The sequence below is a fragment of the Furipterus horrens genome, unplaced genomic scaffold (genome assembly GCF_987537825.1).
Source record: "Furipterus horrens unplaced genomic scaffold, mFurHor1.1.pri manual_scaffold_10, whole genome shotgun sequence".
Taxonomy (NCBI): domain Eukaryota; kingdom Metazoa; phylum Chordata; class Mammalia; order Chiroptera; family Furipteridae; genus Furipterus; species Furipterus horrens.
In genome coordinates, this window is record NW_028327180.1 from 38,587,968 (window position 1) to 38,716,193 (window position 128,226).

Below are 128,226 nucleotides of genomic sequence, written 5' to 3' on the forward strand. Positions count from 1 at the left end.
AACCATAATCAATGCCTTTATGACACCTAACAATTATCTCTTAACATATTCAAATATATAGGCAGTGACCAATTTCTCTTATGGTCTAGATAATTTAAAAAAATATTTTAAATTTATTTTTAGACAGAGGGGAAGGGAGGAAGAAAGGGAGAGAAGCATTAATATGTGGTTGCCCCTCACACGTCCCCAGCTGGGGACCTGGTCTGCAACCCAGGCATGTGCCCTGATTGGGAATTGAACTGGCAGCCTTTGGTTCTCAGGCCAGCACTCAATTCACTGAGCCCGACCAGCCAGGGTTGGTCTACATAATTTTAAAACCTTTGTTGTTGGATCTATATATTTAAATTTATTCTTTTCTTTTTTATATTTAATATATATTTAACCCTCACCTGAGGATATATTTACTGATTCTATTTATGTACTTATTTTTTAAATATTTATTTTTTTAGAGGGGAAGGTAGGAAGAAAGAGGGAGAGAAACATCAATGTGCAAGGGAAACATCAATTGGTTGCCTCTTGCACGCCCCAACCCAGGACCTGTTGACAACCCAGGCATGTACCCTAACCAGGTACCAAACCAACGACCTTTCCGTCCATAGGCCGGGGTTCAGTCCTCTAACCCACACCAGCCAGAACTGGTTTTATTTATTTAAAAAAATTTTTTTAATCCTCACTTGTAAACATTTTTCTTCCATTGCTTTTAGAGCAAGAGAAAGGGAGAGAGAAAGAGAAACATCGACTGGCTATCTCTGGTATGTGCCTGGACCAGGGATCGAATCCACAACCTACATATGTGCCCTGACCAGGTATGTGCCTCAACCTTTTGGTGCACGTGATGACGCTCCAACCGACTGATCCACCTGGCCAGGGAGGCATTCATTTAAAAAAACAACAAAAATATATTAGCTACATATATATATTTATTTTTAGCTGTATTTTAAATACTTTATAAAATCAAATGAGTAATATATTTTTAATGGGAAGCCTCTTCTATACATGCTAATCCTCTGAGCACTACTTTTTATAGAGGACAATACTTTTTGCAAACCATAAAACGCGTATATTTTTACTTTTGTTTGTAAATAAGTGGGGTGGGAAATAATGGGCAAGGCTTCAACAATGTCAATGGCCAAACATCAGAATTATCCAGACTCTGCATTTCACGTGGTGACATCATTATTAAATGTCTGTGTTCTTAAAAAGCACAGATCCGTGGGGGACTTCGCAGTGCCAGGTCAACTCCTGACCTTTGGAGGACCTCGGGCCTTTCTGTTTCGGCCCAGTCTGTTCTAGGTGGCCTTCTTTCTCTGGAAGGGGTGGGGGATGTCGCTCTATGAGGAGACCGAGTCTGGATGGAGCAGGTGCCTCCGAATGACTCCTAAATACACGCGGGTGACTCAGAACTAGTTATAGGTGAATGCGGTCGTTGTTGTTCAGGCCCGCTGGGAAAAGGCAGTTCTGCTGGCGGGGAACTGTCCATTCGGGAGCGCTGGGGTGGCTGGTTAACTGTGCGAGGGAGGGCTGGGCCTGAGCCTGGCGCATTATCCAATCAGTCTTTGGGGGGGGGGGTGGCTGTGCCCGGAGGACTGTCCAATCAGGTGGCGGGCGTTCTTCCAGCCACATGGACGTAGCTCTGCTGCAGCGCCCAGGCGGCCCCCTGTACTCTCAGTTGCTCCCACCTGCTGGGTCACTGGGAGACGACGAGGCGAGAGCCTCGAGCTGGGCCACGAGATGGTGAGTGCGGCGGTGGGGAGGAGCCTCCACCCTTGGCAGTGGGTGGGTTTCCGGAGTCCTGTCAGGTCTGCGCTGGATTGGGGGTCCCAGGACTGCCTGGGGTGACAGCGGCACCAGCTGCAGGGGGCAGGGCTGCTGGTCGGCTCCTCCCACCAGACAGCTTGTGGGGTGGGCGGGGAATCTGGGGAGACCTGTAGTGGGGACCCTGGGCTAGGGAAGATCTCCTGGTAGGTGCTAGGTCCCTAACTGACCCCGACCCCGATTCCCATTTCCTGAAGGGACACAGTTAGCTGACAGACCTTGTTACTGAGGAGAAGAGACACAAATAATTCGGGTTCCCTGAAGGGAGAGAACCCCCTGTAAAGGAAAAGCTAATCTAGGGAGGTGGGGCAGCCACCTGCAAAGCCACATGCACTTCAGACTCAGCGGGACCTTTTGGCTTTCAGGGAGTATTTCAGTGAACAGATGGTGGGGGTGGATGTCGCACTTGGTAGGGTGGCCACGCTTGACCCTTGAGTCATCTATGTCTGTGTTCCAATTCAACACTGCCCCTCCCTGGGTTTGTCACCTTAAAAAGATATATTTGGTTATTTGAACCTCAGGTTTTTCAGTAAATGTGAAATGAATTTAACTAATACACATTGAAAGATAAGATAAAATATTTTTAAAGAAGCAAGGAAGAAGTGATTTCAGAAATTAAAGAATGTTCTAATCTTACATTCCATTTGTTAAAAATTCTTCTGTGCCTTTTTTCTCTCCCGGAGCTTGTGTGGTTGTTTCTCACATCTGTTGTTTTTCTTTTCTGCGATGACAAACAGAATTCCAGGACTTAGCCTTTAGAATGGAACTGGGAAAAAGAATTAGAGAGAAACAGAAAATCTTCCTCCCATTATGTTTGCAGAAAAAATGAATGCATTATTAATTACAAAGACCCAAATATCAGTTATTTTCCTTGTGCAGGGTGGGAAGTTTGTAACAGTGGACAATTTTGTCTCATTATCTGGACTTCAGAGATTAATGCTAAATCCTATGTCCTGCAGCTTGCACCACCTCAGAGTGTTCACACATGATTAATATCTCCAAGACATTTTATTCCCATGGAAATAATTGACTTCTTTATTTTCTGAAAGGAATAGATACGTGTGCGTTTCTTCTTGAGCTATAATAAGTGGTTAACGTTTTCTTCCCTCCTTTTGAGTGGTTTTCTGGGTTCTTCAAACACTGGTTTTGTCTCATATAAATGGTACATCCTGTCAGATATGTGTGAATAACCTGGAGTGGGGATAGGGCTTGAGGCCTGTGACTCCAAACTGAGGCCAATCATGAGATTGCAGAGAGAGGCAATGAAGTAGTTTCTTCCTGGTGCTTCTCCCCTATTCCGGTGCCCCAGCCTGCCCACACCATCTGCGCTGTGCATACCGAGAGAGGCTTCGGTCCCTGGAAAGTGTGTGTGGTTGTGGGTGATGCTCTTTCTGAGGTTGTGCTTGCCATGGCCTTTGGTCTGTTAAGGGGTAGGATTGAGAACACTCAGCAGTGGTGCACTCAGAGGATAATCTGTGCAAACTGAGAATGTGAAGGTAAGACTTAAAGGAGACTCTTGGGGTCTGTCTCCTGGAGAAAGAATTCATAAAATTGGGGACTCATTTGGGTCAGAATCTGAAACTAATTCTGGCCGAGAGTTTCCTGCCCAGTGAGCACTGAAGCCTGGAGAGGAGCCTTTCCACACTGTGAGGAGGGGTGAGGAGCTCCAGAGTTCAGGTCTGCCAGCCTTCCATTACCAGGGACTGACCCATTAGAACAGGGGTTCCTAACCCCTGGGCTGTGGACCGGGTACCCCTTCCATCCACTGTGGGGGAGTGAAGCTCACCTGAGCTCCTCCTCCTGCCCCCGCCACCCCCATCTTCCACAAAACTGGTCTGTGGTGTCTAAAAGGTTGGGGATCGCTGCATTAAAAGGATGATTTTTTTAAAAATAAGATTTATTTAAGCTTTTGAAGTGTATTCACTTTCTGAATGTGAGTTTTCCTTGCCAACTGTGGGTAAGTCAGGGGCTTTCTCTGGACTGAGGGAAATGTTTGGTTTTGTTCCCTTCTAACTCCAGTTTCCCTAAGCATTTGGTCGTTTTATTTCCCTGTTTGAGTAGGTAAGATTTTTATTTTCTTAAATGAGTATGAGCAGATGGAGAGATAAAATGTAAGACAAGAGAATTTGGGCAGAATACAGAGTTTTTCTTCCTATTGGTGTGAGAACCTTCACATATGAGATGAGGGTATTTATTTTCTCAGGTTCATTATTCACTTTTTACATATTTTTTACGTCAATGATTATCCCTGAAGAGTTTTGAAATTTAAAAGGTTGTGTTATTCCTAAGACAATTTCTATTTTAACTAATATGAAGAAAAGTACTTTTGGATATCTAAATCTTTGAAATTCATAGTATACTTCTGTGATGTCACTTTAGTTATATAGAAGTTTGAGATATTTCATTTTTGTGGTTTGCATTTACATAAACTTTAGTGTTCAGAGAATTAAATCTTAAGGTGATTTACTACACAAAAGAGTGACTTTGGAATAAAAAGAAAATTACTAAAAGGCAAAAAGTAATATATAGAGATTTATTTTATTTTTTAAATTATTTGTTTGTTTGTTTGTTTATTTTTAGAGAGAGGGGAAAGGAGAAAGAGAGGGAGAGAAACATCACTGTGTGGTTGCCTCTCACTTGCGCCCCCAATTGGGGACCTGACGTGCAACCTAATCATGTGCCCTGACTGGGAATCGAACCAGCAACACTTGGCTCACAGGCTGACGCTCAATCCACTGAGCCACAGCAGCCAGGGCTAAGGTTTATTTTTATGTAAAGTAAATAATGCATGCAAAGGTTTAAAAAGCTACATGACATTGAAAATCTAACTTAAAAGTTCCTGCCAGCATATCCTGGTCCACTCAGTACTCTTCCCCCGCCACCCTCAGACTACCAGTTTCAATGACTTCTTGTGCATTGTGTTAATGTTTCCTTATATAAAAGCAAGCAATTAAAATACAAAATTTTTCTTTTGTTATAGGAAAGGTAACATGATATACACATGGCAACATACTTTTCTTATTTGTTCTAATAATAGCCCTGCGGGTCTTTTTCTATCAGTACCTGATGACTTTGATTTTCATGTTTGTGTAACCACTTCTTTCTAAATAGACACTTGGTCTGTGTCTAATGTTTTGCTACTAAAGCCTGTCAATCAAAACTGACTTTCCACATTACATGATAAACAAACATACAAAAAAGTATATTATTTTCTAAGCTTAATTGATGCTTTATAGCACTTGTGTTTGCTTTTGTTTAATTCGTGGGCAAAGGCCTTAAATTTTTATTGTGATATCTATTATACTCATAATGCATACACAGTTTTGTGGGAGGTCTTTAAAAACTAATAATGGTGTAAATATTTGTAGATTCACCATCAAGATTTAGAAATCGGCCTTGGGTGTTTGTTAGAGTCTGCAGGCAAGCCCCTTCCTAAACTCACCACCACCTTACCCCATTGATGATGGCTATTTTATTTCTTTATTTAATCTTCATATGTTTGTCACCTATGATTTTTCACTAAGCAGTATTCTGTTTAGTTTTGCCTCTTCAGAACTTTCACTAAATAAATAGTAATGGAATTATACTGAAAGGCTTTCCTGAGTAGTCTTCGCATTAGTCTGTTTCATACATGCCGGTTACTGAGGCTGTGGGCCGTCACATTTATTCTTCCAATCCAGGGCTTATGGGGTTGGGGTTTTTCAAGTTTGTTTTTAGCTCTTGTGAAAAATGCCACTCACATGATTCTTGTTTCAGTGTCCAAGTGCAATTACATGGTAAAGTGGTTCCCCCAATATTTCCAGTACCAGCCTGGCACCATACATAGTTACTACAATTTTATTGACTGTATTTCCTATACTATACTCTTTTCTCCCCCCTCCCTCCCTCCCTCCCTCCCTCACTCCCTCCTTTCCTTCCTCCCTATATTATACTCTTATAGTTACTATTTTGTAACTACCAATTTGTACTTAATCCCTTCAACTTTTCACCCAGCCCCTCAACCCCCCTCCCATCTGGCCAACCCTCAGTTTGTTCTCTGTGTCTATGAGTTTGTTTCTGTTTTGTTTGTTCAGTTGTTTTGTTTTTAGATTCCACATATAAGTGAAATTATATGGTATTTGTCTTTCTTTGTCTGACATTTCATTTAGCATAATACCTTCTAGGTTCATCCATTTTGTCACAAATGGTAAGATTTCATTCTTTTTTTATGGCCAAGTAATATTTCATTGTATAGATCTAACACATCTTATTTATCCACTCATCTATTGATGTTGCTTTCATGTCTTGGCTATTGTAAATAATACTTCAATGAGCATAGGGGTATATACTGTATATCTTTTTGAATCAGTGTTTCAGATTTCTGTGGATATATATCCAGAAGTGGATTTGCCAGGTCATAAGGTAGTTTTTTGGGTTTTTCTTGAGGAACCTCCATACCATTTTCCATCGTGGCTGCACCAATCTGCATTCCCACCAATAGTGCGCCAGGATTCCTTGTTGTTTGTTGACTTATTAATGATGGCAATTCTGACAGGTTTGAGGTGATACCTCATTGTGGTTTTAATTTGCATTTCTCTGATGATTAGTCATGTTGGACATTTTCTCATATGTCTGTTGGTCATCTGTATGTCCTCTTTGAAAAAATGTCTAGTCAGATGCTCTGCCCATTTTATAATTGGATTATTTGGTTTTCTAGTGTACAGCTGTATGAGTTCTTTATAAATTTTGTGTATTGACCCCTTATCGGAGAGATTGACTTTTTTTCATATGTGTTATTTCATGTTTTCTGATACATGTTTTATTCATTTTTACTCTGCGCACTAATTGTTCTTTTTGTATGTATTACAAATGTCTTTCTCTAAACTATGGTTTATCTAGTCAGTCTTAATTTTAATAGGGTTGAAACAGTAATCTCTTATAGCTTACTCTTTTTTATCATATAAAAAATTCTCCCTATTCTTAAGTTATAAAAGCATTTCCTTTTAACTTTAAAAAAGAGTCCTAGTTTTGTCTCTCACATTTATATTTACAATAAATTGATTATTGTTCAAGGAATATATAGGAATACAATGTATTTTCCTCAATAATATGCTAATTTTTCCCTGCTATGTGTACTAAATTAACATTATTTCTGCCACTGCTCTGATGCTTATATCATTGATCAAATTTCCATTCTTTTGTTAAAGGGAAAAGATAAGTTTTTAGTTATTGATTTGAGAGAGAGAGAGAGAGAGAGAGAGACATTGATCTGCTGCCTCACTTATTTATACATTCATTGGTTGCCTCCTGCATGTGCCCTGACCAGGGATCAAATGCCACAACCTCAGTGCATCGGAATGACACTCCAATCATCTGAGCCACCCTGCCAAGGCAGGATTCTTTTCTTTTCCATTATTTGTTTGTCCCTCTGCCCATACCATACTGCCCAGATTATCATGGTTTTAAATTCCTTGCTACATACTAGGCAAGACCCACCTTGCTCATCAGAAAACTTTTATTGCGGACATTTGTTCTTCCTTTTAAGTTTGAAGAATTATTTGTGAAGTCCTAGAAAATCTGGTTTGGGGATTTAATGGATTTTATTATAAAGACTATAGGTTTCTTTTGAGGGAGCTGACATCTTAGCAACATTGAGTTCTTTCTTAGAACGAATATCATCTTTCTACTTACTTCATTCTGCTTTCATAATATCCAATAGAGTTGAGTTTTTACCTATTAGAATCTATAGCCTTCATCAGAATTCTCCATTATATATTAGTGTTTTGTTTTTTTTAAACTTTATTGAGATAATTCACATATCATACAATTCACCAATTTAAAATGCAGTTTACTGGTTTCAGTTTATTCACAGATAGGTACAGCCACCATCAGAGTCCGTTTTATAGCATTTTCATCAATTTAAGAAAAACCTCATACCTTTTAGCTCTCACCCTTTGTCCTCCCCTTCCCCCAGGCATAAATAACCACTGATTTACACTCTGTCTCTGTAGATTTCCTTATTCTGGGCTTTTCACATAAATGGAATAATATAATTTGTAGTTCTCGCTCTTACAAGTTAAGATCTACTGTTGAGTTCCTCTAGTGACTTTTAAATTTCAGTTGTTAGGCTTTTCAACTTCATACTTTTCATTTGGTTTTTCCTAAATGATTTCTGTCTCTTTATTGATTTTCTTTATGTGATGGGTCATTGTCATCATGCCTTCCTTCACTTCTTTAATCATGGTTTCCTTTGGTTCTTTGAACGTATTTACGATGGTTACTTTGAAGCCTTTTTCTGTTAAATCTGACATCCGTTCACTCTCACAGACAGTTTCTGTTGCCTGCTTAATTTTCTGGTGTAACGTTCATAATTTACTTTTTATTTGCATGCCTTGTAGTTTTTTGTTAGAAACTGGAAATTATCGATAATATATTGTAGCAACTTTGGATTCTGGCCACTCTTCTCTGGGGCTTGTTATTGTTGTTTATTTGTATTTGCTTGGTCACTGCTGGATTGTTTTAATCAAGTCTATTTCATTCCCCTCTGCATCCCCTGCAGTATGAAGCCTCTGATGTTCCTCCTAAGCTTTGTGTGTACCCACAGTCACCCTAGGATGGCAGTAGTGCTGACAGAGCTTTATTGCTTTCTTTCCCTGACCATTTGAAGCTGTTAAGCTCCTTAATTACAGGCAGATTGTTCTGCTGTTTTGATCATGTCATGGTATCTATATTGCTCTATAGACTAATCTAGTCAAATTTGGACTCCTTTGAAAGAGCAGTTCCACAGGTCAATTTTTGTTATTTGTTCAGACCCTAGGAGGGCTCTTGCCAGCTGCCTCTTTCCCTGTTTCTCTCCTGAAAACCAGGTAGACTACATTTTTGCTAGTATCTTGAATCTCCTCCCAATTGTCTTTTACCACAACAACGTTTTAGAGAGCACCCTTAAGTTTAAACTTCTCCACATTCTTTTGGGAACAGACTTGGAACTATCTGCTTTACAGCCAGCTTATTCTCCAAATCAGAATATATGAGCCAGGGCACCAGAGTAGGATGGGGACAACAACACACTTCTGAGTGACACTCCTCCTTTAGGAGATGAGCGTACAGTGGAGGAAGGGTCGTTGCCTGAGGTCTTATCAGCTTGCCTCTCTTGGGTGTTGAACCTCTATTTTATAAGGCAGAACAAGAACAGCACAGTACCCACCATAGAGCTTTCATTCCACAAGTGGGGCTCGGGGGAAGGACAGAGTCCCCACCTCTCAACCATGCTTGCTCCAACTTCACCTTAGTAACAGGTAACCAGGAGCCTGTGTTCTTGGCTGCAGTCTGAAATGGAAGTCCAGAGATAGAGGAAGTTATCCTGGTTCAAATATCACAGATTCTCACTTTCCTTACTGAATTTACACAGACTTTCTAGAATAGCCATTTCTTCATTTACTGTATGCCCTTAAGATTATTTCCAGAGTCCTGGATGGTGTGGCTCAGTTGGTTGGAGCATAGTCCATAAACAGAAGGTTGCAGGTCAATTCCTGGTTGCAGCACATGCCTAGGTTGCCGGCTCAGTCCCCAGTCATACACGTGCAGGAGGTAACCAATTGATGTTTCTCACATCGATGCTTATCTCCCTCTCTCTCTCCCTCTCAAAAATATTTTTTTTTAATTATTAAGGGACTTTAAGTGACGGTTGTTTTTAATGTATTTTTACCAGTTTCACTGGGGAGTGGGTCCACAGAGCTCCTTGTACTGTCATGTAGCTGTGTTACCTTTTTAACATTAATTTTCCAATTTTATGTTGTTATTTAATAGAAAGATAATAAATTTTATTTTTATATTGTGTTTTTATTCTGGATTCTTGCTATAAATCTTATTTTATGTTCTTTTTGTTCTGTTGGGGGTCCTATACAAACACTTGTTAGTGCTATGAATAATGATAATGTTTTGTCTTTTGTAATTCTTGTACATTTGTTTATTGTCAGGTGACACTGGATTTGATCTCTAGTATAATGTTGACTAGAAGCAAGACAACTAGAATCTAGTTTTTCCTTTTTGTTTTAGAAAACAATGAATTTCACATCATTTATATGTTCCTTTTTGAACAGTATTTTTTCAGTATGCCCTTTATCAGGTTATGCAGATTACTATCTGTTTCTGCATGCTATGATTTTTTTTCACATATTTCTGTTGAATATTATAAAATGATTTTTTATAACTCTTAAGATGACTTCAGGTATATTATATTACCTATAGGGTTTTATTGTAAAGTATAACATACATGTAGAAAAATACATAAGGTGAATGTACAGTCCATATAAATAATAAAATAATAAGCACCCATAACTAAAATCCACTCCTAGATGTAGAACAATGCTTGACATGAGATACCCCATTGGAAATGATTCCCAGTGTTAGGCCCCTTCACTTTCCAACTGTAACCAATATCCTGAATTATATGGTGGTAGTATCTATGCTTTTCTTTATAATTTTATCACCTGTGTGTGCATCCTTAAATAAAGATATTCTAATTTTGCATGGTTTATATTGATATAAATAGGATCATGTTGTGTCTGCTATTTCATGTCAGGTTTCTTTAGTTCAAAGTTATTTCATGGTCTTCCATGGAGTGATAATAGTTTATGTACTTTTATTACTCTCTTTTATTCACTGGCTGGGATATACCATTATTGTTTATTAACTGCTAGTGGCTATTTGGGTGTTTTCAAATGTTTTCCATCAGGACCAGTTCTCCTGAAAATATTATTATACATGTATCCACTTGGATATCTTATTCTCATCCTCATTTCAGTATGCTCTGCGGCGAACTCCTCATTCTCTCTCTGAGAACCTAACCCACATGTGGCCCTCTACATCTCAGTTGATGGAAACTCCATTACAGTATTCCCTCACTTACTGCAGATATTATGTTCTGGACACCCCCACCCCCGCAATAGGTGATTATCCGCAAAGTAGGAACCTTACATTTATTTTAGTATTTATATATATTTTAATGCTTTATAAACCCTTCCCACACACTTATAAACCATTCCCAGTCCCTTAGTAACCTTTCCTACTCCCTTATTAACCTTTTCCACACTTTTATAAACACTACTTATGTTCTTAAACACATTTTACACTCTTAAACCTACATAATTTTAACAACATATGTATACAGTACAGCAAAATTCCACGATACAGAAAAAATCCGCGATAAATAATTAAACATAATATTTTAAAAAATCTTGCAATACAGTGAAGCCGCGATAAGTGAACCGTGATATAGAGAGGGACTGCTGTATTCCAATTGTTTTCTGTGTCAAATAATCAAACATTCTGAACTCCCATCACTCTGTCTTGTCCCAGCTTCAGGCAATGAGTCGTCGTCGGCAGCCGTCCATCTCGAGAGACGATGGTGTAGCTTCTTAAGAGTCTATCTGCACCGCCGAGAATGGTTGTGCAGTCCGACTCGGGAGTGACACGGTATCTGTCTCCTCCCGTGTTGAATCGACATCTTGCGATGACGCTGGAGTGTCCTCTCCAGTGGAGCTGAAGCTACAGAGCCTGGGCAGGGTGATATGGAGGGTCTGCTGTTGCCCATGCAGCAGACCCCCCCTCTCTTCGCAGCTGAAGGATCCAAGGGAAAGACGGAGTCAATACAGCTTGGCTTCAGGTGCACCGCAGGAGTTGCCGGTGTTGACTACAACGTCAAACCGCCTTAGGGACTCCGGCTCCGGATTTTCTGTCGGGGTTTACTCCCTTAGCCTTTCCCCTGAAGAGGTATGCCGCAAGGCAGCGGAGGTTTTTTGGAATCAGAGTTTTCCTTCTCTGATGTGCCCTGACTGGAAGATCGAACCAGCGACACTTAGCTCGCAGGCCGACGCTCAATCCACTGAGCCAAACCAGCCAGGGTTAGGCCATGAGTCGTCGTCGTCGGCAGCCGTCCGTCTTGAGAGACGATGGTGTAGCTTCTTAAGAGTCTATCTGCACCGCCGAGAATGGCTGTGCAGTCCGACTCGGGAGTGACACGGTATCTGTCTCCTCCCGTGTTGAATCGACATCTTGCGATGACGCTGGAGTGTCCTCTCCAGTGAAGCTGAAGCTACAGAGCCTGGGCAGGGTGATATGGAGGGTCTGCTGTTGCCCATGCAGCAGACCCCCCCCCCTCTCTTCGCAGCTGAAGGGTCCAAGGGAAAGACGGAGTCAATACAGCTTGGCTTCAGTTGCGCCGCAGGAGTTGCCGGTGTTGACTACAACGTCAAACCGCCTTAGGGACTCCAGCTCCGGATTTTCTGTCGGGGTTTACTCCCTTAGCCTTTCCCCTGAAGAGGTATGCCGCAAGGCAGCGGAGGTTTTTTGGAGTCAGAGTTTTCCTTCTCTGATGTGCCCTGACTGGAAGATCGAACCAGCGACACTTAGCTCGCAGGCCCACGCTCAATCCACTGAGCCAAACCAGCCAGGGGCTAGGCCATGAGTAATCTGTAGCTATTTTATGCTTTCCCTGAATGCACCATTGTGACCACACAGACTGATCCACCTTCCCCGCCTGGTTATGGCTTTACCCTCCTAACAGGTGTCCTGGCCCCTATATCTGCCCTCTACAGTCTTAGTCTTGGTACAGCTGATGGATCATTAAAACTATCAGATGAGATCACTCCTCCATGCGGAAGTCCGAAGAAGTGCTGCATTTCTCACTGATTCAAAGCAAACGTGTTCCCCACAAGATGGTATGTCCCACCTCCCGTCATTCTCCACCATCCTTGAATATTACTCATCATCTCACTTTGCTCCAGTCATACTAGCCTCTGGCTACATGTCTTAGCACATTCAGATGCTATAAAAACACCACAGAGTGGCTTATAAACAATAGAGCATTTTGCTGGTGAGAACCCTCTTCCTGTTTCACAGCCGGCACCTTCTCGCTGTGTCCTTATATGTGTAAAGAGTGAGGGATCTCTCTACAGCCTCTTCCATAAAGACAACCTGTTCCTCAAGGTCAGGGAGAACCATACTAATTGCTCTTTTATGCCTCCAGTGGAAAGAGCTGTTCTGGCATCTTACAACTTCAGAGTGTGGTGTGTACATGTGTGCATAGAAGTGTATGTACTCAAAAGTGGTGCACACCAATACCAACGTTTGTGGATATGGGAATTATGAGGAAGTATAAATTCTCATGTCTTCTTTTCTTCTTCCTCCTCTTTCTCAATACCTCTTCTGTCTCAAATGAAGGGGATATAGAGGAAGAAAGAGCAGAAACTGATTCTGTCATAGATAATACACATATAAATTAAAATGAACATTTCTCCAGAAAAATATCTTCCTGCAGCCAGGTGCACCTGTCTCTTTCTAATGGCCTAGAGTATATGAAGATATAGGGTGATTAATAATATGCTTCCCCACTCCTTTTTTTTTTCTTTTTTAGCAGTAATTACATGGTGGAGAGACTCTCTGAAAGTAGTAAAAGTAATAAACATGGAGAAATCTTCAGTCATATTCCAGGTTTTAAGCTGTATGAGAAGATTCTGACTGGAGTAAAACTGTATGAATGCAGTCAGTGTGGAAAAACTCAGGCATCGTTCTTCCTCTAAAAGGCACAAAAGAAATCACACTGGATACAAACTATATCAATGTGAAGAATGTGGGAAAGGCCTTAGTTGTTCTTCATACCTAAGTAATCATGTGAAAACTTATGGTGGAGAGAAATCATATGCATGTAAACTATGGAAAAACACTTATTTGTTCTCACTGGATATATAAGCAGCGTGGGAAAGCCTTTGGTTGGCCCTCATCCTTACACAAACATGTCAGAATGCACACTGGAGAGAAATCTATAAATGTAAGCAATGTTTGAAAGTCTTCAGTTGGTCCTCATTCTCCAAAAAATGTAAAAATGCAGACTGGAGAGAAACCATATAAATGTGAAAAATGTGGGAAAACTCAGCCATCCCAAATCCTTTCAATGTCATGTGAAAACTCACAGTGGAAAGAAACCCTGCAAACGTGAGTAATGTGGGAAAGCCTGATGCAAATTCAGGTATAAAAGTTCAGAAAATTTTTCACTAGGAGAGAAATTTACAAAAGTTATAAATATGATATTGCCTTGATCGGTACCTCATCACTAGAGTGGACCTCTAGCCAATGAATTTCCATTTCTTTTAAAAATAAGTGCCAAAATGATAATTCTCTAAGTACCCTATAGTACAAGAATTTTGGCATATAGTGGTATTTATTTCCCCTCATAAATTCAGTTAATTTTTGTTTTCATTCTGATATGTGATGTACCCATGGGTGATTTCATGTGTATTTTAAATGTGAATTAGATTTAATTTTTATGTACATATTTTTTTATTGTTCTGTCAGTATGGGGCCATTAGACTAATGTAATGTCGGTATTTGTTGGGATTTTTTACTGGTCCAATGTGTTCCAAAGTGGAAATAGCTTACCCATTACATATAGTTCACCTTACTATTCTATTGATAGTGCCCACAATTTTTAATGTTAACACTTTTTACTTACGTAATGTATGTTTTCTCAGCAACTATTTTGGCCAAAGGATTGTTATTCCACTTTGCTGACTTGCAAATTTGTAAATATATGTTAGCAGAAATTTGTAAGTATAGAAGTCATATAAGAGTATAGTTTCACATGCACTACTATTTTTATCTGTTGCTGTATGCTCTTTGCCTTTGCTTCTGGCTGGCAATTGGACAATAGCTTTGAATTAAGAGAGACAAATCTAGAGGTTGAGACTGTTTTGTTGGATTGTGTTACCTACACTTTCCAGGTGCCTTCTCTGTACAGTTCTGTGATAGAATTCTGTAATAGCCCACCTTGAGTCAGATTTGAAAGAAGCAATTATTCAGTTTATTGAGCTGCCACTATACAGAAAGATAGACAGATACATAGGGACTTAATGGACATAAGTCTCCAGGTTATTTTCCTGATTGACAGCCCTGCTATTCAAATCTATCCTCAAAACAAATACCAACTTCTTGACTTCCATTTTTTCAGAGGAGTGGACTTCCACAGACATTGATCCCTACCAGCTTTCCCATGATGGATGCGCCTCCATGGTCAGATGTCAACATTTTGTGTTTTCCTGCAATCTCTAATACTATCCATCAGGCCACTGATAGGATATCATGGCTATTGATCTTATCTGATGCTCTGACTCCCCTTTTCTCTAGGTCTTATGATATTGTGTTTATATGAAGTCTAATTTGTATAGTGAACACCTCATTCTCTTAATACTTCTCATGCCTGTTTCTTTTTTCAAATTTTTATTGTATAGTTTTTATCATTTAACCCCCTTATACCCCTCCCTGCAAATACTACACTGTTGTCCATGTCCATGAGTCTTTTTTCCTTGATTCCTCCTCTTCTAACCTCCCTCCCCGACTATAGCTGTCATCCAGTTCTCTATGAGTCTGTCTCTATTTTGCTTGTTGGTTCAGTTTGTTCACTAGATTCCACATATGAGTGAAGTCATATGGTATTTGTCTTTCTCTGACTGGCTTATTTCACTTAGCATAATGTTCTCCAGGTCCATCCATGCTATTGCAAAGGGTAAAAAAAATTTTCTTCTTTACGGCTGATAGTATTCCATTGTGTAAATGTCCCGTAGTTGTTTATCCACTCATCTACTGATAGACACTTGGGGCTTCCATATCTTAGTGATTATAAGTAATGCTGCAATGGACATATGGGTGCTTATGTTCTTTTAAATTAGTGTTTGGGTTTCTTCAGATATATTCCCAACCCTGGCTGGTTTGGCTCAGTGGATTGAGCGTCGGCCTGCGAGCTAAGTGTCGCTGGTTCGATCTTCCAGTCAGGGCACATCAGAGAAGGAAAACTCTGACTCCAAAAAACCTCCGCTGCCTTGCGGCATACCTCTTCAGGGGAAAGGCTAAGGGAGTAAACCCCGACAGAAAATCTGGAGCCGGAGTCCCTAAGGCGGTTTGACGTTGTAGTCAACACCGGCAACTCCTGCGGCGCACCTGAAGCCAAGCTGTATTGACTCCGTCTTTCCCTTGGATCCTTCAGCTGCGAAGAGAGGGGGGGTCTGCTGCATGGGCAACAGCAGACCCTCCATATCACCCTGCCCAGGCTCTGTAGCTTCAGCTTCACTGGAGAGGACACTCCAGCATCATCGCAAGATGTCGATTCAACACGGGAGGAGACAGATACCGTGTCACTCCCGAGTCGGACTGCACAACCATTCTTGGCGGTGCAGATACTCTTAAGAAGCTACACCATCGTCTCTCGAGACGGACGGCTGCCGACGACGACGAGATATATTCCCAGAAGTGGGATTGCTGGATTAAAAGGCAGATCTATTTTTAATTTTTTGAGGTATTTCCATACTGCTTTCCACAGTCGCTGCATTCCCACCAACAATGTACAAGGATTCCCCTTTCTTTACATCCTTGATAGCATTTGTTTTTTGTTGATTTATGTTGATAGCCATTCTGACAGGTGTGAGGTGATATTTCATTGTGGCTTTAATTTACATTTAAATGAGCATCTTTTCATATGTCTATTGGCCATCTGTATGTACTCTTTGGAGAAGTGTCTATTTGGGTCCTTTGCCCATTTTTTAATTGGATTTTTTTTTTTTTTTTGGTGTTGGATTTTGTAAGTTCTTCATAAATTTGGGTATTAACCCCTTATCAGATGTATTAGCAGATATATTCTACATTTTGTGGGTTGTCTTTTTATTTTGTTGATGGTCTCCTTTGCTGTACAAAAACCTTTTAGTTTGATGTGCTTCTGTGTTTCTGATTCCACTACAACAGATGCAATGACATAGCCATAAGAACACATGGTATTGTACATACTGTGTTTCTCTACTGGATTGTTGAGTGACTTCCCTGACCCAGTACTTCTATAAAATAAATAAGCATATAACTGACATATCAGGCAGACTGTGTGGGTTTTTGTTACTCAGAGCTGAATACAATCTCTCAATATATGTTTATTAAGATTGATTATGTGTGATGAAATAAATATGTATTTTTTTGGTTGAACAAAAACTGTGTTTCTGAGAAATATCCTATTAACTGTTTTCAAATAAGTTGTTTACTAACAAATGTCAATCTCTATTTTTAACTTACTGAAAAGATAAGATATATTAAAATTTTGCCATCATAAGATGTCAAATCAACGTTGTAACTTGGTGAATTTAAGCAGTATACATTCTGAGTCAGTATTACCAGATGCATACAAGTCTAAGCTTTTTCTAGTAAATTTTATTTCTTATATTGTTACAATCTTATCATTATAACTTATTTATAATAGTAAAAACTTAAACAATGGCTTTATTAATTTAAATCCTAAATAAATTTAGTAAAAGATATAAAAAGATCCTGATGAGTAAGCACTCTTATGAACTAAGGAAAATTTAGCCCACCCAGATCTTGATTTTTAGGTGCGCAGCAATAGTACTTCCCACCTCCCAAAGACTCATCAGGTCTTTATTGGCACCCCATATAAAACTAGGCAACACTTTTCAGGGTCACCCCTGCCCTCACCTCAGCCACACTACCTGAGAGAAGTGAGAGGGCACCAGCAATGCATCACCATGGTCCTAGGACCAAAACTCTGGGAATGCTGTGGTTTGAAACTTCAAAAGAATTCCAGGGTGGAAGGTGGGGGTGGCGATGTTTCCTAATACTTGGGCATTTGCACCAGATCCTATCTTGGAGCCATTTTCAACTCAGTCCAGACTACCTGATATCTCAGGGTCAAACCCAGTCTGATCTTTACTGCTGAAAAGCTTCATTAGGGATCCAAACTTGAGCCCCCCTAGCAGTCACTTCTATGCAAAAATTGCACGTGGCTGCGATGAAAGACCCTGGAGTTAGAAGTGGGTCACAGTGACACACATCCTTTTTCCAGAGCAATAATGCGTTCCCAAATAAGCCCAGCACTCTGTTACCTGGCTAAACAAATGCGATTTCGCAACTGTTAACAGTCTGGACATCTTATACGTGCGTATCGCAGCCATGGCAGTCGCAGACGCACTCACGCGCATCCAACCGCTGTCCCCGCCTACGCTTCCCACGAGTGCGCAGGACCCAGACGCACTGCGCTGTTAACAACCCGGACTTCCTCATTTCAAACTCAACAGCTCCAGAGATATCTACAGAGCCTTTCCTGTCTCACACAATGTTCATTTCCTAGTTGCGAAACACCCCGAGGGTCCAAAGTCCTTGGGAGAAATGTAGCTTAGAGTAAAAGCCTCCTCAGACGCTGGCATCCCACTTTTCATGCAACCGAGACGCCCTTGGCTTGGGGCCGCGGAGTCCTGAGTTCGCCGAAGTGCCCAGGCGCAGCCTTGTGAGGCGGAGAATCCGTTCTGTGACCGCAGTTGACACAGCGCAGGTCGTTGGAGAACGGGAGGTTGTGCCACCCAGGTCTTGAAGGAACCAGAAATGCGGAGACACCGCCCCTCCTCGCCTTAGGCCCTGTCTACACACCTATCTACCATTTTACACTAGGCTCGGAAGTCCTGTCGCTGGGAGACGAGATGTCAGAGCTCCGGAGGCCTTCACTTTCCCCTGGCTGGTTGTGGCAAGTGCGATGGAAACCGCGAGGATAGGCGGTGAAGGTCGAAGGGAGCTGACCCAGGGAAGACGGAGTGGAGATCCAGACACCCTAGAAAAGCTCAGCTGAGATGATGGCAGTGCAGGGCGCCCGGTAGAAAACATGGCAGGGAGGATGGCGCTGGCGGGCTGATATGTCAAGGAGCGAGGGGCCCTCTCCTGGAGAAACCCTACGTCACAGTGAAGGGCTGGGGGGTGTCGGGAGATGTGGAGAGCCCCTAGCAGTTGCCAGGTGATTTCACTTCGGCACCTCCTGTCGTCCTCATTTTTGACTGAACCACTGCGCTTTCTGGTTTAGGTTACAAGTCTGGGTCACGATTAAGATTCTTAGGAATTAAGGTGCCTTCTTGTAACAGAGCAGAGGGGTCCCCAAAGTCCCCACAGCTTATGGTTTGGGGGATGGGGAAAGGAGATAGTATAGCTTTTAAGGTACTTTGCATATCTCTGGCAAGTTGGTAACTAGTTAATAGCTGTGCTGCAGCCCAGGGAAAAAGGGCAGATGATAGGCTTAAGATACTAACCTTTCCTGAAGGGAAGCTATGCCCCCCCTCCCCCCCGTGTAAAAGGGAGGATAATAGGCTTAAGATACTTTTCATAACAACATATGGTGCCCTTTTCATAACAGCATTTAAAATAAGGGCAGGCAGCCATAAAAGGAGAGAAAGGGGGTCTGAAAGGGGGTAGGTGGGAATTGGCTAAGAGGTTTGGTGGGTAAGGAGAGAGCCATGATGTAGCAGCTAGGCAGCTTTGTAGAAGAGCTGGTCTGCCATGGGAGAGGGCCATGTGGGTGGAGTGAGTGTAGAAGAGAAGAGGAGGAGTAGCCATGAGGAAGGAGCCATGAGTGGAAAGGGGATTCAGCCATGCTGCCCGTGGAGAAGAAGCAGCTATGGAGTTTGTAGTCAGGATTCGGCCATGTAGCTTGATCCAGTAGTAAAAAAGGCCTGCTGCTGCTTTGAGCGTGCCTGCTCCAGCTGACTCTGAAGCCTCCAACTCTGTGCCTTGAACTCTTGGAACTCAGAACATATGAAAAGGACACTCTCTTAGGACTTGTGCCTTTCTTGGACTTCACCATGATTCAGTGTAACATGGCACATGCTTTCCTGGACTGTTATAAGGAGGCTGAGGTCATCATAGCCCAGATCCTGAAGGAGACAGCTGACAGATAAGGAATGGGCAACTATTGGGCTTGGTTTTGGCTTATAGCCTTTTGGGGAGCAAGGGAAGTGCTGGGTCCTGTAGGAGAACAGGGCTCCGAGCTGAAGTGTTCCCAGCACCCCCCCCCCCCCCCCCGCAAGGTTGGACTATTGTAAATAAAGACCTGTTTTTCTTAACAATAATTGTTGGGTCATGCACCAAGGCATCATACGAACTAGCCCTGTTTTGCTTGGTAACATTGTGGTTTAATTAAGGTTCCGTCTGGTTTACAGAGTTTTGTCTGGTAAAAAGGAGCCTTCTGGTTTAATTCAGGTGCTGTAAGGTGCCTTCCGGTTTACAGAGCTCTGTCTGGTAAAAAGGTGCGGTCAGATTTGTGTGAGGAAAAAGGGAGGAGATGTATAAACCAGTTCAAAGCCTTTATTGGGGAGGTCCAGGCAGGCAGGCTGAGTCTGGAGTGACTGCAGCCCCAAGCAGAAACAGAATAGGGTTTTTTAAGGGGTGGGGGAGCTGGCAGGACTTTCAGAAGTCCAGATGGAGCTAGTGATAGGGAATAAGGATTTGGAAACAGGGAAGTTGCTAAAATCTTGTCAGTAGAAAAAAAGATATCTTTGTTAAACAGGATAACTGCAAGGCATAGGCAGTTACTGGCATCAAAAGTTACTTGGGGCAGCAGATTTATTGGGGGCTTGCTAAAATTATACCTGAATTCCCAAAACCCAGGTCTTAAGCCTAAGAGGTGCCTTCGGTTTCATTAAGGTGCCATCTGGTTTTTGTGATATTACAGAGCTCTGTCTGGTAGAATAGGGGAAGAAGCCTCCATTCCGAGAAATGGCCCTTTGGGGCGAGTTTTGGCTATTTGGTCAACCTTTGCTTATAAACCTATGACTAAAAAGAAAGCGTTTTTATTGTAATACTGTTTAGCTTATGTATTGTATAATCTAGACTCAGGAGAGCTCTGGCCACTGAATGGGTCTTTAAATTACTGTATTATGCTGTAACTAGAGTTTTTTGTCAAAGATCGGGAAAGTAGGACAAAATGTCTTACCTAGAAACTTTCATGAATTTACATAGTCAAGATGTAGGATTAAAAGGAAAATGATGGTCCAGAGAAAAGGGAATTTGCCTGTGACAGTGCAGAAGCTCAGAGGGGAGGGCCCAGGAAGATCTAGATATTATGGCTGCTACAAGCATGGTCAGAGTTCAACAGCCCCTCCAGCTCAGGGGGATCTTCCTCCTTACACAGCTGAGGGAACTGGAGAAAGTGAGCCTGAAGTGGTCTCGTCATCTCAAACCCGCCAGGGAACCAAATTTGGTGGAGGAAAAGCTCCTACCAGGGCAGGGCAATACCCTTTGCAAAAACTTCCAGTGGGAGTAGGGCCAGAGTGTCAGCCCACTGGATATTATTAGGCACATATTCCATTTTTTACATCAGATTTGTTAAACTGGAAAAACTGTGAAAGGACCAGAATATATCCCTTTAGAATGGATGAAGGAGTGCACCCAGGTTTTTGAGTGCCTGAAGGTGCACCTGGCTTCAGCACCAGCCTTGGGGCTTCCAAACCTACTAAAGCCCTCTCAGTTATACCTTCATGAAAGGCAGGACGCTGCCCTAGGAGTTCTCACCCAAATGCTTCATGACATTCTGCAACCCATAGCTTACTTGTCAAGGAAACTATATCACACTGTCCAGGGATGGCCAACCTGTTTGAGAGCTGTGGCAGCCACTTGCAAGCTCTTACAGGAAGCTGAAAAGATTTCCTTGTGACAGCCTATCACCATTTATGCACCCCACCAGGTGTTAACCTGCTGGAGCAAAAGGGAAATCTGTGGATCACTGCTGGAAGGGTGGGCAGGTACCAAGCTATTCTTCTCAACCATCACAATGTCTCTGAAAACTACAAGTTAATCACTCCACACCCCCACACTTATTAGGGATTTCTGGACCCAAGAGTAGGTAGGATGATGACCATGTCCAGCTTGAAGCAACTAGAGGAGCTCGAGACCTTCGCCCATTGTCCTTTATAAGATTATAAAGAGTTAAGTCTGAGAGGGAGGGATTGTTATTTTTTATTGTTAAATTAATTAATTATTTAAAATTATAAATAAATAAATAAACTACAAGTTAAATCCTGCCTCTCTTCTCCCAGAGTCTGGCTTGGCTGTGTTAATACATGATTGTGCTGAGATAATTGATGAAGTTTATTCTAGCAGAATTGATTTACAGGTCCATGCTCTAGAAAGGGCACATTGGACTCTATATGCAGATGGAAGCAGTTTTATGGACAAGGGAAACAGAAAGGCTGGTTATGCAGTTGAGACTCTTGAAGGAGTAGTAGAGGCCAAGACCTTGTCACCGGGAACCTCTACCCAGAAATCTGAACTGATTGCATTGACAAGGGCACTGGAATTCTCACGCAAAAGGACAGTAAATGTGTATGCCGACTCAAAGTACACCTTCCTAATTTTGCATGCACATGGTCAGTCTGGAAGGAAAGAGGGCTATTAACATCCAATAAAGAGGAGATTAGGCATGCAGCAGGAATTTTAGAATTGTTAGAAGCTACTCAGGTTCCTTTACAGGTGGCAGTTATACACTGCCCTGGGCATCAGAAATGGGATGCTGAAGTGGCTAGAGGAAACAATCTGGCTGATCGAGCAGTCCAAGAATCTTCTAAAGGAACGTTTATAATACCTTTGGTACCTGTTCTAGATGTGTCATGTTTTGACCCTGAACATTTGACTGCAGACTTAGAGAAAGCTAAGATTTGGGGTTTTGATGGAGAAGGTGCTGATAGTGGATGGAAGAAGAATAAGAAAAGAGTTATATTCCTTCCTGAACATTTAATAGAGCCCATCGTGAAGCATTTGCGTGAGGCCGCTCACTATAGAAGAGATTCATTAACCACCTACCTATATCAAGCTATGGCTCACAGGACCTGGAATTTCTAAAGTCACATGAAAAGTAATTGCTAGATGTGTTGTGTGCCAGACGAACAACCCTAAGACAGATCCCCATCGAAAGAAAGAAGGAAAACAATACCAAGGGCCATGTCCACTTGAGGACTGGCAGATAGACTTGACCCAGACGCCAAGGGTCCGAGGGCAGAAATATTTGTTAGTCTTTGTTGATACCTTTTTAGGGTGGATAGGAGCCTGTCCTAGACCTGAGAAACCCTCGGAGGTAGTGAAAGCCTTCCTGAAGGAAATAGTTCATTGCTTTGGCCTGCCTCCTTGCTTGTATTAGAGGCCTCACCCCTACAGGTTTGATACCTTCCTTTGAGCCTGAGATAAGGTGCTACTCAAGACTTGGAAGACAGGATCTCCAGAAAGCCAACAACAAGAAAAGTGGACTGAACCTTGGGATGTACTCCTCACGACCTCCACCGTGGTGAAGTTGGCAGAAATCAAACCTTGGATTCATCACACCTGAGTAAAGAAAGCACAGGAGAAACAATGGACCACCAAGCCTCAAGAAGACCTGAAAGTCATCTTTCAAAAACAACGACATATACTTTCCATTACATTTTGTTTAACCCCCTATTATAGAGAACTTATTTCTTTCAAATGAGATGAAAATTTTTGGGTATATTTAGCAAAAATGTTCTAAACATCCCTGAATTTTGTCTTGCAGGAGGAACTTATGTTGAACAAACTTTCACTACCTGTCTTATAGGTGTTTGTACTCCCTTGGAAAGCCTTTGGAATTATACTATGTGAACATATCAATAAGAAAACGACCTACTCCGATATTTATAATTGGGGACTGTGGTAACTCTAAACGACAGGGAAATGTTTTCCTTAAAGGTCGCTAATATAGTCCCAGCTAGAGAATGTGCAACTTTTGTCAACTGTACTAAAAACTATTTTGTGCTTTCAGCAGATGTGAAGATGAATTGCACCACGACCACTAATGTATCTTATGCTTTTGCTTATGTTAAATTGCGTGCAGGATGCTTTCTAAAATGTGGAAGGACTGCTTATTCCTATGTTCCAGCAAACAGTTTGAGGGAGTGTGAGAAATGCTCACAATAAAATGCGGGGACACAGGACTTCAGCAGCAAAGTGAAGCGTTTATTCAGGAGCCTGCGGACTCGGGCGCACAGCCAGCAAGGGGCAAGCACACGCGAAGTGGACAAAGAAAACTGGTTTTATACTTAAGCAATTAGCTCCCCCTCCCCTCTCTTTCTACCTCATTTCTCCATTACTGGTTAAGCTGGTTTCACAATCTAACGTGATTAACTACTTCACTCAGGGTGTGATTAACTAAGGGTAATCTAGTTATAGGTCTATCTCCAATTTACTGTATTTGCAAAGTTATCTAGCTACATCTTCCCATTTCTCTGTGTTTGGTGATGACAATCTTCCTCCTTTTGGTCCCAGAGATATGTGGAATGTCATTTCCTCGCCCCTTTTCCATGATTCATCTGTTAATTATCTCCTATTGGTTTGAGAGTCACTGGCTTCTTTATTCCTTACTGGGACTATGCTCTCTAGGAAGACTGACGGTGTTCTTGCCTCAAAAGCCCCACGCCACCTGGGCCCAATGGGAACTCTCCCTTGCACCTGATTGTAACAGTGATTTACACCTTTTAAGCCCCACTGGATATATATCTTTGACTATATTTGTAATGCCAGCCATGGTTATCTCTTTGAATGTAGAAATAAGTAGATTGGCCTGTGCTATGGCAAACACTTTGAATGCCACCTCACAAGCCATCAGTGCCATTAGTCAAGAACAAGGACAAGTTAGAGGAGCAATATTAGAGAATCGCACTGCTATAGGCTATCTCCTTTTAAAACATAATAATGGATGTGAAGAATTTAAAGGACTCTGCGGTTTTAACCCAACTGATAATTCACAGCTCATACAGCATAAAATAAATCAAGTAAATGAAGTAGTATCCAACAGAAAACAGAAAGAGGGATTCTTTAGTATTGATTTGTCTAAATTAACCTCCTGGTTCCCTACTATTATTGTGCTTAAAGAAGCATTTGTTGCTTGTGTGTGTGGGTTTGTTTTTTTTTTTTCCATTTTTTTTCTATATCAGCTTGTTGCTGCTTACAATGTGCCCCCTCATGTATTCCTAAGCCCCCTACCAGATGGGCTAATGCTAAAATGCATGCTCAGTAGCAAAATGAGCACTTCCATATGAAACTGATCTAATAGAAATAAGGTAGTTTAAACTTACAGTAGGGAAATGATGGGGGACTCAAATGTTGGTAAAAGTTTAGTTTTAGATAATTGTTGATAAGCTTAGTAATGAATGTATGTAAGAAGCTATTGTTTCAGGAACTGAAGGTATGACTCACCTTGACTCCAGGAGAACATAAGCAGTTCCAACTTTTTGCCTTAGGAGGATTTCAAGCAATTCAGGATGGTATCTGAGCCATTGTGCTCCAGGGTGAGCCGACCACTGCCCAGGACACAGATAATGACCACCACCCAGGGCACAAAGTCCACGGCCCACGACACAGATGGAAAGAATGCTGCAGCTTTTATTAAGTTTTTCCCAGAATTACAAACCCCTTAACTACACTTTTCTTTTCCTTATAAAAACGGTCCGTTTATAATGGAATTTAAGATGGTCTGTTAGGGTACAAACCCGCCTCCTTCTCAGATCACTGACCATCTGAATAAAGCGCCCATATTCAATCCCTGTCTCTGCTTCCTGGGTTTGGTAGGTGGCAGGCAGCAGGAATACAGGCTTTTCTGGTTTCAGATCCATGGTGACCAACCTGGCCCACCCCTGACCCGGAGTTCACCAGGCCCTCCTGCTTCCTCCTTTTTCATTCTGAACAAGAGGCAATTTGAGAGATAACTGAGACAGGGCTTCCATATCAGGAGGAAGAGCCACTGGCCTGTGGGTTGATGCAGGGTGAGCCCCACCCTGAACAGGTTTTTTCCTGCACCTTTCTAACTGCGGTTCGTACTATACTGTCCCCAGAGAAAGTGTGGCAGGGAAGAGGTGACACCCAGAATCGGCATTCCTAAGGTATTTATTCGGGAATATAAACGTAATTACTGGGTGGGGCTAGGAAACTGCCCACACAAGGTCCACAGGATTGGTATTGCCTACTGTCCAATCAGGGCCCTGTGCATGCCCGAGTTCTGTCCAATCAGAGCCCACGGTTTAGTCAGACTCCATGATCCAGTCAGAATTCAGGACCTTGGCGTACCTTCCAATCAGGCTGGGGGGCGGGTGCATTCGCATCCCGCGTGGTAGTTGCTCTGTGGAGCTGTAGCTCTTGTTCCTACCTACCCCACGCAACTCCACATGTCTGGCGTGTCATCTCACTTGCCCAGGAGGAGAGGCTGCGAGGAGGATCCTGAGCACCTGGAGTGCGGCCTCGGAATGGTAAATGCTTGGGGGTTGGAACTTGAGACTGGAGGGACTGGTTTGACCGGCCGGAACAGCCTGGAAATGATTTCGGATTTGGTCTCCCGCGCCCCTCTCCCTTGGCTACCCCCACCCTCCGGAATCCCGACCCTAATTTATTTCCTCCTCCGCGGGTTGAGTTCCCCGCCTCCTGTCTCATCCTGATGTGGGGTCCCAGAGGGCCCTCACGCAGGTCTGCACCTGGGACCGATGGAGGACGAGACCACCACCGATTGGGTGCACGAGAGCTAAAGCAGTGCCTTTAGGGTAGGGACAAGGTTCCTATCTTAAAGCTATGCCAGCATTTCAAATCAGAGAAGTGCTTTTCTCGGTGAGGAAGGTGGTGTGACGGGACTGTCCTCCAACTATCTACTGAGAGAATTCCCAACTCAGCTTAGCACTGGATTGTTCTGCATCTCAGTGCCTATTCAGATGGTGCTGACGGGGATGTGTGAGGGGAGGGGTCTAAACTCGTACTGTGGGAAAGACCGAAGGCACAGTAAATCTTGGATGTAAAAAACGAAAAATGTGATTATTTGGACAAGGCTGTGGAATATGAAAAACCCAAACTTCGTAAGGAGAGACTTTCATTTAAAAGAATTATTGCAAAAGATGGGGAGAAGGAACTGTTGCACTCGGGGCGGGAGCTCTGCTCTAGGAGGATTCTCTGTCTAGGTATCTATCCAAGTGTGTCAAGAGCTGGGCAAAAGAGTTTTGCTTTTATAGAGAGGAGCTTATGAAACCAGGAAGTACCAGGTGTGGTTGAAATGGCAGATCCTCAGGTCAGTGTATTCTCAGTAAGGACTGTCCCCTGGCTGGGCGAAGGTGGATTAAAGTTCTGTGGTCTGGTGGAAGAGGGGAAGCTGAACCAAGTCTGGCCTAGAGGGCATTTGCTATGCTTGCTTAGTGGTGATGAGCAGTTCATCTAATCAATGAATGATGAGACACAGAATGGGTATTTGGTTGATTTCTGTGTCCAGCCTTATTCTTGCAGTGTGCGCTATTCCAAAACAAATGGATGGAGGGTTCCTTTCACCTCCATCAATGTTTCCAAAAGCACAGGGCTCAGGGAGGGTTCAGGATTGTCATCTGACACCTGTGAGCAGCCCCTTCTGTGTTCAGCTCAGTGCTAAGCTTTCTCTTTTTCCAGCATCAGGTTTCAGCTGATGTAAAATGACTGAATTCTTTTTGCCTGATTTCTTTACTTTAGTGAGGGTGGTATCAGGTCTATGTCCTGTGTCTCTCATTTGTGTTATTCCCATCTGAACAAGAGATGCCATAAGGAAATGTATCACTAAATAGAGAAATTACAGCCTCTTCCATTATTAGAGTTGGGGTGAGGGGGTGCGGGAAGTGCACAAAGTTCCACACCTTCATGTGAAGTGGGTGGAGAATGAACTAACATGTTTATAAAAATTTTGGTAACTTTTCTATTCAGAGTGCAGTGTGTGACACTGATTCTTCCCACTTCCTGTTAATAACTGGCTAGCTGGTCTTTAGAGATTAATGGAAATGTGAATGGTGAAACTGACACCTGTTTCAATTCTGATTAGTTGATTTACAACTTATTACCTTGACGATAATGAACTGACACACAGTTTCCAGTTAACTTAAATCCATAATAGTGACCTAGAATTTCCTTCCCCCAGTTTATCTTGGAACATGGGTGGAAGCAGTGATTCTGTGATATCTCATTCACACACTGGGACAGGGGCCCTTCTCTCATCTAAATGACTCTCCTGCTTGAAGCAGGTGTTTCATCTGTTTCATCTGGGTGGGTACCAGCTGCTCCCAAAGTTGGTCCTGCGTAGCTGAAGGACAGTGCAATGTGGTCTTGTTGGGCATCTCCCTCTAGAGGTGGCCTCTAGCCCCCAGAATCACCTAAAGGAGCAGTTCGTTGGTGCCCAGAGAAGCCATGCAACCTGGGGCGACCCACCTACACTTGGGCTGCAGCGGTTTGTCCTGAGGTGTATTGTGGATGACTTGGGGCTGTATGTAAAATGTTGATTTGAATTTTGCTTTAAGATTTAATAACAATACAAACACCTGTGCATTCACTGCCTAGGTGAAGAGCTAGGCCCTGGCCAGTTGTTAGCATTTCCTCCACGTGATTACCACCGCTGAAGTTACCGAAGTTAATTCTGTGTTCATATAATGTGCGGCCCAGGATCCTGTGGTGACAGGGTTTTTATTGATCACCATTGATGTTGAGCATGTGGTGTTCCATCGTCTGTGAAATGGCTTTCAGTCATTTGGTTTCATTTTCATTTCTATGTTCATTGATTTCTGATGTTTTCTTTTGATATTCTGGGCAGGAATCTTTTCATGTGCAGATACTGCACCCATTTTCACTGGAGTGTAGTTTATCTTTCATTGCTTTATTCTGTGCTGGTGAATGGAGTCTTCCTGTTAATAGATATGAATTTGTCATTCTCTTCCTTTGTAGCCTATTTTGTTTTCCCTATATAAGAAAACTTGGTACAACACTTCACTCTAACTTGTTCTGAAAGTGTTCTATCTAAATTTGCATCAAGTTGGTTATTTTATTATTTTTTAATCCTCTCCCAAGGATATATTTAATGATTTCAGAGAGAGAAGGGGGGGGGTACACAGAAACATTGATGTGAGAGAAACATCAATCGGTTGCCTCCCATTTGCACCCTGGACCAGGAATTGAACCCCACAACCTTTTGGTACACAGAACAATTCTCCAACTAACTGAGCCACCTGGCCAGGGCAAGTTCATTATTTTACATGAAGTCAATAAGAAGGACCTTCATTGTCCCCTATGATAACCATTTCTCTTCCCTGATGTGTTAAAATGTTTGTCATTTCCACCCCTGGGTCATGCCTGCTCTGACAAGAGATTCAGGCCCCACAAGTGGTCTTGTGTCAGAGACTTGCATTCTTATCCATGAGTCCCTCCTTTCTGTAGTACTATGCTTTCCTAGTTCCTGTTGTGACTTAAATGCCTTCTTCAGTTTTAGGGAAAAATTTTCTATATTGTTCTTTAAAAGCATGACTATTCCTAGATATTTGCTTTTCATTTTAGTTTTGAGAAATAGTTTTTTATGAATTTAAAAGCAAACAAATAACCCCAGTCTGGTTTTAATGTAAAGGGAATTTTATTAAAACTAAATCTATTACCCTGGCCGGGTGGCTCAGTTGGGTGGAGCATCTTCGCATACTCCAAAAGGTAGCAGGTTTGATCCCCAGCCAGGGCACATACCTAGGTTGTGGGTTTGATCCTAGTTGGGATGCATTCAGGAGGCAACCAGTCAATGTTTCTTTCTCACATCGATGTTCCACTCTTTCCTTTTCTCTCTAAAATCAATACAACATATCCTGGGGGGAGGGAAAGATTAAAAAAAATAAAACTGTCTATTTAGGAGAGTTGCTATCATGGTGGCATTGAGTTTCCCTCTAAGTAACAAGTGCCATATTTCCATTTCTTTCCTGGTACTTTGATTCTTCTTCTGTATCTTTCTCCTTCTTTTCTTTTAACACAGCTTAACTTATAACACATTTGTTCACCAGGTGAGTGGGCATTTTCCCTACAGCAAACAATTCTGGGACACTAGCCAGATGTCCTGCAATCTAACTCGATTCTGACACTATCTCCCAGGAGGTAGCACCAGATCCCACAGGTAAAGGGCTCAGTCCCACAGGACTGCCCCTCAGTTCAGGCCAGTCAAAAGTAGTAGGTCCTCAGTTTACCTACAGCTTCTGTGGGCTTGGCCACAAATCAAGGTTCCCATGACTTCCTCCGTGGGTTGGATTAATTTGCCAAAGCTGCTCAACAACTCAGGAAAACACTGACTTACATTTACCAGTTTATTAAAGGAAATGATGAAACATACAGATAAACATCCAGATGAAAAGATACATACTGTCAAGTCTGGGTGGGGGGACCTCAGTGCTCAAGCTACTGTCCCTGTGGAGTAGAGGTGTGTCACCCTCCCAGTGTGGATGTGCTCACCCACATACATGCTCTCCAAACCTTATACTAGTAGGATTTTCTGCAGTCTTCCTTACCTAGGCATGATTAATTATTACAGTTATTTCCAGCCCTTCTCTCCCACCTGGAATATATGATTAGATCTGGATATTCCAACCTTCTGATGTTGGCTGGGACTTTCTGGTGACAGCCTCCTTTCAGGAGCTACCTAGAATGGCCTCATTAGAACGAAAGATGCTCCTGGTGCTCTTGGAATGTGGAATGTCGGCAGCCGTCCGTCTCGAGAGACGATGGTGTAGCTTCTTAAGAGTCTATCTGCACCGCCGAGAATGGCTGTGCAGTCCAACTCGGGAGTGACATGGTATCTGTCTCCTCCCGTGTTGAATCGACATCTTGTGATGATGCTGGAGTGTCCTCTTCAGTGAAGCTGAAGCTACAGAGCCTGGGCAGGGTGATATGGAGGGTCTGCTGTTGCCCATGCAGCAGACCCCCCCTCTCTTCGCAGCTGAAGGGTCCAAGGGAAAGACGGAGTCAATACAGCTTGGCTTCAGGTGCGCCGCAGGAGTTGCTGGTGTTGACTACAACGTCGAACCGCCTTAGGGACTCCGGCTCCGGATTTTCTGTCGGGGTTTACTCCCTTAGCCTTTCCCCTGAAGAGGTATGCCTCAAGGCAGCGGAGGTTTTTTGGAATCAGAGTTTTCCTTCTCTGATGTGCCCTGACTGGAAGATCGAACCAGCGACACTTAGCTCGCAGGCCGACGCTCAATCCACTGAGCCAAACCAGCCAAAGGCTTAGGTAATTATGTACAGGGCTTCTAGGAGCTCTGTGCCTGAGGGGCAGTATTCAATATCTGTATTCTGTTATATCACTGACATACTTTATAAGTAACAGAACATTTGTAATAAATTGAAGCTTCTCATTTGAATTAGTTTTAATAGTCTCGGTTATCTTTAAAAATTTAACTGCTGTTGCTAGTGATACAAAATCAATAGCGATTCACTTATTTTTTAAATTTTTTAAAAGATTGTGTAAAGATTTTATTTATTTATTTTTAGAGACAGGGGAAGGAGGGTAGAAAGAGAGGGAGAGAAACGTCAGTCAGTTGCCTTTCGTACATCCCCAGCCAGGGACCTGGTGTGCAACCCAGGCATGTGCCATGACTGGGAATTGAAGCAGCAACTTCACAGTTTGAGGGATGATGCTGAACCCACTGAGCCACTCCAGTCAGGGTGTGATTTATTTTTATATTGTTTTTGCTTTCTGGAAACTCACTAAATATTGTATTATCTGCTTATTTTATTGTTTTTTTTTTCTTTCTTTTCTTTTTGTGTGTGTGTATCTTCCATAATAATACTTTGACCTATGAATACAGGCAACTTTTTTGTCTGCTATAATTTTTATGTTTTTTTTCCCTCTGGCTGTAGATGGGTTCTCTTCCAGGAATGAAGTGAGTGGTCTCCTTGTTTTACCTAATTTTGGGGGAAAGGGTCTTACTTTCTATCATTCGTATGTTCTTTAACGAACATTTCTTTTCAATGTGTCCCTCCTTAATTTCTGCAGGTTTGCACCCATTTCTAAACTGTTATGGTTTTTCATATAGATGGATGTGGACTAGCATAAATCTCTCTCTCTCTTTTTTCTTTTAAAAGATTTTTATTGATTTTTAGAGAGAGGGGAAGGGAGGGAAAAAGAGGGAGGGAGAGAAATATCAATGTGAGGTTGCCTCTTGCACGCTTCCAACTGGGGATCTGGCCTGCAACCCAGGCATGTGCCCTGACTCAGAATTGAACCAGCGACCCTTTGGTTCGTGGTGCTCAATTCACTGAGCCACACCAGCTAGGGCAGCATACATCTTTTTCTTCTCATTTAAGCTGGTATTGTGATAAATTATAATTGATTTCATACTGTTCAATTGTAAACGGCAGTGTATGTAGAAAATGCAGAAGCAACTGCACTAGCAACTACATATTCTGAAGTGAACATCTGTGCAAGAATGGCGATGCCAAGTCCTACACAATGCTCCACTTGAAATGACTCCCACAGGCAGGCCCTCTCTGTGGGTGAATTAGACATGTGTGCACTCCTAAGTCAGTGTATTTTATTTCTGCACATTTTTTCTGAGTGCACACTGCATCATACTTAGTGCATTCGATGGTGTGTTGGGTTTCTTTTGTTCACAATTACGTTTTATCCCATGGGATGGTAGCTAACTTTGGTTGTTTTGTACTGTTCCCTGATGGGACTATAACATTTTCAGTTTTTGATTCTTCTCCTTGTGGTCACATGGATCGCTTCATGGTTTTTTGTTATGACAAGTCATTCTAACAACACTATTAGATGTCTTAGGCATTCAGATGTCTTAGGCTTGTCTTCTCAAAAGTTTGCACATTAGACCCTGTTCCTCCCCACAGAACCATGTTCTACATCTGCCCCTCTTTTTTATGGTTGTTTACCCCAGACCCACACCCGAAATGGGTTTGGGTGTCCAGATGCTGTCACATGCACCAGGAGGCTAAGAAAATGGTTGGCAATCTGGGGAGAGCGGGCTGGGCTCGTGCACTCTTGCAGGGCCTCTTTATTGGTTTGCCTAAACTGGCCCAGGCAGGGAAAGGGTGGGGACGGGAGAGCTTTTACCAGTCAGACTGCAGATCACATCTCATATGGAGCCATCCTCATTATTAACACTCACCAGTGATGTATGCTCCATGCTTGACATATACCTCATCTCATTTGTCTGAGAGTGTTAATTTTATAAGCCAGCTGCCCTAGGGTTATATTTTAGTGAAGACCAGCAAGCCCAGGGCATTCGAGAGAGGCAGGTAAATATGTAAGGACGTAGGCTCTGTTATAATGTTTCAACACCATTATTGACTGGTTTAATGTGCTATTTCATGTTGAGTTACATGTGCAGATTTTTCATTGTCCTTTCAGTGGTGAAAGAGTTTAGATATAAATAAAGAGAAGGAGATATCAGAGCTGAGGGTAAGTGAATGGAAAAAATGGGTTAGGTAATAAGGGAAATCCAGTACCACATTAACACCTGCAAAGAGGCTCAGAGCAAAAGGTGTGTCCTCTCTTAGCTCAGTTATACCAGGTGTCCAAAAGGGTAGAGCTGTGTGTTGCTGAGACCATGGCTGCTTTTGGAACCCAACAGAATGAGATGGAAGCCTCAAATCTGAGTGTCCTCACCCTGTGAAACATTTTTGTGTCATATGATGGTGGACTAGTTTTTTTTTAAGAGACATAAGATTTCTTTCTTTTTTTTTTTGTAATTTTATTTATTTTTTAGAGAAAGAGAAAGGAAGAGAGAGAGGGAGAGAAACTGGTGTATGAGAGAAACATAGATTGGTTGCCTCTTGCACACCTCTCTACCCAGGGACCTGATCTGCAACCCAGGCATGTGGGAATTGAAATGGCGATCTTTTGAGCCCTAGCTGGTGTGGCTCATTGGATTGAGCACTGGCCTGAGAACCAAAGGGTTGCCAGTTCTATTCCCAGTCAAGACACAGGCCTGGGTTGCAGGCCAGGTCCCCAATTGGGGGCGCCCAAGAGAGGCAACCACACAATGATGTTTCTCTCCCTCTCTTTCCCCTTCCCTTCCCCTTTCTCTGAAAATGAATTTTAAAAATATTTTTTTAAAAAAGGAAAGAAATGGCAACCTTTCAGTTCACTGGCCAGTGCTCAGGTAGTTGTTATTAATGACTGAATGAAACTCTAGTATTGTGTCAGTATCTTTTGATTTTATGATTGTTTTTGCTCTAAGGAATCCATGCTTAAAGGCCAGGGGTGGACTGTGATATTGTGATAAAAGAAATTATATTGGGTCATTTGGATAACCAAAATATATTTGCCTTAAGTATTTGGGCTTCGTCAACAATTCCTGACTCACTGTCATAAAACCCTTGGAAATTCCAAAGAGCTGAGATTGACAAAAAAATGTCTTTGGTTATGTAAATGAGATGACTTTCAGATGGCAACTGAGGAGGAGGCTGGTGCTAGTAGAGCCAACACATGATAGAGGGTTGGAAGTGTCAGTCCTGCTCCTGACTTTCAGGGAGAGGAGAGGCTGGAGAGTGAGGTGAGTCATCAATTACCCAAGTTTTAACCAATCCTGGCTATATTAGGAAACCTCCATAAAATCCCAAAGGAGGGGATCTGGAGAGCCTCTGGGGTTGCGGATGTGGGGAGAGAGGCGCGCCTGAGACAACATGGAACCTCCACAGCCCTTTCCCGTACCTTGCCCTGTGCCTCTCTCCCATCTGCTGCTCCCGAGTTATAACCCTTGACACTAGTGATCGAGGGAGTATCTCATTCCCGTGAGTCCTGTGAGCCTGCCCAGCAAATTAATCCAACTGTAGGTGAGCGGGTTGTGAGAACCTCTGCTCTACAGGCAATCAGCCAGAAGTGCAGCTGACAGCCTGGGCTGGAGACGGGCCTCTGAAGTGGGTTGGGGTGGATGGACGTACAGTCTTAGGACTGAGCCATCAACCTGCTATGTCTGATGCCATCTTCAGTAAATAGTGTGAGAAGTGGTTTGAATTCTTGGACCCTGAGCTGGTGTTCCAAGAATTGCTTGGTGGTGTAGTGTTCTGTCCGCAGTGGACAAATTTGAGTGTCATAATACACTTTGCATCTAATCTCAATACAAAATCTTATCCCACAAGTGCTTTGTAAAATTTCCTCAAACTGCTGAATCTGTCAATCTTCTGCAACTTCTTTTTTACACTCTTATTTGCCCACGTTCTGTTGTTTATGAATAAACTTTCCATTAGGTTATGAAGCACATATTTTAGCATATCTAAACTTATTTTTAAATAGCTTTAATTGAGATTTAAAAAATTCTTTTTAAATTTATTTTTAGAGAGGGGAATGGAGGGAGAAAGAGAGGGGAGACACTTCAACGTGTGAGAGAAACAATCTGTCGCCTCTCACACACCCGCAACTGGGGACCTGGCCCGCAACACAGGCATGTGTCCTGACCAGGAATCAAACTAGTGATCTTTCGGTTCACAAGTCAACATTCTGTCCATTGAGCCACACTGGCCAGGACTGAGATATTTTTTTAAAAACATAAAGTTCAGCCCTGGCCAGTGTGGCTCAGTTAGTTGAAACTTTATCCTGTAGTCGAAAGGTTGTGGGTTCAATTCCCAGTTGGGGCACAGGCCTGTGTTGTGGGTTCAATCCCCTATCCCTGCACGGGCATGTGTGACTCCCATCTGGATGCTTATGATCCCCAATCCAGGAGCCAATTCTTGATCTGGGCATGTACGGGAGGCAACCAACTATGCTTCTCTCTTGCATCGATGGTTCTCTCCCTTCCTCTCTCCCCTCCTCTCTCCCTTCCTCTCTCAAAAGGAACAAAAAAAAAAAAAAAAAAATAGCAATGAAAAAGACATGTCCTCGGGTAAGGATAAAAAAGAGAAGGAAAAAAACCCATAAAGTTCACCAGTTAGAAGTATAAAATGCAACCATATTTTTGTATATGTACAGAATTGTATCACCATCACATTTTGAACCATTTTTATCACCCCAAAGAAAATTTGCGTCTACTGTCAGTCACTCCTCATTTAGGTCTCTGTCCCTACACTTAGTTCCTAGCAATTTATTCATCTACTTTCTTTCTCTATAGACGGGTGTCCTCTGGACATTTCATGTATATGATTTCATACCATCTGTGGTTTTCTGTGATGCGTGGTAATGTCCTTAAAGGTCATTGATCTTGTGGCATGAATCACTGTTTCATTCCTCTTAGTTCCAAATAATATTCCATTGTGTGAATATTCCACATTTGCTTATTCAAACCAATCAATGAACTCTGGAGTTGTTTCTACCTTACCCAACAGATGGCCCATGCCCCAGGCCCTGGCCTGTGTCTTTGTTCAGTGTCATTCTCATGCTGGGAGGGGTTGCGTCTCTGCCTCTCTCAGATCTGAAGGCTGTACACCAGGCTCCTCAACACTGTTGACACTCAAGGCGAGACCGTTTAGATCAAGCAGTACTGGAAATCTCAGTGTTCACAAAATCCTGACATTCTGGGTACAGGTCTTGGAGCTGACAAGACAGTAACTTGTGAGCAAGCAAAGTATCCAGTTTCATGTTATCTAAATAATGATTTTATTGTTCACTCTTTAGCTTACCTGTGAATCTGCTCTATCGCAGTAAAAATTATTGTTTTCAACTGTCTGAGGATAAGTCTATATCAATTGTTGTTGCACTTTGCTTCAGGGTTCCAAGCACTTACCAGCACTGAGTATACTGCCTCTGGTTTGCTTGCTTGTCATTTCCCATGAGAATGTGAGCTCCGGTGTCCTAGGAATTGAATTGAAGTCTCTGTCAGCCTCCCTTGTTTTCCTGCACACATTGGGTGAAGAGGTGCCTTGTTGAAATAGAATATGTGGGATGTTTCAGAACACAGTGGTCTTTTCGGATGTGGCTGTGAACTTCACTCAGGAAGAGTGGGCTTTGCTGGATGGTGCTCAGAGGAAGCTCTACAAAGAAGTAATGCAGGAGACCTGCAGGAACCTGAACTCAGTGTGTAAGTATGGCTTCATTACTTCCCTTAGATTTTAGAGAGGGTGTATTTCTTAAAAATTTTTTTTTTATTGGAGTTAATGAATGAAAAAAGGACAGACAACAGTTCAAGCCTTCATGGACCTTACCTAGAGTCAAATGGCTTTTTCTTGATAACATGTATTGATCTATTTATTACTGATTTTTAAAATTTATTATTTATTTATTCTTAGAGAGAGGGGAAGGGAGGGAGAAAAAGAGGAAGAGAAACATTGATGTATGAGAGAAACATCGATCGATCAGTTACCTCTCGCATACCCTCATTTGGGGACCTGGCTTGCAACCCAGGCATGTGCCCTGACCAGGAATCGAACTAGCAATCTTTTGGTCCATGGGACAGCGTCCAGCCTACTGAGCCACACCAGCCAGGGCTATTTACTAATTTTGATTGAAAATCTGAGGCTCCCTAATTTAATGTGTAAGTGTCATCTCCAGTGTCACTTTGGGACCATGAGAGCATCTTGAGAAAGTTACACTGTGATTAATACACATTTGATATGGTAATTTTGCTGCAGTTGAACACACTTACTGAATGTCACTGGATTTGAAGATTGTACTATCCATCCATCTCAAGGAATGTTCATTTCCCTCCATTCTCCCCAATGATGAGCTTTTGTGCACAAGCAGAGCAGCAGCCACGCACCATGTCACCTCCTAATGGTGGCTGGGACCATGAAGAAAGGCTTCATCGAGGGTCCTTGTTTCTGCCAACACAAAGAGAGCATGAACCAGTGCAGGGGACAGATTTTAGTTATGGGCATGTCCATCAGAAACGTGACTCTCTCTGAGAAGGATGACGTTTGTCATTCACCTGAGCCTGTTGGATTTTCATCCATCCTAAACCACTTGGGAAGACTTTCTTTTCTCCTCTTGTGAAGGGAGTATTTGAGCATGTCCATTTTGTCCATTTTTTTCTACTTTGCATTTTTTGATAATATTCATCTGAACATCAGTCTTCGTCTCTTAAAGTAGTCCTTAGTGGACAGGCTGCCATTTTGACACATTTTACCTGTTTTTCACAGTCCCACATAGCCAAGGTCTGCAATTTTGCGGGGTTATTTTGCTCGTATGTAGGTTCATCTTTACAAAATTTGTTTACATTTTGGATCAGTACATGAAAGTACAAATATTGTCTGTTTTTTTTACAACACTTCATTTCTATGAAATTAAGGTATTTTACCAATTGTTGCAGATTGCTGCACTCAAGTTAACATCAGTGATTCTAGTTCTCAGAGGAGTATTTTGGACAATAAAATACTCATTGAAGAGAAATCAGTAAGATTTACAAGATATTATTCTTGGTCAGTTTTTGGTGAAAACCAATTGTTTATTAACAATGGAGATCAGCACCTAACCCAGCAGACGCCTTTTAGGTGAGTGGCACTCCCACGGGAGGAAGGGATTATCTGCATAGTGTTAAAACTACCTTAAAGTTTAAAAATCTATAGAAATTTCACCAAAGAATTGTGTACTTGGAGAATTTTTACAACACAACATTTTTCTGATATGATGTGATGTTGAATATATACATAGAATATAGTTGGAAACAATGATAAAGAAATTCCAAATGTAAGAAACACTAAAAGGGCTTAATTTGAGACCTCAGCCAGAGCATTAAGCTTTTTCCATGATGTAAAAACGCATATTTTGCCCAAAACAGCCATCTATTGAAAATGACAAGTATATAGTGAAAATAATTCTTTACATCATCAATCACTAATAAGTAAATCACTTATCAATAATTTCTAATTATATGTTTAATATTTTGAACAGAAGTCATTTGCAGGAGCGTTCCTGTGAAACTAACGAAGCTAATCAATGTGGACACACCCTGAACCGAATGACAGATCTTTCTGTGTCTGAGAGATATTTGACTGCAGTTAAACCCAATGAAAGCACTATGCCTAAAAAGGTCTTCCTAGAATGTTCTTTTCTTCAGCATCAGGAAACATCTCAAACTGGATACACGTCCCATCCATGTGAGGAATATCCACAAGCCTGCAGGTATGTCTCTTGCCTGAGCACTCACGTGGAACCAGACCATGTGGAGAAACCCTATCAGTGTCAGGATGCTGGGAGAGCACCTGAGAGATGTGTGAAGAGTCTCAGTAATAAAAACTCCGTTGAGTGTAAGGAATGTGGAAAAGCTTTCAATTGTTCTTCCTCCCTTCGAGAACACCTAAGGATGCATTGTGAAGATAAATTCTATGAATGTCAGCAGTGTGGCAAAATCTATAAATTTTTTTCCTCCCTGGTAAAACATGTAAGAGTCCACACTGGAGAGAAACCTTATGTGTGTAAGCACTGTGGCGAGGCTTTCAGTTCTCATTCCTCTTTTCAAAGACACATGGAAATGCACGATGGGCAGAAGTCCTTTGAATGTCAGCAATGTGGAAAAGTCTTCAGGTGTTTGGCCTCCCTCCGAAAACATTTGAGAATCCACTCTGGAGACAAACCCTATGTGTGTAAGGAATGTGGGAAAGCCTTTGGTTATTACAGCAAACTTCAAGTACATGCTAGAATACACAGCGGAGAGAAGCCCTATGTATGTAAGGTATGTGGGAAAGCATTTAGGATTTCCACATACCTGCAAGAACATGTGAGAATTCATACTGGGCAGAAGCCCTATGAATGTAAGCAGTGTAGAAAAACCTTCAGGTGCTTGTCATCCCTACAAAAACATGAGAAAATCCACTCTGGAGACAAACCCTACGTGTGTAAGGAATGCGGGAAAGCCTTCTGCTATCGCAGCAACCTTCAAATACATGGTAGAATACATAGTGGGGAGAAACCCTATACATGTCAGGAGTGTGGGAAAGGCTTCAGTCAGCTAGGCTCTTTTAAAAAGCATGTGAGCACACACAGTGAGGAGAAACCCTATGAATGTAAGGAGTGTGGGAAAGGATTCAGGATTTCAAGATACCTGCAAGAACATGTGAGGATACATACTGGGCAGAAGTGCTATGAATGCAAGGAGTGTGGGAGAGCTTTTGGTTATTATTCATCATTGCAAAGACACATGAGAAAGCACAATCAAGACAAACCCTAGGAATAAGAGGAATGTGGGAAAGCCTTCTCTTGTCATGCCTACCTTGAGTACGTGCAAGAACACACATGGGCTCTGGCTACATGGCTTGGTTGGAGTGTCATTCTGTGCACCAAAGGGTTGCCAATGTGATTCCCAGTCAGGGCACATGCCTGAGTTTTGGGTTTAATCCCTGGTTGGGGCACATGCGGGAGGCAACCAATTGATGTTCCTCTCCCACATCGATGTTTCTCTCCCTTCATCTCTCTCTAAAAAGGAGTGGAAACATGTCCTTGGGTGAGGACTTTTTAAAATTAAAAAGGCACACAAGAGAAATTCTGGTATACAAGGAGTGTGGCAAAGTTCTCTTCAGTTCTCACTCACAACTTTGAGAACAGGTGAGAATTCACACGGCAAAGAAAAACCTTATTAATGGAAAGAATATGCTAAAATCTTCAGTGTCTCACTTCTTTTGTACATGAAAACTCAGGAAAGCAATGTTATAATTTTTATAAATATGGCTGTACCTTTGCAAGTGCCTCATCATTAATAGGGATCCTAGTCTATTTCTAGTTCATATTCTCAATTGAATATTTAAAGAATATGCTCCTATATCCTCTATTTTCTGTGCTACATATATTTTGTTTAAATAAATGTACAGTTATATAAAATTAGTCTCATTTCTATTGTAATATCTTTTTTGATAGATGGGTAATAAGTTGGTGTTTTTTTTGGTGTAATTTGATATAATTTTACATGAAAAGTTAACTGATACTTTTTACTGTTTCTGGTTTCTTTTTAATCTTCACTCAAGGACATGCTTATTGATTTCTAGAGAGAGGGAAGGGAGGGAGAGCAACATCTATGTGAGAGAGAAACATCAATCGGTTGCCTCTTGCACACACCCCAACCAGGAACTGAACCAGCAATCTAGGCATACAAGGTCTGTCTGGAAAAAGTAATATAATGTAATGAGAACAGTTTGCACAACATCGATGTAACTTGGCAACCAACGAGAGTGGACAGGAATGTGCATGCGTGAACAATGACAACTTCACTGTACTAGTCAGTGGGGGCAGTAGACGCTGTTGAGTGAGCATGTGTACTGTGTGGCCATTGCATTTAAAATGACTGGGCGAGTAGAGCAATGAATGCATCAAATTTTGCATTAAGTTTGAACATCCACTTGTGGAAACTATTCAGATGATTCAGAAGGCTGCAGCTATGGGCAGCTGGTGATTGGCAGCTTCATCACGACAATGTGTCTATTCATGCATCACATCTTGTGCAGAGTTTTCTGGCAAAACATCAAATCCCCCAGGCGACTCAGCCCCCCATATAGCCCAGGTCTGGCTCCCTGCAACCTCTGACTTTTCCCAAAACTAAAATCATCTTTGAAAGGGAAGAGATTTCAGACCATCGATGATGAGATTCAGGAAAATACAATGGGGCAGCTGATGGCAGTTGGGAGAACTGTGTGAGGTCCCAAGGTGCCTACTTTGAAGGGGCCTGAGGCCTCATTGTCCTTTGTACAATGTTTTTTGTATGTGTCTTCAATAAATGTCTCTATTTTTCATATTACATGACTGAGTACTTTCTGGATGGACCGCTTATGCCCAAACCAAATCCACAACCTTTTGGTCCAGGGGTGACCCTCCAACCAACTGAGCCACACTGGCCAGGGCAACTTTTTACTGTTTCTAGTATGTGATCATGATGTGAGACCTACATTGTTGTTGTTGTTGTTGTTTTTTTCTGGTCCACTGTTACAGGTACTAGAATTTTCTGACTTGATATGTAGTACCCCCTTCAGTCTTTTGACTAAAACACATATCTTTCACATTGTTTGTTGGTAGTGAATACCACATCTGTGTTTCTAACAGAAATTAGTAATTGCTGTAAGATCTTGGGAAAATAAAACAGTATTGTCTGATCATGCTCATATTATCTCTATTCATTATGCTTGATCTTAGTTGAAATTGAACAGGATGCATCAAGTTACAAAGAGATCTCATGGAATGATAATAAAAGGTCATTCCAGATATTTTCACACTAACGTGTGATCTTGCATAAAATGGAAAAATATATCCCAGAGTCCTTCTGTTTATGGTTCTGAGTTAAGTTCATGAATAAAGGAGCATGCATGAGGTTTGGAAGGGAGAAGTGAAGAAGCCATGACTGTCAGATCTCCTGTAGCATCAGGATACAGAGGTCCCTGAGAACAAGTGGCTTGAGGTACAGCACCTTGTTCTCACTTCTGGCTCTGCCTGTCTGGACCGGTTGTAACCATACACACTTTTGATGTTAGCTCCCTCTTAGGCTACAGATTCCACAGACTTTCACATGAGCTCTCATCATAAATCCTCTTTGGTTTTCAGTGCATTTTCCTGTAGCTCTCTGATGCCCATTAGTTCTTGTCAGGCTATTGTTCTTAGCGACCTCTCAGCCTGTCAACTCCTATGTCTCCCATCTGCTAGTTATGTGATTTCCATAGTAGGAGATATCTTATTCCTCTGTTGGTAGATCTGTTTCTTGCCTCCACCTTGATGCATTTAAGGCTGAGCGAAATGCAGGAAAATTAATTCCCAGTTTGCATTGTTGAGAGGCTCCACTGACCTTGCATTTCTTTATTCTGGAAATTTCCATGATTGAAGTAAGCTTTGTGAATACATTTGACAGTTGTTGGAAGTTTTCTCTTAAAACTGACTGCTTTCTAAATGATAAGTCCTGTATGTTTCATTACATTCAATTTTTACATGTGATTATCCAGTCTTAATTCTTTCATTTTTTAAACGTGATTCAAACAATCTCCATTTTTGATCAAATATCATTTTTTATATTCTTTTTTTTCTTTAATATCCTTTTTATTTAGATTTTTACAGAGGGAGAGGGAGAGAAAGAGAAACATTGATTTGTTGTTCCACTTTATGCATTCATTGGTTGTTTTTTGTATGTGCCCTGATGGGAGATTGAACCTAAACCTTGGTGTATTGGGGTTGGTATCATTACTAACCAACTGAGCTATCCAGCCAGGGCCTGACATTGTTTCTTAAAAAACAATTATTTAGGTTTCATATCAGTTGTATACTTGCAAATATTATTATGTTTTAGTTTCATCTCAAGAATTAACATTCATATAATTGTGTCAATATTCTGTATATGTTCTGGTGTAATAATACTAAATACATATGCCTTTCCTGCTAGTAATTTTGCTGACTATCCACAGGATGGTTCTTCCTATGTTGTATGGTAATTGATTAATAAAACTATTGCCTGCTGATAATCCCTTGTATTATTTCCACTGGGTGAAGAATGGACTCAGGTTTTCTCTTCATTCAGCCCACTTATGTTTCTTTTATCTGCCCTCAGGTGGCAAAGCTCAGTATCTGTCTCTGTGTCAAATGCCCTTCAGTGATATATCTGGCCCTGTGCATGCTGGAAGTAAGGCAATTTGTCACTGAAGGACTTGAGAGGGAACGGTCAGTAGTGATACCTGTATAGCCTTTCCAGAGTGGAAGCTTGTACCTAAGCAATTCCAATCACTGTCAGAATGGTCTAATGTCATCAGTTCACTAATGAATACGACCATTATTTATAGGGACACCAACACACTAATGCTTGATATAGCTTCACGGAACTTTCATAGCATGGAAGGTGTGCATCATAACCACACAATGGGATTTCGGCATGAGCAGAAAAAGAGTCCATTCTTGACCTTTTCATGGGATTCTTGTTTTTTCATATCAGAACCATGAAACCCCTAATTTTAAACATTTTCTACACAGTTAACTTTATACATACTCAGAGGATGTTTTCTTCTGAAGTTAAGGTTGTTTTGTCTGCAGAGCTCTTTGAAATCTGCAGTTTGGGAGGGCTAAGGATTTGGAGATTATGGATATGCATGTGTCCTGTGTTTCTTTATGGGTATGGTCACTCCTGTGTGGGCACAAGGGTGGGCACAGGAAGGCTCAGGAAAATGGGTGTTTTGGGGTTTTTTTTTTGAAAACTATTTTTTTATTCTGAAGATAGAAATTCTTTTTAAATATATTTTATTGCTTATACTGTTACAGCTGCCCCAATTTTTCCCCTTTGCCTCCCTCCACCCAGTACCTCCTTCCCTCCAGGATTCCCCACCCCCTTTGTTCATGTCCATGGGTTATGCATGTAAGTTCTTTGGCTTCACCCTTTCCTATACTATTCTTAATATACCCATTTATTTTGTTCCTACCAATTATGTTTCTTGATCCCTACACCACTTCCTCCTTTCCCCGCTTCCCCCTCCCAGCTGATAACCTTCTAGATGATCCCCATACCTATGATTCTGTTTCTATTCTGGTTTGCTTAGCTTGTTTTTGTTTTTCAGAGTCAGTTGTTGATTGTTGTGAGTTTGTTGTTATTTTAGTGTTCATAGTTTTGATCCTCTTATTTTTCTTAAGTGAGTCCCTTTAACATTTCATATAATAAAGACTTGGTGGTGATGAACTCCTTTAGCTTCACCTTGTCTGGGAAGCACTTTATCTGCCCGTCTATTCTAAATGATAGATTTGCTGGATAGAGTAATATAGGTTGTATGTCCTTGCTTCTCATCATTTTGAATACTTCTTGCCAGTCCCTTCTTGCCTGCAAAGTTTCTTTTGAGAAACCAGCTGATAGTCTTATAGGAACCCCTTTGTAGGTAACTCTTCTCTTGCTGCATTTAAGATTTTCTCTTTATCTTGAACCTTTGGCATTTTAATTATGATGTGTCTTGGTGTGGTCCTCCTTGGGTCAACTTGTTTGGGACTGTCTGTGCTTCCTGGACTAGTGTGTCTATTTCCTTAGCCAAATTAGGGAAGTTTTCCTTCATTATTTTTTCACATAAGATTTCAATTTCTTGCTCTTCCTCTTCTCCTTCTGACACCCTTATGATTCAGATGTTGGTACATTATTTAAAGTTGTCCCAGGGGTTCCTAAGCCTCTCCTTGTTTTGTTTTTTCAAGTCTTGTTTCTTTCTGTTCCAGGTAAATGTTTATTTCTGCCTTATGTTCCAAATCACTGATTTGAACCCTAGTTCCCTTCCCATTACTTGGTTCCCTGTATATTTTTCTTTATTTCACTTTGTATAAATTTCACTTCTTTATTTTGGGGCCATACTCAATCACTTCTCTTGAGCATACTGATCACCAGTGTTTTGAACTCTGCATCTGATAGATTGGCTATCTCCGTTTCTTTTAGTTCTTTTTCTGGGGTTTTGTTCTGTTCTTTCATTTGGGCCATATTTATTTGCCTCCTCAATTTGGCAGCCTCCGTGTTTGTTTCTGTGTATTGAGTAGAGCTGCTTTGACTGTATCTTGGTAGCATAATCTAATGTAGTAGGTATCCTGTAGGGTCCAGTGGCACAGCCTCCCCTATCTCCCAAGCTGGGTACTCTAGGTGCACCCTTCATGTGGGCTGAGTACACCTTCCTCTTGTAGTTGAGCCTTGGTTCCTGTTGGCAGATCAATGGAAAGGATTTACCACTGGCTACTGACCACCAACCTGTGCCTTCTGTGGAGGGTCAGCTGTGCAGGGGCAGTATGGTAGTGCTCCAGCGTGGTCTGTGACTATCCACTGGGTGTGCTGGCCCTAGGGTTTCCCAGGTAGTGCAGACCAACGTCAGCCTCCACCTGTGTTTTGCCCAGGGCACCCTGCCTGAGCTATAAAGCAATCTGAGACAGCTGCTACTTGTGCTTGTCTTGGAGATTTCCAGGTGAATCCAAGCTGTGAATCTAAGGTTGCTGCTGGCAGTTCCAGGCCTTGAGCTCACTGAGGCCAGCTGTTGCTTGTTTGATAGGATTTAGGAAGTTGTGAGGCATGAGCCAAGATCAGCCATTCATATGGAAAAGCAGGTTGGGTGAGTCCGTAAGTTGTGTGGCGTGGAGTCTCGGGATGTCTAAGGCAGGTCAAACAAGTTATCCAGGCTGATGGAGTCTCAGACAGGGCACCAGCCTGCTGGCTCTATGGGAGGAGGGCCCAGAAAAGAGACAATGGCCTCCATTCACTCCAATGTCAGACATTTCAGTATCTCCCTGTATACAACTGGTACCCCTCAAGCTTCAATACCTGTGCCAGAGCCCAGATGGAGCAAGTCTGAACAGGTGAGTCTGCGTGTGAGTTCTTTAAGAGTAACTGCTTGGGACTCCAGCAGTTTCTTTCACTGATTCAATCCCCGCTGGTTTTTGCAGGCAGAAGTTTTGGGGATTTATCCTCCTGGCACTGGAACTCTGGGCTGGGGGTCCTGGTGTGGGGCTGGGACTCCTCACTTCTGAAATATCCCTCCTGAATTTTTATCCCCAACCAGCCCATTGGGACCAGCCCATTCCACGTTTGTGTCCCTCCTACATATCTGGATGGATGTGGCTTCTTTAATTCTGTAGTTGTCAGACTTCCATTCAACTCAATTTTTGACAATTCTGGTTAAGGGTTCTGTATTTTAGTTGTAATTTTGATGCAGTTGTGTGAAGAGGCGAGCCATGTCTGCCTATGCCACCATCTTGTTTCTGGAAAATGGGCTTTTACACTAGGACCTATACAGATGTAATATATGCAAAATAGGGGTGACACTGGGGGGATGTCAAGGGAGCAGGTGTGAACAAGCAGGTTGATAGCAGAATGCAAGGACCCATGGGCAAGTGCCTGCAGTGGCTCTGATTAGTGTGAAGAATAATCAATTTTTCTGAGCCTAAAGTATAAAGCATATGAGGGATGCTCAGAATTTAGCATCAGATAATGAGTGTGGATTCTGAGAAAGGCTCAATTTGAATCGTGATCCATATGGGAATTGTTTATTTTGAGGAGCTACCTATATTTATAGTCATCAGTTAACACATCCAAGGAGATAATAAAATATGTATGTTATGGAGATTGGTGAGGGAGGAATATTTATATAAAGGGTGTGGCAAAGGTAGCTTTACAGTTGTGAGTACTTGAAAGTTCATCCTTGTACTGTTATTTATTCTATTATTTTTCATAAGAACAATTGTAAAGGTATTTTTGCCCAACCTTGTATCTTAACTTAGTTACCTTATATAAAGTATTTAAAGCAGTGCTTAATACACAGTAAGATATAGTGTTTATAGAGTAATGAGAATCAGACCACTGGCAGCTAGCCTGACACTCACTGCTGGGCTGTGATTTTTTTCACATTGAACAGAAACCACTTCACCCAACCATCACAGATGCAATTCCCTGATGAGTCAAGACAAAGGAAAAGCATGTTATGGTCATGTCTTTAAAAGGCTAAATATGGCACAGAATCCATATCACAAAAATGGCAAAAACCCACCAATTCTTGTGATGTGGGTGGTGTCTCTTTTCTAATTACTTTTAGGCACAATTTACTCTGCTTCTAGATAAGAACAGTTAAGATATCCAATCATAAGATTTTTTACATTCTGACAGCATCTAATTCAGAATAAAGGGATATTCACTCAAGCCATCTAATACAAGTCCAAATGCTGGACATACATCAAAATATGTCCAGAAGTCATTTCATAATATGTCCTTACTAACACACCCTATGTTCCTGCACAGGAGTATCATCTCCAGTGCTCCAAACCAATGCCTTACAGTTTCTTAGATCACAGGTGTGATCCTAATGGTCTGGCTAGAGAACATTAATTAATAAAATCATGATTTTACTCATTCAGGTATTACAAGTTATAGTAATGACAAAATTTAAATATAGATTACCTGAATAAAAATATTCCATAAACTTATATGCATTTGGTATTATTGATAAGAATTCATAACTAAGGATGGCAGGTCAAGATGGCATAGTAGGTAAATGCCGTGCTCACCTCTCATGACCACACAAAAATTACAACCAAAATATAGAATAACCATCATTGTAAACCACCTAAAGACTAGCTGAACAGAAACTATAACTAAGGCTATAAGGAAGGAGCTAAGTCAATATTGGTAGGAGGGGTGGAAATGTGAAGTGGGCTGTCCCCACAACCTGGTGTGGTGGTTAAGAATAGGGAGGGATATCTTAGCTGTGAAGATTTTCCCTGAGGAGCAAGGGTTCCCATATTCAGTCTGGGTTCTCCAGCACAGACCCCCAGTACCAGGAAGAGGAGTCCCTAAAACATCTGGCTGTGGAAATCAATAGGCATTCTGTTCAGGTGAGATGGAGGGCTTCTGGAGTCCCAGGCATTCCTTTTTTTTTTTTTTTTTTTTTTTTTTAAGATGAATTGATTGATTTTTAAAGAGAGGGAAAGTGGAGAAGAAAGAGAAGGAGAAAAACATCAACTGGTTGCCTCTCACAAGCCCCCAACCAGGGACCTGGGCTGCAACCCAGGCATGTGCCCTGACCGGGAATCAAACTGGGAGCCTTTTGGTTTGCAGGACGGTGCCCAACCCACTGAGCCCAGGCATTCCTCTTAAAGGAGCTGAGCACTGACTCACTCACAGACACCCAAAGCTTGAAAGATGGGGCAGCAACTTGAAAAGCACCTGGGACATAAGGAAAGAACTGTATTGTCTGGCTTAAGGAAATGGAGAGACAATTCTCTGGACAGAAGTGCTGGTAGGTGTCATTGTTGAGGCCTGCATGCACCAAATCTGGGTCTCCATCAGTCTAGCTAACCCTGCCCCACACTGGGGGTTTCTCTGAGACCCCATTCCACTCAGCTTGCACATCGGCCTGATTCTCTTTTAGCAGCTGTTCCTTACAAGTAGCTGGCCTCAGCTCATGCTACAGATTTTTCCTAAAATCTATCGAAGGACCACAAACAGCAAAAAAGCAGCAGCTGACCTTGTCATCCCCTACATTTGGTAAGTGACCCCAGTCCTGGCAGGAGTGGCAAGCAGCCTCAGTGCGCAGTATACTCTCCCAGGCACCTGCCAACACAGCATAGGAAGCTGCTAATTGCAAATCACTTTGTAGATCCTACTTGGTGGTCATGTACCAGGTATGGGCAATGGCTAACCTTGGCCTGCACCAGAGCCCTATCCAAGAGGCCCCAGTACCAACACACCCAGTGGCAGCCTTCGGAGCAACTAGCTCCACAAATGACAATCTCAAAGGATGGACTCCACATGCACCAGAGCCCAGCCAAAGCAAATCTTGCTCAATGAAGTTATCCCTACAAAGCAGCTCATGTACTACAGCCACTGCCTGTCCTGAAAGTAAATTTGACCCATGGATGTGCCAATAGCAATCAAGGCTCAACCACAACAGAAAGGCATACACAAGTTACATAAGTTACACTTGGAGCACCTGGCTCAGAATGACACTGTCATTGAATCCCTCAGGACACCTACTACATAAAGCTACCCTACCAAGACTAGAAGATGTAGCAGATCTACCTAATACACTGAAACAAATACGGAGGCAGTCAAAATGAGGAGACAAAGAAATGCATCCCAAGTGAAAGAACAAGACAGAACTCCAGAAAGAGTTCAATGAAATTAAGGCATGCAATCTACCAGATACAGAATTTGAAACACTGGCTATAAAGATGCTCAAGAACTTATAGGAAGAATAGATTAACTTGATGAGGACTTACACATAGATAGAAACCATTAAAAAGAACTGGTCAAAAATGAAGACTATAATAACAAATTAAGAATACATTAGGTGGAGACTCTCTCTGGCTCTCGCTCGTGCTCTCACTCTGGGACTCTCGCTCTCTGGCTCGTGCTCTCGCTCTGGCGCTCTGACTCTCTCGCTCTCGGACTCAGGCTCTCATTCGCACTCTGGCTCTGGTGCTCTGACTCTCTCTCTGGCACGCTCACGCGCTCGCTCTCGCTCTCTCGTGTGCTCCCTCCACGTGGCTTGGTGAAGGGGCCTTCTCCATGTGGCTTGGAGAAGGGGTCTCCAGGCTGCTTTAAGAGGCTCTCGCCATACGGTTTTGAGGAGAGAAGATCCGCGCGGTTTGCAGGAAGAAGGCAGTTTGCAAGGAGCCTGAGAATCCAGGTGGTTCTGCATTGGGAGCTGGAGGGCACCACAGCACAGAAAGGACCTCCCCAATCAGGATTGAATGATTGGCAGCTGCTGGTAAAGCTGAACTGTGTTGGGAAAGTAGGGAAACGGTTTCTGTGACTTTCCTAAAACTAGCCTGGTTTGGAAGGGGGGGAGGCAAGGATATGTGTTTGTGGGTGTTTTAAAGAGCATAAGACTTAATAACAGAAATCCGCAAATAACTAAATCTATATAACTGTTAAATAAACAATTCTTTTTCTTTTCACCAAAAAAAAAAAAAAAAAAAGAGAGAATACATTAGGTGGAGTCAATAGCAGATTAGATGAAGCAGAGGATCAAATCAGCAATTTGGAAGACAAAGTAGTGGAAAACACAAAATTGTAACAGCAATAACCAAAAGAGAATTTTAAAAATGAGAATATTTTAGGGAGCCTCCTGGGCAACATCAAGTGTAGTAATATTAACGTCATAGGTGTAGCAGAAGGAGAAGAGGGGGCAAGGCACTGAAAACCTATATGAAGAAATAATGACTGAGAAGTTCCCTAACCTGATGAAGAAATTAGACATACGAGTCCAGGTATTTCAGACTCCCAAACAAGATGAACCCAAAGCGGCCCACACCAAGACACATCATAATTAAAATATCAAAGGTTAAAGTCAAAGAGAGAATCTTAGAAGCAGCAAGAGAAAAGTAGTTATGTACAAGGGAGCTCCCATGAGACTGTCAGCTGATTTCCCAACAAGAACTTTGCAGGCCAGAAGGGACTGGCATGAAATATTCAAAGTGTTGAAAAGCAATGACCTATAATCAAGATTACTCTAACCCAGCAAGGCTGTCACTTAAAACTGAAGGAGAGATAAAGAGCTTCCCAGACAAGAAAAAGTTAAAGAGGTTTGTCATGACTAGACCAGTATTACAAGAAATATGAAAAGGACTTCTTAAAAAGGGGGGAAAAGATTTTAAAAATATGAATAGTAAAATGGCATAACTATATACCTACCAATAATTACCTTAAATGCAAGTGAACTAAATGTTTTAATCAAAAGACATAGGGTAGCTGGCTCCCTTCTCCTCTGTTTGACTGGCAGTTGCGTCTTCCTGCACAGTGCCAGCCACAACCCTGAGACACGACAGTGGAAGTCAGAGTGAATGGATTTGGCTGTATTGGGTGCCTGGTCACCAGGGCTGCTTTTAACTCCAGCAGAGTCGATACTGTCATTATTGATAACCCCTTCATTGACCTCAACTACATGCTGTACATGTCCCTGTATGATTCTACTCATGGCAAGTTCAAAGGCACAGTCAAGGCTAAGAACAGGAAGCTTGTCATCAAGTGAAAAGTCCATCCAGGAGTGAGATCGTGCCTACATCAAATGGGGTGATGCTGGTGCTGAATATGTTGTGGAGTCCACTGGTATGTTCACCACCTTGGAGAAGGCTGGGGCTCACTTGAAGGGTGGGGCCAAGAGGATCATTATCCTATTATGTGGACGCCCTCATGTTTGTAATGGGAGCGAACCATGACAAGTATGACAACTCCCTCAAGACTCAGCAATACCTCCTACACCACCAACTGCTTGGTACCCCTGGCCAAGGTCATCCATGACACTTTTGGCATTGTGGAGGGACTCATGACCAGTCCATGCCATCACTGTTACCCAGAAGACCAGGGATGGCCCCTCTGGGAAGCTGTGGCGTGAGGGCTGAGAGGCTGCCCAGAACATCATCCGTGCTTCTACTGGTGCTGCCAAGGCTGTGGGCAAGATCATCACTGAGCTGAAATAGGAAGCTCACTGGCATGGCCTTCCGTGTTCCCACCCCCAATGTGTTGGTTGTGGATCTGACCTCATGTCTAGAGAAAGCTGCCAAATACAATGACATCAAGAAAATGGTGAAGCAGGCATCAGAGGGCTCCCTCAGGAGCATCTTGGGCTTTACTGAGGACAAGATTGTCTCCTGCAACTTTAACAGTGACACCCACTCCTCCATCTCTCATGCTAGGGCTGGCATTGCCCTCAACGATCACTTTGTCAAGCTTACTTCCTGGTATGACAATGAATTTGGCCACAGGGTGGTGGACTTTATAGTCTACATGGCCTGCAAGGAGTAAGAGCCCTCTGGACCAACAGTCCCAGTGAGAGGAAGAGAAGTCCTCAGATGCTGGGGAGTCCTTGCCCCAAATCAGCCCCCCAGCACACTGAGAATCTCCTGACCTCCGGTTTTCATCCCAGACTCTGAACAAGGATTGGGGAGCCCTACTTTGTCATGTACTATCAATAAAGTTCACTGTACCCAGCCAAATAAAACAAAAACAAAAAATAACATAAGGTGGCTGAATGAATAAGAAAATGAATCATACGTATGCTGTCTACAGGAGCCCCATTTCAGATCACAGGACACAAGGGTGAAAAGTAATGAGATGGAAAAAAGATATTCCATTGAAATGGAAACAAAAACATCTGAGTAGAAATACCTATTTCAGACAAAATAGAAGGTAAAACCAAGACTAGAAGAGACAAAGAAGGACATTTCACAGCGATAAAGGAATTACTCCAACAAGAAGATAAAATCATTAAAACATTTATGAACCCAACAAAGGAGCACCTAATATACAAAGCAGACATTGGTAGATGCAAAGGGAGAGATCAACTGTAACTGTCATAGTGGGGCATTTTAAACCTCTATTGACATCAATAGGTAGATCATCCAGACATAAAATCAATAAGACAGTGGCCTTAAATGATTCACTAGATCAGATGGATTTAATCTATATCTTCAGAGCATTTCATCCCAAAGCAGCAGAATATACATTCTTTTCAAATGCACATAGAATATTTTCTAGGATAGACCATGTTAAGACACAAAACATGTCTCAACAAATTTCTAGATTTCTATCCTCGAGCTCACTACTTTTAGCTGGTCTGCTTTCTAATAAATTCTTCACCTGACTTACTGAGTTCTTCAGCCCCAGAATTTGTTTTTTCATATTTTGTCTTTTGGGTAAACTATTTTGTTTGTTGATTTTACTCCTGAGCTCACTGAACTACTTTTTGAGTTTTCTTGCATATCATTATTTTTTTCAGAACTGGCATCTTTAATTCTCTGTCATTTACTGTATTTTTCAGTCTATAAGATGCACCTGACCATAAGATGCACCTAGGTTTAGAGGAGGAAAACAATAAAAAATATATTCTGAACCAATTGGTGTACTAAAATATTTAATAAAATATAATATTTCAACCATGTAAGTAAACAGCAGTCAACAGCCTTATTAAGAACCATCATCACTGACATTAACGAATGAGGAGAAAATTTAAGGTTCAAGTACTCTTCTAGTTTTCTGGGAACCCCAAGAACTCATCATCACTAGTGTCAGAATTTATGGGGTCTTTAATAACAGAGAGTTAAGAGGTATCACTAGTTGAAACAGTCACTGAGAATATCACTATCCTAGTTACAGTTTCTGGCAGACTACCCCCAGTGGCTGTTACAGCTAGTAATACCCCTTAGTCCCCTCAGTGCCTGTGTTCTTACTACTAGAATAGTGACCCCACCCTAACTCCCTTTATATACTACAAACTTCAGCATTTATGGCTGCTCGCCCAGTTACTGCTGACCTCCTCACACAGAAATCTGATGTGCACTGGAAACAGCATGGAGGTAGACGCGACAGTTGTAGCATCTAACGGAGCAAGTAGTAGCCAAACAAGAACATTGTTACTTCAGCTCTATCCATCTGCCTCTTGTGATTGGCAGAGCTTAACACACAGTGATTGGTGATTGGAGGTGGTTCTACTGACACAGACCCCACCCAGTGTCAAAGACAATTGGCAGTTGGCACTGTGGCTCATACTCATTATTAGCCTCAGCTGATTCCACAGGTCAGCAGTTGTAGCTGGGAGAGTCAGGCAGCTCTTTGCACTCACCTAGATCCTGGGTGATGGGCAGAGGCAGACAACTGACCAGGCGCGCTGAGATTCAGCAGTAAAGTGGGGCACTTACGTGTCCCCAGGGGTTTCATGTGGTGTGGGCCCACCGCTTCCTTTTCTAACAGCTGTCACCACCGCTGACAGATCAGGTAATACACATCATCGTCTGTGACGCAATATTCACTCCATAAGACAGATGCACAGACATTTCCACCCCCACTTTTGGGGGGAAAAAAAGTGTCTTATGGAGCAAAAAATATGGTATATCACAGTCTTCCAGGTCTTTGAGTTTGATTTCTGGAGACTCTTCATTTTCTTTCCAAGCTGCTTTTTCACCTTGGTTATTCGTGGTACTTTGGTGGATTGCTTCTCTGCCTGCAGATCTGAAGGAGTGAACTCCTTTTTTAAGTACTATTTTGCTCTTAACAATCCAGCAGATTAATAGATCTTTCATTTTCCAATAGATGGTGCTATAGCACAAAGTTTTGTTTTCTCTTACCTGCACTACTGTCACCTCTGAGATCTTGGTGGGGCATTGTTGGCTCAATTGTGGAAAATGCCCTGGAATCCCTGGAGTGGTGGGAGTCCCCGTGTCCAGGCCACCTTGTTCTCAAGGTGCTTGCCACTCCTGTGATGGGATGTGGTGAGCAGTGGGGCTCCAGAACTGCAAGTTCCTAGAACTGCCTTCTTGTCACTAGTGGCTCCCAGTGGCCTGTGCTATTCAAGACATCCCTGCTGCCTCTACCAGGTTCTGCCTCTGTCAGGGTTAGCCAAGATAGGTGGGTCAGGGGTGAGCAGAGGTGTTTGTGAATGTGGCTTTGCTCTTGCCGCATCACTGGGTTTAGTCACAAAAGGAAATGGCTACTCAGATGGCAATGCTGTCTGCCCCTCCCACTCTCTGGGCTACTGTGGAAGGGCTGCAGCATGACTCCTCCACTTCTACCATGGTAGCTGGGACCATGCTAGGAACTGGACTGCATCTGCGAGAATTGGACTGCATCTGTGGCCCGTCTCTGTCCTCCCCCTTGTCTCTTCTCCCTTGTGTGTTCAGATATCCCCACCTTCAGATGTGTCACTCCATGGATCTCTCACACATGTATGAGTGTTCAGTAGAGGATCCTTTGTTGAATTGTAGTTGTATGACTTGTGACTTGAAGGGGAAATACAAAGGGATCTTTTCACTCTGCTCTAATGCTGATTATCATGCAAATATTTTTTCTAAATAAAATTTTTTTCCTCTTCATTCTGTTGATGTGCACATCATATTGTCAAAGTTTCTATGTTGAACTATCCTTGCACTCTAGGAATAAATCTTTATTCTTGGTGTATAATTCCTTTAATAAACTGCAGAATTCTGCTCACAAGTATTTTGTTTAGGATTTTGGCATCAAATTTTGTTATTTGGTATGTGTTTCTCTTTTGTTGTAGAGTCTTTGCCTGGCTTTGCTGTATCAGGGTAATTTGGGCCTCATAGAATGAGTTAGGAAGTGTTGCTTCCTCTTCAATTTTTTAGATAAAAATAAGATTAATTACTGTTGGTTCTTCTTTAAATGTTTGGTATAGTTCACCAGTGAAACTGTCAGGTCTTGGGCTTTTCTTTGTGCGATTTTTGTTACTGATTCAGTCTCCTTACTAGTTATAGATCTACTGTTTATTTCTTCATGATACAGTATTAGGTAGGTTTTGTGCTTCTAGGAGTTTGTCTATTTTGTGTAGGTTACCTAGTTTGTTGGCATATGGTTGTTCACACTACTCTATTATCCTTTTTACTTAAGTAGATTCAGTAGTAATATCCTCACTTTCAACTCTGGTTATAGTAATTTGAGTCTTTTCTTTTTTTTCTTAGTCCATCTGGCTAAAGGTTTGTCAATTTTGTTGATCTTTTTTTTTTTTTTTTTTTTCAGATTTAATGTGTTTTATTGATTAAAATATTACATTTGTGCCAATTTCCCTTCCCTCTGCTCCCCTCCACCCGGTGGCCCCCCTCCCTCCAGTTGTCCCCCCCTTTTAGATTATGTCCATTAGTTGTGCATACAGTTCCTCCCAATCTCTCTCCGTCTATTCCATTCCCTCCTACCATGATCCCCAATTCCTATATCGTCTCCCTCCCTCTCCCCACTCCCCCTCCCTGTTGACCTCCCCCCACTATGCTTCCCTTACCCACAGTTCCTTTTCCACTCTCGTTGCCTGTTTCGTTTGCCTTTGTTTCATCTCCCTAGCTTCTGTTTTTTAAACCAGTCCCTTTAACATCTCATATAACAGTGGTTTGGATCTAATGAACTCTTTCAGTTTTATTTTGTCCTGGAAACACTTTCTCTGTCCTTCTATTCTGAACGACAATTTCGCTGGATAGAGTATTCGTGGTTGTAGGTTTTGGATTTTCATTACTTTGAATATTTCTTGCCAGTCCCTTCTTGCCTGTAGTGTTTCCCTTGAGAAGTCAGCTGATAGTCTAATTGGGACCCCTTTGTACATAATTCTTTTCTTCTCTCTTGCTGCTTTTAAGATTCTCTCTTTATCCTTAATTTTTGACATTTTGATTATAATGTGTCTTGGAGTGGTTCTCCCTGGGTCCAGTCTCTTGGGAACTCTCCTTGCTTCCTGGACCTGCATGTCTATTCCCTTCCCCAAGTCTGGGAAGTTCTCCTTTATTATATTTTCACTCAATTTTTCAAGTTCTAGTTCATCTTCCTCATTCTCTGGCAAACCAATGATTCTTATGTTGGGCCTTTTATAGCTGTCCCAGAGGTTTCTGATCCTCTCATTGTTGCTTGCCATTTCCTCTCGCTGCATTGGTTGACTGCTTGTTCCTTCTCCATATTCCAGTTTGTTGAAATGAACTCTGGATTCCTCACCATCTGTCTCGTATGTGGTTTTGTTCCTTTCGTTATGAAAGTTTTTCGCTTCTTTCATATCTTTTTCCTGCATATTTGTCAATGATACTTCAGACAAGTGATTGATCTCCAAAATATATAAAGAACTTTTATGTCTCAACACCAAGGAGACAGACAACCCAATAAAAAATTGGGCAAAGGACTTGAAGAGACTTCTCCAAGAAGCACATACAGAGGGCCCATAGGCATATGAAAGGATGCTCAACATCACTAGCCATCAGAGAGATGCAAATAACCATAATGAGATACAGCTTTACACCAGTCAGAATGGCCATCATCAATGAATAGACAAACAAGTGCTAGCGAGGATGCAGAGAAAAGGGAACCTTAGTGCACTGTTGGTGGGAATGCAGACTGGTGCAGCCGCTATGGAAAACAGTATGGAATTTCCTCAAAAAACTAAAAACTTAACTGTCTCTTGAACCAGCGATTACACTGCTAGGATTATACCCAAAGAATCCTGAGACCCCAATTCAAAAAAGCTTAGGCACTCCTATGTTCATAGCAGCACTCTTTACAATAGTGAAGTGCTGGAAACAACCTAAGTGTCCATCTGTGGATGAGTGGATCAAAAAGCTGTGGTACACTTACACAATGGAATACTATGCAGCAGAAAGAAAAAAGGAACTCCTACTATTTGTGATAACATGGATGGAACTAGAGAGAATTATGCTTAGCGAAATAAGCCAGGCAACAAAAGACAAATACCATATGATATCACCTGATACAGGAAACTAATGGAAAACACAAACAAAGGAGCAAAACTGAACCAGAGGCATATAAATAAGGAACAGAGTAACAGTTACCAGGGGGGAGTGTGGGAGGGAGAGAAGAGGGTTAAGTAGGGGAAGGGTTTAGTAAAGGAACTAGTATAAATAACGCATGGACATGGAAAACGAGGTGGGGATTGAGTGTGGGAGAAGGGGTGAGCTGGATGGGGGTGGAAAGCAATGGAGGAAAAAATGGGACAACTGTAATAGAAACACAATAAATCAAAAAAAATTTTTTTAAGTTTATTATTCAGTATTCCTTAAGCATACAAATAAATACAATATCCTAAATCTTACAAAATCAACTTAGGCATTTGCTATAACTAAGTAATTCAATAAAAATTCTGGAAATGCTCACTGAGGTATTTAGCCCAAAGGCAATTCAGATCTACAAATAAATATCAGGATGTCATGTCAAAAAACAAAATAAAACAAAACTGTCAAGCACTTTCAACACAATGAGAAAAGTTTAATGTAAGGCACTTCCAGTACAATACCACATAAAAGTTAAACTCACTGTCATATTTAAAGCAACTTCAAATCACTATAGGTTCAATAAACTTCAAAATGAAAACAGAAAATGGGCATTAACTAAAAAAAAAAAAACTATTCAAACTTATACACTATGGCTAAAAGAATTAAAAGAATTATTCTTACACAAACATTTCTTTCTGAAAGAATTGGGAAATGATCACTTAATGATCCATTTAAAAAATGAGATAATCATAAACAATACCATATTTATAACTTCTATACATTTCTTTCCTGGTATGAATTTCCTGGAGCATTATATAAGTAGAATGAAGTTTCCCAAGGTTATTTAAAGTTATAAGATGCCTGTCTAGAAAATATGTCTTAACCAATGTTTTTGAGGATTATGTGCATTAATGGAGTGGCTATCCAGTGTGCATTTTCACATGGTTTCTAAAGGATGAGGGCCACTTGAAGGCTTTTCCACACTGTTTACATTTGTGGGGTTTCTCTCCAGTGTGCATTCTCCCATGTTTTTGTAAGGATGAGGACCAACTGAAGGCTTTCCCACACTGTGTACACTCATAAGGCTTCTCTCCTGTGTGGGTTCTCATGTGACCTTGAAAGGATCTGGAAGAATTGAAAGCTTTTTCACATTTTTCACATTTATACAGTTTCTCTTCAGTATGAATCCTCACATGTTCCTGAAAGTTTGAGGACCAAGTGAAGGCTCTTCCACACTGTTTACACTTGTAAGGTTTTTCTCCAGTGTGAGTTCTTACGTGGCCTTGGAATGACTTAGGAGAACTGAAAGCTTTCCCACAGCTTTCACAGGTATAGAGTTTCTCTCCAGTATGTGTTCTCACATGAGCTTGAAAGGTTTCAGGCCAACTGAAAGCTTTCCCACATTTCTTACATTCATAGGTTTTCTCTGCTGTGTGAATCTTTACATGTCGGGTCAGGGAATAGGAATGACGAAAAGTTTTCCCACATGCTTTACATTCATAGGGCTTCACCCCTGTGTGTGTTATCATATGCCTTTGAAGTTCTGAGGGATAAATGAAGACTTTCCCACATTCCTGACACTTATATAGCTTCTTTCCTGTGTGAGTTCTTACATGTCTAGTTAGGCTGGAGAGTTCATTGAACGATTTTGCACACTGCTGGCATTCATACTTTTTCTCTGTAGTGTGCATCTTGACATGTTGAGTGAGGCAGTAGAAATAAGGAAAGCTTCTCCCACATAACTTACATCCGTAGGGTTTCTCCCCAGTATGAGTTCCTAGGTGTGAGGCACAAATGCGGCCCTGCTTGCATTCCTGACAATGAAATGGTTTATGTCCACGGTGGGCTCTAACATGCTTCTTAAGGGAGGAAAGATGCGTGAAGCCTTTTGCACACTTGGTGCATTCATATGGTTTTATTCCCATAGAAATGCTTTTATGCAGATTAAGATTGGGAATGTGAATGAAGGTTTCTCCATGTTGATTTCCGTCATTACGTTCACAGAACCTGTCCACCATATGATTCCTGTTAAAAGTGAGAACTACTTTATTAACAGTGTATTTATTAATGATTTTTTATTAACAGTAAGTATATAACTACATTTCTAACTACATTTCAGTATTTCAGTATATGGCAAGTTTTCTTACACTTTCTAAATTGTCTGGAAGCTGAATAAACTAAACACCCTGGAAGAGAATTCAGGTATATGCTCTATTCATATGCTATTTGCTGTATGTGGGATTTTCCTATACGTAATTGTTTCTAACTGAATTGTTTCAAACACTCTATGTCTAATTTAAATTAAGAAAAAAATTTTTTGTGTGTGAAATCCATGTGAATAAGCAAATACAGAGCTAGGATCATAATTTTTATGTTTTATACCTTTACGACATATTGAGATTCTCTCTTAGGATACTACCGCTTTCTCTTATAAAGGCACCTCACCTCAGAGGACTCCCGTGGTTTTGCTGCTCATCCTCAATGCTCTGGTCATCCCCACTTTTTGCTAAAATGTAGATACAAGAATTATTTCTTGTGAATTTTACTATTTTCTGTTTGTTAGATCTTTTTTCCTCATACATATCCTGCTGAGTAATGGACTCACTGGCTGTAAACAGTGTCTCATTATCTAAAACAAAAGTAAATAAATATGTCAAGGAATAAGGAAGACATTTGTGGGCACAGAAAGACTTAGAGGAGTTTAGTGCTTTCAAGACTTCATCAGTGACAGGCACAAGCAGTCACAAATAATGGGTGATTCCCTAAAGACTATCACAAAGCTTCAGACAAGAAAACTCTCTGTGAACCAAAATGACCTATAAAAACTATACCCACACTAATGACACCAAAGAACTGCCAAATCTTTTAAACCAAGACAAACAGTAATGCAGTAAAATGCAGACAGAAAACATGAAAAGTTTTATAAGATTTTTTTTAAAGCACATAAAATCAGTGGTTAACATCATTTTTTTCTTCCAAGACATTCTGATACATTTGATTGGATGTTTTATGGGCAGCCTTGAGAATAGTTTAAAATTTTATTTGGTCTAATAAAATCTACTCGGCCTGTAAAATTATTAGTATAATGTTTATTTAAGCTGCACCGATCACTGATAATGACACTAACACAAATGTCTTCACATCTGAAGGACAGATTTCTGTTGCTTTGCAATCAGACACCAATGCTTGAGTTATTAATAATATTCTTCTTGGGAACTTAAAATTAAAAATTACTTATATGGTTATATTTAAGTCCATCTGAAAACTTTAAAGTTATAAGAATTTAAATAAAATGCTTTTAAATGAAAAACAAAACAAAACAAAAATAAGACAAGCAAAGTCTTTAGTTTAATACCCAGATCTCCATTGTCATGGAAACATCATTAGTTTTAGGTCCATGGTGGCTGTGCCCATCTTGGTCTCATTTGCCAATTACTTCTTTTCTGCATGTCAGATTTTGGAACAGCACTAATGAGAAATACTCACTAAATGACTTGGTGAAATGATGGTGTCATCCTTACCCACTGAGGCTAGGTTCTGGAAGTTTTCCAGCATCACATCTCTGTAGAGGTTCCTCTGAGCAGAGTCCAGCAAAGCCCACTCCTCTAGGGTAAAGTCCACAGCCACGTCTGCAAACACCACCGAGTCCTGAAATACCCGAATGTGTGCAGGAGGATGGATGAGCCTGAAAGCACTGGGGATCTCCCCTGTGGTTCACACTGACTTCCTAGTAGAGTAAACAGCACCACTAACACTATTAACTTGACTCTACAGTTTACTGTGACTACTCTGCGTTTACTCTATCTATTGCAGGGTCCAGAGAGATGGTATACAAATGAAGTAAATGCTTCATTTGAAAACATACAGGAAAAGGCTAACTCAGCAAGCCTGAGTTGTCCAAACAGTGACCATTGTTTAGGACTCATCCTTTACTGGCTCCCTTGGAATCAGCTGCTGCTGAGAGTATATGTGTATGGCTGGGGCCTGGGGTCATGGTAGAATTTGTGTTGACAATGTGACTTATGATCAATATCTGTCTTGTCCATCTGGGGCACACTGTATCATAGACTTCTGGAGGAGCTGAGCACTGAGTGGTGAAGGTCAGTCACACAGTATCCCATGCTTACGTGACCAACCTTCAAGGCTTGGGTGAGATCCCCTAGGTAGTAGTTTATCATGCATGTAATTGTGCATGCATATCCACTGAAAGGAGGCAACTGAAGTCTGACCTGATTGCTACTGGTTTTCACCCTATGTACATTTTCCCATCACTAATTTTAATGTGTCCTTCCTCTGTAATAAACTGCAACACTGTGTATAACTGCTTTTCTGAAATAAGTCCCTGTGAGCTGTTGTAGTGAACCTTCATACCTAAGGGTGGTCCTAGAGATCCTTTACATAGAGAACCATCAACTCCTTGTGATAAACACCAACCTACACATCCAGACACTCAGTGATCTACCAAGATTAAAATTGCAAAGTGATCCACAAACAGATACATTATAGTGATAATAGTGAAAGTCAAAGACAAGGAGAAAACGTTGAAAAGAGAAGGAGAAAAATGTGTCACTTAAAATGGAAGCACAGGATTGATCCAAGATGGTGGCAAAGTAAGTGGAAGCTACACTCACCTACTCCCAGGACCAAAGTGGAATTACAACTAAAATATAGAACAATTATTCTGAACAACCAACTGAATACTAGCTGAACCGAGGAGTTACAGAAGAAGCGACATCGACACTGGTAGGTAGGGCAGAGATGCACAAAGGGCTGGCCCCACTCTCCTGGGTTGTGGCTGAGATTCTGGAGGGATATCCCAGCTACAAAGGTTCCAAATGAAGAGCATCGGGTCTCAACCCCACATCAGGCTCCCCAGCCCAGAGCACCAGAGCTGAGAAGAGGTGCCCATATAATATCTGGCTGTGAAAATCAGCAAGGATTCTGTCTGCCAGTGAGAGACAGGAGTCTGCTAAAGACAGAAACCCCTCTTAAAGGGCTAACACAAAAAAAATCTCATTTGCATCCAATTACTGTGGGTTCCAGAGGAGTGGCCTAGAGTCATGTGAGGAGAGACTGGGGTTTTTGCTCTGGGGAGAGAGCTGAAGGGACAGCTGCCAGGATCCCTGTTCTGTGTCCCTTTCCCACACTGCAGACACCATCTTTCTTGAGTGGAGCACTCCCCTCTTTACAGCATCACCTTGGAGGAATGCAACAGCCCCACCCTCTGCATTCCCTGTCTCTCCTCCCTGTGAAACTCACACCTGCTGAGGAATTAGCTGCCTGGGCAGAGGTCCAGAGGTCCAGGCACACTCAGAGGGTGTCAATGACTGAGTTGTGTAGCTCCGGGGTGGGGGTCACTTCTCCCTCCTCTCAAATCTGATGGGCACTCTCCATCACAGGAGATTTACTAGCCCCATCCTCCCAACTCCTGGCAGCCCCTTCATGCCAAGCCTGGGTTCCCAACAGAATCTTGGAATTGTGTTGTTCTAGGATGGGGACCATTTTTCCCTCACGGCAACCAGTGCAGAGTTCTCCCTTCACATGGCCCAATCTTGGTCTGTTTGGGCCTGATAAACTCTGTTGACCTCACCCTGATAATTTCCTGAGACCCCTCACCACCACAAAGGTCTACAGCATCTAGCAGGTGGCAGCTAGACTTAGTATACACTGGGACTTTTGCTGAGTGGCCTCAGACCTAGAACCTATACCAATCTAGTAAACACCGCTTGCCCGTACTTGATGATTCAATGAGAACCTTCCTCATGCAATGTTGAGTACTGCCAGATGCCCTTTCAGTTACTGAGTCTAACAGGCAGCTGGCAGACAGAGGCAGATTTTTGGGTACCATGGGCCTTTTGCTGCTCTGTCCCTGGAGTCTGTGGTGGTGGAAGCCATCCTTGTTGCACAGCTTGGTCCTTTCATTGTACCTAGGCCCAGTAGAGGCAGTCACAAACCGGATCATTTTATAGCTCCAAACAGGCTTCCCAGGGTCAGTCACAGGCTGCATCTGCCATTGATCTGCACCAGAGTCCCTCCCAAGAGGCCCCAGAACCAACACACTCAGTGGCCAGCTTCAGACAACATCAGAACAGGATCCAATAAGCTTTACAATCAACATATCCAAAGGGAGATCTTGGAAGGCACCAGACCGTGCTGAAGTGAATTCCACTTAGTGTCATCAGCACCCATACAGCAGTTTGTACATTAAGGTTGAGGTTGAGCCTCACAGTCAGCCAGCCTGAGCATCAAACCCACGCATGAACAGGCCAATAGCAATCAAGGCTCAATTACAACAGGAGGGCTCACATCATCCACATAAGAGGCATTGTGGAGAACCCAGCCCAGGTGATCAAGAAGACTGTGCCACTGGATCCCACAGGACACCTACTACATTAAGGTCACCCTAGATCTACCTAATACATAGAAGAAGAAGAAAAAACAAAAGCAGCCCAAATGGGCAGACAAAGGAAAATGTCCCAAATGAAAGAACAGGAGAGCCCTGGCTCAGTTGGTTGAAGCATAGTCCCAATATACCAGGATTGTGGATTTAATCCCCAGTCAGGGCACATAAAAGAATCACCCAATGAATCCATAAATAAGTAGAACAACACATCAACATTTTCCTCTCTCTCTCAAATCAGTGAATTGAAGGGTAGGGGGACCACAGAAGAAATGTCCAAAAAAAAAGTTAAATAAAATAAATGTAAGCAATTTACCAGATATAAAGTTCAAAACAGTGGTTTTAAGGATGCTGAAGGAATTTAATGCAAATTACAAAGAACTTAGAACACCATGAAAAAGGACATAGAAACCACAATAAGGAACTAGTGAGAAGTGAAAAATACAATATCTGAAATGAAGAATGCACTAGAAAGAATAAACCTAGGTTGTATAAAGCGCTGAATCAACTATTTAGAAGACAGGTAGCAGAAAACACATAATTACAACAGCAAAAAGGAAGATGAATTTTTAAAAATGAGGATAGTTTAAGAGATTTTTGGGACAACATGAAGTGTAACAGCATATGCATGACAGGGGTACCAGAAAGAGATGAGAGAGAGGGATCAAGAAGCTCTTTGAAGAAATAATGACTAAAAACTTTTCTAACCTGGTTAAGAAAAAAGACACACAAATCCAGGAAGCACGAGAGTCCCAAACAAGAGGAACCCAAAGAGGCCCACACCAATACACATCATAATTAAAATGGCAAAGGTTAAAGATAAAGGGAGAATCTTAAAAGCAGCAAGAGAAACAGTTAGTTACCTACAAGGGAGCTCCCATAAGACTGTCAGCTGATTTCTCAACAGAAACTTTTCAGGCTGGATGGGATTGGCAAGAGATAGTCAAAATTATAATGAGCAAGGACCTACAACCAAGACTGCTTTATCCAGTAAGGCTATCATTTTAAACTGAAGGAGAAAGAGCTCCCCAGACAAGAAAAAACTAAAGGGGCTCATTACCACCAAACCAGAATTACAAAGATGAAGGAAAGAGGGAGGAGGGAGGAAGAACAGGAAGGGAGGAAGGCAAAAGGAAGGAAGCAGGAGAGAGAAGGACATTGATGTTCCTCTCTTGCTTCATTCTTTCTTTCTAAAATAATAAATAAAATCTTTAAAAATAGAATAAAATGAAAATAAGTACATATCTATCAATAATCACTTTAAATATAAATGACTGAAATGCTCCAATCGAAAGACATAGCGTAGCTGAATACCTAAGAAAACGACCCATATATATGTGTCTACAAGAGACCCAGTTCAGAATGAAAGATACATACAGTCTAAAAGTAAAGGGGATGGAAGAAGATATTTCAGGTAAATGGAAAGGAAAAGAAACCTGCAGTAGCAATACTTATATCTGACAAAAGACACTTTAAAACAAAGGCTATAATAGACAAAGAAGGACACTACATAACAATAAAGGGATCAATACAAGAGTATGTAACGCTGGTAAACATTTATGCACCCAACAAAGGAGCACTTAAATATACAAAGCAAATATTGATGGACGTAAAGGGAGAGGCAGACAGTAATACAGTCATATTAGGGGATTTTAATACGCTACTGGCATCAACAGAGGGATCTCCCAGACAGAAAATCAATACGGAAACAGTGGCCTTAAATGACACAACAGACCAGATAGATTTAATTGATATCTTAAGAGCATTTCACACAAAGCAGCAGAATATACATTCTTTTGTAGTGTTAAGACCACATTAAGACACAAAATATGTCTCAATAAATTTAAGGAGACTGAAATCATATCAAGCATCTTCTCTGGCCATAATGGTATGAACTAGAAATCAATCACAAGAAAAAAACTGAAAACACACAAAGACATGGAGGCAAAACGACATGTTACTAAACAATGAATGGGTTAACAACAAGATTAATGTAGACTATCTTCTGATTTCTACAAATGAAAATGAGAACACAACCACTCAAAATCTATAGGACACAGTGAAAGCAGTCTAAAGAGGGAAACTCATAGCATTATAGGCCTACCTAAAGGAACAAGAAAAATCTCAAACACCCTAACTTTACACTTATAAGAATTAGAAAAAGTATAACAAGCAAAGCCCAAAGTGAGCAGAAGAAAGGAAATAATAAAGATCAGAGCAGAAATGAAATACGAATCAGAAAACAATACAAAAGATCAATGAAACCAAGAGCTGGTTTTTTGAAAAGATAACCAAGATTGACAAACCTTTAACCAGACTCATCAAGAAAAAAGAGAGGACTCAAATAAATAAGATAAAATTAAAAATGAAAGAAGAGAAGTTACAACTGACACAACAGGAATACAAAGGATTGTAAGAAAATATTACAAATATATGCCAACAAATTGGATACTCTGAATCAAATAAATCCCTAGACATATACAGTCTTCCAAAGCTGAGTCAGTAAGAATCAGAAAATCTGAACACACTGATTACAACTAATGAAATTGATGCAATAATCAAAAAACTCCCTACAAACACAAGTCCTGACTGGATGCTATCACAGGTGAATTTTACCAAACGTTCACAGAAGAACTAACACCTACCACTCTCAAACTATTCCAAAAAATTCAAGAGAAGGGAGGACTCCCAGCTCATTTTATGAGGCAAGCATTTTTCTAATTCCAAAACCAGATACAGACACCACAAAAAAGGAAAATTATAGGGCCATATCCCTGATAAACATAGATGCTAAAGTCCTCAACAAATATTAGCAAAACAGATCCAGTAATACATTAAAAAGATCATACACCACGATCAAATGGAATTTATTCCAGGGATGCAAGATTGGTACAATATCTGTAAATCAATAAATGTGGAGACTTCCGGCCAAGATGGAGGTGTAGACAGACATGCTGCGTCTCCCTCCACAACTAAGAAGGAATACAACTACCTCAAAACTAAAAACAACCAGAAGTTCCAGAAAATCAAACTGCATGAAAGTCCAGCAAACAAAGATATAAAGAAGAAATACTCATCCAGACAGGTAGGAGGGGCGGAGCTGGGGCAAAGAGGTGGTGGTGGCAGCAGTGGCAACAGCAGCAAGCCGGCGGAAAGCACAGTTACATGTTTTAAGAAGTCAGGAGGGACACCTGGGGAACGTTCCCAGCTCCTCACCAGACCATGCAGCTCACGGTCCCAGCATCGGGGAAAATCAAGCCTCATTGCCTCTGACTGTGCAAACCAGTGGGGGTTGGGACAAGGCAGAAACTGCCAGTCTCTCAGAAGAGCCTGCTTATTTAAAGGGCCCCCACAGTCCTAGAACATCCGCTGACCCATCCACTCTGGGAACAACGGCCAGGGCAGCAGCTATAGGGGCGCCACTCCTGTGCGGAAGTGGGAGAGGTGCCTGGAAAAGGGGCGAGTGCTGGGCAGGCGGCATTGTTCCCTCTCAGGCCCCTCCCCTGCATACAGCGCCACAACATGGTGAAACAGGTCGCCCGTTATGACGAATCCCTAAGGCTCCGCCCCTTACAGGCTCTCCCTGGGACACGGAAGCAAACACAGGAGACTTCCAGCCAAGATGGAGGCCTAGACTGACACGCTCTGTCTTCCTCCACAACTTAGAAGGAATACAACTACCTCAAAACCAGAAATAACCAAAAGTTTCAGAAAATAAATGGAAGTCGAACGTATGAAGTTATAAAGAAGTGGTGCTCATCCGGACAGGTAGGAGGGGCAAAGCCGGGGAGGAGAGATCAAGCTGTGTAGTCCGCGGCAGCAGCAGCAGCAACGGAGGCAGGACAGCAGTAAGCACAGACACCCATATTTAGGGGGAGGTGAGAGCACCTAGGGAGCACCCCTGGCTGCAGACCAGATCTGTCAGCTTGCGATTCCAAAGCTGGGGAAGGCAGACCTCCATTGCCTTGGACTGTGAGGCCCGGAGCGGGTGGGGATGAAGGAGGAGGCTCTGGTCTCTCAGCAGAGAGTGAACGGCAGGAATCCCATCTTGGATCCCCGCTCCCACACAAAGCGCCACAGCATGGTGAGAAGGGTGGCCCAGTAGTGACTAGTGCACGGGGTTCATCCCCTGTAGCGTAGGAGTTGTGACAGCCCTGCCCAGGAAGCAAAGGTAAACACAAAATGGTCAGGATGGCACAGATCATGATAGAGATCCCGGTGATGCAGCTGATCAGACAGCAAATATCTAATCTAATGGCTCAGCAGATAGGAAATCTTTCTGAGGCTCAGTTCAGAGCTTTGGTTATAAAAATGCTTACAAACCTAACAGCAGATCTTAAACAAGACGGGGAAGGAATGAAGGCTAGTCCTGCTGAAATGAACAAAAACACATACGAAACTGGTGGTGAGGGAAAGAAAACCAGGGATCAAATCAACAAATTGGAACATAGGGAAGGAACAGTCAACCAGTGCAGAAAGAGGAAACGAAAGTGAGGAAGATGAGGAGAGACTCAGAAACTTATTGGACAGCTATAAGTGCGTCAACATCCGAATCACAGGGTTGCTAGAAGGTGAAGAAGAACTAGAAATTGAAAAAGTATGTGAAAAAATAATGAAGCAGAACTTCCCTAACTTGGGGAAGGAAATAGACTTACAGGTCCAGGAAGCACAAAGTTCCAAAAAAACTGGACCCAGGGAGAACCACACCAAGAGACATTATAATCAAAATGTCAAAAATTAAAGATAAAGAGAGAATCTTAAAAGCAGCAAGAGAGAAGAAGAGAATTATGTACAAAGGGGTTCCAATAAGACTATCAGCTGATTTCTCAAAAGAAACTCTGCAGGCAAGAAGGGACTGGAAAGAAATATTCAAAGTAATGAAAAGCAAAAACCTACAGCCATGATTACTCTACCCAGCGAAGCTGTCATTCAGAATAGAAGGGCAGAGAAAGTGCTTCCAGGACAAAGTAAAACTGAAGGAGTTCATCAGATCCAAACCACTGTTATATGAAATGTTCAAGGGACTTGTTTAGGAGAAGGAGGATCAAAACTATGAACATTAAAATGAAAGCTGTATCACAACAACCAACAACAGAAGCTAGGGAACCGAAACAAAGGCAAACTAAGTAGGCAACGAGAGTGGGAAAAGAATTATAGGTATGAGGAACATTTTGGGGGGAGGTCAGTGGGGAGGGGGAGAGGGAGAAAGGGAGGGAAATGGTACAGGAATTAAGAAGCATAGTAGGAGGGAGTGGAGTAGATAGGAAGATGTTGAGAAGAACTATAAGCACAACCAATGGGCATGGACTAAGGCGGGGGGGACAACTGGAGGAAGGAGGGTCACTGGGTGGAGGGGAACAAAGGGAAAAGAAATTGGGACAGCTGTAATAGCATAAACAATAAAGCATATTAAAAAAAAACTTTTTTTAATACAAAAATGAGGAGCTGATGTAATCTGACCAGAATCACCAATGTTCACAAATAACAACAGAAACATTACCTGAATTCAGAGATGACACCAGCAATGGCTGATTATTTCAATGTAAGAAAGTTTGTAAAAGTACCTTTCCCCTAATGTACATCTATATGAAATGAGATTTAGGTCCCCAAAATCTGCTCTTTCCTTGTCTTCAGAATTGTGTTAGCGTCCATTTTGGGTTTTTCCTTTGTTTTTCCTTCATTTTATATTGTTATTTTGTTGTTATTCTATTACAGTTGTCCCTGGTTTTTCCCTTTCCAAATGTCTGTTCCCAAACATCCTCGGGCTTTGCGTCCAGCAGCATTTTCTATCAATGTAAACCATGCTCTGTTTTATATACAAGACAGCACTTAAAAATAAATAAATAAATAAAATAAATAAATGTGATATACCATATAAACAAAATGAAGGATTAAAAAAATCACATGATTATGTCAATAGATGCAGAAAAAGTATTTGATAAAATCCAGCACCCATTGGTGATAAAAACGCTCGGCAAAGAGGGAATACAGGGAACATACCTCAACATAATAAAGGCCATATATGACAAACCTACAGCCAACATCACACTCAAAGAGCAAAAGCTAAAAGTGTTTCCTGTAAGATTAGAAATAAGACAGGGATGTCTGCTTTCACCACTCTTATTCAACACAGAACTGGAATTCCTAGCCACAGGACTCAGACAAGAAATAAAAGGCATCCAAATTGGAAAGGAAGAAGTAAAACTATCACTGTTTCCAGATGACATAATACTGTATTTAGAGAATCCTAATGACTCCACCAAAAACTACTAGAACTGATAAGTTAATTCAGTAAAGTAACAGGATACAAAATAAATATCCAGAAATCAGTTCCATTTTTATATACCAATCATGAACTAACACAAAGGAAAACTTTAAAAAAAAAATTCCCTCCCTGGCTGGTGAGGCTCAGTGGATTGAGTGCCTGCCTGCAAACCAAAGGGTTGCCAGTTCAATTCCCAGTCGGGGCATATGCCTGGGTTGCAGGCCAGGTACCTGGTTAGGGGTATGGGAGAGGCAACCACACATTGATGTTTCTCTCCCTCTCTTTCTCCCTCCCTTCTCCTCTCTCTAGAGTTAAATAAATAAAATCTTTAAAAAAAAAAAAATTCCATTTACAATTGCATAAAAATATAAAACACCTAGGAATAAATTGAACCAAGGACGTAAAAGACCTGTACTCGGAAAATTATAAGACACTAAAGATAGAAAGTGAAGAAGATAAAAATAAGTGGAGGTATATACTGTGTTCATGAATAGAAAGAATTATTATTAAAATGTCCATACTACCCACAGCAATCTATATACTCAATACAATTCCTATCAGAATACCAATGGCTTATTTCACAGAACTAGAACAAATATTGCAAAGATTTATATGGAACTACAGAAGACCCCAAATAGCAACAGCAATGTTGAGAAAAAAAAGACAAAGTTTGAGAAATCATGCTACCTGCTATCAAACTATACTACAAGATTATAATAATCAAAACTGCATGGTACTGGTATAAAAACATTTATATTGGGTTAACTGATGACGTTATGAGTGGAGAAGAGACACTGGCTTTGGGAAGGAAAGAGGGACTTGGGGCATTTTAGGGATTTAACTCCAGTCCTAGAAGACCTAGTCTGGGAAGGCAGTTCCCTAACCTGTCAAAGGACTTTCCATTCAGGGTGGAGCCACTGCATCCCACTAAGGTTAAGGTCTGCCAAATCATTAAAATTTCTGGCAATTATTTTACAAACCAGCCCAGGGAAGGCCCAAACATCATATCAGGAGCATCTACTGCTTTAAAGCAGGCCTACCACTTCCTGGGTCTACTTGGGTTCTAGAGGCTACATGCTGTACCTCACCGATCAGCCCACTCTGAATGAGGCAACGGAAGATCATGACTCCTCCCAAATGCGGTAACCACAGGCAAACAGTGATGCCTCCCAGTCTCCTCCCCTTTGGGCCTCCTCTCATGCTTCTGGGAGTCTGTGCACCAAGATGAGGGCCGTATATTGTGCATGATCATCTGGTGAAAGGAACTTCCCTCCAGTGCTCCATACCATGAGAGGGCCATGCTGGCCATACCCTGAGCCCTGCTGGAGATCAGGCTCTCTCGGCCTTCAGCTGCCCTGATTCTGATGCCCTACAGGTAGCATCCTGCAGGCCACCCCTGAAAGGAACTGGCACAAACAGGACAGAGGCAAGCCTGGGCCTCTGGCATCTCCCATCTGAAGATGGACCCATGACACAGGTAACACTCAGGAAATGCCTGAAACATGCTAACTCCATACAGAAGACTACTGTTTAGATAACATGATACTGTATTTAGAGAACCCTAATGATGCCACCAAAAACGAATAGAAGTCTTCCGGGGGCCATGGAGCTGGTGACTGATTGACTGCGGACTATTTACTGGCCATCCAGGCAGGGGGGCTGTTCCCTAGAAGGGACACACAGTATGATGCCCTATGCACTCATAAAAAATGGGCAGAAATATAAAACATTGAGTTAGGGGTGCAACGCACACACACACAGGGTGGGCAAAAGTAGGTTTATAGTTGTGAGTACACAAAACGGAGTTTATTCTTGTATAATTATTTATTTATTTGTATTTTCCCCACACAAACAACTGTAAACCTCCTTTAGCCCACTCCTGTATAATTCAGCTGGAAAGGAGGCCTGTGTGTAAGAGTCATTTCAAATAGGATGTCTAGTGTGAGGGTTGCATCCATTTCTTGGCCGTCCTGCCCTTACATGGATGTTCACTTCAGGCTGTGTAGTTGGCTGTGCAGTTGCTTGTGCATTTTCAATATACACTGTATTTTATACTTAGACACTATTAAGTCAATTATATTTTATCACAATACTACCTTAAAAAAACAATGTCACAATATCTGACATTGATGCATCCTAGTCCACGTGCATCCGTAGGAGAACCCTTAGCAGTTGAGGAATGGGTTGGAACCTGCAGAGCCTGAGGAGGGACACACTGAAAAGAAATGTTCAGCCCTGCTGGTGTGGTTCAGTGAATTGAGTGATAGCTTGTGAACCAAAGGGTCACCAGTTTGATTCCAGTCAGTGCACATGCCTGGGTTGTGGGCCAGGTACCCAGTTGGGAGCACGCAAGAGGCAACCCCACATTGATGTTTCCCTCCTCTTTCTCCCTCTCTTGTTCTCTCTCTAAAAATAAATAAAATCTTTTTTAACACTTTGAGTGCCAACATCATGGTCAGCAGCACTGACAAATTTTCCCAAAAGTGCCAGCGTTGCTCGCAGTGACTCTTTTCGATGGCTATAAATGTAAATAACAATGGAATAATTCATATTTTATGTTTTGTTCTTTTTTTTGTACCTCAGGTTATATATTGATATAATTTTTTCTCATGTTGATCCAAATTTCAAATTACACATGGCATTCAAAGGGTTAAAAAGAAAGAAAGAAAGAAAGAAAGAAAGAAGGAAAGAAAATGTTCATTAAAGAACATACAGACTCACAGACTTCCAGCTAAGATAGAGGCCTAGACAGACACGCTGCGTCTCCCTCCAAAACTAAGAAGGAATACAACTACCTCAAAACTACAGACAACCATAAGTTCCAGAAAATCAAGCTGCATGGAAGTCCAACAAAAAAAGATATAAAGAAGAAATACTCATCAAAACAGGTAGGAGGGGTGGCACCAAGGTGGAGAGGATGTGGTGTGGTGGCAGCAGCGGCAGGCCGCCTGAAAGTGCAATCACATGTTTGAAAAAGTAGAAAGGGACACCTGGGGAGCATTCCCAGCACCAGACCAGACCTTGCAGCTCACAGTCCAGCACCGGGGAAAATAAAGCCTCATTGCTTCTGACTGTGCAAACCAGTGGAGGTTGGGGTGGAGGCAGAAACTGCTGGTCTCTCAGCAGAGTCTGCTTGTTTAAAGGGCCCCCATGGTCCTAGAATGTCCACAGACCCACCCACTCTGGGAACGATGGCCAGGGCAACAGCTAGAAAGGCGCCAGTCCCATACGGAAGTGGGAGAAGTGCCTCGAAAAGTGGTGAGTGCTGAGCAAGCGGCATTGTTTCCTCTCTGATATCTCCCCCACATACAGTGCCACAATGTGGTGAAACGGGTTGCCCATACTGATGAATACCTAAGTCTCCACCCCCTACAATGTAACAGGAGTGACAGCTCTACCTAAGACACAGAGGCAAACATAGGAACCTGTCAAGATGAGGAGATAGAGATGTATGGCCCAAAAGAGGGAATGGATCATGGTTCCAGTGGGAGAACTAAGCGATGAGGAGATAGCCAACCTAACAGATGAGGAGATAGCCAACCTAATATATGCAGAGTTCAAAACACTGGTGATAAAGATGCTCACAGGCTTGACAGATCTGCTTGAGTACGACAGATGCATGAGGGAAGAAATGAAGGCTATGCTAAATGAAATGAAGGAAAATCCACACAAAACCAATGGTGAGTGGAAGGAAACTGGGATTCAAATCAATGATTTGGAACATAAGGAAGAAAATAACAGTCAACCAGTAAAGAATGAGGAAGAAGAATTGAAAAAAATGAGGAGAGGTTTAGGAACCTCTCGGACAACTTTAAACATGCTAACATCCGTATCATAGGGGTGCCAGAAGGAGAAGAGAAGAAGCAAGAAATTGAAAGCTTATGTGAAAAAATAATGAAGGAAAACTTCCCAAATTTGGGGAAGAAAATAGACATACAAGTCCAGGAAGCACAGGGAGTCCCAAACAAGCTAGACCCAAGGAGGACCACACCAAGACACATCATAATTAAAATGCTAAAGATTCAAGATAAAGAGAGAATCTTAAAAGCAACAAGAGAAAAGCAGAGAGTTACCTACAAAGGGGTGCCTATAAGACTATCAGCTGATTTCTCAAAAGAAACTTTGCAGACAAGGGACTGGCAAGAAGTATTCAAAGTGATGAAAAGCAAGGACCTACAACCAAGATTACTCTATCCAGCAAAGCTATCATTTAGAATAAAAGGGCAGATAAAGTCCTTCCCAGACAAGGTAAAGCTAAAGGAGTTCATCATCACAAGACATTATTGTATGAAATGTTAAAGGGACTTATTTAAGAAAAAGAAGATTAAAACTATGAACACTAAAATGACAACTCACAACTATCAACAATTGAATCTAAAAAATAAAAACTAAGCAAACCAGAATAGGAACAGAATCATAAGTATGGGGCTCATTTGGAGGGTTATCAGCTGGGAGTGGGAAGGGAGAGTAATGGGGAAATGGTGCAGGGATTAAGCATAATTGGTTGGTACAAAATAGACGGGGGGAAGTTAAGAATAGTACCAGCAAGGGTGAAGCCAAAGAATTTATATGCACGACCCATGGACATGAACTAAAGGGGATGCGATTGCTGGAGGGAAGTGGGGTACTGGGCAGAGGGGAGCAAAGCGAAAACAATTGAGACTACTGTAACAACATAATCAATAAAATATACTTAAGAAATACAAATGATGAAGTAAGTCCTTTCCACCCAAATTAGGTAAAACAAGGAGGCCCTTTACCTCGCTCCTGTTAGAAATCCTATCCAGATACAACAGACAAAAATACGTAAGAATTATAGCAGAAGGAAAAAGTCGCCTATAATCCTAGCTCTAAGTATTATTATGGAAGATTTACAAAGAACAAGATAAGCAGAGAATACTTTATTAGTGGCTTTCCAGAATGTAAATACAACATAGAAGGAAATCTCTGCTCACTTTGAGTCACTAGCAACAACAGTTAAAAGGAATTTTTTTAAAGTCTAGATCATTAAAACAAAATCTATTGATAAATTTTTGTTTATTACAAATTTCCTTAAAGTCCTAAAGTATGTCTGTGAGATAATACACATCCACATCCACCTCTCCACACACTGTTCTCTGGTTCCTGACAATAAGAGCACTAGGAGCATCTTTGTTCTAATGAGGTGAATCTGGGTGGCTCCTGCAGGGGACAGTTACCAGAAAGCCCCAGCCAAGATTAGAATGTTGGAATGTTCAGATCGAATCATATCCTTTAGGGAGGGGAGAGAGGCTGGAAATGGAGTTTACAATTGACCATGCCTATGTCAGGAAGAATGCAGAAGGTCCCAATAGTACAAGGTTCAGAGAACTTCCATCTGGGGAACACAACCACACAGGGCGGTTGACACACCCCAAATGCACAGGGACAGTAGCTCCTACACTGAGGTCCCTCCCAGACCTCATACTAGGCCTCTTTTCATCTGGATGTTCATCTATATCCTTTATCATCTCTTTTAATAAACTGGTAAACATAAGTCAAGTGTTTCCTTGAGCTGCTTGAACAAATTAATCAAACCCAGGGAAGGGGTCATGAGGACCTTGATTCATAGCCAAGTCTACAGAAGCTGTGGGTAACCTAGGGGTCTCCTACTTGTGACTGGCATCTGAATTAAAGGGCAGTCTTGTGGGTCTGAGCTCTTAGCCTCTGGGATCTGATACTGTTTCTAGGTAGACAGTGTCAAAGTTGAGTTAAATTGCAGGACATCTGGCTGGTGCCACAGAATTGCTTGTTGTGCAGAAATGCTCCTTTATCTGGTGACTAAATGTGTCATAGTGAAGTGTTCTGTGTGAAAGTAAAGAAGAATGATACAGAAGGAAAACTGAAGACTTTTCCAAAAAATGTCTAATGAAGGATATAAAGTGATCATAATGAAAGTATAGAATGATGGTGCATGTTCTCTGAATGGAAACTCAATGCCACCATGATAGCAACTCTCCCAAAGAAATGTAGAGCTTTAATAAACATCCATTAAGTCCAAAACCTGGTAGGTTTTTTGTTTATTTTTTAATTTATAAAAAACTAGTTGTTAAAACTAAAATGACAGGCTCATGTCTAAAGAGCCACATTTTTACAGAACAAGGTGGAAGGATATCCCAGAAATACATGAATGTACTTAAGTCACAACAATAACTGGGACAGCACAGTGCGACAGGAGGGGCCCATGGATAAGAATGGAAGTCTTGCCCTGACTGGTGTGGCTCAGTTGGTTGGGCATTATCCTGCAAAGAGAAAGGTGGCTGGTTCGACTGCTGGTCAGGGCACATGACTGGGTTGTGGGTTCAGTCCCTGGTTGGCCTGTACAGGAGGCAACCAATCGATGTTTCTCTCCCTCGCTTTCTCCCTCCCTTCCCCTCTCTAAAAAATAAATAAGTTCTTAAAAAAAAAAAGAATGGAAGTCTCTGACACAGAACCACTTGTGGGGCATGAATCTCTGCCAAGGACACACTCCCCCCCCTCCAGGGGTGGGAAACAAGGAACATTTTAACTGTAGGGGATGAACAATAGTTATCCACAGGGGACAACCATAACCAACTTGATGCAAATTTAAATATAACACTTTCAGAACAAGATAAAATCGAGTGTTATATGACTTCCTAGTACAGAGAGTTTTCTAATATAAGGGGAAAAAAGAACATGCTATAAAGGAAGAGATGAAAAAATGCATTTCTATTACCATGAAGACTCGATTCACCATCATAGAAAAGAGTAAAAAGATAAATCATACTTCAAGGAAAATGTGTACATTTTTTATCTGCAAACAAAATGGGATTCCTGCCCAGAGTATCTAAGAAAACATCAGAAATCAATAAACATATAAAATTAATAAAAGGCAACCAAAACTTAAAATTATTTCACAGAAGATGAAACAGTATGACCTGCCTCAATGGTGATCAGTGAAATTCATATGTCACCACAAGGAAATCCTGGGTCACACATTAGATAGACAATAATTGTTAGACAATTGAAGTTGTGGAAACTACATGAAAGAAACGAAAATATAGGAAGAGAAGGTGAGGCCTGGGGGAGAGGGGGTGGGATCAATTCATGACCAGCTATTAACAGCAAGTGGGACAGGATCACACAGTGTCACAAACTCTGCACCCTGAATGGAAGAGTCACTACCACTTTTATGAATATTTTAATCCTTATCTCCACCCACCTCTCATGAAGATGTGGAAACTTCATGCATTTCCCCAGCAATTCTAATGGAAGAGAGGACATTTTCTGTACTGAGACAATTTCTCCCAGTGGCATCTCTGGTTCAGTCCCATAATAATGGAAGTCAACAGGACAAACACCTGAGACCCTTACTACGCTCACTAAGGAGAAGAAATGAGACAAAAAAATAAATCATTTTACATTTGCTGGAACCTGAGGCTGGAAGAAGGGAAAGCTCAGGGCTGAGTCGGACACAGAGAAGGCTGCTCACGCTTGTCAGGTGACAATGCTGACTCCTCCCTAAGACCTGTGCTCCGGGTAATTTCCATAGAAGGTGTAAGGAAGCACTAGCCCCAGCCCCCACCCATTTGTTCTGGAAAAGGGCATGCTGCAAGAACCCCCTTCCACTTGTTTACCCAGGACAAGGCTGGACGTAGAACCCCCCCACCCCCACAAATCCCTTTCTGTGCCTCATCATTGATCAACTGAACTTCTCGTCTCCACTGACCGAGCAAAGCAAATGCTTATTGGCCAGCCTTTGGTTCAGCTTCTCTCCTTCCCTCAGATCCCTGCATTTTGGCCTGTCCTCAGCTTGAGCCAGCACACAGCACTCCTGAGAACAGACTGGCCTCAGGGACCTGCCATCCCAACCACACCTAGTCTTTCCTGCATTTGTTGACTCCGATTTAAAAAAGAAAAGAAAGAGAAAAAAGAAAAACCATTTGGCCCAATTCTTGAGACGCTTGGAGAAGGTATGTACAGAGCATTCTCCCTACTGCACGGCCCCTGCCCCCAGTGCAGAGTCGCTTCTTCCCACCCTCCTCAATAATTCTTTTGAAAGTCTTCCCTTAGGAAGTTCAGATTCTTCACTGTTTACAGGCTTGACTAAACGATCACAAATGCCTATTTCATACCCAAACTTTATTCAGGCTCCTGCCCTCCACACAGGCCCAGACACTGCCCCCGACACCACACCACACCCCGCATCTGAACAAGCAATGAGATGGAGACAAGGTCCTGCTGACCCGAGCCGAGAACGCGCTGACCACAGGGAGAGCGGTTCCTGTCACAGCGGCTTCTTGCTCACCCTCCTTCCACTGGAAGGAAAAGCCCTTTTCTGTCTGATTTGAGACGACGGCGCCGCTCTGAGATCCGAGCATTGTTCCCTACTGCAACAGGCTTTGTAATCAAGTCTCCTTAGCCTCGTCGGATCGAGTCCCCCCCATCCCGTGTGCAACACCAACTCAGCTCCCAATCCCTGACCGCCCGCAACAGTGTATATCCCGCTCTCCCTCCCTCGATCCCCTGACGGGCCAAGAACTCGGGTGGGAACACCCGGCGACTCAAGGAGGCCGCCACCCCCATATCCCCGCCGCTTATAGCCTGTTCAGGAAGGTTCGAATCAACACCCACTTGCTACACCTTCCTCCCCAACATAGTCCTCCACCCCCAACTACCACCAGGGTCCCAAAACTCACCATAAGTGTCCCCTCTAGTCCTGGCGTCCTCCAGGCTGGCTCCGCCGCACCTGCACCACAAAAGCCCAAGAGAGCTGTTCACGCAGCTGCGAGCCCGCCCGCCCACGGCCAGGATTGGCCGGTTGTCCAAGCGGTTCACCCTAAATGGACAGTGGTCCAGGCACTCCTCCTGCTGGGAACGCTGATTGGACGATGATATCAGCGTCTCTCCAATAAATAACTCTCCGGACCGCCTGCCAAGTTGTTACCCGTGACCCCGCCCCTGTGGTCTCTGAACAGTGTTACAGATCTGAGCCTGAGTGCTGGGCGGGGCGAAGGTCACTAGTCCAGCCTGAGGGAAATGTCGTTTATCTGCCTCAGCCCTCCCCTGCCTGACTTCCATCCACCTATACTGGGATCTGAGATGAAACAGCTCACCTGGCTGTCGCATGCCACTTGTAATGAGAAGTACTGACGCAGTTGTTCTGCGTGGCGTCCCTTGTCCAGACCCGAGTTAGGGTGAAACAGGGAAGGTCAGTGTTGGTGCTGCCTCTCACTACCAGAAGCCATAAGTAGAGACAAGGATTGAATCTTTATGAGCACTTTATTTAGATGGTCAGCAATCTGAGAAGACGGTGGGTTATGTACCCTAAAAGACGGTCCTACATTTCACTCAAGCCGACCTTTCTTATAAATAGAAGAAAACTGTAGGTAAAGGGTTTGGAATTCAGGAAAAAGGTGTCTGACAATTTTCCTAGCATCCTTTCGTCTGTTGCTGGGTAATTCTTTATCCATGTCCTGGGCAAAGACAAGGACTTCTCTCCCTGGAGCTCAGTGGCTCAGATACCATCTTGATTGCTTGCAGTCCTCCTGGGGAACAAAGGTCAAACTGCTTGTGGTCTCCTGGAGTCACGGTGGGTCGTACTCTCAGTTCCTGGAACAATAGCTTTCTACATGCATTAATTACTAAGCCTATTAACTATAAAACTAATTTTTTTGCAGTTCTTGAGTTCCCACATCAAGGAAGTATCTGATCATTTATGGTCTCAGGGATTGTCCTGGGAGTGAGTTCACTGTGGCACTGTGCCTGTGTTCAAGAACAAAGACACTCAATAGTGATGTCACAGCGTGTATAAAAGTTCGGCTTGGTTTTGACTTATGGCCTTTGACACTGGAGGCCTGGTCCTCTCTCCTGCCTCCGGTTGGGGCATAAGGTCATTCATCCTTAGGCTCTGGTTTCTTTGCTCCCTTGGGATGAGATCCAGAGGCCCCAGCCTCTGTGCAGGACTGGGTCTCTCTATAGCCAATGTGTGAGGTGTTAGAATTCTCAGGTGTGTACATTACACTGCAAGGAAATGTCTTTTAGATCCATTTTTGAGTATGCCTAGAGAATTCTTTTTAAATATTTTATTTATTTATATTTAGGGATAGGGGAAGGGAAGGAGAAAGAGTGGGAGAGAAACATCAGTTGGTTGTCTCTCTCATGCCCCCAATGGGGGACCTGGCCCACAACCCAGGCATGTGTCCTGACCCGGAACCAAATCAGCAACCTTTCAGTTTGTAGGACGACACACAACCCACTTAGCCACACCAGTCAGGGCAAGAATTTAGTAATATTGTGTAATAGGCAGTTGTATTCCTATTTTAACTGATTTAAGAAAAACACTTAAAACAAATAAATTACAGTTGGACCTGGAAACTCTTAATACACTGGATTAGGCTAAAACACCTGGAGTATTTCCTAAGCCTACTCATTTCAAAAATACCCTCCAAGAGGGTTTTATGCTAAGTACAATAAATCAGACAAAGAAAGACAAATACCATATTACTTCATGTATACGTGGAATCTAAAGAACAAAATAAACGAACAAACAAAACAGAAACAGATTGAGATGCAGAGAACAAACTGATGGTTGCCAGATTGGAAGGGTGTTAAGGGGCTCTGTGAAAAAGGTCAAAATATTAATAAGTACAAATTGGTAGTTATGTTTAGCAGCGAAACAGCACCAGAAGTTAACCTTGGTTCAATAACCTAAGTTCTTGAGTTTTGGCTAAGAATTCAGAACCAAGACTCAAATACAAGCAAAAGTTTATTTAGAAAGTCACAAGGGTAGAAGAAGTGTGTGGGGGGTAGATTGATTCTGTTTTGTCTTTATCAGGTCTTTGATTACGTAAGAGGACTGAGTTCTTCATTAAAAGCTAAGATTTTTTACAACAATGTAATTTTTTTGTACATGCTAAATTTTATGGAAAGCATTGTCAAATAAGAAGTGATGCTGGTGCGGCAGCATCCCCCAGATGCAGAGCCTGGGACTTCCGCTGTCTGTGAGGTGAGTGGAGCTACAGACTGGACCAGAGGCCAAACTTGGGATCTGACAAGATGACCAAGCTTCTCCACAGGATGATCAAAGAAATGCAACATTTGCTGGCAGAACCGGTTCCCGGCATTAAAATAGAACCAGATGAGAGCAACACCCGTTATTTTCATGTGGTCATTTCTGGATCCCAGGGTTTCCACTTTGAGGGAGGGACTTTTGGAGCTATTCCTTTCAAAAAAATAACTGATGGCAGCTCATAAAGTACATTTTCATGACCAAAATTTATCATCCTTATATAGACAAGTTGGGAAGAATGTGTTTAGATATTTTGAAAGGTAAGTGGCGCTGAGCATTGCAGATTTGCACAGTTCTGCTATCGATCCAGGCTGTAAGTGCTCCCAATCTGGACGCTTCATTAGTAAATGATGTAGGGAACAGTGGAAGACCAAGGAAGCAAGCAGTAGAAACAGCCAGAGCATCAACTAGGCTGTAAGCCATGAATACTATTTAAATTGATCTGATCATCAAGTGTGCATCACTTCTGTTCTGCCAAGGCTTCTTCCTGTTTTGTTTGCATTTAGTGGACACAGTCTTAGAAACATTACAGAATAAAAGCCCAGACATCTTAAGTTCTTTGATGATTAAATGCACACTAACAAATCTATGTCTTGTCCTGATTCACTGTTGTAAAGCATGAGCAGAGGCTAGAAGTATCATCTGGATTGTTGCGAAACGTTTAAAAGCTGTGGCCCCTCTCTGCTTTTATTCATTTCCCTCATCAAGGTTTAAGTATAAAGCACTGTAAATAAAGGTAGTTGTCAGGGTTAGCTGCAGGGGTGTGGGTGTTCTTTATTATTTTTTGCAGGGGGGTGCTCCTTTCTCCCTCTTTACAATGATGTAATTGCATTGGTTAGAAGCAGCTAACTAGTTCTTTAGAATATGCTTTCTGACCATAACTTTATTTAGATGCTGTAGGTCCACAAACTTGATTGCTTGAACCAAAATAGGAACATTAAACAAACATCACGGCCCTCACTAATAACACTGTGACTTGGCTGTAAAATGTAGACTCCTCCCTTCAGGAAAAAGCTTGTGACCATTTTGTATGGCTTGTCTTGAAACTTCTGTATATTTTATGTTTTAGTAAAATTTTTTTTTCTACTTTGCTTTTGTACAGTTTATTTTGCTGTGTTTATTTCATTTTCCCAATTGACAGTCATATTTAAAAATTAAAACTGATGAAGCATTTCTGTTTTGGTCTTGACAATCTGACAAGTTGAATGGCAAGAGGTGGGTTATGGCAGTTTTTCACTGATGCAAACTTTTGTTAAGACATCACTGAATGAAGTTTTATTTTTAATTTATTGATTTGAGAGAGAGAGAGAGAGGAAGCGGGGGGGAAGGGAAGCGGGGAGAGAGAGATTGATTTACTTTTCCACTTTATGAATTCATTTGTTGATTCTTGTATGTACCCTGACTGGAGATCATACCTGCAACCTTGGAGGAATCAGGACAATAGGACAATGCTATATCTACCTGGCCAGGGCTGAATGGAATATTTTAAAGCTGGCCTTGAGCATGCATAAGGCATCTGTATCTAACTTTTTTTTTTACCTCCTAAAAATTTGAAAGAAATGTATTTGTGTTGCTTGATTAGCTAGAAAATCATTGGTGTCTTGCCACAGTGTTTGAAAATTATTGTACATGAGAGCCACAGCAAAGCAGCAGTTGTGACTGACTTTGTAGGACTTCCACATGTTATACCACATTTTTGAAAGGGATTTGGATCATGGCCCTTTTCTTAGTTCTTGTCTGAAAGCTTCATGTGTGACAATTGGCGTGTGCTATTAGGAAACACCCATCTGATAATCATTTGAGGTTTGCTGGGGCATTTTTTAGTCTTTCTTACAGACCTAACGAGAAAATCTCAAGCTACCAGCTTGCTTAAATGAAATCAGAAAGATTTCATTTCAGAGCCACAAATCTTAATTACTGATTCTTATTTTCATCCACCTAGTATTTGCTATGGGAGCTCTTTTTATTCTTTAATTGGATAATCAGTAATTTTTTTCTGTATTGACAGAGTTCTCCCCCTCCACCACCACCACACACACAAAACTGTTCTTTCCCACCCCTCTCCATATCTAATTCATGATTGGCGTTATTTTTAAGGCATGAACATAACCATTCCTAAGTATGTAAATATTAACATGTGGGTTGGAATCCTTGTCTCTTGCAGTTTCAAGGTGACGCATATTGTAGCCCATCTGAATTTCCCCCGCTGCTAATCTCATAACTTTTGGAATTTTCTTCAGAATGTGGTGTATTTTATTGTGCTCCTTTGTAAGATGAAGAATTATCTATTAAAATTATGCTTTTAACATAAAAAATTATGCTAAACTCTCTGTAGGGTATATTGTATGAAATTTCTAAAAATCTGGTATGTCCTGGTATGTTATCAGTCATAACTTAAAAACGTATGGTACAGAAATAACCAAATTTCCTTGTCAACTGCATTATAATGGCCTCATCTTGGCCACTCCTAAGTCTTTTTTTATTTGTAGACAGTTACTGTTTTACTCTGATGTCAGGCAAGAGGTGTTCCTGCAGCAGTGCTTCATCTTCAAGGAGATTCATGGGGACTTTGACAAGTACACAGACTTCTGATAACTTAGGTCAATTTACCTTCATGTGGGATGGACATAATACACCTTTCAGGTGATTCCCCAAGGCTCCTCATACAGCCCCCCCGCCAATGTGGCTGATCTTGCCCTCATCACCACAATGGACCCATAACATTGAAGAGGTCATATTAACACCCGAAGACAAGCCTCTGCGGCAGGATACTACATGCTCTGCTAAAACATCTGGGAGGTAGAAAGGCTATGAACCCACAGGAAATTCACAGCCCCAGCACTGCCCTGAGGTTTGGGTGTCCTTGGGCAGGTAAGATGCGTGCTGCCCCAGAATGTGTGTTTGTTAAAGTGCAAGCCTATCCAGTCCCTAAGAATGTGAAAGAGGTGCAAGCCTTTAGAGATTTGGGGTTTGGGAGGACTTTTATTCCCCACCTGGCACAGTGCCTCTGTTCCTATGTCACCCAGAGCACACATGGAACGAAGGATCAGAGTAACAAGCCACCTTTGAGAAAAAGAGCGATACTGGTGAAGCTGATTAAAGCTCTGGGCATCTCGCAAGCAGGGCTACCATTCCACTTGTCTGTGACTGCAGAAGGTATGGGCCACGCACTATGGCAGACCCCAGGAGACAGTACCCCTTGGATGGGTCCCAGCTCTGTGGAGGGGACAGAAACCTGACATGTGCCCACAAAGGAAGAGCTCCTGGTAGTGTCCCCAGCGCTCCTGCAGGTGGAGCCTCTCACAAAGGAATAAACCACAGCATTCATTGGGCAGAAGGCAGAGCTATGGGCTGGTGATTCAAGAGCTCTGGAAACTCACCCTTTGCACTGACACCTGGGCTGCTTTAAAGCGATCAATCCAGTGGTTTGGACGTAGGAAGCTGAGGAGTGGGTGATCATGAGTGTGACTTGTAGGGGTCAGGATGTTTAGGGACACATTTGGGTTCACCTGCAAGAGCCTGAGGCAGTCCTCACTCTCTTCCACGTCCAGACTCATAAGGCACTGATGTTCCACAGCCACCAGGAAGCAGATGCCCGGGCCTGGGTACGAACCTTAGCAGCCAACCCTTCAGTAGATACAACAGATTGGGTCAGAGAAAGGGTGGCCTCTGAGGTGCCCAGGTGGGATGGCATATTGCCACAGGTGCCAACTGCCTTTGAACTACAGTGACTTGACTAACGCAGTAACACCATTTACTGTCTCCTCTTTTAATTTTTATTTATTGATTTTAGAGAGGGAGAGAGACTGATATGTTGTTCCACTTATTTATACATTCATTGGTTGTTTCTTGTATGTGACCTGACAGGGAATTGAACCCACACCCCTGGCATATCCAGATGATGCTGTAACCAACAGAGGTACACAGACAGGGCCCAGTGTGTTCTTAATAACACCCTAGACCAGTTATTTTTAACTGGTGTACCACAGGAGGCACACTAGTATACTGCAAGAATTTTTAAAACATGCATTACCTGACTGCTCAAGGGACCTCTTTTCCCTTAGATTATCAAATAAAACAATGACAACAGCCAACATAACAATAGCTGTCTGCTGTGAATGAGTCAAAATTATACCTACTTTTGTCAGATCAGCAAAAAATACTTTTTTTGGTGTGTGCCTTACTTTTAGTAATTAGTTTATGAGATGAAAAGAGTTAAAAATTGCTACCATGGACAACTGCCAAGGCAGCTGTGGTACAAGAAACAGAGTTCCACCCTGGCTGGTGTGGCTCAGTGGATTGAGCGCTGGACTGCATACCAAAAGGTCACCAGTTTGATTCCCAGTCAGAGCACATGCCTGGGTTGCAGACCAGGTCCCCAGTGGGTGCGTGCAAGAGGCACACATTGATGTTTCTCTCCCTCCCTTCCCTTCTTTCTAAAAATAAAGATAACATCTTTAAAAAAAAAAAAAAGAGGAAGAACCAGAGTTCCCAGCTGGTGGGAGACAGGCAAATGGACATATTGGGCCCCACCCTGCAAGTGAGGGCTCTAAATATGCTTGGGTCTGTGTGGACACTGTCTGGTCCAACCTACACTTTCCTCTGTAGCCATGCCAACCAGAATGTCACCGTTAGGGGCTTAGAAAAGCTGAATACTATGTGTAAACACCCTTGTTAAACAGACATTGACTAGGGGTCACATTTCAAAGGTGATGACATACAAGACTAGGAAAAGAACATGACATTGAATGGCGGTTCCATCCTGTAACTCCCAAGCAGTCCAGGTGGACTAAAGTACTGCCCTGTATTTAATGCATCTGAATGATCAACCAGTAGGGCCTCTAACTGCAGTTACCTAATGGGCATCAAAGAGCTACAGTGTGAACCTGAAAACCAGAGGGTCCATGACGGGGGACCCTAGGAAACAGTCTATGGAATCTTCTGCCTAAGAGGGAACTAATGGCAAATGCATGTGGTTGGGGCTATTCCAGACAGGCAGAGCAAGAAGTCAGAAGAATGCTCTGTATCTCAGGCACACTAGGTTCCCACATCTCTGCTGACAGTATGGGAGATCTGAGAGTCATGGCTTCTTCACTTCTGCCTTTCAAACCTCATGCATCTTCCTCTTCTCATGACCATTAGCCCAGAACCATAAACGGGACAATGAGATACGATGTCCCACCTCACCCAAGCTGACCACTTAATTCAGTGGAAGCATCTGGACACCAGCTTTTATTTTCATGCCACAGGTCTCTTTTTAACTGAATGTATTGATTCCAATTTCCAATCAAAATCAAAGACAATGAGCAGAGGTCAAATTATGAACATAAGCAGATGAAACTGTTCTCTTCCAAGATCTTTCCACAATGACTAATTTCTGTGAACACAGGTGTAGCATTCACTAGCAACAAATGTGGAAAATATGTCTTTTAGTATTGTAATAAAGACTGAAGGGGAGCACAGAGATCGAGTCAGAAGACTCCAGTATCTGCACCAGTGAACCAGAAAAGAAATTCCAACAATTCAGAACTCATATCATGATCACATACTAGGAACATAATGGAAAGTAAGTATCAAAAAAACTTTTATCTGAAATATATCAAGTTACACATGAAAAAGGAAAAAAGAAAAACCACTTAATCACCCTGACTCAAAAGACATTATAATGGAGGTGACACGAGTTTTATAACTGTACAACTAATTAAAGTCAAGTATAGCAAAATATATGTAGTATAGATGAAGAGGACATAGAGTAATTATATTTTAAGTGTTCATATCAGTAACATGAACTAGAAATTAACACAGAGGGGGCCTTCTTCAGGGTGAGGCACTTAAAAGGAAAACCATATTTCTAACAAAATATTTCTGTACTACCCTGAGTTCTCATGCACAACATTAAGTGAAGATCTAAAAATTCCCCACCTACTTTCCACTCACACAGTTTCTCTCCAGTGCTTCCTTACAGATATGAAATTTCAAGGAAAAGTACATACAGTCCCTGTATTCAGAGTTTCTGTCCAGTGTGTGTCCTCCCATGTCTTCGCAAGGACGCGTAATGTCTGAAGGCTTCACCACATTCCTGACATTCATAGGGTTTCTCCCCGGTGTGCATTCGTGCGTGTCTTTGCAGGGATGATGGACACCTGAACGCTTTCCCGCACTCCGTACATTCATAGGGCTTCTCTTCACTGTGTGTTCTCACATGCTCACGAAGGGATGAGGAATAATCAAAGGCTTTCCCACATTCTGCACATTCATAGCGTTTCCTTCCACTGTGTGTTTTAACGTGTTTTCTAAAGTATTTGGGACAACGGAAACTCTTCCCACATTCCTTACACTCATATGGTTTCTCCCCAGTGTGCGTCCTCACGTGCGATTGCAGGGAGGACAGGTGCCGGAAGGCTTTGCCACACTGCTGACATTCATAAGGTCTATCTCCAGTGTGCATCCTCACATGTTCTCGAAGGTAGGAGTAAAATCGGAACGCTTTTCCACAGTGCTCACAGTCATAGGGTTTCTCCCCAGTGTGCATTCTCACGTGCTCCCGCAGGTAGGAGTTACAGCTGAAGCCTTTCCCACATTCCTTACATTCATAGGGCTTCTCTCCAGTGTGAGTTCTTACATGTCGTCTAAGGTGGCACCCAAATATAAAGGCTTTCCCACACACTTTACATGTGTGGATTTTCTGTCCACAGTGACCTCTCACATGTCCCTGAAAGGATGAGTGGCAAGGGAAAGCTTTTCCACATTTCTTACACTCAGTGGAGTTTTTATTACTGAGACTCGGCAGGTGTCTCTCAGATGTTCTCCCAGCATCCTGACACTGATAGGGTTTCTCCACATGGTCAGGTTCCACATGAGTGCTCAGGCAAGAGACATACCTGCAGGCTTGTGGATATTCCTCACATGGATGAGGTTCATGTCCAGTGGGAAAGCTTTGCTGATTTGTGCAGGCTTTTCCACATTTAGTGCATTCATAGGGTTTAACTCCAGGCAGATGTCTCTCCTTCATGGGAAGATCTGAGATCTGGTTCAGGGTGTCTCTACATTGATTAGCTTCATTAGTTTCACAGGGAGTCCCTAGCATGTGACTTCTGTTCAAAAGAAACAACATATTATTAGGGATATAATTGTAAGGGATTTCTCTATTCAAATTTATAGACTGTTGTTAACGATTACTGTGAATATATATTTACCATTTTCAACAAATGGATATGCTTTCTGTATTGTCTGCACTGTTACAATGTGGAACAAGCTTAATGCTCTGGCTGAGCTCAAACAAAGCAATAACATTAGTTCAATGTTTCTTATATCTGGGATTTCCTGATTGTTGTTTCCAACGGAGTTCTGCATAGACACTCAATCTACATCATGTTTATGAAAATATTGTCTGATAATCACTCTATAAGTATGCAATTGTTTAGCTGGGTTTATGCTTGTTTATAAATTTCAACTTAGTCTAACACTCTGCCCAGAACCCCCTTCCTCCTGCGGGAGCACCGTTTACCTCAAACACCCCTCCGGGGTGTGGCGCGGAGCTCCAATGTTATGAAATGTCCACTGTTCTCCAAAAACAGACCAGGAATCATTTCTAGTGAATCTTACTATATTGTCTTCAATGGATATTTCTGTCTTCACGTTTTCCCGCCAAGGGCTTGATCCACTGGTGTTGTCTTGAGTGCAACAAGCTGCAGCAACGGATAGCACATAGACATATCTCAGTTTAGTGGGATTCACTTAATTGTGCTATGCAGATATGCCTTTTCTACAAACTGAAGGCAAGACCCTCGACCAGCAAAGCGACTGAAACTCGTTGAAGGCTCGGATAATGGTTAGTATTTGGTAGCAAGAAAGTACTTTTAACTGAGGCATGCAGGTTTTTTTTTAGACAGAATGTCATTGGACTCTTAATAGACTACAGTATAGTATCAATTTAACTTCTATATACACTGTGAAACCAAAATATTTGTGTGACTCATTTTATCGTGATACTGGCTTTCTTGCAGTGGACTGGAACCAAATCCGCAATCTCTGAAGCCTGTAATTTAATTTCTTGGGGAGAAAAGAAAATAGACCCCATGTAAATTTATTTTCATGAACTGATCCCAAAATGTGGAATCAAACACACAACCTTTTGGTGTATGGGACAATGCTCCAACCAACTCAGCCACCTGGCCAGGGCTATGGAGATTGAATTTGAGGTAAATATTATCACAGAAGCAAAATTGGGAGGAACTGGGCAAAATGCACGTGCCCAAATGCTCCCCTTATAAGAGGAGATACATAAAATCTTTCCAAGGGAGTGAGGATGAATGGAAAGTCCAGCAGGAAGGCCAGGTAAATGACAAATGTCACTCTTATCAAACACAGACTGAGTCATGTTTCTAAGAGATATATCCAAATATCAGTCCCTTATCTGGAATTTGTTCCTCCCGAGAGTTGTTGCTCGCCTGGTGTTCAGACACCGAGGTCCTAGAGGAAGCATTTCTTATACTCCCAGTGCCACTGGGAGACCAAAGAGTGTGTGGCTGCTGCACTGCTCCTGGAGAAAAGCTCATCACAAGAAAGGATGGAGGGCAAGAAACATTCCACAAGATGGGCCAATACTATGATTTTCAAGGCTTCTGATGATGGGTAAGTATGGCTTTATTTTGCAGCAAGATTACCATGTCAAACGGGTACTAACCACAGTGTAATGTTCTCAGAGGTGAAAACCATAAAGCTGCTCTTATAGCCCCACAACAAACTGGAGAAACTAGGGTCACGCTTATAAAATTAAAAAACCTCAAACCTTTATTCAAGAGAAGTAAAAAGCCAATTTAACACCTGAAACTATCATGGAGCCCTGGCTAGTGTGGCTCAGTGGACAGAGTGCCAGCCTGTAAACTGAAGAGTCACTGGTTAGATTCCCAGTCAGGGCACATGCCTGGGTTGTGGGCCAGGTCCCTAGTTGGGGGTGTGCCAGAGCCAACCAATCTTGTTTCTCTTGTACATCAATGTTTCTCTTGCACATCGATGTTTCTCTCCTTCTTTCTCCCTTCCTTTCCCTCTCTCTAAAAATAAATACATACAAATCTTTTTTTAAAAAAAGAAAAGAAACTATCATGGAAAAGCCATTTGACTTTAGGAAGGGTCCATGAAGACTTGAAGCGTGTCTGTCCTTTTTTCAACATATTTTCATTCCTTGGCTCCAATAAGAAATAAAAATTATAAGAAATATGTCTTCCCTAAGTGAAGGGATGATCCTTACCCACTAAGGCCAGGTTCCTGAATGTCTCCAGCATCACTTCTCTGTAGAGCTTCCTCTGAGCACCGTCCAGCAAAGCCCACTCTTCCTGAGTGAAGTTCACAGCCACATCCGCAAAGACCACTGTGTTCTGAAACATCCCACATATTCTATTTCAACAAGGCACCACTTCACCAACACGTTCAGGAAAATGGGGCAGGCTGACCGTCAGGGACCCAGACTCAATTCCTAGGGCATCTGAACTCACATTCTCATGGGAAATGACAACAAGCAAGCAAACTAAATGCATACACTCAGTGCTGGTAAGTGCTTGGAACCTTGAAGCAAAGTTTGACAACAACCGGTATAAATTTATATACACATAATTAAAAAGAATGATTTCTAATGAGATGGAGCATATTTTGCAGTAAGCTAAAGATTAAAAATAAAACTATTATTTAGATATCATGGAACTGGACACTTGGTTAGCTCACAAGTTATTTCCTTGTGAACTTCAAGACCCGAAATCTGAATGTCATCATGTCATGAACAGAGATTTCTAGTGCTGCTTGCTCTTAACAGTTCTCACCCTGGCTGTCAACAGCATCCAGGAGCCTTACCTAGTCATCTCATATTTGACATAGATAGAGACACAACCCCTTCCGGGATAAGGTGGACGCCGTGGTCACTGACATATTTATTTATCCTTAGAGAGAGGGGAAGGAAGGGAGAAAGAGAGGGAGAGAAGCCTCGATCGGTTGCCTCTTACACATTCCCAACTGGGGACCTGGCCTGCAGCCCAGGAATGTGCCCTAATCGGGAATCAAACCAGTGACCTTTCCAGCTACTCAATCCACTGAGCCACATCGGCCAGGGTTTTTTGAATTTTTTATTTATTGATTTTAAAGAGAGATAGGATGGGGCCTTGGGGGAGAGGGGAGACATTGACTTGTTCTACCCATTTATGCATTCATTGGTTGATTCTTGTATGTGCTCTGACTGGGGATTGAACCTGCAACCTTGGTGTATCAGGACAACACTCCAATCCACTGAGCAACCCCGCCAGGACAGTGCGTGAGGGAAAGATTTCACAACATGAATCCAGGTGATTTTGAGAGTATATTTATTAAAGCAGGGAACAGTGAAACAAGGGCTTAGGATAGAAGCAGCAACAGGAGAGAGCCTAGGCAGGGCTGCTTTGGCTCTCTAGAAATATTATAGGGGAGAAATGAGCCTAGCCAGGGCTGCTTTGATTGCTACTCTGGTTGCAAGTTTTGTGAGGTCCCTTAAGAGTTTAGGACATGCATGCCCCTAGGTGAAAAAGATGGGGGAGGGAAAATTGCGGGCTTCCAAGAGGAAGAGTGGCACTTGGATCTTTTTGAGGGTTTTTAAAGGCTAGGAGTTTAGGAGAGGATCTCAACAGACTATCATCAGCTTTTCCGGGTATGTCTTTTCAGGGTCTTGGTCTCTACTAATTGGTCAGTTCCAAGGCAGGTCATTAGTCACTGCAGCTGGCCCTGCCATATCCTGCCTCGTTTTGCTCTTTTTCTGGGCCCGGAGCTGAACTGCTCCAGAGAGTTAAGGTCAAGGGGTTCTAAACTGCAAGACCAGCCAATATGATAGGGAAGGAAAGGCCCCGTTGAGTGCCAGTTTTGCCCACTGCTAGGTAGGGCTTTCCGCCCTGCTGACCTATTATCTCTTTGTTCAGCTATCAAAGTTTCCCAATTTCAACTGCCAAGGAATTTCCCTAGATTTTTAGTATCCTGCCTCAACACCACCTTCCTGCTCACGCTCCTCACTCAGAAAAGCACTTCTCTGTCTGATTTGAAATGCTGGCATAGCTCTAAGATACGAGCCTTGTCCCTAACCTACAGGCTCCCCCATCAGCCAAATCGGTGACGGTCCCGCCCTCCATCAGTCCCAAAGCCCAGCTGCAGACCTGGGTGAGGACCCCTAGGACCCCACCTGGTAACAGGACACCGGGGAAGCAACCCCTGCGGAGGAAAGATTCAGGTCCGGATTCCCGGGAGCTGGAATGGAGGAGGCCGGGGGCGAGGGACGTGGGAAACCAGGATCGCAGTCATTTTTAGCCGGTTTGTTCGGTGGAACCAGCCCCTCCTGCTCTCGAGACCGACCCCAAGCATTCACAATCCCAAGGTCGCTCTCTAGGCTCCCGGAGCCTCCCTGCAGCTCCTCCTCCAGTGTAGGTGACTGGAGCCACAAGGCATAGGCAGAAACAAGCGCTAGGACTGCCAAGAGCAACAATCACTTGGGCTGCGGATGCACCGCCCCCGAGCCTGATTGGACGGTACTCCAAGGTCCCGCATTCTGATTGGACAGGTCTCGGGCACACTCAAGACCCTGGTTGGACAGAAGAAAAGACTCTTCCGGGGGGCCGTGTGTAGGCAGATCCCTAGCCTCGCCCAGTAATCATGATTATACTGTGGCCCCACACCATCTCTGGTGATCGGACAGTTACAGTCCCTGGGCCCAGAGTGATGGGCAGAGACCGAGGTCGCATGGGTAAATCCCGCAGGAATGCTGGTTTAGGGCATCACCCTCTCCCTGCCACACCTTCTCTAGGGACAGTACAGGCGGGCGTTAGAAAGGTGCAGGAAAAAACCCGCTCAGGGTAGAGCTGACTCCACATCAACCCTTAGGCCAGTGCCTTCTCCTGATTTGGGAAGTTCTAGCTCAGTTTTCCCTCAATTACCCCTTCTCCAGAACGAAATAGGAGGGAACAGTAGGGCCTGGTGAACTCAGTCGGGTGGGCCAGGTGGCATGGTCTCTGTGGATCTGTTCCCTTCATAAATACCAGTGGTACAGGATACAGCAAGGGAGGAAATTCTAGGGCACTTTTATGGTTTTAAATAACTGGAAATTACGTATTTTTCAGGAAACATATCAGTTCACTATTAAACTCATGATAAATTGCAAATCAATCAGAATAGAATATGCCTAGGCTTTATAAGTCACGTATTTAGATAATGTGCATAATTCCGACTATTCGGTTTTAATGTGAAACAGAACAGCATCACAGTGTCGCGAACTCTGCACCTCATATGGAAGAGTCACTATTATTTCAATAACTCAAATCCATATCTTTACCTCACTCTAGTGCGTGAAAGTTTCTCCATTTTCCCCAAACAGCAGAGGACGTTCCTAAGACAGTTCTCTGGAGGCACTCCCAGGGCGCCGGCACCACACCCCATGGCTGAGGGCAGATACTGAGGTCGGGACACAGAGGATCCTCACATGGGGACCGGACAGGAGGCCAGGACCTCGCCCAGCGGCTGAGGCCAGAGACTCCAGTGGGGATGGCAGGCGCGGGGGCGGGGTGGGGGGGTGGGGGCGAGATGCGTGCCCGCGGCTGGTTCCAGCCCTTCCAGGTCTCCGGTTGCACCGCGCACTCACCATCTCCACGCTGCTCAGGAAACGACGCCCAGCGGCTCCGCAACTGCGGCAAGTGAGAGTAACGGTGACGAGACACCTAGGGTCGCGCATGGAACACGCGCAGTAGCACCACTGCCGGTAAGAGCGAAGCTGAATGAATGATGGGCGGAAGCAGAGGTCACGTGGCTGAGGTGGACGGATGTGCGCATTTTTGACCTCAGTACGTTTCTGCTGGCCTTCTCCGCACAGCTGACCAGTCCATTCGAAAGGTCACTATGAGCAGCGGGTGCTCCTGAGCTGGCAGATCCAGCGTCCGTCGAAACTCCTCGGCCCTTTCTTGTCCTTTTGCTGGACCAGGAAGTCCCTGAGTCAGTTTCCCAGCTGAGCACCACTCTCCTGGAACCATAACCAACCACCTCTGCGGCCAGGGTCAGCCCACATGGGTTAAGGTCTGTGTGCATATGTGACCCTCGCTCAAGAATGAAGAGTTTGAAGTGTGGCCCTTGACACCAGCAGGTTCGCCCTCCTTCCTGCCTCCACGTTAAGGCTTGAGGTCAGCACCAGGAGGTCCAGGATCCTTTATCCATAGGAAGTAGGAGCCCGCAGCCTGACATCCATCACGCAAGCACAGGGTGTGAGATGTTAGGATTCAGGTGTGCATTTGCACTGAAAGGAAGTTTATGTCAAATCAGGTTTTCAGTAAGTCCCTGTGAATTTTGAAATGTAAAAGGCTGTATTTACTTAGATTGCATAGTGATGTTGCACAGCTTTGTGAGAGTAACGAAAACCACTGAGTTTTACACTTAAAAGTGTGAATGTCTATGGTATGTAAATTGAGTCTCCATTTTTAAGAAAAACTTAAAGGCGTTAATAGCCAATGTAAACACTGTTTACTGGCCACCGCTAAAATACTTTGTCTCTAGATTAGCCTATACTGGATATTTTCTATAAATGGAATCATACACTATGTGGCCCTTTGTGTCATAATTGCTTCATTGAGCATAACATTTTCAAGGTTCATTCATGTTGCAGCACATGTCAGTGCTTCATTCCTTTTTATGGCTGATTAGTATTCCACTTTATATATATATACACACTACACTTTCAGCCATTGATGGACATTTGGAACATGTGCACCTTTGGCAGTTTTGAATAGTGCTACAATGAACATCCACATACACATATTTGAGTATCTGTTTCAATATAGGTAGGAGCGGTATACAGTATTTGGATCATAGGGTACCTCTGTGTGTAACTGTGAGGAGCCATCAAGCTCTTTTCCACAGTGGCAGCACCATGTCACATGCCCACCAGCTATGGACAAGGGTTCCAAAATTCTCCACATTCAAGATGACGCTTGTTTCTGATTTTTGGATCGTAGCCATCCTAATTGGTGTGAAAAGTATCTCCTTGTGGTTTTGATTCATATTTTCATGATGGGTAGTGATGTTATCATGGGTTTCTTGGCTATTGGTATTTCACCATTAGAGAAATGTCTGTGTAAGCCCTTTGCCCGTTTTTTAATTGGGTTGTTTTTATTTTTGTTGTTGGGGTGGAAGGGTTTTTTTGTATTCTGCATAATAAACCTTATAATGCTTTACAAATATGTTAATTCATTTAGTAGAGTGTCTTCACTCTCTTGATAGTGTTGGTGCACAAAACATTTTTTATAAAGTCCAATTTATGTATATTTTCTTGTGTTGCTTGTTCTTCTGGTGTCATATTTAAGAAGTCATTTACCAAAACTGAGTTCACACTGTGTTTCCTTCAATACTGGGTTACCCAGGACAGCCTGCTAGTAGGAGTGAGAATTCTCAGCAGAGCCACTTTCAAATCCTGGAACTGGGAAGAAGCCTGATAAAACACATGTCCTAGATAAATTTTTAATGTGAAAAGCCATGATGTTCAAGGTAACAGTGTTTCCACTTAAAGTGATAATGGTCCATTCCTATGCCAATATACTTGTATTACACTTCTGGACTTTCATAGTTATGCTACCAACATGTTATTAATTTTTTTAAAGATTTTGTTTATTTTTAGAGAGAGCAGAAGAGAGGGAGAGAAACATTGATTGATTGCCTCTAACACGTGCCCCGACTGGGGACTGAATGAACTAGCCACCTTTTGCTTTGTGGGACAACGCACAACCAACAGAGCCATACTAGTCAGGGTTATTAATATTTTCATCAAGTTATGATAAGCCCCTTCACCTCATTATTTAGAAAAGCATGGCTATTATTGAACATTTGTTCTGTTCATAAAATATAGAAGTGGGGATCATGACATTCCAAGAAAACCTAGGTTGTAGTATTAAAGGAATTTTATGAAGATGATACAGCTATTGGTTAAGTAGTGACATAATGGTGACATTGCCCTCTCCTTTGTTAGAATATGCCCCATCTTGACATGTATTTTAGTCAGCTATGATGTTATTCAGTATAATTTTATGATTTTCACATTAAGTTTTCATTACACTTATTTTGATAATTGAGTCACCTCAGTTTTACTTTTGTACATATTATGTTTTAAATCACTTCTTTCTATACATACTAATAAGAAACAAATTTTATATTAAGCTCACATTCTAAAAATCTGTTATTTTTTTCTTGCTGGTTACCCTTATGTGCATTTGAAGTTCTATATGGTTCTATATACACAATTGTTTCAGCTCTGAAACAAGACAAGTTACTTTTTTCTTTTATTAACCTGATACCTATTTCTCATGGCACTGACTCAGATACCTAGTCAGCTGCTGAAGGGGACTAGAGTGATGTGTAGTCTTGTTTTGTATGTGATTTTATTGAACAAGAGAATACTGAATATTCTTGTTCAATATTATGTTCTTTCATAAACATTTTTTTGAAGAGGCCCTTCAGAAAATTTTGAAAGTTTTCATCTATCACTAAATTACCAATAAATTTGTCATAGATGAATGTTGAATAGTATAAAATGCTTTTATACATCTGTTGAGATCATTAGAAATAGATTTTTTAAATGTGGTACCATAACATTTTACTGTAAAATATACATGTGTAAAAATGTATAAAACTTATTTTTAATCCTCACTCAAGGATATGTTTATTGATTTCAGAGAGAGAGGAAGGGGGAGAGAGGCAGAGTTTGGGAGGAACATTGATCAGTTGCCACCCCTATGTGCCCCAGTTGGGACCAAACCCTCAACATAGGTACGTGCCCTGACTCAGAATTGAACCCACAACCTTTTTGGTGTACAGGATGATGCTCCAACTAACAGAGCCACCCGTCTAGGGTCATAAAACATATATTTGACACAAATTACAAAATAAATATCCATAACACCACAACCCATACACGACAGTGAGGCCAACCCACTGGCTGATGCCCTGTAAGAAGTCTCACCCTGCCCTCTTGAAATCACCCTGCCCTCTTGAAATCACCAACATCCCAAACTAATACAAGATAATTTCCTTTTCCCCTAGCTGATATAGCTCAGTGGATTGAGCACTGGCCTGCAAACCAAAAGGCCACTGGTTTGATTCCCAGTCAGAGCACAGGCCTGAGTTGTGGGCCAGGTGCCAGTTGGGAATGTGCAAGAAGCAACCAATTGATGTTTCTCTCCCTCTTTCTCCTTCCCATCCTCTCTCTCTAAAAATGGATAAATAAAATCTTTTTTTAAAAAAGATAATTTCCTTTTGTTCCCGAATACTTTTGTCATCTGTGTATGCAATACTTTTCCCTGTTTTATATTGCATGTAAATAGAATCACACTGTATGTGCTATTTTATATCAAATAGCTTGTTCAGAAATGTGTAGAGTCTTCCAGAGCTTTGCTGTTTATTTACGTTTGTTCATCTATTTTTACCCTTGGAGGATTTTACCTTTTTAGTGTATTGATTTGACTGTTAATGACTATTTTGGCTGTTTCACAGTTTTGCTTTCAGGGTTAATGTTTATAATAATAATAATATTCTTCTTGAGTGTTTTCTTAAATTGTAGTAAAATCCAATAACATTTTTACTTTTATTATTGTTTTACTTATTTATTTTTAGAGAGAGGGGAAAGAGAGGGAAAGAAACATCAATGTGTGGTTGCTTCTCACATGCCCCCAACTGGGGACCTAGCCTACAACCCAGGCATGTGCCCTGACTGGGAATCGAACCAACAACCCTTTGGTTCACAGGCCAGCACTCATTCCCCTGAGCCACACCAGCCAGGGCTCTGATAACATTCTTATACCTTTATCTTATGTTTTAGTTTGTCCTAATCTCATCTCCACTTCCACATGCTTCAAGATGAACCCTCATGCTCCACCAAAGTCCTTCTCAAGGGGTGACCACTTACATCTCAGTTGATGGCAACTCTCTCCTGCCCTTTGCTCCTGTACAAAATAATGGGGTCACACTTGACTCATCCTCTTATCCTACCTTCAAGTCCATCAAGAAATTCTGATGACTCTGACTTAAAATTAGATTCCTGAGAATAGTGTCTGTCCTCAAGGTAACTGAGGGATCTTGGGAAGCTGCCTCATCAGGTCATTTTCAGGCTCCATGTCACTCACCACAAGTCAGTCTACCCTGGCTGCCAGTGTGTCACAACTCGAAGTGCCCACCCTCCCCAACACTGTCCTGCCACCTCTGCTCTCCTTGCTTCCCCTCTCACTCTGCTCCAGGCACACTGGCCTCTGGCTGTCCTCCAAATATCCAAGGCCCACTCCCTCTTTGGGAAGTGGATTAGTTTGCTCAGGGTGCCATGACAAAGTGCCACAGGCTGGGTGGCTAAAACAACGGAAGTTTATTTTCTCACCACTTAGAAAGGTAGAAGTTTGAAATCAGGTTGTGTTGGCAGAATTGATTCCTTCTGGAGGCAGTGAGGGAGAATTTGATCCAGGCCTCTCTCTCTGTTACCGTGGTTGTCTACAGTCTTTGGTATTCCGTGGCTTTTAAGCAGATCACACAGACCTCTGCTTATGTCTTCACATGGTGCAAACATGTCTGTCTTCTGTGCAGGTCTCTGTATCCAGATTTTCTCTTTATAAGGATTCCCATCACTGGATTAAGACTGACGGTAATTCAGTATGACCTTATCTTGATTACATCTGCAAAGTCTTTATTTCCAAATAAGACCATATTCTGAGGTTCCAAGTAGGTATGGAATTTGGGGGAACACCATTGAACCCAGTATATACAGATACATGTACTTGTATATATTTTATAATTGATTTCAGCATCAGCTTTCAGTGTTATCTGAAATAATTATTTTACTGTCTGGTTTATTATTCTCTGGACCCAGATATATATGAAATATATAAAATCTGTATATATCCTTCTCATCTTTCAAAGTGCTGGATATTTCTGTGCTACTGTGAAAAGTCAGTGAAATCTACAGGTAGCTAATGATTATTCATTGTGGGTAAGGCTAGGAGCTCTATTTCCCAGAATCTTCATCATGATGACCCAGGTTAGAATTCAGCAATGGCTTCACTTGCATGATGTTTGGAAGGTAGTAGTGAAGAAGCCACTACTCTCAAGGTTTGGAGTCACTGTGTACAGAACAATGCATTAGGCTTCTTAAGACTGGCTCACAACACTGCATCTCCCTCCACAACTAAGAAGGAATACAACTACCTCAAAACTAGAAACAACCAGAAGTTCCAGAAAATCAAACTGTATGGAAGTCCAACCGACAAAGATATAAAGAAGAAATACTCATCCAGACAGGTAGGAGGGGCGGAGCCAGGGCAGAGAGGACATGGTGTGGTGGCAGCAGCGGTGGCGGCCGCGGTGGCAGCCGCGGTGGCGGCAGTGGCAGTTAACGGAAAGCATAGTCACATGTTTTAAAAAGTCAGGAGAGACACCTGGGGAGAGTTCCCAGCTCCTCACCGGACCTTGAAGCCCAGGGTCCCAGCATCAGGGAAAATCAAGCCTCATTGCCTCTGACTGTGCAAACCAGTGGGGGTTGGGGTGGAGGCAGAAACTGCCAGTCTCAGCAGAGTCCGATTGTTTAAAGGGCACCCACCCACGATCCTAGAACGTCCTCAGACCCACCCACTCTGGGAACGACGCCAGGGCAGCAGCTAGAGGGTTGCCAGTCCAGTGTGGAAGTGAGAGAGGTGCCTGGAAAAGGGGCAAGTGCTGGACAGGCAGCATTGTTCCCTCTCGGACCCCTCCCCCACATACAGCGCCACAAGGTGGTGAAACAGGTCACCCTGTACTGATGAATCCCTAAGGCTCCGCCCCTTACAACGTAACAGGAACAACAGCTCTACCTGGGACATGGAGGCAAACAAAAGAGCCTGTTAGAATGAGAAGATAGAGAAGTATGGCCCAAAAGGGGAAATGGATCGAGGTTCCAGTGGGAGAACTAAGCGACGAGGAGATAGCCAACCTCACAGATGAGGAGATAGACAACCTAACAGACGCAGAATTCAAAACACTGGTGATAAAGATGCTCACAGGCTTGACAGATATGCTTGAGTACAGCAAACGCATAAGAGAAGAAGTGAAGGCTATGCTAAGTGAAACGAAGGAAAATCCACACAAAACCAATGGTGAAGAGAAGGAAACCGGGGTTCAGATCAATGATTTGGAATATAAGGAAGAAAAAAAAACAGTCAACAGAATGAGGAAGAAAGAATTGGAAAAAATGAGTAAAACTTTCCAAATTTTGCGAAGGAGATGGACATACAGGTCCGAGAAGCACGGAGGGTCCCGGGCGAGATGGACCCAGTGGGGACCACACCAGGACTCATCATGATTGAGATACCAAAGGTGAAAGATAAAGACAGAGTCTTGGAGGCAGCAAAAGAGAGGCGGAGAGTTGCCTACAAAGCAGTGCCTATAGGACTATCAGCTGATTTCTCAGAGGACACTGCAGGCAGGAAGGGACTGGCAAGCAGTATTCAATGTGATGAAAAGCAACCGACAACCAAGATTACTCTATCCAGCAAGGCTATCATTTGGAATAGAAGGGCAGATGAAGTGCTTCCCAGACAACGTGAAGCTAAAGGAGCTCTTCACCCCTAAGCTATTATTATATGAAATGTCAAAGGGACTTATTTAAGAAAAAGAAGATCAGACTGCCGACTTCCAGCCAAGATGGAGGCATAGACTGACACACTCTGTCTTCCTCTACAACTAAGAAGTATTACAACTACTGCAAAACTAAAAATAATAAGAAGTTCCTGAAAACAAAGCTACATGGAAGTCCAACGTATTAAGTCATAAACAAGTGGTGCTCATCTGGACGGGTAGGAAGTGTGAGCCCGCAGCTGAGAAAGATCGAACTGTGCTGGAGGCAGCAGACGCAGCAGCGAACAGCGGGATTCAGTAAGCAGACACTTGTATTTGCGGGGAGGAGAGAAGCGCTGAGGAGCCAGCCCTGGCTGCAGACCAGATCCGTCGGCTCGCGATTCCAATGCCCAGGAAGGCAGACCCCATTGGGAGGCAGCCCTGTTCCTCAGCACAGAATAACAGCAGGAATCCATCTTGGACCCCCGTTCCCATGCAAAGCACCACAGTGTGGTGAGAAAGGTCTCCAGGTTGTGACGAACACACAGGGCTCCGCCCAATATAGCATAGGAGGTGTGACAGCACCCTGCACAAGAAGGAAAGATAAACAAAACGGTCAGAATGGCAGAATTAATGATTGAAATACCAATCACACAGCTAACGAAAAAACAAATAAAAGCCTTGACCGATGAACAAATAGAAAATCTTTCCGAGGCTCAGTTCAGAGCTATAGTCATAAGGCAGCTTACAGACCTAACAGCGGGGCTGAATCAAGACAGGGAAGGAATGAGGGCTAGTCCTGCTGAAATGAAGAAAAATACATACAAGTGGTGAAGAAGGGAAAGCCAGGGATCAAATTAACAAATCGGAACATGGGGAGGGAACAAACAGTCAACCAGTGCAGAAAGAGGAAACAAAAAGTGAGAAATATGATGAGAGGCTCAGAAACTTCTGGGACAGCTATAAGTGATCGAACATTCGAATTATCAAATTGCCAGAGGGTGAAGAAGAAGAACTAGAAATTGAAAAACTATGTGAAAAAAATAATGAAGCAGAACTTCCCTAACTTGGGGAAGGAAATGAACTTACAGGTCCAGGAAGCACAAAGAGTTCCAGATAGGCTGGACTCAGGGAGGACCACACCAAAACACATTATCATCAAAATGTCAAAAATTAATGATAAAGAGAGAATCTTAAAAGCAGTAAGAGAGAAGTATTATGTACAAAGGGGTCCCAATTAGACTGTCAGCGGGTTTCTCAAAGGAGACTTTACAGGCAAGAAGGGACTGGCAAGAAGTACTCAAAGTAATGAAAATCAAAAACCTACAGCCATGATTACTCTATCCAGCAAGGCTGTCATTCAGGATAGAAGGGCAGAAAAAGTGTTTCCAGGACAAAGTAAAACTGAAGGAGTTTGTTAGATCCAAACCACTGTTATACAAGATGTTAAAGGGACTGGTTTAGAAGGAGGATCAAAACTATGAACATTAAAATGAAAACTGTATCACAACCAACAGCAGAAGCTAGGGAATCGAAACAAAGGCAAACTAAGCAGGCAACGAGAGGGGAAAAAGAATTATAGGTATGGGGAACATATTGAGGGGAGGTCAGTGGGGAGGGGGAAGGAGGAAAAGGGAGGGAGATGAGGCATGAATTAAGAAGCATAGTAGGAGGGAGTGGAGTAGGTAGGAAGATGTTGAGAAGAACTATATGCACAACCAATGGGCATGGACTAAGGGGGGGGGACAACTGGAGGGAGGGAGGAGCAGGGGGAAAAGAAATTGGGACAACTGTAACAGCATAATCAATAATAAAAAATAAATAAAAAATAAAAATAAAAAAAAGATCAAAACTATGAACACTAAAATGACAACAAACTCACAACTATCAACAACTGAATCTAAAAAATAAAAACAAAATCCAACTAAGCAAGCCAGAGTAGGTACAGAATCATAGGTATGGGGATAATTTGGAGGGTTATCAGCTGGGAGGATGGAGGGGGAGAAATGGGGAATTGGTGCAGGGACTAAGCAGCATAATCGGTTGGTACAAAATAGACAGGGGGAAGTTAAGAATAGTGTAGGAAAGGGTGAAGCCAAAGAACTTATATGTATGACCCATGAACATGAACTAAGGTGGGTGGGATTGCTGGAGGGAAGGGGGGGTACTGGGCAGAGGGGAGCAATGGGAAAAAAATTAGAAGTACTGTAACAACATAATTAATAAAATATACTTAAAAAAGAAGAAAAAAGACTGGCTCACAGCTTGGTTTTCTGATAAACAGCCTAGTCGGTCAAGTATATACCCAAACTAAACACCTTTTTCTTTTTGATTTTTTTGGAGGTCCTGGCTTCCACACATGAGCTCCCCATTGTGGATCAGAGTCTATAGTCATGAGTCCACAGGTTTGGGTTTTCCAACAAACCCCAACGTGTCCACCAGGCCACAGATTCAGGTTGTCATGGTTGTGGACCCTCTGATGCTTTGACTTTCCTCATCTCTAGGTCTTACCATGTTTGTATAAGATCTCATTTCTGTAGTGAACACCCACCCTATTGACATTTGAATAAGATCTGGGATCTTGACTCCATCACAACAGATATGATGGTGCAGAAAAAAATCCATAGGACTTTGTTTCTCGGCAGCAGCGCTGAGTGGCCACACTGTTCTATCCTTCCACATAAGAAATAAGCCCCTTCCTCATCTCTCAGATTATAGGAGTTTTTGTTACTGAATACAAGCCCTCAGTATGTGTTTTGACTGTTACATTTAAGTGTGATTAAAAATGATGTGCATTTTATTCAACGATGTGCACCTGTTTCAGGAAAGTCATATTAACTGTGTTTTTAAATCAGTTGTATATTAACAAATTTACTTTTCAATGAATGGTTGAGAGGTTATAAAATATCCCTTTGCACTATGGGTTGTCAATTTAGCCTCAGAATTTCCTCAATTTAAGAGAATCAGTTATATTCCTATGCATTCTTACTCAATAGGACCAGGTGCATATGAATTTTTCATTCAGGTAAATATCTGTTCTTATATATTTAAATTTTTTATTGTTAAATTAATAAGAATAAAATAATGATTTTTGTCAATGTTATCTAGCCAGAGACTACCAGGATTACATCTGTAGTCAACAGAAAGTAGGGGTCCTGACTTAGAGCACTGAGGATAAACACACCTCATGCAGGATAGTACAATGTGCCAGTAAGGGCAACATATTATGACATTTATGACATTAGAACATTTGACATATGTTAGATGACTTAAGTGTTTGAGGAAGTGACCCTTTACTCTGGATTAGATGGTGTCAGGAGGTAAACATAATTTTATGAATGTATATCAAAGCAGAGAGAATGAAGTGCAGCTAAAATTAAGTAGCAAAGAGGCAACAGTCACATTAGCAAGAAGCAGGAAGGTTTGTTGAGTTTTCTGGTTTGGACTGTGTTCCATTTTTAGCCTTTTACAGACATGCACTCTCCATCTTGCCTCTGAGCTCCCTGCTCTGGGCAGATTCTCTGCTGTCCTGCAGGTGCAAAGATAAGGACTGGACTCTAGAATCCTGCTGGGCAGGTGCCCACAAGCACTGCAGCTACTGGGAAAGCAATGTCCAGGTGGGCTGTAAGCACACCTGCCCCCAGCCCTGATTGGAGGGTGCTCCTGGAATCCCTCCCCATGGGACCATATCCTGAGTGACAGGCCTTTGGGATACAAGGTACTGATCCACCAGCCCAGGAAGTTGGCTCCAGAAGCTGCATCTAGCCCCTCAGACTTGATAGCTGAGTGCAGCTGTGGGAGAACACTCCTCGTCCTCCTCTTGGACCAAGAAGTTCTGACTCAATTTCCCCAGAGTGCCCCTTGTATGGAGCCATGACAGGAGAGTACAAAAGCACCTAGCTACCTCCTGGTTCAGGAGTCAGCTGGGGTCGTGGTCCCATGAACCCCTGCTATTTTAACAACAGACTCTAGTGACATCACCTTTTGAAAGACAGGATCCCACTTGACATTAACCTATAACCTTAAGGAAGGCCCTGCCCCCACCTCTGGGGTTTGAGGTCAGCAACCAGTCATATCAGCTGGTGTTGGAATCCCACTACATGGATGTGATGCACATCTTCCATGCTGTGATAGGTCAGTGCACCAATGGCAAGCCTTATTAGCGTGTCGATGTCCATGAGTATTGGTAATATTGACAAATCAATGACACTGGAGAATAAAGTCCATTCTGACAATTGTTGAAATTGATTAGGTACAAGCTTCCTCTCAGTACAGGTATCTTTACTGACCATTTCCTCTCTCAAGTCCTTCATGGACTAGCCACCTTACATACCATCTGAGAAATACAGTCACAGCCAGGTAAATGAAAACACTATACTTCCAGATTGCATATAGCCAGAGAGATATCACTGGAGGCCATCTGACAGAAACAGGAATTAAGCTTTGTCTTTTGGGGGCAGATCAATAGAATCGTAAGTGAGCTTAGTGGAGAGAGAAAAGCCCACTTTCTCATCCAGTGGAAATAATACAAGGGACCATGCCTGGGTAGTAGCATTAACAATCAGTCCCCATCCATCATAGGAAGAATCGTCCTGTGGATATTCAGCAAAACTACTAGCATCAAGATAGATGTAAGACAGGAACACATGTCCATTAAAGCTCTAAAGGCTTTTTGAAAACAAACATTTAGAAGCAGCATTTCCAGAAATTAGTAGAACTTACTCAAGGCACTTGTGCCTATAAACTGTCTCCTAACTCATTGCCACCACAACTAAAATGCTCACCTCACCTAGAACACTGTTCTAGTTCTCCAGACAACTAGAGAAGATATGTATGTCTGCTTCCCTCCCACACTGTTGAGCTGTAGGAGCAGGACTCCTGACTGAAGACCACTGATATAAACAATAGCTAGGTTTCAGTATTAGCAACAAATAAGTTATTTTTATTTTAAAAAGATGGTAGGTGCATACAAATTAAGGAAAAAAAAAATAATTTCAAAAGGCGTATGTATTTAGTATTACCCCAGAATACATATGGAAAAATGGTCACAATTACAAGAACAAATAATTCCTTAAAATGGGTTATTTTAACATACACTGTTAATTAAACATAAGTCAATATACTATAGATTTGAAAATCTAAATAATAGCCAAGAAACAATGTAGAAAATTATATTTGAAAAAAAGATGCAGTTTGAATCACATATTTAAAAAATGAGAACTAGCCCTGACTGGTGTGGCTCAGTTGGCTGAACATTGTCCCGCAAAGAAATGATCACCGGTTCAATTTCTGGTCAGGACAAATGCCTGGGTTGTGGGCCAGGTCCCTGGTGGGAGCCCATGTTAGAGGCAACCGATCGATGTTTCTCTCACACATTGATGTTTCTCTTCCTCTTTCTCCCTCACTTCCTCCCTTTCTAAAAATAAATAAAATCTTTTAAAAAATGAGAATTAAACACTTGGTAGTCACATACAAAAAATTAAGCAAAATTAAACATACTGGGCTTATCATTTAGAGAGCATTCAGCTATGAGAAAACTTCCACAAACTGCCAAATGTATTCACAAATGTTTATTTCAACCATGGAAGTATTCAGAAACAAGAAATGCAAGATCAGTGCAGCCTCTCAACCATGCAACCTGGGATGTAAGTTCCCTGTATTTTTGGCTCCAGCATTCAGTGTGTCAGGGTGGAGGCAAGAAAAAGATCTACCAGTAGAGAAACAAAATGCTTCCTACAAAAATCACATATTTAGGAGACATTGGAAAGGAAGGAGGCAATAGGATGAGAGAAGATTGCTAAATTCCATAGCCCGAAGAAGTGGCCTGTTGTACGTCAAAGAGCTACAGGAAAATGCAAGAATCTGTTTGAACCTGAAAACCACAGAGGGTCCATGATGGAGGAGCTCCTGAAAATGTCTGTGGAATCCACTGCCTAAGAGAAAACTAACATCAAACGTGTTTTGTTGGGGCTGTTCTTAGATGGGCAGAGACAGAAATCAGAAGAATGTGCTGTATCTCAGGTACACTAGGTTCCCACATCTCTATCTGCTGACGGTACAGAGTGAGAGCCATGGCTTCTTCATTTCCAATCTCACATATCTTCCTCTTCTCAGGACCTAAATAGAAGGAAGATGGGATATATCTTCCCACCTTACCCCTGTCAACAACATAATACATGGAATAATCTAGACATCGGCATTCATTTTCACACCATGAATTCTCTTCGTAATTCAATGGATCATGTCCAACTGCCAAGGAAGATAAGAGATATTAAGAAAAGATCAAATTAAGAACACAATCAGAGGAGATCTTGCCATAATTATGAACTTCTGTGAGGAACACAGATGTGATATCCACTAGCAACAAACAAATGTGAAAGATACAAGTTTCTATAATAAAGGCTAAAGTGAAGGGTAGGTATCTACAGCAGTCAACAAGAAAAGAAATGTAAACAATACAGGTCTCATATCATGACCACATACTAGGAACATAAGAGAAATAAAAAACCTTTCATCTAAAATTATATCATTTCACATGAAAATAAAAATGACTTAATCTAATCACTGTGCTGTTAAACCTGAAACTAATACAAAATAATATTCAATGTAAACTGTAATTGAAAAAATAAATTAAAGAAAGGGATAATATGTCTACCACTCCAAATTTACAAATATAAACAAAGTTTTCCCATTAAAAAGAGAGAGAGAGAAGCCTTAGCAACTCTTAACTGTTGTATGATATTAGGCAAGTCACTTTGGTTCTCTGAGTGTCAGTTTCCCCAACTGTAAATTTTACACACACACACACACACACACACACAAATCACTAAATTATGAAAAAAAACAAACACCAAATACCCGTAAGTCCAAAAGTAATAGTGATGGCAATGAGACAAGTTTTATACAACTATATAATTATTTAAGGCCCAAGGTAGTATGTGTAGTACAGATAAAGGGACATAAGAGATATATTTATCTCATTTCATATCAGAAACATAACCAGAAATGAGTAAACTGGAAATCGCTATTAAGGATGAGCTATTTACAAAGGCAATACCATATATCTAATAATTAAAAGATTTCAGTCCTGCTCTGAATTTTCATATACAAAATAAGTGCTACATCTGAAGGTTTTTCACATTTTTTCTATCTAGTTTCTCTCCAGTGTTTGCTCACATTTACAACAAAATTTTAAGAATGAATAAAGGCATCCCAGAGTCCTGTGTTCAGAGTACCTGCTTGCAGATATTCAAGATACATGAAGGCTCTCCCACACTGCCGACATTCAGGTATTCTTTTCACTGTGTGTTCTCACGTGTTTTCGCAGGGATGTGGGATACCTGAAGGCTTTCCCACAGTGCTGACATTCATCAGGTTTCTCCCCAGTATGTGTCCTCCCATGCACTCGCAGGTTGTCAGGATACCTGAAGGATTTCCCACACTCCTTACATTCATAGGGTTTCACGCCCGTGTGTGATCTCATATGTCCTTGAAGGGAACAGAGACGGCTGAAGGCTTTCCCACACTGCTGACACTCAAAGGGTCTCTCCCCACTGTGCATTCTCACATGTATTCGAAGGGATGAGAGAAAACTGTAGGATTTCCCACACTCTTTACATTCGTAAGGTTTCACTCCGCTGTGTATTCTCATGTGACCTTGAAAATGTTGAAGCTGCCTAAAAGCTTTCCCACACTCCTTGCATTCATAGGATTTTTCCCCACTGTGTGTTCTCACATGTTTCTGAAGGTAGGAGTGACTCGTGAAGGCTTTGCCACATTGCTGGCATTCATAGGGTCTCTCCCCTGTGTGTGTCCTCACATGTACTCGCAAGGATGCAGCATACCTAAATGCTTTCCCACAGTGCTGACATTCACAGGGTCTCTCCCCAGTGTGTGTCCTCACATGTACTTGTAGGTTTGCTGGAAACCTGAAAGCTTTCCCACATTGCTGACATTCATAGGGTTTCACCCCACTGTGTGTTCTCACGTGGCCTCGAAGGGAGGAGTGACGACTAAAGGTTTTCCCACAGTGCTGACATACATAGGGTCTCTCCCCACTGTGTGTCCGTGCATGCTCTTGCAGATTAGTGAGATACCTGTAGCCTTTCCCACACTCCTTACACACATAGGGTTTCACTCCACTGTGTGTTTTCACATGTCTTCTGAAGTATTTCAGACTACCGAAATTTTTCCCACATGCCTTACACTCATAGGATTTCTCTCCAGTGTGAGTTCTCACATGTCCTGTAAGGTAAAAGTAATACATAAAGGCTTTCCCACATACTTTGCACACATGGATTTTCTGTCCACAAAGACCTCTCACATGTCCCCGAAAGGATGAGTGACAAGTGAAAGCTTTTCCACATTTCTTACACTCAATGGAGTTTTTATTACTGAGACTCGGCACGTGTCTCTCAGATGCTCTCCCAGCATCCTGACACTGATAGGATTTCTCCACATGGTCTGGTTCCACATGAGTGCTCAGACACAAGACACACCTACAGGCTTGTCCACACTCCTCACATGGATAAGGTTCATGCCCAGTGGGAGAGCTTCGCTGATCCATGCAGGCTTTTCCACATTTAGTGTATTTATAGGGTTTAACTCCAGGCAGATGTCTCTCCTCCTGGTTCAGGATATCTCCACATTGATTATCTTCATTAGTTTCACAGGGAGTCTCCAGCACATGACTTCTGTTCAAATTAGGAAGCACACTATCAGTGATTAATGATCATAAGTGGTTTATTTATTAATGATTATTAATAGTGTTAATAATTGTTTTAACCACATATTTACCATTTTCAATGCATGGGTATGTTTTTGGCACTGTCTGCATTGTTCCATCATGAAACAAGCTTTTTGCTCTGGCTGAGTTAAAATAGAGTCATAACTTTCAGTGTTTCTGCATATGGGGTTTCCTGATCATTGTTTCCATCTGAATTCTATTTTAGACACTCAATACCTACATCACATTTATGAAAATAGTGTCGCATAAAAATTCTCTGAGTACACAATTGTTTAGCTAGGTTTATACTTTCTCTTTAATTTCAGATTAGTCTAACATTCTGCTGAGATTCCCAATTCCCCTGTGCCACTCACCTCAAATGCCTCTCTTGGGGCTGGTGCTGATCTGCAATGTTATAAACTGTACAATTTTCTCTAAAATCAGGCCAGGAATCATTTCTTGTGAATCTCAGTATTTTCTCTTCACTGCGTATTTTATTCTCCAAAGTACCCTTCCCAGGACATGATGCATGGGTTTTAACTTCAGTGAAACAATCTGTAACAACTGATAGGATAATTCAATTAAATTTCCTGGGAAAGAAATGGTGAAATAAAGAAAATAAAATAAGAATGTATGATTAATTTTCATATACTGATAGAAAAGTATAAATGAATTTTATAAGGAAGAATAAGTTTATTTTTTAAAGATTTATTTTATTCTCATTCAAGAGAGGCAGGAAGGGAAAGCAAGAGAAACATCAATGTGAGACAGACACACACCAATTGCCTGCCTCCTGCATGCGCCTCAACTGAGGACCAAGTCAGCAACCTGGGCATGTTCCCTGACTGGGAATTGAACCAGCAACCTTTGGGTTACTGGACATTGCTCCAACCAACTGAGCTATGCCGGCTAGGGCAAGAAAAATAAGTAAGCAAAGAAAGGATCTTTGCTATTTGGGTCTTCGGCAATAACAGGAAAAGTGAGTCAAAATGGCAACCTGGTAGCACTAAGAAATATTACAAAAACGACAGAGACCAAATAAAGATAAATGTTATCAAAAATGCAAAGTAGGGAGGAACTGGGCAAAATGCATGTGTCCAAGTACTCCCATTACAAGAGGAGATAGAGAAAGTCTTCCCACATGAGGGAGGATACATAAAAAGTCCAACAGGAAAGCCACTAAATGTAAAACATCACCTTTCTCAAATACAGACTGAGTCATGTTTCTAATGGATTTGTCCAAATATCAATCCCTTATCCAGTCTCACTCCTCCTGAGGGTTGTTGCTCCCTCGAGTTCTCAGATAAAGCGGCCCTAGATGAACCCTTTCTTTACAGCCCCTGCTGCTATCAGAAGACAGATGGTGTGTCTGACTGATGTCCTACACCTGGAGAAAAGGTCCTCATGATGGAGGATGGAAGGCAACAATCTATGAGAAGGACCCATAGTTGGGTTTCATGGCCAATGGTGAAGTATATAGTATGGACTTAATTGTAGCATGACCATGTCAAATTTGTATTAATCACAGTGTAAATGTCTCAAGGATGAAAACCATAAAGCTGCTCTCACTTCCCCACAGCAAACTGGAGATTTATGCTCACACTTAAAAAATCAGGAACCTCAGATTTTTGTTCAAAAGAAATAAAAAGTAACTTTAATATGTAAAACTTTGTTATTATGAAAAAAATATTTGACTCTAGATAGGTTCCATGAAGGCCTGGGTTGCATCTTTTTTTTGACACATGGCCCTTCCTTGGACCCAATAAATAAGGACAGCTGTAAGAAATACTTTTGACATAAAAGACAGTCAGGGATGAAGCCATCCTTACCCACTGAGGCCAGGTTCCTGAATGTCTCCAGCATCACTTCTCTGTAGAGCTTCCTCTGAGCACCATCCAGCAAAGCCCACTCTTCCTGAGTGAAGTTCACAGCCACATCCGCAAAGACCACCGTGTCCTGAAATATCCCACATATTCTATTTCAATAAGTCAACACTTTCCCAACATGTGCGGGAGGATGGGGGAGGCCAACAAAGATTGAAACTCTTAGAACTCCTGAGCTCAGGCTCTCTTGGGAAATGACAATAAGCAAGCAAACCAAATGCAGTACAGTCAGTTGTGGTAAGAACTTCGAACTTTGAAGCAAAGTGCAAGAACAAGTGATATAAACTTATTCACAAATAGAAAAAAATGATTTTTAATAAGATAGAGCAGATTCTGAGTATAGAAAAACTAAAAATGAAATCATCATTCAGATAATGTGGAATCGAATACTTGGCTTGCTCAAGTTCTTTGTCAGCTCCAAGATCTAGAACCAGAATGTCAGAAATTCATGAACACAGATTTCCAGTGCCACTTGATCTAAACAGCTCTCACCTTGGAATTCAACAGTATTGAGGAGCCTGATCTAGTCTCCTCATCTCTGACAGAGGCAGAGACACAACCCCTCCCAGGATGAGGCTGACACTGTGGGCACAGGTATAGGCCATTGCTGGGGCCTGGCACACCTGCTGGGTAAGAGGGAAATCTGGTCCCTGAAGAAATTTTCAAACCTGCAGGGCCTCTCAAATGAACAACTGAGTGCCCGGAATTTGAGGAAAATGGTCCCACAAAGAATCGCTGAGAGAATTGATGGTAATAAGGAAAAGGCAACTTTAACAGAGAGAAAAAAACTATTTAATGTACACTTTAGAGCAATATTAGATGACATCACACCAATGAAATAAAGATCAAACTATTATTTTTTTAAAAAATCATGAGTCTGTGGTGATGCTGCTGTAAACCTATGGTGCCACCAGTCATGTAAATGTATATAGCACATACAATAATGTATATATTACTTGATAACGATAATAAGGGCTATGTCACTGCTTTATGTATTCCTAAGGTGCCAAGAGACCAAGGCAAGAGGCTGACAACTCCAGTATTAAACAAAGTTTATTAAGGAAACTTATGGATAGAAGCAGAGTCTCTGGCAGCAGCAAGATGGTATATATCTCTGCAGTAAAAAGGGGAAGTGGGTGTGATATATATAGTAAAGAGGCCGGTGCTAACACTGGTGACTTGTAGCCACGTGTCACATTCTTGTTAAAAGCTGTATAATCCAAAGCAGTAAACACTTAATGGGCCCACTTGTCCTTTCAGGTGATAGGGACCCACTTATCCAGAGGTGAACTGGTGCTCAGCTAGCTTCATAAGATGGCATTGGTCACATTAAGTAATGGGAAACATCACCTAACTATACTATTTTTTCTCATTATGTTAAACTGTACTTTTTATACTTAGAAGTTAGCTGTAAGACAGGATGCCGTGTTACCGCGCACAGCCTCCTACATCTCCTATTTATTGCAGCATTTTCTTTTGTGCTTAACTAAATCTCATGTTTTTCTGTATGGTAATGTAATGTACAGGCTTGTAGCCTAGGTTTGCAGTAGGTTACACCATCTAGGTTGGTATAAGTGCACTCCATGATGTTTGCACACTGACAAAATCGCCAAAGGATGCATTCCTCAGAATGTATCCATCATTAAGCAGCATATGATTGTGTGTGTATATATATATTCACAGTAGAATTATTCAAAATAGCCCAAAAGTGGAAACAACTCAAAGTCCATTAGCTGAATTGGAAAGTGAAATGTAGAATATTCATGCAATGGAATACTACTGGTAATAAAGAAATAAAGTACTGATGATCCATGGCACAATAAAATAAAACTTAAAAACATTACTAGGTTTCACAAAGACCACACATAGTATTAAATCATTTATATAAAATGTACAGAAGCAGCAAATCTGCAGAGATAGAAAGTAGATAAATAGACACTGATGTTTCTCTTCCTCTCTTTCTCCCACCCTTCCCCTCACTCTAAAAAGAAATAAATACTGGCTAAGGTGGAGTAGCAGGTAGACATGCTTTGCCTCCCTCCACAACCGTAAGAAGAAATACCACTACCTCAAAACTAAAAACCACCAGAACTATCAGAAAATTGAACTGCATGGAATTAAAACAAAGATATAAAGAAGTGATACTCACCCAGACAGGCAGGAGGAGCAGAGCCGGGGTGGAGAGAACACGGTGTGGTGGCAAGGCAGTGGCTATGGCCAGCCAGTGGAAAGAGCAGTCACACATTATAAAAGTCAGCAGGGACACCTGGGGAGTGATCCAGGCCCCAGACCAGATTGCACAGCTCAAGGCTCCAGCACCGAGGGAAATAAAGCTTCATTGCTTTTGACTGTGAAAACCAGTGGGAGTTGGGGCGGTGGAAAAACTGCTGGTCTCTCTATTTGTTTAGAGGGCCCCCGCAGACATAGAACATCCACAAACCAACCCACTCTGGGAACCACAACCAGGGCAACAGTTAAAGGGGTGCCAGTCCCATAAGGGAAGGAGAACTGCCTGGAAAAGGGGAGAGTGCTGAGCAAGCAGCATTGCTCCCTCTCAGACCCCTCCCCCACATACAGCCCCACAACGTGGTGAAATGGGTCACTGTGTACTGAGGAATACCTAAGGCTCCGCCTCTTACAACCTAACAGGGCAACAGCTATACCTAAGACACAAAAGGCAAACACAAGAGCCTGTCAAGTTGAGGAGACAGGGAAGTATGGCCCAAAAGAGGGAACAGATCAAGGTTCCAGTGGGAGAACTAAGCGATGAGGAGATAGCCAACCTAACATATGAAGAGTTCAAAACACTGGTGATAAAGATGCTCACAAACTTGACGGAAGAGATTAAGTACAGCAAACGCATAAGGGAAGAAATGAAGGCTATGGTAAGTGAAACGAAGGTAAATCCACATGAAACCAATGGTGAGGGGAAGGAAATCAGGGTTCAAATCAACAATTTGGAACAAAAGGAAGAAATAAACAGTCAACCAATATAGAATGAAGGAACAAGAATTGAAAGAAAACAAGGAGAGACAATTTTAAAAATGCCAAATCCAAATCACATGGATGCCAGAAGGAGAAGAGGAGGAGCAAGAAAGTGAAAGCTTATGTGAAAAAATGAAAGAAAACTTTCCTAATTTGGGGAAGGAAATAGATATACAAGTCCAGGAAGCACAGAGAGTCCCAAACAAGCTAGACCCAAAGAGGACCACACCAAGACACATCATATTTAAAATGCCAAATGTTCAAGATAAGGAGAGAATATTAAAAGCAGCAAGAGAAAAGCAGAGAGTTACCTACAAAGGACGGCCTATAAGACTATCAGCTGATTTCTCAAAAGAAACTTTGCAGGCAAGAAGAGGCTAGCAAGAAGTATTCAATATGACGAAAAGCAAGGACCTACAACCAAGATTACTCTATCCAGCAAAGCTATCATTTAGACTGGAAGTGATTCCCGGACAAGGTAAAGTGAAAGGAGTTCATCATCACCAAGCCATTATTATATGTAATGTTAAAGGGACTTTTTTAAGAAAAAGAAGAAAATCAAAACTGTGAACATTAAAATGACAACTAACTCACAACTATCAAAAACTGAATCTAAAAATAAAAATAAAAAAACTAAGCAACAACCAGAATAGGAACAGAATCGTAGGTATGGGGATCATTTACAGGGTTATCAGCTGGGAGGGGGAAGGAGGAGAAATGGGGAAATGGTGCAGGGATTAAGAAGCATAACTGGTTGATACAAAATAGAGAGGGAGTGTTAAAAATAGTATAGGAAAGGGTGAAGCCAAAAAACTCACATGCACGACCCATGGACATGAACTAAGGGGGGTGCTGGGACTACTGGAGGGAAGGGGGGTACTGGATGGAGGGGAGCAAAGGGGAAAAAACTGGGACAACTGTAACAGCATAATCAATAAAATATACTTTAAAAAAAAAAAAAAGGAAAGTAGATGAATAAATTGTCAGCAACCAGGCTTCAGGTGTGGGGTACTTGATTGAGGGTAACTGCCAGTAGATACAAGCTTTCTTTTGGGGGTGATAAAAATATTCTAATATGGAGATAGTTGCACAATTCTGTAATTATACCAGATACCACTGAATTTTATACTTTAAACAGGTAAACTTTACAGTATTTAAATTATATCTCATATAAAGCTGTTAAAAAGTTCAAGCTAAAAATACAGATTGGGGCAAAGAAAGGTTTACAGTTGTGAGTATGCAAAACACAGAGCTTATTCTTGCATTACTATTTATTAATTATTGTATTCTTTTCTATACAAACAACTGTAAACCTACTTTGGCCCTACCCTGTATACCCTTCTTAAACTAATGGCATTTGTATTTCAATACAACAGAACTTGACCAAATAAAGTACAAGATCGGAGCAAAATTTCAGACATTTCAGAGATTAAGCACATTGAAGAGATATTATAAACCACTTGTGGGAAGAGATTTGTTTCTAATAGATGTAACGGGATAAATGTATAGAAATCAGTAAGGATACCTGAGATGATGCAAGTAAAGAGAATATCTGAAACATCTGTGGTCATTAAAGAAACAAAATCAGTTGATTCCACTATCCCCACAGACCAAATGCAATTCTCAAATGGTTCCTAGGCCAGATACCAAATAGTCAAAAATCAGTGATTCCAAATTGTAGGAAAACAAACAAACACAGAATATTACCAAGACCAGAAAGGAATAATTCAAAACATATTCAAAGGCAATAATCCTCACAACTCTAAAGGCAAAAGGCTTTTTAAAAGGCAATCTAATACATAAATGTATAAAAAGCATAATAACTCAGACTTTTGGCCAAGATGGAGGCCTAGACAGACACGCTGTGTCTCCCTCTAGAACTAAGAAGGAACACAACTACCTCAAAACTACAGACAACCAGAAGTTCCAGAAACTGGAGCTGCATGAAAGTCCAACAAACAAAAATATAAAGAAGAAATACTCATCACAACAGGTAGGAGAGGACGTGGTGTGATGGTGTCAGCAGCTGCGGCAGCGGCAGGCCGGGGGAAAGCACAGTCACACGTTTTAAAAAATAGGGAGGCACACATGGGGAGCACTCCCAGCACCAGACCAGACCACACAGCTCACAGTTCCAGCACCAGGGGAAATAAAGCCTCATTGCTTCTAACTGTGCAAGCCAGTGGGGGGCTGGGGTAGAGGAAGAAACTGCCAATATCTCAGCAGAGTCTGCTTGTTTAAAGGGCCCCCAGGGTCCTAGAATGTCTCCAGACCCACCCACTCTGGGAATGACCACCAGAGCAACAGCTACAGAGGCACCAGTCAGATACAGAAGTGGGGGAGGTGCCTGGAAAAGGGATGAGTGCTGAGCAAGCGGCACTCTTCCCTCTCAGACTCCTCCCCCACATACAGCACCATGATGTGGTGAAACGGGACACCCTACTGACGAATACCTAAGGCTCCGCCCCTTACAACGTAACAGGCGCAACAGCTCTACCTGGGACACGGAGGCAAACAAACACAGGAGCCTGTCAGAATGAGAAGACAGAGAAGTATGTCCCAAAAGAGAGAATGGATCAAGGCTCCAGTGGGAGAACTAAGCAATGAGGAGATAGTCAAACTTACAGACAAGGAAATAGCCAATGAACAGACACAGTTCAAAACACTGGTGATAAAGATGCTCACAGGCTTGACAGATATGTCTAAGTATGGAAAATGCCTAACGAAAGAAGTGAAGGCTATGCTAAATGAAGGAAAAATCCACATAAAATCAATGGTGAAGGGAAGGAAACTGGGATTCAAGTCAATGATTTGGAACATAAGGAAGAAAAAACAGTCAACCAGTACAGAATGAGGAAACAGGAATTGAAAAAAATGAAGAGAGGCTTAGGAAACTCTGGGACAACTTTAAACATGCCAACATCCAAACCATAGTGGTGCCAGAAGAAGAGGAGGAGCAAGAAAGTGAAAGCTTATGTGAAAAAATAATGAAGAAAAACTTCCCAAATTTGGCAAAGGAAACAGACATACAAGTTCAGGAAGCACAGGGAGTCCCAAACAAGCTAGTCCCAAAAAGGACCACACCAAGACACATCATATTTAAAATGCCAAAGGTTAAAGATAAAGAGAGAATCTTAAAAGCAGCAAGAGAAAAGCAAAGAGTTACCTACAAAGCGGTGCCTATAAGACTGTCAGCTGATTTCTCAAAAGAAACTTTGCAGGCAAGAAGGGACTGGCAAGAAGTATTCAATGTGATGAAAAGCAAGGACCTACAACCTAGATTACTCTATCCAGCAAAGCCATCATTTGGAATGGAAGGGCAGATGAAGTGCTTCCCAGACAGGGTAAAGCTAAAGGAGTTCATCATCACCAAGCCATTATTATATGAAACGTTAAAGGGACTTATTTAAGAAAAAGATCAAAACTATGCACATTAAAATGACAACAAACTCACAACCATCAACAACTGAATCTAAAAAATAAAAACAAAATCCAACTAAGCAAACCAGAATAGGAACAGAATCATAAGTATGGGGATCATCTGGAGGGTTATCAGCTGGGAGGGGGAAGGGGAGAAATGGGGAAATGGTGCAGGGATTAAGAAGCATAACTGGTTGGTACAAAATAGACAGGGGGAAGTTAAGGATAATACAGGAAAGGGTGAAGCCAAAGAACTTATATACTAAGCGGGGGTGGGATTGCTGGAGGGAAGGGAGGTGCTGGGTGGAGGGGAGCAAAGGAGAAAAAACTGGGACTACTATAATAACATAATCAGTAAAGTATACTTAAAAACAATAAAATAATAAAAAGCATAATAATCAAAATCAAGTTCATTTCATTCCAGAAAGGCAAGATGGATTAAATACTGATTGTTCAATAAGTATAATTTATCCCATTGATGAAAAAAAGACACACAAACCATAAGCTTCCACTTCATAGATGCTGAAGACATGCTGGCCTCATGTCACTGCTCACTGATAATAACACAACTTAAAGACAAGAAGGGAACCCACATAGTCAGAAAGAAATGGTGGCTATATAAAGCCCAGAGCCAACTTCCCATTTAACAGTGAAATATTACAACTGTTCCCTCTGAGATCTGGAACAAGAAGGGAAGGAAGGGCATGTATACAATTGTATACCTGTGAAGGCCAAGCCAGTGTGGCCATGGAAAACAAGAAAGTGGGAAAAGGGTTTACAAAGTGAAAATACTAAACTTTACTAGTATTAGATTTACTAGTACTAGATTTAGTCCTGGCTGGTTTGGCTCAGTGGATTGAGCGTCGGCCTGCGAGCTAAGTGTCGCTGGTTCGATCTTCCAGTCAGGGCACATCAGAGAAGGAAAACTCTGACTCCAAAAAACCTCCGCTGCCTTGCGGCATACCTCTTCAGGGGAAAGGCTAAGGGAGTAAACCCCGACAGAAAATCCGGAGCCGGAGTCCCTAAGGCGGTTCGACACTGTAGTCAACACCGGCAACTCCTGCGGCGCACCTGAAGCCAAGCTGTATTGACTCCGTCTTTCCCTTGGACCCTTCAGCTGCGAAGAGAGGGGGGCTCTGCTGCATGGGCAACAGCAGACCCTCCATATCACCCTGCCCAGGCTCTGTAGCTTCAGCTTCACTGGAGAGGACACTCCAGCGTCATCGCAAGATGTCGATTCAACACGGGAGGAGACAGATACCGTGTCACTCCCGAGTCGGACTGCACAGCCATTCTCGGCGGTGCAGATAGACTCTTAAGAAGCTACACCATCGTCTCTCGAGACGGACGGCTGCCGACGGAGTACTAGATTTAGTATTAAGAAATCCCCCAATCCTACAAATTATTAAATTTATAACTGATCATAGCAGGGGTACTGGTTAAAGTATAATATTAAAAAATCAATTTCATCACCAATCATACATCCGATAAGGGGTTAATGTTCAAAATTTATAAAGAATTCATACAACTTATCACCAAAAGAGCAAATAATCCAATTTAAAAATGGGCAAAGGACCTTAATAGACACTTCTTCGAAGAGGACATACAGAGGGCTCATAGACATATGAAAAGATGCTCAATGTTACTAATCACCAGAGAAATGCAAATTAAAACCAGAAAGAGATACCACCTCACACCTGTCAGAATGGCTGTCATCAATAAATACACAAGAAACAAGTGTTGGCGAGGATGTGAAGAAAGAGGAACCTTCATGCACTGTTGTTGAGAATGCACACTGGTGCAGCCAATGTGGAAAGCAGTGTGGAAGTTCCTCAAAAAATTAAAAATGGAACTGCCTAATAACCCAGTGATTCCACTCCTGGTAATATATCCAAAGAAACCCAAAACAGTATTTTGAAAGAATATATGCACCCCTATGTTCACTGCAGTGCAATTTACAATAGCCAAGCTATGGATGCAAGTCATGTGCCCATCAATAGATGAGTGAATAAAAAAGCTATGTTACACATATACAATGGAATATTATTCAACCATTAAAAAGAACATCTTAGTGGAAAAGAGGCCTCTGCTTCTAGAAATCTCAGCATATCTTCAGCTCTCAACCCAGAGATGTGATGGTTAGTTTTACGCATCAACGTGGCTAGGTCATCATACCCAGCTGTTCAATTAAACACTAATCAAAGAGCTACTGTGAAGGTATTTTGTAAATTAGGTTAATATCTCCAACCAGTTGACTTTAAGTACAGGGGATGACTCTGGATAATGTCGGTGGGCCTCACCCAATGAGTTGTAAGGCTTTAAAAGTAAACACTGAATACTGATGCACCCCTATGTTCATCGCAGCATTATTTACAAAAGCCAAGCTATGCAAGTAACTCAAGTACCCATCAATAGACAAGTGGATAAAAAAAGCTGTAATATATATATATAGTGGAATATTACTCAACCATGAAAAAGAATGAAATTTACCATTTGTGACAGCATGGACGGACCATTTGTTCTAGAAAAGGGCACGCTGCAAGAACCACTGACTTAAGATAAGAGTTTCAGATGTTTCCTATGTTTACCTATGACAAAGCCAGAGGGAAACACCCCACATCCCAATTCTCTGGGACCTAAATGATTGGTTGTACTGTTCTTCCAAGCAGAACAAAAGCTTGTCCCCCAGACCTGAGTTTAGCTTCTTTCCTAAACCCAAACCCTGAAATTAGGCCTGTCCTCAGCCTTAGCCCACAGACACTCCCTTCTGAGAACACACTGGCATGAGGATCTGCCATCCCAACCACACCCGGTCCTTCCTACTTTTGATGACTCCCCTTTATAAAAGCAGAACTCAGAAAGCCCAGCTCTTGAGATACTTGCAGATGGATGGTCTGAGAGTTCTCCCTAGTGCAGTCCCTTCTCTCCATCTCGCCTTACAAAGCTTGGATGTTTCAAATTTCACAGGCTTGACCAGTGATCACAGTTTCCCATGTTTTACCCGAGATTTACTAGACTTCTATCCTCCCGACAGGCCCAGACATTGTCCCCACCTCGTCTGAACAAGTACTTAGAAGCAGACAAGGACCCGCTGACCTGAGCTGAGAATTCGCTGGCCAGAGAGGCCAGCTGCTGTCACACTGCCTTCCTGCTTACCCTCCTGCCACATAAAAGAACCCGCTTCTGATGAGAGACGCAAGCACGGCTCTGAGATCCAAGCCCTGTCCCTACTGTACCAGTCTTTGAAGCAAGTCTGGATTTGATGTTATCCATGACGTTTAGATCATGTCCTCCCACTCCATGTCCACCCCGCCCCCAGCCCCTGACCGTCCGCAACGGTGGTCGTCTGGTCCTTCCTCAGTCTCCCCCCCCTTGGCCGAGACATGAGGCCGGAACCCACCCCGCAATCGAGAAAACAGACTCAGGTCAGGACGGAAGTGGGGCGCAAAGACACGACCTGCGCGCCACTTCCAGCCGGATCCAACCAGTTTGCCATCCCGGTCTTGGAGCGCTGCGGGCCCTCACCATGTCACAGCCGTGCTGCTAGTTCTCAGGGTGTCGTTCTCCCTGCAGTTCCGCAGCCCCGCAGCCCCGGAGACCCGGAAGGTGAGAGGTAGTGAGAGGACAGCCAGGGTCGCTCCGGACAGAAACGCAAGAGCGCCTCAGCCGGCGGAGATAGATGGTGGGTGCCAAAGCGCCAGCTCCGGCGGTGAATGCTCAGTGCCTCCCCGCCACAGATTGGACAATGCCGCAGGCACCCGCGACATGACTGGACGGAACTCCAGGGTATTCCTTTCTAATGACTCTGATTGGGTAAAACTCCGTCACGCCACCAGGCCATGATTGGACAATTTTTAAGAACTTTTCTTTTCCTATGCCTTGATTGGGCAGTTTCTCAGCCCCACCCCTGTACAACCGTCTTTCGCCTAAGCCCCGCCTCCATTTTCCCTCATTGGATAGAGTCCCTGTAATGGGCGTGGATGGAGGTCACGTGGCTGAACGCTGCAGATTTTGGGTCGTTGGCCTGAATCCTTCTTTGCAGAGATGCGTCTAGTGCATGACGTGGTATGTGAGCTGAACCCGCTCCTATCCAGGTCGACGCCGCTACTGTCCACAGCTCAAGGGACCTTGTCCTCTTCGTGGACTGGAGTCAGTTTCCTCGTGGATCTTTTCTTGTCAGGAGCGGGGGTGGGTCCCGACTGAAGGGCCTTGTAATCTTCAGGGTCAAGGGTCGCCATGGTGACAGAATTTGTACCCTTTGTTTCAGAACATACGTTTATTGATGGGACTGCGTGCAATATAGGTTTTTACTTTTAATCTATGACACCGTGAGGCCACATCCCTATATTGGGGCTTGAGGTGAGCAACTTGTGGCTCCAGGTACTTTGTCCCCCCTGACAGTGGGAACCTGTGGACCCAGAATGACAGGCCTAGTCTCAGTACAGCTACAGGTGTGAGATGTTGGAATTCTCAAGTGTGCATTTTACACTGCGAGGGAAATTTAGTCAGATCATGATTTTTAGTCCCTGTGAATTTTGAAATGTAAAGGATGGTATTTTTTTTAAGATTTTATTTATTTTCAGAGGGAGGAGAAGGAAGGGAGAGGGAGAGAAAGATCGACATGCGAGAAGACCAGCAGTCAGTTGCCTCTCGCCCACCTCCAACTGGGGACCCAGCCCACAACCCAGGCATGTGCCCTGACCAGGAATCGAACCTGCAACCTTTCGGTTTGCAGGCCCCATGCTCAATCCACAGAACCACACCAGCCAGGGCAAGGATAGTATTTTGATGAAGATTGACTGACTATTTATTTTTTACATTCTTTCACTGCTTCTAGAGAGGAAGGGAGAGAAACATTGATACAAGAGAGAATCATGAGAATCATGGACTGGTTGCCTTTCCCACGCTCCTGGACCAGGATCAGTCGCAACCTAGGTATGTGCCCTGACAGGGAAGCAAACTCGCCACCTTACAGTTTACAAAATGACAATCCAACCAAGCCACACCAGTCAGGGCAAGACTGACAGACTTTAAATGAACCTAATCAATTGGGAGGGTCTGTGAAGGAGATACGGCTCAGGGGAGGAGTTCTGACGATGCTGAAGTTCTCTTACACAATGACACCGCCAAAATTTCACACAAAAAAAAAACCCTATGCTTAAAATAAAGCTCTATGGTTGTAACTGCCCCTTAGCTTCCCTTTTCTTTTAAAATAGCTCTCCAACATGGCACAGAGTTCAGTGTGTGCATGTAGCCTTTTGTGTCAGTGTGTACTGCATTGTGATTTTTCTTTCCAGAATAAATGTTTTTTAATGATAAAACACCTAGTCGAGATTGTTTATATTTCCTTATTCAGATAGTATAGTGGTATTGCTCAGCTTTGTGAATGTACAAAAAGCCACTGAGTTGCCCTGCCCAGGTGGCTTAGTTGACTGGAGTGTCTTTCTGAACACCAAAAAGTTGCGGGTTCCATTCCAGGTCAGGGCAAATGCCTGGGTTGTGGGTTCAGTCCTGGTCAGGGCATGTACATGAAGAAACTGATCAATGTTTCTCTCCTCTTTCTCCCTCCCACCCCCTCACTCTAAAACGAAATAAATAAAATCTGAAAAAGAATAAACAAACCCAGGCTGGTATGACTCAGTGACTGAGTGCTGGCCTGTGAACCAAAGGGTCGCCAGTTCAATTCCCAGTCAGGGCACATGCCTGGATTGCAGGCCAGGTCCCCATTTAGGAGTCTGTGAGGGGCAACCACACGTTGATGTTTCTCTCCATCCCTTTCTCTCTCCCTCCCCCTCTCTCTAAATATAAATTTAAAAAATCTTTTTAAAAAAAGAATAACCAAGACAACATGAATATTAATAGCATACAACGAGTAAAAGACACAAGATATATAGTCCCAATTTTTTCCCTTTGTTCCCTCCACCCAGCACCCCCCTTTTCTCCAGCAATCCCACCCCCTTAGTTCATGTCCATGTGTCATGCATATAAGTTCTTTGGCTTCACCCTTTCCTATATTATTCTTAACTTCCCTCTGTCTGTTTTGTACCAACCAGTTATGCTTCTTAATCCCTGCACCATTTCCCCATTTCTTCTCCTTCCCCCTCCCAGCTAATAACCCTCCAAGTGAACCCCATACCCATGACATTGTTCCTGTTCTGGTTTGCTTAGTTGGATTTTGTTTTTATTTTTTAGATCCAGTTGTTGATAGTTGTGAGTTTGTTGTCATTTTAGTGTTCATAGTTTTGATCTTCCTTTTCTTAAATAAGTCCCTTTAACATTTCATATAATAATGGCTTGGTAATGAAGAACTCTTTTTAGCTTTACCTTGTGTAGGAAGCACTTCTTCGGCCCTTCCATTCTAAATGATAGCTTTTCTGGATAGAGTAACCTTGGTTGTAGGTACTTGCTTTAAATACTTCGTGCCAGCCCCTTCTTGCCTGCAAAGTTTCTTTTGAGAAATCAGCTGGAAGTCTTATAGGCACCGCTTTGTAGGTAACTCTCTGCTTTTCTCTTGCTGCTTTTAAGATTCTCTCTTTATCTTTAACCTTCGACATTTTAATTATGATGTGTCTTGGTGTGGTCCTCTTTGGGTCTAGCTTGTTTGTGACTCCCTGTGCTTCCTGGACTTGTATGTCTATTTCCTTCGCCAAATTTGGGAAGTTTTTCTTCATTATTTTTTCACATAAGCTTTCAATTTCTTGCTCTTCCTCTTCTCCTTCTGGCACCCCTATGATTTGGATATTGGCACGTTTAAAGTTGTCCGAGAGGTTCCTAAGCCTCTCCTCATTTTTTTCAATTCCTGTTTCCTCATTCTGTACTGGTTGACTGTTTTTTCTTCCTTATGTTCCAAATCATTGACTTGAATCCCAGTTTCCTTCCCTTCACCATTGGTTTTGTGTGGATTTTTCTTCGTTTCACTCAGCATAGCCTTCACATCTTCCCTTATGCATTTGCCATACTCAAGCATATTTGTCAAGCCTGTGAGCATCTTTATCGCCAGTGTTTTAAACTCTGCATCTCTTAGGTTGGCTATCTCCTTGTTGCTTAATTCTCCCACTGGAACCTTGACCTGTTCCCTCTTTTCAGCCATACTTCTCTGTCTCCTCATCTTGACAGGCTCCTGTGTTTGTTTGCCTCTGCGTCTTAGGTAAGCTGTCATTCTGGTTACGTTGTAAGGGGCAGAGCCTTAGGTATTCATCAGTATAGGGCAACCCATTTCACCATGCTGTGGCGCTGTGTGTGGGGGAGGGGTCCGAGAGGGAACAATGCCACCCGCTCAGCACTTGCCCCTTTTCCAGTCACCTCTCCCACTTTCGTATGGGATGGGACTGGAGCCACTCTAGCTGTTACCCTGGCCGTTGTTCCCAGAGTAGGTGGGTCTGCAGACATTTTAGGACTATGGGGGCCCTCAGATTCGGCTGAGAGACAGGCAGTTTCTTCCTCCACCCCAATCCCGACTGGTTTGCACGGTCAGAAGCAATGAGGCTCTTGTTTTCCCAGTGCTGGGACCATGAGCTGCATGGCCTGGTCTGGGGCTGAAATGCTCCCCAGGTGTCCCTCCCGACTTTTTAAAATGTGTGACTGTGTTTTCCACTGGGCTGCTGCTGCTCCCGCTGCCACTGCCACTACCGCCACCACACCGTATCCTCTCTGCCCCTCCTACCTGTCTAGATGAATATTTTTTCTTTATATTTTTGTTTGTTGGACCTTCATGCAGCTTGATTTTCTGGAACTTCTGGTTGTCTCTAGTTTTGAGGTAGTTGTGTTCCTTCTCAGTTGTGGAGGGAGATGCAGCGTGTCTGTCTATGCCTCCATCTTGGCTGGAAGTCACATGCATTCTTAAGATGCTTTTCAGCACACAAAGCAAACCGCCAACTAAAACCAAGGGTCCTGATTTAATGTATAATTTTGATTTAATAGGTAGCTCCAGTCCTCTATTCAGTTTCTTCCCAGCATGCCCTATAAGCCTTAGCCCCTTTCCCTTGCTAGTCATTAACCCCCTAAGACAGCCAGAAACAATGGCCATGCCTTGACTAGGGGTCACAAAATTTGAGTTTCTGTTAAGCCAAAGATAATGTTATGGCCTAAGTTGTGTTTCAGCTCCTGAGCCCTAAAGCAGAATGACCACTGGCCAAGTTTCCATTAAAGCAGACTGAGGGACACTGATGCTGACCTGAAGATCTCAAATGATGAGTTACTGCCCTTACCTCACTCTTGACCAATGAGCAAGACCCACACGCCCAAATCCCTTACTCATTACAACTGGTGATTTGGCTCTATAAAACCCCTTCTCTGTAAAAATTCAGGGAGTTAGGGCCTTTGAGCATCAGCTTCCTATTCTCCTGGGTGGCACCATTCATAATAAAAATATGCAGTCTTTCTCCACTGAAACTCTTGCAGTGTTTAGTGTTTGGCTCTGCTAGTGCCAGGTGGACGAACTTTCTGTCTGGTAACGTTCATCCACTGATGGACATGTCCCCTTTTTGGCTATTTTGAATAGCACTACAAGGTACATTCATGTAACCTATTTGAGTACCTGTTTTGATATAGGTAGGAGGGAAGTAGTAGAGTCATCTATAATTCTATGTTGAAATTTGTGAGGAACCACTAGCTCTTTTCCACAGCACCATTTCACATTCCCACTGGAAGTATACAAAGGTTCCCATTTCTCCACATCAACTTTTTTCTGAATTGTTTCATTCTAGTCATCTTAATGGGTAGAAGTGGTATCACTTTGTGGGTTTGACTTGCATTTCCATGGTGATTAGTGACGTTGAGAACCTTCTCATGTCTTTATTGCCTTTTGTGCTTCGTCTATGGAGAAATATCTATTCAAGTCCTTTGCCCATTTTTTAAACTGGGTTGTTTGCATTTTTTAGATGAAAGGGTTATTTATATGTTCTGGATAATAAAACCTTATTGCCTGTAGACTTTACTAATATGTTCAGTTTGTGAGATGTCTCTTCACTCTCTTGATGGTTTCCCCTGATGCACAAGATTTAAATTTTGATGAAGTCCAACTTATATACTTCTTATTGCATTGTTTGTGCTTTTGCTGTGATATTTAAGAAATCATTACCAAATCTGACTTTGTAAAAATTCTACCCTGTTTCCTTCACTCTTGGAATAGAGTGGGATAGGGATTCTCAGAAGAGCCACCTTCATGTCCTAGAACAAGGAAGAAGCTCCTGATAAAACACATGTCCCTAGAAAATGTTTTAATGTGAAAGGCCATGTAGTTTAAGGTAATGAAGTTTCCAGTGTACGTTAAACTATTAAGTAATAGTCCTAAAAAGCTGTTAATAACCATTTGTCTGTGGTTACCCATGTACAGTTTTGAGGTTTTATACACATAATTTTGGCAACTATGAGAAAAATGTAACTTTTTTTTCCTTTATAAATTTATACCTATTTCTCATGGCACTGGCTAGGATATCTAGTCTACCACTTAAGGGATTTAAGTGATGAGTATTTTTGTTTGTATATAATTTTACTGAACAGGTGAACTTTGACCACTTATATATGCATGTTTTCATAAACATTGCTTTTGATATGCCCTTCAGAAAGTTGTGAGAGTTCTTTTCTATTCCTCATCTCCTAAGAAGTTTGCCATGGCTGAATGTTGAATAGTGTAAAATGCTTTCTCTGTGTTTATTGAAATAATTTGAAATAGTTTATTTTATTTTTTTTTAAGATCTTATTTATTTACTTTTAGAGAGAGGGGAAGGGAGTGAGAAAGAGAGGGAGAGAAACATCAATGTGTGGTTACCTCTCATGCGCCCACAATTGTGGACCTGGACTGCAACCCAGGCATGTGCTCTGACTGGGAATCAAATCCATGACCCTTTGGTTTGCAGGCTGGCAGCGCTCAATCCACTGAGCTACACCAGCCAGGGTGAGATAGTTTATTTTTTAATGTGGTATGGTGAGGAGTTATCTTAATTGACAATGTCAACTTTAGATATAAAATAATTGACACAATTACAAGAGTAAGTTAATCACCTAGAATGTGACATTTTAACATATCCTTTTAGTTAATGAAACATAAAATATAACACTTTTTAGTATGCAGCTGTTTTCAAAACCTAGGTAACAATAGCTTCATAAGAAACAATGTAGAAAACTATATTTGACAAAAATGCATGGTGTTTTGAATCACATATAAAAAATGAAAAGACTTCTGGCCAAGATGGAGGCCTAGACAGACACATTGGGTCTCCCTCCATAGCTAAGAAGGAATACAACTACCTCAAAACTAGAGACAACCAGAAGTTCCAGAAAATCAAGCTGCATGGAAGTCCAACAAAGATATAAAGAAGAAATACTAATCCAGACAGGTAGGAGGGGCAGAGCCCAGGAGGAGAGGATGTGGTGTGGTGGTGGCAGTGGCGGCAAAGGCAGGCCAGCGGAAAGCGCAGTCACACCTTTTAAAAAGTAGAGAGAGACACCTGGGGAGCATTCCCAGCTCCTGACCAGACCGCACAGCTCACGGTCCCAATGCCAGGGAAAATCAAGCCTCATTGCTTCTGACTGTGCACACCAGTGAGGGTTGGGGCAGAGAAAGAAACTGCGTCTCTCAGCAGAGTCCACTTGTTTAAAGGGCCCCATGGTCCCAGAATGTCCGCAGACCCACCTACTCTGGGAACAACAGCCAGGGTAACAGCTAGAGTGGCTCCAGTCCCATCCCATACGAAAGTGGGAGAGGTGACTGGAAAAGGGGCAAGTGCTGAGCGGGTGGCATTGTTCCCTCTTGGACCCCTCCCCCACACACAGCGCCACAGCATGGTGAAATGCGTTGCCCTGTACTGATGAATACCTAAGGCTCCGCTCCTTACAACGTAACCAGAACGACAGCTTACCTAAGACAAAGAGGCAAACAAACAGGAGCCTGTCAAGATGAG

At 42.3% G+C, this 128,226-nt stretch overlaps 4 protein-coding genes and 3 pseudogenes across 6 annotated transcripts; 4 read left to right on the forward strand and 3 right to left on the reverse strand.

The window, feature by feature from the left end:
• Window positions 1-21,237: 21,237 nt before the first annotated feature.
• LOC149999637 (uncharacterized) lies at window positions 21,238-24,654 on the forward strand (annotated as a pseudogene).
• Window positions 24,655-25,773: 1,119 nt separating this feature from the next.
• Window positions 25,774-41,057, forward strand: LOC149999638 (uncharacterized). Its single transcript, XM_090289250.1, has 4 exons — window positions 25,774-25,901; window positions 36,290-36,416; window positions 37,644-37,824; window positions 38,225-41,057. Exons 1-4 carry the CDS (start codon window positions 25,821-25,823, stop codon window positions 39,498-39,500), a joined length of 1,665 nt encoding a protein of 554 aa, XP_090145376.1. The 5' UTR covers window positions 25,774-25,820; the 3' UTR covers window positions 39,501-41,057.
• A 5,061-nt stretch (window positions 41,058-46,118) lies between these two features.
• Window positions 46,119-51,533, forward strand: LOC149999639 (glyceraldehyde-3-phosphate dehydrogenase pseudogene; annotated as a pseudogene).
• A 5,737-nt stretch (window positions 51,534-57,270) lies between these two features.
• ZNF57 (zinc finger protein 57) lies at window positions 57,271-78,415 on the reverse strand. 3 transcript variants are annotated; one of them, XM_090289254.1, is made up of 4 exons: window positions 78,336-78,415; window positions 60,514-60,640; window positions 59,438-59,498; window positions 57,271-59,017 (listed from the first exon to the last, which is right to left on the reverse strand). In XM_090289254.1, the coding sequence occupies exons 1-4, from the start codon at window positions 78,336-78,338 to the stop codon at window positions 57,913-57,915; spliced, it is 1,296 nt and encodes a 431-aa protein (XP_090145380.1). In that variant the 5' UTR covers window positions 78,339-78,415; the 3' UTR covers window positions 57,271-57,912. The 3 variants fall into 3 exon arrangements, with proteins under 3 accessions (XP_090145380.1, XP_090145379.1, XP_090145381.1); XM_090289253.1 differs by having other exon boundaries at window positions 59,438-59,621; XM_090289255.1 differs by lacking the exon at window positions 78,336-78,415 and having other exon boundaries at window positions 59,438-59,621; window positions 60,479-60,542.
• Window positions 78,416-80,694: 2,279 nt separating this feature from the next.
• On the forward strand, window positions 80,695-81,143 carry LOC149999641 (ubiquitin-conjugating enzyme E2 N pseudogene; annotated as a pseudogene).
• Window positions 81,144-85,923: 4,780 nt separating this feature from the next.
• LOC149999642 (uncharacterized) lies at window positions 85,924-93,732 on the reverse strand. The gene is made up of 6 exons (XM_090290177.1): window positions 93,574-93,732; window positions 93,189-93,390; window positions 91,899-92,182; window positions 89,958-90,084; window positions 88,215-88,395; window positions 85,924-87,801 (listed from the first exon to the last, which is right to left on the reverse strand). The coding sequence occupies exons 1-6, from the start codon at window positions 93,730-93,732 to the stop codon at window positions 86,712-86,714; spliced, it is 2,043 nt and encodes a 680-aa protein (XP_090146303.1). The 3' UTR covers window positions 85,924-86,711.
• Window positions 93,733-107,527: 13,795 nt separating this feature from the next.
• LOC149999643 (uncharacterized) lies at window positions 107,528-113,210 on the reverse strand. The gene is made up of 4 exons (XM_090289252.1): window positions 113,070-113,210; window positions 110,867-110,993; window positions 109,412-109,601; window positions 107,528-109,005 (listed from the first exon to the last, which is right to left on the reverse strand). The coding sequence occupies exons 1-4, from the start codon at window positions 113,163-113,165 to the stop codon at window positions 107,598-107,600; spliced, it is 1,821 nt and encodes a 606-aa protein (XP_090145378.1). The 5' UTR covers window positions 113,166-113,210; the 3' UTR covers window positions 107,528-107,597.
• Window positions 113,211-128,226: the final 15,016 nt, after the last annotated feature.

Coding starts and splice junctions, on each gene's coding strand:
- LOC149999638 (XM_090289250.1), top strand. CDS start 25,821: ATGTCTGGCGTGTCATCTCACTTGCCCAGGAGGAGAGGCTGCGAGGAG. Junction 25,902..36,289: donor TGGAGTGCGGCCTCGGAATG/GTAAATGCTTGG, acceptor GGGATGTTTCAG/AACACAGTGGTCTTTTCGGA. Junction 36,417..37,643: donor CAGGAACCTGAACTCAGTGT/GTAAGTATGGCT, acceptor CAATTGTTGCAG/ATTGCTGCACTCAAGTTAAC.
- ZNF57 (XM_090289253.1), bottom strand. Junction 59,622..60,513: donor CCAGAACCTAGCCTCAGTGG/GTAAGGATGACA, acceptor CTTTTGTTTTAG/ATAATGAGACACTGTTTACA. Junction 59,018..59,437: donor AACCACGGGAGTCCTCTGAG/GTGAGGTGCCTT, acceptor CACTTTTAACAG/GAATCATATGGTGGACAGGT.
- LOC149999642 (XM_090290177.1), bottom strand. CDS start 93,732: ATGGTTCCAGGAGAGTGGTGCTCAGCTGGGAAACTGACTCAGGGACTT. Junction 92,183..93,188: donor GCCTCCTGTCCGGTCCCCAT/GTGAGGATCCTC, acceptor TGCTCTTGGCAG/TCCTAGCGCTTGTTTCTGCC. Junction 87,802..88,214: donor ACCCCGGAGGGGTGTTTGAG/GTAAACGGTGCT, acceptor TCTTTTGAACAG/AAGTCACATGCTAGGGACTC.
- LOC149999643 (XM_090289252.1), bottom strand. CDS start 113,165: ATGTGTGACTGCTCTTTCCACTGGCTGGCCATAGCCACTGCCTTGCCA. Junction 110,994..113,069: donor TGCTCCTCCTGCCTGTCTGG/GTGAGTATCACT, acceptor GGGATATTTCAG/GACACGGTGGTCTTTGCGGA. Junction 109,602..110,866: donor CAGGAACCTGGCCTCAGTGG/GTAAGGATGGCT, acceptor TTATCCTATCAG/TTGTTACAGATTGTTTCACT.